Here is a 144179-nt window from a genome sequence, read left to right on the forward strand (position 1 = left end):
CATTAGTGTGCTGAGAGACTGGGCGAGAGAGAGAGAGAGAGGGTGAGGGAGGGAGTGAGGGAGGGACAGGGATGCACACATAGAGAGGAAAGAGAGGGAGCTTTTAAGGGATTTGCCAGTGATTTGTAGAATCTCACTGCTGTAATGTTGTGCTTTTTTCTGCACTTTGCTCTGATTCTGCCATGACACCATACCCTGCAGCAGCTTTAAAAGTCACTGGTACCATTTAGTCCAGGATGCCAAACTAAACTGTTTTCAGCTTTCCTTCCCAATATTGTGCATGTTGAAGCGATCTTTTTCCCTCTCTGATTTGGGAGAGTGCATGCAGCATGATGCCAAATCTGAAATGGTCGAGGATTTACTATTGGTGAGAAGAGGACAACCGTGAGAGACTTTACATATATATATATTCCATGTTTTTTGGACCATGGATGAAGAAATATTTGGAAGATTTCATGTGAAGGACAAGACAAGCAGTCGATGAATGATGGGCAGGTAAGAAGAATAATTTTCTATCATTTCTATTCAATGTTTAAATGTGTATTGTGGAGGATTAGCATATTTCCAGACTATCCATAAAAATGCATTTGTTTTCAATCAGTGTTTTAAAGTTCCTCAAAGCAAACGGTAATGTCCAAATAATGTATAAGCGTATTGCATTCACTGAAGAAAGAATTGTTCTGTTTTTCTGAGTTGATGAGATAAAAATAAGTCAATAAAAAAGTGGCCCAGTTTTTCTGTTTTTATGGAAAATATTTTTCATTTTTTTCTGAGTTGATGAAATAAAAAATAAGTAAATAAAACAAATTTGGCCTGTTTTTCTGTTTTTATAGGAAATATTTTTCTGTTTTTCTGAGTTAATGAGATAAGGAAATTCAGAAAAACCAAAAAATATACCCAGAAAAACTGAAAAATAGGGCAATTTTTTAATTTACTTATTTTTATCTCATCAACTCAGAAAAACCCAAACTTTTCTTTTTACTTCAATACGCTTCTGTACAAATATGTTAATTGTTAATATTAAATTGTGGAGGAAAAGCAGCTCATCTGATGATGGTAGACTTTTCTCCCAGGGTTGGGGTCAGTTATAATTGTATTTGCATAAATGATCATTAATTACACTTATGACGTAGTTATATTTGTAATTCTAATTGGGGGAAATCTGTTGCTGTTGTAATCCTAATTGAATTGTATTCTATTTAATGAAACCATGTGAAACCATGTTACACTTCTATGGTTTACACATACTTAGCTAATATTTATTAAAGTATGTTTCTGATCAACTTTTCCCACTAACTGTCACTTCTCTTGAGAATAATTTTACCATTAAATTAAAAAAAGTATTAATACAATATGTTCAATGATTAGGAAGCCTAATAAGGAAACCAAGAGATGAGAAACAAATAGATAGATAATAGATAATATATTTTTTGTGTATTTTACATCTGATTTAAGACATGGGTCAAAACTGACCAATTATCATAAGAGATGCTAAAATATTTATTCATTAAAGGTTCAGTAATTGTGATTAATTGTAAGTGAACTTTAGTAAATGAGAAGGTAATTGTAACTAACTTTTAGGGAAAAAATTATAATTGTAATTTTATTTTTAATGAGAAAAAATGCCGGTCACCTTTATCATAATTGAGTTGTAATTGAACATGGATCATTGCAGACGTAATTGTAAATGACGGCCAGCCTGTTTTCTCCTCCTCGTGCACAGATAAAATTAACCTGCTCCAGCATTTGGAGCATGGCCTGATGTGAAGGTTTAGTTGATGTTTTCTGTTTTGCAAAATTTATAGTGTTTTCCATCATGGGCTCTCAGCCCTTCAGGGTAAAAGCTTCCAGTGCTCACTCAGTGTCACCCTGTGTGCTGTCTGAACATACCCTCCTCCTCCTCTTCCTCTTCCTCTTCCTCCTCCTCTCCTCCTCCTCTCCTCTTCCTCTTCCTCCTCCTCCTCCTCCTCCTCCTCCTCCTCCTCCTCCTCCTCCTCCTCCTCTTCCTCTTCCTCTTCCTCTTCCTCCTCCTCCTCCTCCTCCTCCTCCTCCTCCTCCTCCTCCTCCTCCTCTTCCTCTTCCTCCTCCTCCTCCTCTTCCTCCTCCTCCTCCTCCTCCTCTTCCTCCTCCTCCTCCTCCTCCTCCTCCTCTTCCTCCTCCTCTTCCTCTTCCTCTTCCTCTTCCTCTTCCTCCTCCACCTCCTCCTCCTCCTGCTGCAGCTTCTCCTCTCAAAGTCAGTCAGATGATGTTTTATTTATCGCTAACAGATGTTGAACTACCCTCAGCATTTACAGCCTCTTACCTGGCAGCAAAAAGTCTTTTAAGAATGGATTTTAGTAACTTATTGTATTGGCAGCTCTGATAATCAGGGTTGTGGTCAATTACATTTTTCAATTACAAGTATGTCTTCAATTATCCATGTTCAATTTTCCAATTTCAATTAAAATTACAACTTTTATTTTCCCCATAACAGTCATTTACAGTTACTTTCTCAATTACTAAAGTTCAATTACAACCTCTTGTGTTAGCTTTCTGTTAGCATCTCTTATGATAACGGGTAAGTTTTAAATCAGCTGTAAAATACACAAAAAAATATGATCTTTCATCATATGTGTTTCTCATCTCTTGGTTACCTTGTTAGGCTTCCTAATCAATGGAAATATTGGTATTAATATTTTTGGTGTAGGCGTCTGAGACTTTTATTTATGTCAGTATTGCCCTAGATTCATTTATTCATTTTTAAAAATGGAACAGACATTTAGTAGAAAAACTTGATATTTTAATATTTAACTACATTTGTGTAGGCCATAAAACTATAACATGGTTCCCCAGTATTGTGTTTAAATAAATTGTAATTGACTGTTTTTTTTTTATTGCAGCTGAGGATAAAATCCTTAACTAAAAAAGTAGAAAAAGACTTTCAGTTTGAGGAAAAACTTTTCCAACACAAATCATTCCAAATCAGAGGTGTCAAACTAATTTTAGTTCATGGGCCAAATACAGAGAAGTTTGATCTCAAGTGGGCCACAGATTTTATGTGGGAAAATCAGTAATTTCAACATTTCTGGGCTATAGTTTGCACTTCTACGCATACATAAAATATTAAATATGTAAGAAACTGACAATATCCAAGCAATAAGTGAGATATCAGTCCCAACAGGATCTTCACTTTACTTTCCCTAGAATTTATATTTAATTAGGCTAAATAAGTCATAATTTGAGGAAAATTGGAAGATTTAAAAAGAATTTTGAGTTTTTTCGTCAGTTTAACATTAAAAATGAGCACAGAGAAAACTATGAGCCCCTTCAAATATAGTTGAGTTTCATTTACACAATGATTCATGTTTTCTCTGTCATTTTTACTTTCTCCTGTGGGCCAAATTGGATGCTCCAAAAGGCTGGATTTGGCCCCCGGGCCATGAGTTTGACACGTGTTCTAGGTCTTTTATTCCTGAGAACTAAATGTAAAGTTGATTGACGTCTGTGGTCGTCTGTAATGTTGGATGATGATCGGATGTTGGTTGTGTGTTTGTAGCAGCTCCAGGTGTCAAAGGTAGAGGCCGTGGCCCCTCTGCTGCTCATCATCATGGTATCAGAGGTCCACACCTCCTGGTACCATACATGGCTGCAGCTTCTCTGGCTCCTGGTGGCTGGCCTCACCCCAGCGTCCAGGGCCCAGCAGGGCACCCAGCCCCAGTCCATCAAAATCGAGGGTGACATCACTCTGGGGGGGCTCTTCCCCGTGCACTCTAGGGGACCCGCGGGGGTGCCCTGCGGCGATGTGAAGAGGGAAAAGGGGATCCATCGGTTGGAGGCCATGCTGTACGCTTTGGACCAGATCAACAGTGACCCGGACCTCCTGCCCAACATTACCCTGGGGGCCCGCATCCTGGACACCTGCTCCAGGGACACCTACGCCCTGGAGCAGTCCCTCACCTTTGTCCAGGCGCTCATCCAGAAGGATAACTCAGATGTGCGCTGCTCCAATGGGGAACCTCCCATTATTCCCAAACCAGAGAGGGTGGTGGGGGTCATCGGGGCCTCAGGCAGCTCTGTGTCCATCATGGTGGCCAACGTTCTCAGACTGTTTGCGGTAAGATATCAAAGAACTTCACTTGTTTTATTAATAACTGGCTGTAACATACAGCACTATATGACTTTATCATCAGGGGGTGGGATATGAGGGGCTTGTGTGTTTTTGTTGCAACAGTTATGAGCAACTAGAGGTCCTCAGTCTAGGTTTGTGTGGCCCCCAAAAGGACCCAATAAACCCCCATAAACACCCATAATTACAGAAAAATATGCAAAAAAGTAACATCAAAAATACACCAAAAACACAAATAACAGAAAAACAACAATACAAACACCAAAAAATTACACACCATACACAATGACAACAAAAACACAAAAAAATGCTTTCTTGTTTCCTGTATGATTTAGTTATTATTCTAAATGCTGATGCAAATTTGAAATTGTTGCTTTGTTTTAATTTCAGATCTTATTGATATAGGGAAAGTATCTCACATTGCATTGTGGGATGTGGAGTCCTGTAGATGGATGCTAAGAAGTGTTTTTACTTCGTTCTTACTGTGATTTCTTGGGTTTGCCCCCAAAAAACTCTGCCAAAGTGACTTCCCAACACATTTCTGGTGTTTTCACTAAAAGTTGTGGCAAGGCAAGGCAAATTTATTTGTATAGCGCATTTCATACACAAGGCAACTCAATATGCTTTACATGATAAAACATTAAATTGTTCAAAATCAATAAGAACATTTAAAATCGTCAGTAAAATCATCAACAAACATTACATCAACAACATGACCAACAATCTCTCTCTCAATCATATGCAGTAGAGAAAAAAAGTGCCTTTAACTTTGATTTAAAAATGTTCACATTTGTTCCACTTCTTTGCAGCATAACAACTAAAAGCAGCATCACCATGTTTACTGTGAGCTCTGGGCTCCACTATCTGACCTGTGTCCATAGATCTGAGAGACCTGCTGGGTTCATACCTGACTAACATGTCACTGATGTATTCTGGACCAAACCCATTCACAGATTTATAACCAGCAGCAGAATTTTATAGTCTATTCTGAGGCTGACTGGGAGCTAGTGTAAAGACTTTAAAACTGGACTAATGTGTTCTGACCTCTTTGTTCTGGTTCAGACCTGAGCTGCAGCGTTCTGAATCAGCTGTAGATGTTTGATGCTCTTTTGGGGGATTCCTGTCAGAAGACCATTACAATAGTCCAATCTGCTGGAGATAAAAGCATGGACCAGTTTCTCCTGATCTTTCTGAGCCATTAAACCTTTCACTCTTGAGATGTTCTTTAGGTGGTAGAAGATGTTTTTGTGATAGATTTGATCTGATGCTGAATGTAAGATCTGAGTCAATCAGAACACCAAGGTTTTTGACTTGGTTTTTAGCTTTTAAAGATTGAGACTCAAGATAATTGCTGACAGCAGTCCTCTTTTCCTTATTACCAAAGACAATCACATCCATCTTGTCATGGTTTAGTTGAAGGAAGTTTTCACTGATCCAGCAGTTTACTTTTTCTAAGCAGTCACACAACACCTCAATGGGACCATAGTCATCTGGGTTCAGTGATAGATATAGTTGTGTGTCATCTGCGTAGCTCTGATAATCAACCTTACAGTTCTGTAAAATTTGTCCTAATGGAAGCATATATAGGCTAAACAGAAGAGGTCCAAGAACAGAGCCCCAAGGAACCCCACAGGACATTGGTAATCTGTCAGATTCAAAGTTTCTAATGCTCACAAATAACTTTGATCCTCCAAGTATGACTTAAACCATTGCATTACTTTAACATTTAGTCCAACCCATGTTTGCAATCTGTGCAACAAAATTGTATGATCTACAGTGTCAAATGCAGCACTTAGATCCAACAGAATGAGAACAGATACTTTTCCTGAATCAGTGTTCAACCTTATGTCATTGATCACTTTGATCAGAGCAGTTTCAGTGCTGTGATGAGAATGAAAACCTGACTGAAATTTATCAAATATTTTGTTGAATGTTAAGAATTGACTCAGTTGGTTGAAGACCACCTTCTCAATGATCTTGGCCATGAATGGAAGGTTGCTGATTGGTCTATAGTTAGCTAGTATAGAGGCATCCAGTGTTCTCTTTTTTAACAGAGGTTTCACAGCAGCTACTTTCAGGGATTTTGGTACGGTGCCTGATTGGAATGAGCAGTTAATTATCTGACACAAATCAGTGACAATTGACTTTACATAAGTGTTAAACAAGTTTGAGGGTATTGTGTCAAGGCAACACCTTGATGGATTCAGCTGCTGAACAGTTTCCTCTATTGTTTTTGGGTTCACTGTAATAAACTCTAACATTGTAGTTGACTCATCCCTCAGTGGTTGAAGCTGTTCAAGCTTTTTGTTATTTTGCTGGTTTGTTCTAATGTTTGATCTTATTGATTGTATTTTTCATTGAAATATACAGCAAATTCATTGAATTTTCCAGTTGACAGTAATTCAGGGGCTATCTGATCTGGGGGGGTTGTGAGCTTTTCAATTACAGAAAACAATGTGCGAGAGTTGTTGACATTTTTAGCAATAATTTCAGAAAAGTATTGCTGCCTCGCTTTGAACAAGCCATCATTGAATTTTTGCAGACTTATTTTGTATAGTTCTAGACGAATTTTGTTGATCTCCATTTACACTCAGCTCTTTTACAATCAGATTTCAAATTTTGCATTATCTCAGTCCTCTTCAAAGCTGTTTTTTGTGTGTTTGGTTTTCTCTTAGTTTTGATTGGAGCCACCACATCTGTGACATTACAGATTTTTGTATTAAACTCATCCAAAAGATTATCAACTCTCCCTGTACTCAAGGTTGGTGTCATTGCTATCGCTTCCATAAACTGTGTTGTCATTTATGTACAACATATGTGCACAATGGAAAAACACTTCCATGCATTATCTACGGGATTCCACAACCCACAATGCAATGCACAAAATTCTTCCTACAAGGTCAATAACAGTGTTTACAGTAGAAATAAAAACAAACTTTATTTATTTTATTTATTGGTTTATTTAACAGGGACAGTGTACATTAATATCAATACTGAAAATGTACCAGATTTAGCCAAATGGCTATTTTTTATCTGCAGTCCCTGGACAGAATATTTTCTGAGCAAATGATCTTTATTTATTGATCTATGAGGCCTACACTATGGATTTATCCGATGAAAATGTATCGTCTCCAGCAGCTTCAGGCAAAGTAATGTAATACTCCTTCATGTCGGTAGGTGGCAGTAGAAAGCACAGCAATGTGACGCAAATAGTTTAACGGTGCACAAAGAGTCTCTTTCCTTTGAATTCTTGAAGTCCTTTATGTCAAAGTTGAACATGTCAATTTCACACCTAATCCAGGAGAAACGTTTTTAACGTGGAGCTCTTTCCACCTTTTAACCCACGACTCAACCAAAAGTTCAAACATAGGTCTAGTTCAGTTCAGTGGTCATCAATACATTCTCCAATTGGTGAATGTATGGATTGAAGTGAATCAGACAGAACTTTAATAGGGATTTAATCCATTGTCTTTGTCACTAATCCATGTGTGCGGTGACGTGTGTGTTTTGTTAACAGTCGATTGACCCTTGACGATTGATAACGCTGATTACTAGTTGTTTATAACTGTAATGGGACACTGAGCTGGTTGTTAATCTCACTGTGTGATTGATGTCTGTCACTAATGTAAAAATAGCTTCACGCAGTCGGACAAAGTGCTGGTGCTTTTAAAGAGGCTACTTGTTGCGACTCCCTCTACCCTGATGAAGAGGAGAAGGAGGAAGATGATGTTGAACTGAGGAGCAAAGAAAGGCCAGCCCAGCTTGCATCCAGGGCAGATGTTAACTACAGAATTATAGATCCCAACCTCTGCTAAGCCCCTCTCAGCAGCTCAGGAGCCACGGCTGAAAATAGAGCATCGAGATGACATTGGTTCTGGGATAACGGCGACTTGTGACCAGTGTGGAGTAGATTTATCTAAATGGTGTGTTTCCTCCCATCATCAGCGTGATCCGGTCCGGACTGTGGATGCTCTCCTCTCGTCAGCATTAAACATCTGCTGAGAGATGTCAGAGTATCAATGCTACTGCTCCAAATGCAAATGCTAAGTCTAGTTACACTTATAAATTATGTAAATATCAATTGTCATTTTTCTGTAAATATTCCATTAGAAATGACTCAGACATGAAAAGCAAAATTATGATTTTTTATATTTAACTTTAAACTTGTTTCAGGCAGAAATCTTGCGTCTTAATGGCTGGAAATTTTTAAATGTGTTGTATTCAGTTGTATTGAAAGTAACAAGACTTTGAACATTTGACAGATTTCCTTTAAAGGTGATTTTCGGGCCGTGACCTCATAATTTTATCACAAATTTCTGGCGACCACAGAGACATCTATTCTCTAAAATTAGAATTAGAACTGCATTTTATTTGAACTATAATTATATTTAACAAAATGAAAGTATAGAATACGTTAGTTTGAGATTGTGTGTGGTAAATATTATTAATTCAATAATAATAATTCAAAATATTAAAAAAAAATCTAAATATCTAATTTTAATCAGTATATTTTTATTAATTACTAGACATCTCAGGTGACACCTTTTTAATTCCAGGACACACCACATTGGGTCACGAGCCCAAGGCTGAAAAACAGTAAGCTATATGAAAGACACTTCTACAGAGTAATAATGAGTGTTGTCCAGTGGGTAGGCTGGGCGTTCCAAGTCGAGACCACCAATATCGACACCAATGACAATTCCAGATATTTCTGCTGGCAAGTGCTAATCTAACAAAATCAACATCATATACACCATTAAAGAAACATAAACAATTATTTAATATAGCCTCCATACTCTCCCAACAAGATATATCTCATGACACGACAGCGCATCCGTTGTTTGTGTTGGAAACACTGAGAAAAAGACAACAACTACAACTCAGAACAGCCTCAGTGAGGCTCATCCACAAAGCCAATCCTACCATTCACTGTAGAAAATATGAACAATTTTCTGACCTTATCTTTGCTAAAGGTCTGGTAACTCAGGTGTTGATCTTTTAAAAGCTGTCGTTTTTCCTCAAAAAAAAAGTTTCTTTATTGTCTCTAGCGCTGTCATCCTGACTGTAGTGTTATCCCGCCCACTAGCTAGAGAACGTACGTAAATGGTTTTCATCTTGGGGAACTGACTGCGCATGTGCAAACACATAAAAACACGTTATGGGAACAGTGGCAGAGCAGCAATGTGCCTTTGGGAGAGGGTGTGGCCTCTTCCTGGCTCCTCCTCTTGCCTTACAGCGGAGTCAGACTTGTGCAGCGTCTCTGCCGTACCAGGAAATAGTGCTGTTTAGTCATTTGGGCTATGAAACGCACAAAATGCTGACACCTTCAAACTTATAAGTACTGTAGGCTATCAGAAATTGAAAAAGAAATTATAATTATGTTATAAATAAAGCAAATAATAAAAATATAAATTTACCCTTGGGTAGTCACTGCCTACCTTGCCTACCTTGACTGTATGTCACTGGTGTTGTCAGTGTTTGCAATGCATAGGTTAGCTTATAAAAAAACAATTATGCTAAGATTAAACATTGTTTTCCTAAATATTTAAAACACGTGTCCAATTCTCCTGAATACAGAAATACCAGAAATATATCTATATACTTTCTGTGTATTTAAAAGTAATTTTTTAACAATATTTTGGCTTCTTTTTTATTCCTCATGTATGCAATTTACAACCTGCATGATTAAAGAAATTTTACTAATGTGCATAGACGGTGGGTCACAGATATGTAGGAGATTTAAAACAAAACACAAATAATAATTTTATGACAAAAAATGTTTTGGACATTACCTTTGAAATTGAATGAACAATCTCAGCACAGCGGAAGTAGCAAAAATTAATTTTCCGGTAGTGCGCATATACAATCTCAGTACAATGCAATCCCAGTATGTGACACCGGTCCCAGGACCTTTTTACATTCCGCTCGCAATACATCATGGGACGGTTGAGTATGACTAGTGTGCCCACCCATATAGTATACTTCTGGGTTTTTCTCACATACTCCATCTTTTTAAACTATCTCATGTGAACGCACTACATAGCACATTCTCCTCATCAATCATCATTGTTGGTTGTAGGAAAGTGGCGCCACCGACTGTACAAGAATGAACCGACTTTTTTTGTTTTTTGATTTAGAAATTTAGGAATTTAGGATGTGGTGTGAAATCAACCAATTTTTCTGTGACTCTCACTGCAAATGCATGAGAGTTGGAAGCTCTGCATAAAAAGGATAAATTCAATCATCCTCTGATAGAGTTTTGTGCCACAGTTATAATTAAATAATCTCGATCCTAAAGCTCTAAACCCAATGTTTTACACAGTTTGGTCCACCTCCAAACCTCTGATGGTATTTATCTAATTGGTAATACTCCTAAGAGGATTCTGGTGCCACTGATAGGGCTCATTGATTTTAACAAGTGAACGGGTGCAGATGCTTTGGTGTGGTTAATCTGACGGGGATTATACGGGTTGTCGCGCTTATCACAAAAATGTGTACACAAACATGAGAGTTACATCGATATAACTGACACTGGGTCCTACAGACGCTGGAATCTACTTCCTGTCTGGGAGCAAAAAGACCATTCACTTCTCTGCTTGCCCAGGACATGGATATCGTCGTTATGTTATCATCAGACCAGTGAGTTAGAGTTAGACGCGGTTTTGCCAGAGCTGCAAATTTAAGCTGCACGTGGCCATGAAAATTAAATATATTGTATGGCTTACAGCTGAGAAATACTAACGTTTTCCCCGTCTCTTGATCTCTCCCTCTCCCTCTGTGCTTAACGTAATTTGACTAAAACCACTATAATCTCCTCAGATAATCTGTGAAATGGTTCTCTCGCTGGTCTCTCCTTCTCCCGTTCCAGCCCTTGTGTCTACCTTTCTCTCTTCATCAAACATCCAGCTAGCGACCAGCATTAGCAGGTTCAGGGTCGAGGCTGGCCACATCAACTGTGTCATTAAAGAAGTAGTACACCAGTAAATTAATCTTCTCAATCATTTTTTTTTCTCACTACTAAACAAATGCTTTCACAGATGTGGCTCCAACATCTGTATTTCACTGTGATGTTGGTCCTACTCTCAGTTCTGTGCAGATCGTGATAGAAAGTCACTTTTCTCAGAATAACACGCTGTTGGAAAGATGAATGTGCTCAGTTTAGGGATTCAAACAATTGACCATTTTCACACATTTTTTACTCTCAGTTTTGGTTTACTAGTAGGGTTGGCCAATATCGAGATTCAAGATATATTGAGTTTGATATTTTGGCAATATAGAAAATTACAATATCGCCTATATACAGTATATATATATATATATAGCTCAATTTGTATTAGAATACTCGTAGGTTTTGCTACTACTCAGAACAAGCACAGTTATTGATTGTGTCTTTTTGCATCAGAAAACTTAACCCAGAATAGTTTTTTTAGTCTTTATTTATATCACATATTGCCATTTTGAGAAAGAATATCAAGATATGGGTTTTGGTCCATACTACTCGTGTAGTGAAATGTGTCACTAGTCAACTTTAAATACTAATCAGGGGGCGGGGAAATGCAATTCCGGACTGGTCATTGACTTTCAAAAATATTCCAACCAATCAGGGAGCTGGATTTGTATTTGATCCCTCCTACTTAGGGACTAACTCTACAACTCTCCCGAATTGTTCACATTTTTTAACTTCAATTCCTACTTTCGATACTCAGCCCAGAAGAAGAAGCCGCCGAACACCAACGAAGAAGAATCCACCCGAAATGTTTGCGTTACCATGCAACCAATTGCCTCTTAAAAGAATCAAAATTGAAGTAAGGAATCAGAATCAGAAAATTGTTAAAATTCAAACAATGCCCAACCCTACTCCTACTTTAATTGTATTAGGTCTACTTGTGGTATTTGTGAATCTTTTGGCTTTACAAGTACTACTAGTAGACTAAAACAGTCTACAAGTACTACTAGTGATCTATTTTGATTGTACTAGTAGTAGTATTAGTAAACAAACATTTAGTTTTAAAAGTAAAAGTTATTGAGGAACTAGTACACCCTACTATTCTGACAAAATTTTGTAGTTGGCAATTTTATGTTATTAGTAGTATCAGTAAAGCTTTGAGTTTTTACAAGAAACATATTTAAGTCTACTTATATCCACCAATGAGGTAGATTTTTTCACTTTTGTTTTTTTGTTTGTTTTTATGTTGACAGGATTACGTCAGAAGTACTTACAGTAACTGATTTTGACAACATTCTAACCAAAGATAGACCTTACGTCATGAAAGATTTGATTAAATTTCGGTGGAGATCCGGATCAATATACTGATTCTGGATCAGTTTGAAAAATAAAAATCCCTCCCTCTCATCATTAGAAAATTGAAAAAAAATAAATAAAACTGTATATAGTATATCTCGGTTTGTAATTGACTGATCTTTATGATGTCGAGTTGGTTCCTCAGTTACTCTACTGAGTTTCATCTGAATCGGTTCCAGATTGTGCATTTCATTGTCATTTTTCAAACAAAAAATGGGGGTGTCCATACATTTGGACCTACTGTATTGTTATTAATGGACATATAAAGTTACTCTCAGGCTTTAAAGAGCAATGATCCAGATAACTGACAATATCTGACAAAGAGGAGATTTGGAGCTTGGCAAAGGTTGACTCGAGTGTTCTTGTTACTTTTTTAAAGTTGCTTCACTATGTGTACTCGTCTATGAGTAAACTAAAATTGAGTACATGTTCTCTAAATAGAGCTTAACTATGGTTCTTTCCATTTGTAAGAGTTTGTGTGTGAGTCAGCTGTACTTCTGGATCACTGCCTCCTCCAGTCATTCCTTTTATACCTTCATGTATTCACGTATTATTCTAATTATAAGCATTGCTCATTTTTTCCACTCGACCTGAGTTTTTCGTCACCACTGACCCTGTGTCTATGTCTCAGATCCCGCAGATCAGTTACGCATCCACTGCCCCAGAGCTGAGCGACAACAGCCGCTACGAGTTCTTCTCCCGTGTGGTTCCTCCAGACTCGTACCAGGCCCAGGCCATGGTGGACATCGTCAAGGCCATGGGCTGGAACTACGTCTCCACTCTGGCCTCTGAGGGCAACTACGGAGAGAGCGGAGTCGACGCCTTCCTTCAAATATCAAGAGAAGCAGGTTGGAGGGTTAATCATTGATCAGGTCCTGTTTTCTTCTTCACTGATAAAGGACAAAGTGATCGGTTAACGCACAAGGACCAACATCACGTGCGTTTAAAAGCACGAATCAAGCTGTAAACATTTGGGATCCTTATTGACAGAAATTGTACAAACACATTAAGTGCTGTTTTATGACATTAAATTGCCATTGGTGTTGCTGTTTTAAGAAACGATTAGTCAATAATTCTGTCGTGTTCCTGACTCATCGTAAACCTAGTGACACTGTGAAGGTTACAGACACATTTCAACCCAAACTAGAGGAAAAAATAAATAAAAAACAACATTGTTTCACTGGCATAAATATTATTTAAGGACTCTCTTTTTAGCAGTCTTCAGGGTTGGGGTCAATAATACTTTTAGCATACAATTACTATTATTATTTCCCCCCGAAAGTAAATTACATTTCAGTTCTCAATTACTAAAGTTCAATTACAATGAATCAAAATTGCAGAGCCTTTAATAAATAACCCCATAGAATTAAACCTTCCTCTTGTGTTAGCTTTCTGTTAGCATCTCTTATGATAATGGGTCAGTTTTGACTCATGTCCTCAGTCACTATTCTCTCACTATACCCTCGATTTGAAATTCTTTTAAAATAGTAAAATGACCGTCAAGAGAACTGACAGGTAAACTTGATATGAAACATATTTTAATAGTTGTACGTAAGTGTAAGACATAGAACTGTAACATGGTTCCCCAGTTTTGCATTTAATTACATTGTAAAATGACGTTTTTTTAGAATCTCAAACACAAAGTCAATTATCTGGCAGTCATTAATCAGCTGACTTTCTTGCACATTAATTTTGGCTTCTTTTTTGAATAATATGTTATGGTTTTATTTATTCAGACAATTTTTTTTTTTTCCAGGAAATGTACTTTTAAATTTACCCTGATCTCCAGACATTTTTCGACTGCCAACTGTCTTTTAAGAACTCATCAAAGTGATCAGCTTTATTATTTTTTATTTTTCTAAAGCACTTTTTTATAAACCTTTATCAATTTGCAGAATTAATTTTATGCTGTTTTTTTTTTTTTTAATTTAAAAAGAAGTACTATGTCCCCATTTGGTGTATCGTGCCAATCGCCCTGAATACAGCATCAAACCTTATTTATCAATGTTAATGATACAAATGTGGTTGATTAAATCCAAGTAAAAATAGATTTAAAATATATATATAATGAATTCATATAAAACAAAATAATTAATGTTGGATTTAAGGAGTAATTAAATACTGAGGGTTTGGCTGGAAATTCAAAAAAATGTCTTCATTATGGGCGGGGCTCCTGGAATAGTTAAGACACGCCCAGTTTATGCTATCAATTCTATGCTAACTAGCTAATCATTAATCATTACTCACTATAGCTATCTATTCACAATTATCTCAGTCCAACCTACTCACCACAGATTGTAAAGCCCACAAGTGATGGTTCAGTGCCCAATACTTTCACAGGCCTGAACGTTTCGGACGCATGTGCGTCGACTCCGTCACTTCCTTCACTCGCAATCTTTACGACAGAGCTGCTGGGACGTGATATTTTGAATGTAAACTAATCATACTACATTAGTTAAATACTTATAATGTAAATATGTGACTGCTTTGTAGTGTTTTTAATTGTTAATTAGAAAAAAAAAAAAAAAAAAAAAAACTAACAAAAAGGAAAAACCACCGCAAGACAAAAACGGATCAAAACACAACATTGACAATCAAAACCAAACAGAAAACAAAATAAAAACCAAAAAAATTAGTTCACTTAAAACATACATTTCTAATTATTATTATTATTATTATTATTATTATTATTATTATTATTATTATTATTATTATTATTATTATTATTATTATTTTAAATAATACACAAACTGCTGTAAAATAGGCTGATGGATGTGTTGAAAGGATCCAAAGGGATCAGGCCCGTGAACGAATTGGGCACTGACAATGGTTTTTATAGAAGGGGCGGAGCCAACAATGCTAGTTCTTCAACCAATAGCAAAATGAAATTGTAATAGCCAAGTTTTAACCCATAGAGGGCAGTCGCTCTTACATTTTTATAACAAAATTCTTCAAATTAAATTGACTAAAATGTCAAGAGTTGGACAAGAATCAGTCAGCAGCACGACTTCATTCCAAATACATTTGTTTTCAGCAGAAGAAAAGTGGTTTTAGGGTTTAGTTATTCTTTAAAACAATGGTTACAAGTGTTAGCTGCCAACGCCAGCTACTAAACCATAGCCATTCTTCTTCTGTGTTACTGAAAGTTCACAGAGATGTTTAATAATGACAGTTAACTTTGTCAAATGTATAGAAATCAATTATTTGCGTTGTCTCTGATACAGGTGGACTGTGTATCGCACAATCTATAAGGATTCCCAGAGAGCCCAGACCAGGAGAGTTTGAAAAGATCATCAAGAGATTAATGGAGACGTCCAACGCTCGAGGGGTCATCATCTTCGCCAATGAGGATGACATCAAGTGAGTAGAGCTCAGTAACTCTCACTCTGTTTTATATTAATACCAGTTCATTAGAGCAGGTGTTCTCAACCTTTTCAGCCATGCGGTGACCCCCCAAAAAAAGGTTCCAGAGAGCAGGACCCCCACTGTAGCTGAAGGTGGTTAAACACAGACATAAACATTGAAGAACAGTCATGTGGAGACAGGACCATCTATAAGGGGGAATAAAGGGGAGAGATTTTTGGGGTCCATCCATAAAGTCAGCAAAATGATGGTCTATTGTTCTATGAATCTGTGATAACCACATTTATTTATTCATCTGAATAATATCCACTGTTATCCAGGAACGTTTATTATTATTATTATTATTATAGTCATCTTAAAGATGGAAATCCTTGTTTTATTCAGAAATAAAATGGGTTAAAAGTGACCAAAAATGGTGGAAAAAGTGGTAAAATGGGATTTTAAAAACCACAGAAATTGGATAAAAGTTGCAAATTACAGTTATAAAAAAAGGTTCAAAGTGTCAATATTGCAAAAATAAGTTTAAACTGGCAAATAATGGACTTGACAAAATGTGTATGTGTTAAATAGGCAAAAATAAGCATGAAATGTGGTGAAAAAAGGTTAAAAGTGACAATAATGTCTCAACATATGTGACATTAAGTGGAAAAGTTTATAAGTTCATGCTGAAAATGACTTGAAAGTGGAAAAAATGTGCAGAAAAGGCATTGAAATTGAATGGAGACGTGTCAGAAATGGGAGTAATGTAGCAATAATGTATAAAAAGGAGCAAAAATCTGGCAAGAAAATGTGATGAATATAGGTTACAATATGTCAAGTTTGGTGTAGTTGCAGAAAAAGGGTAAAAATAACCAAAAATGGGCATCTGGCGACCCCCTCCCAGTGTCTCGCCACCCCAAGGTTGAGAACCCCTGCCTTAGAGAGCAGACACATGAATGCCCAGTAACACAGGCTAATTTCCTTTTTTATTTTTCAGGCGGGTGTTACAGGCAGCAAAGACGGCCAACCTCACAGGTCACTTCTTATTTGTTGGATCTGACAGCTGGGGGGCCAAAAACTCCCCAATTCAAGACCAGGAGGAGGTGGCCGAGGGCGCCGTCACAATCCTGCCAAAACGAGCTTCAATTGATGGTAGGCCGACTTATTAAATCAGATAGTACGTAAAAAAACACTGTGTACAACAGTGTCACCTGTGACAGATGAGTCTCATAACAGTGGGAGAATTCAAGGAAATGAATGATGCGTCGGATATTTGTACCCGTCAAAATATCACTTACTCATTTTACGTCATGGTTTTGTTTTTTTATTTTTTTAACCGAAGCATTTTTTTTTCATGAATTCTGCAGGATTTGATCAATACTTCACGACACGTTCGCTGGAGAACAACAGAAGAAACATCTGGTTCGCTGAATTCTGGGAGGATGATTTTAAATGCAAACTAACTCGACCTGGTATCAAATACGAGCCTGACAGGAGAAAATGTACAGGTGAGCACATGAGGATTAACAAATATAGTTTAAAAAAGGAGGAAAATATCCAAATATTACCACCGCCATGCAGGGATGTTATATTTCACTGTCGTTTTTTTATTTATTTGTTAGTTTATTTATTTGTTAGCAGGATTACCTCAAAAGTATTGAACAGATTTTGACAAAGTTTTAACAAAAGATAGACCTTAAACCAGGGGTCACCAAACATGGCGATATTTCACCATGCGATTATCGTATTGATCCAAGAAATGATCCAAATTGATTTCTTGTTTTAACGGAAAAACCATTTGGTATGCTAACATATGCAGGGTCACTGAAGCCCTACTTGCACAAGATTAGTTTTACCTAGGGATCACATGCAAATTGTAATAATTGCAGAAAATGTCTGTGATGTTAATCTCGTGCGAATCAGCCATGTCAATAATTTGTAAAGTAAAAATTCCCTCGCAAATTACGTACTATATTTTGCTGAACACCGAGGACCTGTGATAATACTAAACCAATGCCAATAGGCCTCTCTGTGATTTGGACAGAAATGGGCGAGATCTGATGCATGATACGCGTTGTTTTGTTTCCGAGACGCATGTTCATTTACTTCTGGTGAAGAATGAAGGCTGCATTGGAGTGTTTAGAAAACCTTTTGGGTCCCTGAATTCTTAGCGCACGCCATGTTGAAAACAATGTGAGCAAATGTTACGCAATACACAGCGCGTTGACATCATATCTAGGATATGTCCGTAAATTTCGTTATCCCGTGTAAATGCGCCACATAAAAGCAGATGTTGGGGGGGCAATTATTTATTCCATTGGGTCCCCAGATAATACTTATGCCCTGCGAATAGGGCTTACGTGTCAGACCTTGTTAAACTACCGCACTCCTCAATGCATTTTAGCTGGAAGTTGATTTTTAAGAATTTAAGAACTTAACAGAATAAGAATCTGTTGTAGAATCAAAAGTGAAACTTTAAAAAAAAAAAAAAAAAAAAAGTAATTTGACAATTTGATAAACATACCACTTGTTTTTGATGTTGGTACTTGAATTACAGGTGGTTACCATTTACTTGTTCTCGCAAGTTAAAAAAAAAAAAAAAATGAAATGAATTGTATTTCATACCATTTTGTATGTATTGTTTGATATTGGAATAATTTGTACCCATGACTTCGTGAATCCTATCGTCAGGTTCAGGGCAATGCACACCCCTACTTGCCAGGCTTCAAACTCAGGAAGACAAATACAGATAATAAATGTATTCAAGGCAAATGTATTTGTATAGTGCATTTCATACACAAGGCAACAGACAACATTAAACATCTTAAAAATCAATCAATCAACATTAAAATCAGCAGTAAAAACATTTAAAATCATCAGTAAAAACATTTAAAATCATCAAAAAAAAAACAAATTACATCAACAACATGACCAAAAATCTCCCTCTCAGTCATACGCAGTAGAGAAAAAGTGCCTTTAACTTTGATTTAAAAATGTTCACATTGGATGCTGACTTCAGCTTAGTCAGAGCATTAGTAGAGTTACATACTGCTGCTCTTGATCTGTTTTTGTATTAAATTAACCACCTTTAAATGTGTATGTTTTTACTGAAACACTGGGACACATTTTAAGTGTTGCAGATTGTGATAGGATGTGTTTTTTAGTTTTTGTTAAGCAAAATGGATTTTTGCAAAATATTGAAAAACTCTGAAATTGTATAAAAGTTAAATGTTATAGAGAAAAATGTTGTTAGTGGCTTGTAAAATAGGAACAATGATTTCCTATGAGATGTAATAAAAATGAAACAATTGCATGAATTAAGAAGAAACAAAGTCACTGCTATAGTTTTCTTTATTATCTTGCCCTTTAATTAAAGTGAAACCGTGAAAATATAGTGTTTATCTAATGGGATTATTCAAAACCTTTAAAGTAGCTCAGTTTCAGAAAGGTTGTAGACCCCTGCCTTAGACCATTGAACATTCTATTAAATATTGGAGGAGATACAGATCAATTTACTGATTGCGGATCAGTTTCAAATAAAAAGATTCATCAGCCTCATCATTTGGTACATTTCAAAAATTCATATCTTGGTTCCTAATTAAGCAATTTCTTTGGTTGGTCTTTCAATGACCATAAAGAGTTTTATCCAGATTGTGCGTTTCATCACGTTTTTATGGATGTAAATGGGAATATAAGCTTCTTCCAAGCCTTTAATGTGTGAATGATGATGGGACCATGACCAAGTTCAATGATCCAGATAACTGTCAACATATGACAAAGTATAGATTTGGAGCTTGGTGGACGTTTGCGCTCTCTGACGACTCTTCTTTCTTTATTTTGCTTTTTTCTTTTTTCCCAGGTGAGGAAAGAATTAGTCAACATTCTCAGTACGAACAGGAGGGGAAGGTTCAGTTTGTGATCGACGCTGTGTACGCCATGGCCCACGCCCTGCACAGCATGCACATCGACCTTTGTCCTGGATCCATGGGGGTCTGTGAGAGGATGGACCCTGTGGAGGGAAGGATGCTCCTGCAGTACATTCGCTCTGTCAATTTCAACGGTAAAAAAAAGCATTATTTGGCCCTCATTTATCAACCTTGGGTGAAAACGGGTGCAAATTTGATTTCACATTGTGTCGTACGACAGGAACAACAACGTGTGATTCATAAAATATTTGTATCTGACCAATGTTGATAAATGCGGCGGCTGAATTACATCGTCATTTACTTGTTGCGTCCTCCTGTTTCGGAGGCCCCGCCCACTGAGGTCAAACAGGAAAAGAAGCTTTTCCAAGATGAAAATCTGCATCTTCACACCTGAGGTGGAGCAAAACAAAGAAGTGAAAACTGGAATTTAAGAAGCGCATTTAAATGCTATGTGAAGGATCAGCTAGTGAGCAGGTGACGTCTGCCCCCCTGTGTGCACTGAACACAACTTCACAGCAGAGATCCTTGAGACACACGGAAATATGACGTTTATCAACCACAGTCCGCACGCTTTCGGCAATAAATATCACATGAAAAGAAATTAACAATTGAAACTGTTTAAAAAAAAGCCTTAAAAATGACTAAATGTTGTCCCGTCTGTGTTGATTCAGCCTTTTATCTATAATTCATTACATTACCGATTAAATACTGCAGCGCATTTGTAAGAGTTTAAGGAACTATTTACATTTAAAAGCATGATTGAGGTCCTATTTCCTCCGTACAGCCCCTAGTGATGTGTTGTACGGAGGAAATATGACCTATTTCTCAAAGACAGAACATAACAGTGCTGCATCCCACGTGTGTGTGTGTTGGGTGAACCTATGTAGCAGAGTTTATTTGCGGGGTTATTTGGAATTCCGTGAATGGAAAACCAAAAAAGTGGTATCTGTAATAATGTGGGCTTTTTGGAAATACAATTTATTTAGTTTCATTTGTTTTAATGATCTGTTTTGATCTGTTCTGAATGTGTAAGATCTGATTGTAGCGCACACTCACGTCAGAATTGATAAATAACAGTTGATAAATGCGTAGGGGTTTTAAAAACTGATAATATTAAATATTATTAATATTTTGTTTGTGTTCATGCCAGGGTGCCATCTAGAAATTGGTGTTAAAGTGTTCTAGATCATTTTTATGGGTTATTAATCACTTCCTTTCCCTTTCTGGTGGGTTCTTGGCACTAATTAGAGGCCTAATAAAAATGATAATATTAAAAAAAATAATCTGTGCATTTATTATACAGGTAAATATTAATTACATGCATGCATGATGACAATAACAGAATATTTCACAATTATTCAAAGGTTATTTTTGACTAACTGATAAAACATTAGTAGATGTAAGAGGAAGTGGGGAAAAACACAAGTAAAGTAATAATAATAATAATAAATATTATTAGTGTAACTAAATGAAAATATAACATTAGGTTGATTATGAATTTAGGGAATTTAACAGAGTTTAGTTTGGTTTTAACACCACCTTTTACCAGATGCTGTGAGCGCATTTATCCTCCTTCACATCAAGCTTTTGTCTACAACGGCTCTATATCACATAGGCGGAGCAATTCTTTCTGTCCGAATGGCTCAACTCGTCAAAAATGATAAACACCTGAGTTTGCATGAATTTGGTTGAATGCACGTTGTACGCTCAGATCTGAACGATAAATAAGAACAATCTGTTTTCTCTCAGAGGGAAACGCAGTGAGCGGAGGTGGACTGTGTTTGTCAGTCTTTGATTTGCTTCCTGCTAAGGTTTTAAAAGCAGCACGTTTAGGGAGGAAAATGAGAAGCAGGAAGGTCAGCGTGTAGATGGAAGCTTTGAGATGTTTCTGCTAATGTACGTTCCTCTCCATTCCTTCAAAGCCCGCTCCCTCCCCAGGGCAGCATCCCCTGCTCCTTCCTACACATACTTTCTCTACCTTTTCATCCTCGCCTTTTATACACAAACTCAGTTTGAAAATGGGAGGAAAAAGTGGAGTGTTCTATGAAAGCATCCTATTTACTGCCCCCTCCTACTGGATGACCTTGGCTTCTATGGAAGCTTTTCTGATTGAGCGCCTGCAGGGACCTGGGAGGGAGCAACATTCATAACGTTAGGACAGCAGAGCAGAGTGCATTGAAAAAGTGTGTATATAAGCTACACACTAAAGAGCATCTGCACTCAGTTTTCACATGGTTGCACAACACTGAACTGGAGGAGTGTGTGGAGAAAGTCTCCTGATATGAAACCATCTTAAAACAACTTTTCTCTCCCACCAACAGGCAGCGCAGGAACTGGAGTGATGTTCAACGAGAACGGAGACGCTCCAGGTCGCTACGACATCTTTCAGTACCAGATGTCCAACGTCAGCAACCCGGGATACAAGAACATAGGACAGTGGACCAACCACCTGCGACTCAATGTAAATATTAACTATTGATTAAATATTAAAGTGTAAGTACAGGTAAACCCCCAGGTTTCTGATGACCTGCCATTTGGAGGAAATTTAAAAATACCTTGATTATAGGGGTTGCTCTAGGGCAGGGGTCACCAACCTTTCTGAAAGTGTGAGCTACTTCATAGGCACTGTATAGTCTGAAGGGCTACCTGTTAGAAAAGCACGTCCTAAATACTATATTTTTATGGTTTCACTTTAATTAGAGGGATAATAAAGGCTAGCAGTAACTTTAAAAAACTCGGAAATGTTGAGGTTTCAACATGAAATACTTTATTCATTTTCATTAAATTTCATAGAAAATCTACCAAGCAATTTTAAAAATACATCATATATATATATATATATTGCCCTTAGGCAAGACCCTTCACGCTACTGCCTACCTCATACAATGTTGAGAGACAATGAAATGAATGACATGCCGGCTCAGACGTCGCCCGGCCAAACAAGGTCTGCGTCAGGTGCTGGGGAACCAGAGCACCTCAATGTAAAATGGGCTACTGGAACAAGGAGGAAACGGGCGAGATGTGAGAACAGGGCTCTGATGGAATGCTACTACTCCAGTAACCCTAGTCAGAGGGGCTACATGCAGAGGATGTGGGAGAAATGGTTACTTAGAAACCCACAGTCCAAACTCACGGCAAAACAACTAGTAGCTCAGTGTTCCAACATCCACAAACGCAACTGCTATCACAACTTGAGATTGATGAGGTACAACACCAATGCTCCGGCAACGGGGAGCCAGGACACCATGTCAGAGGGGAGTTAACACCAGCCCCCCCAATGGAGATTGGATACGAAGCCCCAATAAGTGCAATCACGCTGAACAAGGCAGCGACTGACCTGAAAAATAAGATCATGTCAAAAATGTCCAGCAGGCAACCCCGAAGCCAATTACAGAGGCTAAGAGAAGTACTGTCAGAAAGTCTCCTGGAAGATGTGAATGCAGCTCTGAGAGCAATTCCTACATCAACCATCACTGAAACCAATGAGCTGACATACTCCACAGCTGATATACTCCACAGCTGATATACTCCACAGCTGATATACTCCACAGTGATACTCCGCAGTGATCCTAGAGACGCTTGGCTATCGTAAGAGCAATCATGAGATGAAATACCCACCATGGAAAAGAAGGCTGGAGGCTAACATCAAGGCAGCACGGAGAGAAGTGAGTCAATTGACAGAGGCCTTGAAAGGTGCAATGAAAAAGCAAGTACCCAAAAGGTACAGCCAGATGCCCATACCTGAAGCATTGGAAACTGCCAAACAAAGGCTCCAAGCCTTGGCTAGCTGCCTAAAGAGATACACGAGAGACAACGAAGCCAGGCGAGTAAATCGTCTGTTCGCAACTCAACCAGCGAAAGTGTACGCTCAGTGGCAGGGTAACAATAATAGAGCAGACCCACCAAGGCTGGAAACTGAACAGTACTGGAAAGGCATATGGGAGAAGGAGGCAGCACACAACAGTGATGCACAGTGGCTGGTGGCTCTGAGAGAGGACCACAGCAACCTCCCTGAACAGAATCCAGTTACCATCACAGTGGCAGACGTCCAAGAAAGAGCCTCAGGTATGAAAAACTGGACAGCACCAGGCCCTGACATGAGCCATCGACTCACTGATCCATACCACCCGGATATACAGTGCAGACAGTGGGATGTCATTCGGACTAGAGAAATGTGGTCGGATGGTGACTAAGAGAGGGAAGGTAGTCCACACAGAAGGGGTCTCACTCCCAGAAGGAACAATAGCAGACATTGAGGACAGTTACAAGTACCTCGGAATCCCACAAGCAAATGGCAACCTCGAAGAGGTGACAAGGAAAGCGGCTACGGCCAAATACCTCCAACGAGTACGGCAGGTCCTAAGAAGCCAGCACAATGGCAAGAACAAGTCCCGGGCAATAAACAGCTACGCCCTGCCAGTAATCAGATACCCTGCAGGAATAATAAGCTGGCCAAAGGATGAGATACAGACCACAGATGTTAAGACGCGAAAGCTCCTAACCATGCACGGAGGGTTCCACCCAAATCCAGCACTCTGAGACTGTACGCTAGCCGGAAGGAAGGAGGCCGAGGACTAGTGAGTGTGAGAGCCACTATCCAGGATGAAACATCCAAGATCCATAAGTACATCAAGGACAAGGCTCCAACAGATGACGTGCTCAGTGAATGTCTCAGACAATGGGGAACAGAAGATGAGGTGCTGGAGGTTCCGTCATGGGAAGACAAGCCCCTACACGGGATGTACCAAAGAAACATAACTGAATTGGCGGATATCAAGAAATTCTACCAATGGCTAGATAGTGCCGGACTAAAGGACAGCACAGAGGCACTCATCATGGCTGCACAGGAGCAGGCCTTGAGCACCAGAGCAATAGAGGCCCAGATCTACCACACCAGACAAGACCCCAGATGTAGACTATGCAAAGAGGCCAATGAGACAATCCAGCACATAACTGCAGGGTGTAAGATGCTGGCAGGGAAAGCTTACATGGAGCTCCATAACCAATTGACTGGTATAGTGTACAGGAACATCTGTGCAGAGTATGGGCTGGAAACCCCAAGGTCAAAGTGGGAAACACCTCCAAAGGTGGTAGAGAATGACCGAGCCAAGATCCTGTGGGACTTCCAGATACAGACGGACAGAATGGTAATGGCAAACCAACCAGACATTGTGGTGGTGGACAAAGAGCAGAGGAAAGCCTTTGTGGTCGGCAATACCAAGCGACTTCAACATCAGGAAAAAGGAACACGAGAAACTAGAGAAATACCAGGGGCTCAGAGAAGAGTTGGAGAAAACCTGGAGGGTGAAGGCATCAGTGGTGCCCGTGGTCATTGGGGCACTCGGGGCAGTGACCCCCAAACTGGAGGAGTGGCTCATCCCAGGAAATACATCAGACATCTCGGTCCAGAAAAGTGCAGTTCTAGGAACAGCAAATATACTACGCAGAACCCTCAAGCTCCCAGGCCTCTGGTAGAGAACCCGAGCTTGGAGGAAAAATATATATCTTTATATATATATAAAATGGGAGACCACTTAGTGTTCATGTCAAATGGAAACTTTTGGAATTCCTTTTTTCCTGAGATAAGGAACACTTTTTCAATGCCTACATTTTCCCCTTAGTTTAGGTGTGTTTAACATTTTTGCATTGTCTTATCTAAAAAAAAAAAAAAAAATCTAAAATGTTTCCATTATTATGCCTTTCTATAGCCTTCCCTCAGATATAGGGTGTTTTCCCATATTTCATAATTTTTCAATGCCTTAATACATTTTCACCCGAGTTTAATATAGTGTGTTTTCCTGCCTTATCGCATTTTAACCACAGTTTAAGTGTGTTCATCAATTTTGAAGTAGTTGTTAGGGTATTATGACAACCTTATCTTAAAAAAAAAAAAAAAAAAAAAAAATCTATGCCTTACTATAATTTTTCATGCCTTAATACATGTTCACCTTAGTTTAAGTGTGTTCCTCATATTTGCATTAGTTTATAGGGTCTTAACAAAGTCTTATCTGATAAAAAAAAAAAAAAAAAAACTCTAAAATGTTTCCAGTTTTATGCCTTACTATAGCCTTATAGTAAGGCATAAAACGGTGTTTTTCAAATTTTCATAATTTTTCATGCCTTAATACATTTTCACCTTAGTTTAAGTGCGTTTAACATATTTGCATTAGTTTTTAGGGTCTTGACATAGTCTTTTTTTTAAAAAAAATTTTTAAAATTTAAATCTAAATTTTTTCCTTCATTATGCCTTTTTTAATTTCATTTTTATGCCTTACTGCATTTTAACCCCAGTTTAAGTGTGTTCATCTGCAGTAGTTTTTAGTGTTGTGTGATTGCCTTATTTCAGAATAAAAGGAATTCCAAATGTTTGTATTTGCACCATGAACTCTCAGTGGTCTCCCATCCTAGTTCTAACCAGAACCATTCCTGCTTTGTTTCTGAGATCTGACAATATCAGCCAATCACAGGCAGGATGGACACATGTAGATTAAGCCTGAAATGTGGCTGTTTTTTTAAAAATACATTTTTCCATTTTTTATGCCTTACGATAGCCCTAATTTCAATTTTGAGTGTTTTTAAATTTTTTCTCATTTTCCTGCTTTATTGAATTTTAACCACAGTTTAAGTGTGTTCATCATATTTGAACTAGTTTTTATAGTCTTATGTCAGCCTTTTCTAAAAAAAAAAATAAATCTAAAATATTTCCATTTTTATGCCTTACTATAGCCTTACCTCAGATTTTGGGTGTTTTCCCAATTTTCATTATTTTTCAACGCCTTAATAGATTTTCATCAGGGTCTCATGTCAACCTAATCTAAAAATAAATAAATAAAAGAAAAAAAAATTCCATTATTATGCCTTACTTTAGCCTTACGGCCGATTATGGGTGTTTTTCAAATTTTCATCATTTTTCATGCCTAATATATTTTCACCCTAGTTTAAGTATGTTTAACATATTTGAACTAGTTTTTAGGGTCTTATGATAGCCTTATCTGATTAAAAAAATAAATAAAAAATCTAAAATGTTTCCAATTAAATGCCCTACTATAGCCTTACCTCTGATTTTAGGTGTTTTTTTTTTTTTTTTTCTAATTTTGATGCTTTACCGCATTTTAAACCCCGTTGAAGTGTGTTCATCATATTGAAACTAGTTTTTATGGACTTATACCAGGTTTCTCTAAATAAGAAATAAATGTATCCATTATTATGCCTTACCTCCAATTTTGGGTGTTTTCCAAATTGTAATAATTTTTTCACCCTAGTTTAAGTGTGTTTATCATATTTGCATTAGATTTTAGGGTCTTGACATAGTCTCAATAAAAAAAAAATAAAAATCTTTATTGTTTCCATTTTTATGCCTTACTATAGCCTTACCTCTGATTCAGTGTTTTTCAAATTTTCATCATTTTTCATGCCTTAATACATTTTCACCTTAGCTTAAGTGTGTTTATCATATTGGCATTAGTTTTTAGGGTCTCTACATAGTCTTATCTGATTAAAAAATAAAATAAAAAATAAAAAATCTAAAATTTTTCCATTTTTATGCCTTACTATAGCCTTACCGCTGATTTTGGGTGTTTTCCCAATTTTCATTATTTTTTCACCCGAGTTTAAGTGTGTTTAAGGAAGGCATCAAAAATAGAATTTTTTTTTTAAAAAAACACCCAAAACAAAACAAAAAAAAAGTCACATTTCGGAGGTATGTTTGCATGTGTTCATACCTGCCTGTGATTGGCTGCTCTCATCAGATCCCAGAAGCTAAGCAAGAATGGTACTGGTTAGACCTAAAATGGGAGACCACTTAGTGTTCATGGAATTCCTCTTTTTCCTGAGATAAGAAACACTTTTTCAATGCCGAATACATTTTCCCCTTAGTTTAGGTGTGTTTAACATATTTGCATTGGTTTTTAGGGTCTTGACATAGTCTTATATGGTCTTATGGTCTTATGTCAGCCTTTTCTAAAAAAAAATTAAAAAAATTCTAAAATATTTCCATTTTTATGCCTTACTATAGCCTTACCTCTGATTTAGGGTGTTTTTCAAATTTTCATAATTTTTGATGCCTTCATACATTTTCACCTTAGTTTAAGTGTGTTCCTCATATTTGCATTAGTTTTTAGGGTCTTAACATAGTCTTGTCTGATAAAAAAAACAAACTCTAAATTGTTTCCATTTTAATGCTTTACTATAGCCTTTCCTCAGATTTAGGGTGTTTTTCATTTTTTTGTAATTTTCTTGCTTTGCCGCATTTTAAAACCCGTTTAAGTGTGTTCATCATATTTGAACTAGTTTTTAGGGTCTTATGATAGCCTTATCTTAAAAAAAATAAATAAATAAATGAAATGTTTCCATTTTTTTGCCTTACTATAGTCTTATCTCTGATTTGGGGTGTTTTTTCAAATGTTCATGGCTTACTGCATTTTAACACCAGTTTAAGTGTGTTCATCATATTTGCAGTAGTTTTTAGTGTTGTGTGATTGCCTTATTTCAGAATAAAAGGAATTCCAAATGTTTGTATTTGCACCATCAACTCTCAGTGGTCTCCCATCCTAGTTCTAACCAGAACCATTCCTGCTTTGCTTCTGAGATCTGAGAATATCAGCCAATCACAGACAGGATGGACACATGTAGATTAAGCCTGAAATGTGGCTGTTTTTTTAAAAATACATTTTTCCATTTTTTATGCCTTAATTTCAATTTTGAGTGTTTTTAATTTTTTTCTAATTTTCCTGCCTTATTGCATTTTAACCACAGTTTAAGTCTGTTCATCATATTTGAACTAGTTTTTATGGTCTTATGTCAGCCTTTTCTAAAAAAAAAAAAAAAAAATCCTAAAATGTTTCCATTATTATGCCTTACTATAGCCTTACCTCAGATTTAGGGTGTTTTAAAAAAAATTCTCAATTTTATGCTTTACTGCATTTTAACCATAGTTTAAGTGTGTTCATCATATTTGAAGTAGTTTTTAGGGTCTTATGATAGCCTTATCTTAAAAAAAAAAAAAAAAAAAAAAATAGCCTTACCTCTGATTTAGGGTGTTTTTCAAAATTTCATAATTTTTCATGCCTTAATACATTTTCACCTTAGTTTAAGTGTGTTCCTCATATTTGCATGAGTTTTTATGGTCTTATACCAGCCTTTAAAAAAATAAATAAATAAATAAAAAAAAATATTCCAATATTATGCCTTACTATAGCCTTACCTTCAATTTTGGGTGTTTTCTAAATTGTCATAATTTTTTCACCCTAGTTTAAGTGTGTTTATCTTATTTGCATTAGTTTTTAGGGTCTTGACATAGTCTCATTAAAAAAAAAAAACCTTAATTGTTTCCATTATTATGCCTTACTATAGCGTTACCTCCGATATAGGATGTTTTTCAAATTTTCATCATTTTTCATGCCTAATACATTTTCCCCTTAGTTTAGGTGTGTTTCACATATTTGCATTGGTTTTTAGGGTCTTGACATAGTCCTATCCAAAAAAAAAAAAAACAAAAATCTAAAATGTTTCCAATATTATGCCTTACTATAGCCTTACCTCAGATTTAGGGTGTTTTAAAAAAAATTCTCAATTTCATGCTTTACTGCATTTTAACCATAGTTTAAGTGTGTTCCTCATATTTGCATTAGTTTTTATGGTCTTATACCAGCCTTTAAAAAAAAATATATATATATATATATATATATTCCACTATTATGCCTTACTATAGCCTTTCCTCCAATTTTGGGTGTTTTCTAAATTGTCATAATTTTTTCACCCTAGTTTAAGTGTGTTTATCATATTTGCATTAGTTTTTAGGGTCTTGACATAGTCTCATTAAAAAAAAAAAAAAATCTTTATTGTTTCCATTTTTATGCCTTACTATAGCCTTACCTCTGATTCACGGTGTTTTTCAAATTTTCATCATTTTTCATGCCTTAATACATTTTCACCTTAGTTTAGGTGTGTTTATCATATTGGCATTCATTTTTTAGGGTCTCTACATAGTCTTATCTGATTAAAAAATAAAATAAAAAATAAAAAATAAAAAATCTAAAATTTTTCCATTTTTATGCCTTACTATAGCCTTACTGCTGATTTTGGGTGTTTTCCCAATTTTCATTATTTTTTCACCCTAGTTTAAGTGTGTTTAAGGAAGGCATCAAAAATAGATTTTTTTTTTTTTTAAAAAACACCCAAAACAAAACAAAAAAACAGCCACATTTCGGAGGTACGTTTGCATGTGTTCATACCTGCCTGTGATTGGCTGCTCTCATCAGATCCCAGAAGCTAAGCAAGAATGGTACTGGTTAGACCTAAAATGGGAGACCACTTAGTCAATTCGAATTCCTCTTTTTCCTGAGATAAGGAACACTTTTTCAATACATTTTCCCCTTAGTTTAGGTGTGTTTAACATATTTGCATTGGTTTTTAGGGTCTTGACATAGTCTTATATGGTCTTATGGTCTTATGTCAGCCTTTTCTAAAAAAAAAAAAAAAAAAATCCTAAAATGTTTCCATTATTATGCCTTACTATAGCCTTACCTCAGATTTAGGGTGTTTTAAAAAAAATTCTCAATTTTATGCTTTACTGCATTTTAACCATAGTTTAAGTGTGTTCATCATATTTGCATTCGTTTTTATGGTCTAAACATAGTCTTATCTGATAAAAATAAAAAAATCTGAAATGTTTCCATTTTTATGCTTTACTATAGCCTTACCTCAGATTTAGGGTGTTTTTCAAATTTTCATAATTTTTCATGCCCAGTTTATTTTCATCCTAGTTTAAGTGTGTTTAACATATTTGCATTAGTTTTTAGGTCTTATGATAGTCATATGTTAAAATGTTTCCAATAAATACCAAACCATAGCCTTACCTCTGATTTTAGGTGTTTTTTTTTTTTTTTTTCTAATTTTGATGCTTTACCGCATTTTAAACCCCGTTGAAGTGTGTTCATCATATTGAAACTAGTTTTTATGGACTTATACCAGGTTTCTCTAAATAAGAAATAAATGTATCCATTATTATGCCTTACCTCCAATTTTGGGTGTTTTCCAAATTGTAATAATTTTTTCACCCTAGTTTAAGTGTGTTTATCATATTTGCATTAGTTTTTAGGGTCTTGACATAGTCTCAATAAAAAAAAAAATAAAAATCTTTATTGTTTCCATTTTTATGCCTTACTATAGCCTTACCTCTGATTCAGTGTTTTTCAAATTTTCATCATTTTTCATGCCTTAATACATTTTCACCTTAGCTTAAGTGTGTTTATCATATTGGCATTAGTTTTTAGGGTCTCTACATAGTCTTATCTGATTAAAAAATAAAATAAAAAATAAAAAATCTAAAATTTTTCCATTTTTATGCCTTACTATAGCCTTACCGCTGATTTTGGGTGTTTTCCCAATTTTCATTATTTTTTCACCCGAGTTTAAGTGTGTTTAAGGAAGGCATCAAAAATAGAATTTTTTTTTTTAAAAAACACCCAAAACAAAACAAAAAAAACAGCCACATTTCGGAGGTATGTTTGCATGTGTTCATACCTGCCTGTGATTGGCTGCTCTCATCAGATCCCAGAAGCTAAGCAAGAATGGTACTGGTTAGACCTAAAATGGGAGACCACTTAGTGTTCATGGAATTCCTCTTTTTCCTGAGATAAGAAACACTTTTTCAATGCCGAATACATTTTCCCCTTAGTTTAGGTGTGTTTAACATATTTGCATTGATTTTTAGGGTCTTGACATAGTCTTATATGGTCTTATGGTCTTATGTCAGCCTTTTCTAAAAAAAAATTAAAAAAATTCTAAAATATTTCCATTTTTATGCCTTACTATAGCCTTACCTCTGATTTAGGGTGTTTTTCAAATTTTCATAATTTTTGATGCCTTCATACATTTTCACCTTAGTTTAAGTGTGTTCCTCATATTTGCATTAGTTTTTAGGGTCTTAACATAGTCTTGTCTGATAAAAAAAACAAACTCTAAATTGTTTCCATTTTAATGCTTTACTATAGCCTTTCCTCAGATTTAGGGTGTTTTTCATTTTTTTGTAATTTTCTTGCTTTGCCGCATTTTAAAACCCGTTTAAGTGTGTTCATCATATTTGAACTAGTTTTTAGGGTCTTATGATAGCCTTATCTTAACAAAATAAATAAATAAATGAAATGTTTCCATTTTTTTGCCTTACTATAGTCTTATCTCTGATTTGGGGTGTTTTTTCAAATTTTTATGGCTTACTGCATTTTAACACCAGTTTAAGTGTGTTCATCATATTTGCAGTAGTTTTTAGTGTTGTGTGATTGCCTTATTTCAGAATAAATGGAATTCCAAATGTTTGTATTTGCACCATGAACTCTCAGTGGTCTCCCATCCTAGTTCTAACCAGAACCATTCCTGCTTTGCTTCTGAGATCTGATAATATCAGCCAATCACAGACAGGATGGACACATGTAGATTAAGCCTGAAATGTGGCTGTTTTTTTAAAAATACATTTTTCCATTTTTTATGCCTTAATTTCAATTTTGAGTGTTTTTAATTTTTTTCTAATTTTCCTGCCTTGTTGCATTTTAACCACAGTTTAAGTCTGTTCATCATATTTGAACTAGTTTTTATGGTCTTATGTCAGCCTTTTCTAAAAAAAAAAAAAAAAAAATCCTAAAATGTTTCCATTATTATGCCTTACTATAGCCTTACCTCAGATTTAGGGTGTTTTAAAAAAAATTCTCAATTTTATGCTTTACTGCATTTTAACCATAGTTTAAGTGTGTTCATCATATTTGAAGTAGTTTTTAGGGTCTTATGATAGCCTTATCTTTAAAAAAAAAAAAAAAAAAAAAATAGCCTTACCTCTGATTTAGGGTGTATTTCAAAATTTCATAATTTTTCATGCCTTAATACATTTTCACCTTAGTTTAAGTGTGTTCCTCATATTTGCATGAGTTTTTATGGTCTTATACCAGCCTTTAAAAAAATAAATACATAAATTAAAAAAAATATTCCAATATTATGCCTTACTATAGCCTTACCTTCAATTTTGGGTGTTTTCTAAATTGTCATAATTTTTTCACCCTAGTTTAAGTGTGTTTATCTTATTTGCATTAGTTTTTAGGGTCTTGACATAGTCTCATTAAAAAAAAAAAACCTTAATTGTTTCCATTATTATGCCTTACTATAGCGTTACCTCCGATATAGGGTGTTTTTCAAATTTTCATCATTTTTCATGCCTAATACATTTTCCCCTTAGTTTAGGTGTGTTTCACATATTTGCATTGGTTTTTAGGGTCTTGACATAGTCCTATCCAAAAAAAAAAAAACAAAAATCTAAAATGTTTCCAATATTATGCCTTACTATAGCCTTACCTCAGATTTAGGGTGTTTTAAAAAAAATTCTCAATTTCATGCTTTACTGCATTTTAACCATAGTTTAAGTGTGTTCCTCATATTTGCATTAGTTTTTATGGTCTTATACCAGCCTTTAAAAAAAAATATATATATATATATATATATATATATATATTCCACTATTATGCCTTACTATAGCCTTTCCTCCAATTTTGGGTGTTTTCTAAATTGTCATAATTTTTTCACCCTAGTTTAAGTGTGTTTATCTTATTTGCATTAGTTTTTAGGGTCTTGACATAGTCTCATTAAAAAAAAAAACCTTAATTGTTTCCATTATTATGCCTTACTATAGCGTTACCTCCGATATAGGATGTTTTTCAAATTTTCATCATTTTTCATGCCTAATACATTTTCCCCTTAGTTTAGGTGTGTTTCACATATTTGCATTGGTTTTTAGGGTCTTGACATAGTCCTATCCAAAAAAAAAAAAAAAAAAAATCTAAAATGTTTCCAATATTATGCCTTACTATAGCCTTACCTCAGATTTAGGGTGTTTTAAAAAAAATTCTCAATTTCATGCTTTACTGCATTTTAACCATAGTTTAAGTGTGTTCCTCATATTTGCATTAGTTTTTATGGTCTTATACCAGCCTTTAAAAAAAAAATATATATATATATATATATTCCACTATTATGCCTTACTATAGCCTTTCCTCCAATTTTGGGTGTTTTCTAAATTGTCATAATTTTTTCACCCTAGTTTAAGTGTGTTTATCATATTTGCATTAGTTTTTAGGGTCTTGACATAGTCTCATTAAAAAAAAAAAAAAAATCTTTATTGTTTCCATTTTTATGCCTTACTATAGCCTTACCTCTGATTCACGGTGTTTTTCAAATTTTCATCATTTTTCATGCCTTAATACATTTTCACCTTAGTTTAGGTGTGTTTATCATATTGGCATTCATTTTTTAGGGTCTCTACATAGTCTTATCTGATTAAAAAATAAAATAAAAAATAAAAAATAAAAAATCTAAAATTTTTCCATTTTTATGCCTTACTATAGCCTTACTGCTGATTTTGGGTGTTTTCCCAATTTTCATTATTTTTTCACCCTAGTTTAAGTGTGTTTAAGGAAGGCATCAAAAATAGATTTTTTTTTTTTTTAAAAACACCCAAAACAAAACAAAAAAACAGCCACATTTCGGAGGTACGTTTGCATGTGTTCATACCTGCCTGTGATTGGCTGATCTCATCAGATCCCAGAAGCTAAGCAAGAATGGTACTGGTTAGAACTAAAATGGGAGACCACTTAGTCAATTCAAATTCCTCTTTTTCCTGAGATAAGGAACACTTTTTCAATACATTTTCCCCTTAGTTTAGGTGTGTTTAACATATTTGCATTGGTTTTTAGGGTCTTGACATAGTCTTATATGGTCCTATGGTCTTATGTCAGCCTTTTCTAAAAAAAAAAAAAAAATCCTAAAATGTTTCCATTTTTATGCTTTACTATAGCCTTACCTCAGATTTAGGGTGTTTTTCAAATTTTCATAATTTTTCATGCCCAGTTTATTTTCATCCTAGTTTAAGTGTGTTTAACATATTTGCATTAGTTTTTAGGTCTTATGATAGTCATATGTTAAAATGTTTCCAATAAATACCAAACCATAGCCTTACCTCTGATTTTAGGTGTTTTTTTTTTTTTTTTTTTCTAATTTTGATGCTTTACCGCATTTTAAACCCCGTTGAAGTGTGTTCATCATATTGAAACTAGTTTTTATGGACTTATACCAGGTTTCTCTAAATAAGAAATAAATGTATCCATTATTATGCCTTACCTCCAATTTTGGGTGTTTTCCAAATTGTAATAATTTTTTCACCCTAGTTTAAGTGTGTTTATCATATTTGCATTAGTTTTTAGGGTCTTGACATAGTCTCAATAAAAAAAAAATAAAAATCTTTATTGTTTCCATTTTTTATGCCTTACTATAGCCTTACCTCTGATTCAGTGTTTTTCAAATTTTCATCATTTTTCATGCCTTAATACATTTTCACCTTAGCTTAAGTGTGTTTATCATATTGGCATTAGTTTTTAGGGTCTCTACATAGTCTTATCTGATTAAAAAATAAAATAAAAAATAAAAAATCTAAAATTTTTCCATTTTTATGCCTTACTATAGCCTTACTGCTGATTTTGGGTGTTTTCCCAATTTTCATTATTTTTTCACCCGAGTTTAAGTGTGTTTAAGGAAGGCATCAAAAATAGAATTTTTTTTTTTAAAAAACACCCAAAACAAAACAAAAAAAACAGCCACATTTCGGAGGTATGTTTGCATGTGTTCATACCTGCCTGTGATTGGCTGCTCTCATCAGATCCCAGAAGCTAAGCAAGAATGGTACTGGTTAGTCCTAAAATGGGAGACCACTTAGTGTTCATGGAATTCCTCTTTTTCCTGAGATAAGAAACACTTTTTCAATGCCGAATACATTTTCCCCTTAGTCTAGGTGTGTTTAACATATTTGCATTGGTTTTTAGGGTCTTGACATAGTCTTATATGGTCTTATGTCAGCCTTTTCTAAAAAAAAAATTAAAAAAATTCTAAAATATTTCCATTTTTATGCCTTACTATAGCCTTACCTCTGATTTAGGGTGTTTTTCAAATTTTCATAATTTTTGATGCCTTCATACATTTTCACCTTAGTTTAAGTGTGTTCCTCATATTTGCATTAGTTTTTAGGGTCTTAACATAGTCTTGTCTGATAAAAAAAACAAACTCTAAATTGTTTCCATTTTAATGCTTTACTATAGCCTTTCCTCAGATTTAGGGTGTTTTTCATTTTTTTGTAATTTTCTTGCTTTGCCGCATTTTAAAACCCGTTTAAGTGTGTTCATCATATTTGAACTAGTTTTTAGGGTCTTATGATAGCCTTATCTTAAAAAAAATAAATAAATAAATGAAATGTTTCCATTTTTTTGCCTTACTATAGTCTTATCTCTGATTTGGGGTGTTTTTTCAAATTTTTATGGCTTACTGCATTTTAACACCAGTTTAAGTGTGTTCATCATATTTGCAGTAGTTTTTAGTGTTGTGTGATTGCCTTATTTCAGAATAAAAGGAATTCCAAATGTTTGTATTTGCACCATCAACTCTCAGTGGTCTCCCATCCTAGTTCTAACCAGAACCATTCCTGCTTTGCTTCTGAGATCTGATAATATCAGCCAATCACAGACAGGATGGACACATGTAGATTAAGCCTGAAATGTGGCTGTTTTTTTAAAAATACATTTTTCCATTTTTTATGCCTTAATTTCAATTTTGAGTGTTTTTAATTTTTTTCTAATTTTCCTGCCTTATTGCATTTTAACCACAGTTTAAGTCTGTTCATCATATTTGAACTAGTTTTTATAGTCTTATGTCAGCCTTTTCTAAAAAAAAAAAAAAAAAATCCTAAAATGTTTCCATTATTATGCCTTACTATAGCCTTACCTCAGATTTAGGGTGTTTTAAAAAAAATTCTCAATTTTATGCTTTACTGCATTTTAACCATAGTTTAAGTGTGTTCATCATATTTGAAGTAGTTTTTAGGGTCTTATCTTAAAAAAAAAAAAAAAAAAAAAAAAAAAAAAATAGCCTTACCTCTGATTTAGGGTGTTTTTCAAAATTTCATAATTTTTCATGCCTTAATACATTTTCACCTTAGTTTAAGTGTGTTCCTCATATTTGCATGAGTTTTTATGGTCTTATACCAGCCTTTAAAAAAAAAAATAAATAAATAAAAAAAAATATTCCAATATTATGCCTTACTATAGCCTTACCTTCAATTTTGGGTGTTTTCTAAATTGTCATAATTTTTTCACCCTAGTTTAAGTGTGTTTATCTTATTTGCATTAGTTTTTAGGGTCTTGACATAGTCTCATTAAAAAAAAAAAAACCTTAATTGTTTCCATTATTATGCCTTACTATAGCGTTACCTCCGATATAGGATGTTTTTCAAATTTTCATCATTTTTCATGCCTAATACATTTTCCCCTTAGTTTAGGTGTGTTTCACATATTTGCATTGGTTTTTAGGGTCTTGACATAGTCCTATCCAAAAAAAAAAACAAAAATCTAAAATGTTTCCAATATTATACCTTACTATAGCCTTACCTCAGATTTAGGGTGTTTTAAAAAAAATTCTCAATTTCATGCTTTACTGCATTTTAACCATAATTTAAGTGTGTTCCTCATATTTGCATTAGTTTTTATGGTCTTATACCAGCCTTTAAAAAAAAAAAATATATATATATATATATTCCACTATTATGCCTTACTATAGCCTTTCCTCCAATTTTGGGTGTTTTCTAAATTGTCATAATTTTTTCACCCTAGTTTAAGTGTGTTTATCATATTTGCATTAGTTTTTAGGGTCTTGACATAGTCTCATTAAAAAAAAAAAAAAATCTTTATTGTTTCTATTTTTATGCCTTACTATAGCCTTACCTCTGATTCACGGTGTTTTTCAAATTTTCATCATTTTTCATGCCTTAATACATTTTCACCTTAGTTTAGGTGTGTTTATCATATTGGCATTCATTTTTTAGGGTCTCTACATAGTCTTATCTGATTAAAAAATAAAATAAAAAATAAAAAATAAAAAATCTAAAATTTTTCCATTTTTATGCCTTACTATAGCCTTACTGCTGATTTTGGGTGTTTTCCCAATTTTCATTATTTTTTCACCCTAGTTTAAGTTTGTTTAAGGAAGGCATCAAAAATAGATTTTTTTTTTTTTAAAAAACACCCAAAACAAAACAAAAAAACAGCCACATTTCGGAGGTACGTTTGCATGTGTTCATACCTGCCTGTGATTGGCTGCTCTCATCAGATCCCAGAAGCTAAGCAAGAATGGTACTGGTTAGACCTAAAATGGGAGACCACTTAGTCAATTCGAATTCCTCTTTTTCCTGAGATAAGGAACACTTTTTCAATACATTTTCCCCTTAGTTTAGGTGTGTTTAACATATTTGCATTGGTTTTTAGGGTCTTGACATAGTCTTATATGGTCTTATGGTCTTATGTCAGCCTTTTCTAAAAAAAAAAAAAAAAAATCCTAAAATGTTTCCATTATTATGCCTTACTATAGCCTTACCTCAGATTTAGGGTGTTTTAAAAAAAATTCTCAATTTTATGCTTTACTGCATTTTAACCATAGTTTAAGTGTGTTCATCATATTTGCATTCGTTTTTATGGTCTAAACATAGTCTTATCTGATAAAAATAAAAAAATCTGAAATGTTTCCATTTTTATGCTTTACTATAGCCTTACCTCAGATTTAGGGTGTTTTTCAAATTTTCATCATTTTTCATGCCTTAATACATTTTCACCTTAGTTTAGGTGTGTTTATCATATTGGCATTCATTTTTTAGGGTCTCTACATAGTCTTATCTGATTAAAAAATAAAATAAAAAATAAAAAATAAAAAATCTAAAATTTTTCCATTTTTATGCCTTACTATAGCCTTACTGCTGATTTTGGGTGTTTTCCCAATTTTCATTATTTTTTCACCCTAGTTTAAGTGTGTTTAAGGAAGGCATCAAAAATAGATTTTTTTTTTTTTAAAAAACACCCAAAACAAAACAAAAAAACAGCCACATTTCGGAGGTACGTTTGCATGTGTTCATACCTGCCTGTGATTGGCTGCTCTCATCAGATCCCAGAAGCTAAGCAAGAATGGTACTGGTTAGACCTAAAATGGGAGACCACTTAGTCAATTCAAATTCCTCTTTTTCCTGAGATAAGGAACACTTTTTCAATACATTTTCCCCTTAGTTTAGGTGTGTTTAACATATTTGCATTGGTTTTTAGGGTCTTGACATAGTCTTATATGGTCTTATGGTCTTATGTCAGCCTTTTCTAAAAAAAAAAAAAAAAATCCTAAAATGTTTCCATTATTATGCCTTACTATAGCCTTACCTCAGATTTAGGGTGTTTTAAAAAAAATTCTCAATTTTATGCTTTACTGCATTTTAACCATAGTTTAAGTGTGTTCATCATATTTGCATTCGTTTTTATGGTCTAAACATAGTCTTATCTGATAAAAATAAAAAAATCTGAAATGTTTCCATTTTTATGCTTTACTATAGCCTTACCTCAGATTTAGGGTGTTTTTCAAATTTTCATCATTTTTCATGCCTAATACATTTTCCCCTTAGTTTAGGTGTGTTTCACATATTTGCATTGGTTTTTAGGGTCTTGACATAGTCCTATCCAAAAAAAAAAAACAAAAATCTAAAATGTTTCCAATATTATGCCTTACTATAGCCTTACCTCAGATTTAGGGTGTTTTAAAAAAAATTCTCAATTTCATGCTTTACTGCATTTTAACCATAGTTTAAGTGTGTTCATCATATTTGAAGTAGTTTTTAGGGTCTTATGATAGCCTTATCTAAAAAAAACAAAAAAAACAAAAATAGCCTTATAGCCTTACCTCTGATTTAGGGTGTATTTCAAAATTTCATAATTTTTCATGCCTTAATACATTTTCACCTTAGTTTAAGTGTGTTCCTCATATTTGCATGAGTTTTTATGGTCTTATACCAGCCTTTAAAAAAATAAATAAATAAATAAAAAAAAATATTCCAATATTATGCCTTACTATAGCCTTACCTTCAATTTTGGGTGTTTTCTAAATTGTCATAATTTTTTCACCCTAGTTTAAGTGTGTTTATCTTATTTGCATTAGTTTTTAGGGTCTTGACATAGTCTCATTAAAAAAAAAAAACCTTAATTGTTTCCATTATTATGCCTTACTATAGCGTTACCTCCGATATAGGATGTTTTTCAAATTTTCATCATTTTTCATGCCTAATACATTTTCACCTTAGTTTAGGTGTGTTTATCATATTGGCATTCATTTTTTAGGGTCTCTACATAGTCTTATCTGATTAAAAAATAAAATAAAAAATAAAAAATAAAAAATCTAATATTTTTCCATTTTTATGCCTTACTATAGCCTTACTGCTGATTTTGGGTGTTTTCCCAATTTTCATTATTTTTTCACCCTAGTTTAAGTGTGTTTAAGGAAGGCATCAAAAATAGATTTTTTTTTTTTAAAAAACACCCAAAACAAAACAAAAAAAACAGCCACATTTCGGAGGTATGTTTGCATGTGTTCATACCTGCCTGTGATTGGCTGCTCTCATCAGATCCCAGAAGCTAAGCAAGAATGGTACTGGTTAGAACTAAAATGGGAGACCACTTAGTGTTCATGGAATTCGAATTCCTCTTTTTCCTGAGATAAGGAACACTTTTTCAATACATTTTTCCCTTAGTTTAGGTGTGTTTAGCATATTTGCATTGGTTTTTAGGGTCTTGACATGGTCTTATGGTCTTATGTCAGCCTTTTCTAAAAAAAAATTAAAAAAATTCTAAAATGTCTCCATTATTATGCCTTACTATAGCCTTACCTCAGATTTAGGGTGTTTTAAAAAAAATTCTCAATTTTATGCTTTACTGCATTTTAACCATAGTTTAAGTGTGTTCATCATATTTGCATTCGTTTTTATGGTCTAAACATAGTCTTATCTGATAAAAATAAAAAAATCTGAAATGTTTCCATTTTTATGCTTTACTATAGCCTTACCTCAGATTTAGGGTGTTTTTCAAATTTTCATAATTTTTCATGCCCAGTTTATTTTCATCCTAGTTTAAGTGTGTTTAACATATTTGCATTAGTTTTTAGGTCTTATGATAGTCATATGTTAAAATGTTTCCAATAAATACCAAACCATAGCCTTACCTCTGATTTTAGATGTTTTTATGTTTTTGTTTTTTTAAAAAAAAAAAATATTTTCATGCTTTACTGCATTTTAAACTAATTTACAGACCTTGTAGTCACTGTTAACTTACCATTAAATGGGAGGAGATTTGTCACATTTATAATAAGTGCTGACTAGGCCACTGGGAGTGAGGCCCAAGGCCAGGGCAGGCTGACTTGATAATACCGTATCATGTTTTTCTGCAGTCAGTGCCTTCTCTGCGTCCTTCTCTCTCTGCTCTGTTTCAGGTGTTGTGAAGCTGATGATTAACTGTGCTTGTAAAATTTACAAGTTTGTAGGATCTTATGATAGCCTTATCTTAAAAAAGATCCCATTTTTATGCCATCTGACCTAATCTCAGAATTAAAAAAATCCAAAATGTTTCCATTTTTTATTATTTACTTTTGTAGAGTCAGCTCTGCACCATAGGTTAAGAACCCTAACCTAATCCTTCATTACCCTACCCTACCCAACCCCTAATCCTTCATTACCCTACTCTACCCTACCCTACCCCTAACTCTAAGCCTCATTACCCTACCCTACCCAACCCAACCCCTAACCCTTCATTACCTACCCTACCCTACCGTACCTCTCACCCTAACCCTTCATTACCCTACCCTATCCAACCCCTAACCCTTCATTACCCTACCCAACCCACAACCCCTAACCCTTCATTACCCTACCCTACCCAACCCGTAACCCCTAACCCTTCAATACCCTACCCTACCCAACCCAACCCCTAACCCTTCATTACCCTACCCCTAACCCTAAGCCTTCATTACTCTACCCTACCCAACCCGTAACCCTTCATTACCCTACCCCACCAAACCCGAAACCCGTAACCCTTCATTACCCTACCCTACCGTACCTCTTTTTTAAGAACCCCAACCTAACCCTTCATTACCCTACCCTACCCAACCCCTAACCCTAACCCTTTGTTACCATAACCCCTAACCCTACCTAACCCCATTAGATTCCTCGACCTAACCCAAAAAATCATAGCATAGCTCCAAAAGTGTCATAATTTAGCGAAAGGAGTCAAACTTTAGCAAACAACACATATTGACAGCTTTATTGACACATTATTCATGTAGTAATGACAGATAATATCAGCCTTATGAATACAACTTCAAGTACAGTGTTACTGAATCTTTCAAGCATTTTTCATGCTTGTCTTGTAGTTACTTTTTTGCTAACATTAGTAAATGTGGATCTTTCTATGTGTGTCTGCAGTCAGAGGAGATGCAGTGGTCCGGGGGGGACCGGAGGATCCCAGATTCAGTGTGCAGTTTCCCCTGTGAGTCTGGAGAGAGGAAGAAGATGGTGAAGGGGGTTCCATGCTGCTGGCATTGTGAGCTGTGTGATGGTTACCAGTATCTACTGGATGAGTTCAGCTGTGATATGTGTCCCTACAACATGAGACCCCTAAAGAACAGAACGGGGTGTCGGCCCACCCCCATCATTAAACTGGAGTGGAGCTCCCCCTGGGCCATCATCCCAGTCTTCCTGGCCATCCTGGGAATCCTGGCCACCAGCGGAGTCATCGTCACCTTCATCCGCTTCAATGACACCCCCATCGTGAGGGCCTCGGGGAGGGAGCTGAGCTATGTGCTGCTAACTGGCATCTTCCTCATCTACCTCATCACCTTCCTGATGATAGCAGAACCCAGCACGGGGGTGTGTGCCATACGGAGGCTGCTTCTGGGGCTGGGGATGTGCATCAGCTACTCAGCTATGCTCACTAAGACCAACCGCATCTATCGCATCTTTGAACAGGGGAAGAAGTCTGTGACCCCCCCCAAGTTCATCAGCCCCACGTCTCAGCTCATCATCACCTTCATCCTCATCTCAGTGCAGGTCAGAAGAACCTCAGCGAGATTCACGCGTTTATTTTTGTTTTTCTTTCTTTTCCTTGTCGAGTTATTTTTCTTTTTCCTTCATTTTCTTTTTTCTTTATTTTTCTTCTTCTTCTTGGCTAAATCACATCTTCTGTCTGTCTTACACAAACACAGATTGTTGATTGGTCAGACATCTAACATGTGTTGTCCTCACAGGTATTGGGGGTCTTTATCTGGTTTGGGGTGATCCCCCCCCACACCATCATTGACTATGAGGAGCAGAAGCCCCCCAACCCAGAGTTTGCCCGTGGGGTTCTAAAGTGTGACATGTCGGACCTGTCATTGATCTCCTGTCTGAGCTACAGCATCGTGTTGATGATCACGTGCACAGTTTACGCTATAAAGAGTCGAGGAGTCCCAGAGACCTTCAACGAGGCCAAACCCATCGGTTTCACCATGTACACCACCTGTATCATCTGGTTGGCCTTTGTGCCCATTTTCTTTGGAACGGCTCAGTCCACAGAGAAGGTGAGAATTTATTTTTCTTCTTTTTCTTAATTTATCTTTTTTTCTTCTGTTTTTCTTTTTCAAATTTTTTTTCTTCTTCTATAAGAATATTTTTTCTTTTCCTTTTTTCCCTTTTTCTTGTCCTTCTTCTTCTTATTTTAATTCTTTTTAAATTATTTTTATTTTCTTTTTTCCTTTTCCTTTTCTTTTTTGTCTTCTTTATACATATTTCTTTTCCTTCTTTTTCCTTTTTATTCTTCTTGTTTTAATTATTATTTTTTTTGTTTTTTTAAATCACAAAATAATACATTAAGAAAAATTGAGAAATATTACAGTTCAATCAAAGGGTTTACGTCATGAATGATCTTTGAATATCTGAAGGTTGACATTGGCTTTAGTTTGGAAACGTTTTCCTTCAGATTTCTTCTAAATACGTTTCCTTCAGTGGATTTAAAATAGACTTCACAGAGCTACTGTGAGACACTTAGCAAATAAAACCATTTGCATATTTATAGGTCATGAAATTTTTACATAGGAAAGAGTACATGTAGGAATTTTTGAAGGTTACAGGTCACTGTAGTTTTCAGTGGGAACACAGTGTCTGCAAAGCTTTTAACTGTTCTACTCTAATTAAATTAGATATAAAACTCATCTAATGACCACCATGTTGAAATACTCCTGAATTAAAAGTGGGGATTCTGTTTTTTCAAAATCTTTTTATTCAGTTTTTCTAGAAACATACATACATAAGCATTCCGTTCAGCCAAAGTGTTCTCGTAAGAAAGGAATAAAGGACAACAACCAACAACCAGTACATAAACATAAGAGCTTATCCAACAAACAGTTTCTTAACAATCACACATACCTAAACAGGCAGGTAAATATGTGTACAATATAAAACAATTCACACGTCATCAAAGTGGGGATTTTTTTATGATTCCACATAAGTCAAGATACTGATACACAATTTAAACAATCTTCTGGGAATATTTCATTATTAAAAAGCTGCCACTTTCCTCTAAACGTTAAATTGAAAAGATGCTGATCCTTTTAAATGCTTTTGAATTTTCATTTCTATTCCATTCATTCATAAAGAGGCTGTAACCTGATTAGTGATTATTATCTAATAAATTTAATCAAGAGGTCCAAGCACTGGTCATTACTAAAATTTTGTTCTATAAAACAGCCTAAAACATTTGACTTAAGCACAAAAAGACAACAAAAATACACAAAAATACAACAAAAAATACACAAATTAACAGCAGAATACAAAAAAATTACGTAAATATTCAAAGATAACTGAAACATATACAAATCAACAACACTAATATACAAAAATGACTCCAAAACACACATTGATGGAGATACATTTACAAATGGACAACAAATATACAGAAAATAACAGCAGAATACTCAAAAAAAAAAATGAAATATACAAAGAGACAACAAAAATACACAAAATAACATGTAAAAGTTAAATATTTACATTTATCATTTAGATTTATTTTTCATGTGTACACATTTTTAACAATGTTTCAAAGCAAAGGAACATTTGATACCCCATATTTCAGTGCTTTTTTTTTTTTTTTTAATTCCTTTTATCCCTGATTAAACTTAAAATAAGTAAGACTATCTACCAACAGAACAGGAACATTTGAAAGAAAATAAAAGATCTTACTTTTACACAGAATCAATATAAAAATTAAGCATAATCTCATTAAGATTTGACTTTTTGAGGGTTTTTTCGCTCCTGTCATGTTGTGTTTGTGTCTCTGTACTCACACTCCCTCGAGGCTTTTGGGTCGTCACTATACGGCTTTGAAAGAAGGCTATTCAGTGTATAATAATACTGGCAGTCTTTGACTAATACATGGCTGCATTATGACTAAGTCAGGCTGAAAGAATTAAATCCAGAGGTGCTTTTAAAGTCTTTTTACCTCCTCTGAATGGAAATGAAGTGAATTAAGGAAAAAAGAGAGGAAAAAGAGGGCAGCAGAGCCGAATCCATCGTTTAATCAGCCATCACCACTCAGGAATACCAGCTGTAACTTTAGTCTAAAGAGAGAGAGAGAGGGGGGGGGGGGTGCAATCTTCCCATCATGCATTGGTGCAGGGTGAGGTGATCTACCTGTCTAGGCATATGATAGGCCAGTGCTGTTAAAACATTCAAACTCCAATCTACGTACAAAGAACACATCTGTGTTTAAATATAGATTATTTACAAAGTCTAACACCACACACATAGATATATAACTTTTAGAGTTGAATGGACGGCCTGCATTAAACACATTCTACATTATTTTAAATTTAACAAGGGCCCTGGATTTTAAAATACCTGAAAAATATAAAACCGTTATAGTCACTGACAATATTTTAATGTTTTAACATTTTACCTTTAAAAACAAAATCATTGAAGCTCAAATAGTTTCATTTTTAAAAGTTAAATAAATGAATATTAGAATCAGAATCAGAAATACTTTATTAAACCCAGGGGGAAATTATTTTTGTTACAGCACCAGATGTACAAACAACATATATTATACAAGCCACATCTATTAAGAACTATATAAATATAACTATACATATATAAAAGGTCAACTGTACAGTTTAATTATGTGCAGAAAGTGTAAAAAGACTGTCCGTGTTTGAGTCAGGTTACAGAAGGGGGGTGTCTGACTATCTTAGGGAGGAGTTATAGAGTTTAATGACCACAGGCAGGAATGATTTCCTGTGGTGCTCAGTGGTGCATCTGGGTGGGAGGAGTCTCCCGCTGAAAGTGCTCCACTGCTGGGCCAGTGTGTCATATGGTGCATAATAATGTGCTTTGTTAGACTTAGATCTACTAATAAGTACATTTCAAAGGTTTTAGGCCACATTAGTAAAAACAGTGGAGGATCTCTTTCAAATCTGGCCGAATGGTCCCGACAAGACGATAAAACCGGACGTATGGTCTCCCTAATCAAAGCAATTCTTCAATTTTAGCATTTTACGTTTGAACACCAACGTTATCAAGCATTTCCTCATGCTTGGTGTTAATAATAGATTACATAATTATGAACAAGTAAAAAATGACACTCGTGTGCACGTCTGTCATGACACAGTGTTTAAGGTTTTACTCTCAGAGCAATAGGAGGCACTGTGTGTGTTTCCCTGATCAATGATTCATCAGCTGCTACTGTATATACAGTCAGGATAGACTATTTATGGGCTTTGACCACATCTTCTTCTCCTTCTCCTCATCTTATCACAAAATCCAACAGTAATAATGAGATGTGGCTCCTCCTGAGATCTTCCCTCGATAAATTATGAACTCATTATTCCCGTAAAATGTACAGGTCATGAATATGTAAAGGCCCGTGTGCCATAAATAAGATATTTGTGGCATAAATAAGAGATCAATTGTACACTATCCTCAGCAGTAGCTACTGTATATATGGAGCGATTCCTTTAATATGTTTGCCGTGCACTCCCACAGACCTGCTTCTATGTGACCTGTCATTTCTAAAGGAAGCGCTGACCATCAAAAGCTAAAGTGCTTTATATTCATGACTGTGGCTAGCGGCAAAAAGCAAAACCAGCCCTAGATGTATTCTCGTGTTTACAGTCAGACAGACATGGTGGACTGGCAAACAAGAAGCTGTTATTATGCTCAACATGTGGCTCTTTGTCATGATTTTAATTATTATTACTCTAGGAAACCTTTTTTTTTTTTACACATTTTCTTTGGCCATTTTGCAATTTCCTTTGTCCCATTTTTGTCTATTTTTGCAGGGTCTTTTTTTCACTTTTATCTAATTTTTGTCCTCTTTTTAACAGTTTTTTTTTTTGTTTTTATAATCCAAATAAGATAACTTTTGCACAATAAATACCAGTCGTTTTGCCTCTTTTTGTTACACACTTTTGCCCTTTTTCACTATTGTTTGCCACATTTGGTCCATTTAAGCTACATTTTACCATTACATACAGTTCCACCTGTTTCCTCTGTTTCTGCCCATTTTTTGGCAATCTTGATGGCTTTTTGCCCATTTTGGTCAATTGTTTTTCTTGCCAAGTTTTTGCTACTTTTTGACATATGGGCAGAGTTTCTGATTCTTGCCAGAGGCAAAACAAAAAAAAAAAATTATATACATAGACTGTCACGAGATTTGTGCCAACAACAAAGTGTGTAACATATACAATAGTACAGAAATGATTAGTAACATAATTGATAAAGTTGACTACAAAAATGTGCGTCTATGCGTCTTTTTGCTTCATTTTTGCTGCAGTACCGTACATGAACTGCTGGGTGCAGTGTCGCTTCACCATTTACATTTACAGTGTGAAGAAGAATTGCGCAACAGAAGAAGAACCAACATAAAGTCTCAAAAGTTGGTGGTTCAGACATGGGTTGACTGGGAGAAAAATTCTGCCCTGGCCGACACCACTTCAAAGCTGTTCCACATTTTTGCCCTTTTTAACTATTGTTTGCCACATTTTGCCCATTTAAGCTACATTTTGCCATTATATACCACCTGTTTCGTGCCACGTTTATGCCACTTCTGGACCATTTCTTGCCACCTGTTTTGTGACTTTACTTATACCATGTCTGCCTCCACTCGCACGTTAAAAAAACATTGCGAATAAGACCGGCCCACTTTGGGTTGACGACCCACTGGTTACGGGTTTATTGTTATTGAGATATTATGTTGTTCTCATACATCTAGCATCCCGCTAATAAACATATAGGAGTGGCCTAACAACGTTCCTCCCCCATCTCCTCCACAGATGTTCATCCAGACCACCACCCTGACCGTTTCCATGAGCCTGAGCGCCACCGTCTCCCTAGGCATGCTCTACATCCCCAAGGTCTACGTCATCATCTTCCACCCGGAGCAGAACGTCCAGAAGAGGAAACGCAGTTTCAAAGCCGTGGTGCAGGCGGCCACCGTGTCCACGCACCTGTCCCAGAAGTCCAACGACAAACAGAACGGAGAGTCCAGGATTGAGCCGGACCGATCGCAGTGAAATCCACAACAAAAAACTAGCATTCTTACACAGATACTGCAAAGACGTGCAGCCATCTTTGTGCAGACTACATAGAACCTTCACTTGTTCACTAAAAACTAAAGAAGTCACTCCACGGTGACCTTTGACCTGTGGGAGGGCGTGTCCATCCCACTGCACTGCATGGGTTGCGTTTCCTTCTGTACATGATCTTATTCGTAAGGGGTTGTCATGATTGTTTTTTTCATTCCCTGATTACACTGGAAGGAAGTTGCATTAAAAAAGAAAAAGAACAAAAAAAAGAAGAACCACCTTATCCTGTGAACAGCTGAGAGTCCCTGAGGAAGCTGTGATGAAGCAATCAATGCCACTCAAAGGCAACATAACATTTGTGTTATTATTATTAGCACATGCGGTGCAATCAGGATGTTTATCCTCCACCTGGTACTTTTACTTCTCTGCTGTGAGAAAAAAAAACAACACAATGTTTGGCGTTTCCTGATATTGTCGTCGAATCAAGCCTCAGTTTGTCTGGCAGGTTTCCAACATCTCACACAAAATACTGTTTAGTTCGTGCACGAGAATGCTGCAGAAACATTTCACCCTCATAGACATAATCTTAACTTGTTTTATTTAATGAGAACATTTATATCAATGTGACAAAAAGCTGGATTTCATCAGCAAACCTGTGCCGATGTGAAAGTGGAAGATTCTTTGTTTCTCACATCTCATATTTTACCGACATTTCTCTGATGAAATACAATGTCTATACCCCCACTCATTGCATCGATAAAAATCAGCTCATACACAACTGTGATTTCAGTAACATCAACCATAATCTGGCTCTGCGGGCCTGTACTACAAAGCTGGATAAGTATATCCGGGATATCTCTCCGTTAGCTTCACCTAACCAATAATTATCTCTCAGAGAGCCGCTGTACTACGAAGCAGGATATGAATACGTTCATTTAACCCAGGGGATTTCAGCCTGGCTACATGCACACTCTAGTGACATGGGTGGAGATTGCAGTGTCAGACCAATCACAATCACGGACAAACTGTCTAGAGCCTAGGGTCCCAAATTGGGGTACGGGTAAGCAAATTGTCATGGAGGTACATAAATAAAAAACATTTATTTAAAAATATAATATAAATATGTAAAAGAGCAGCAGTCAGGAGCCTGAATGCATTGCCTCAAATTACACATTTTGCGACGTTAGTCCACCCATGGTGACAGAGAAACGATCTCATCAAAAAAGCACAAATATGACGAGAGCTACATTGCTTTAGCGATTTACATTCCTCACAGATTTATCTTTTTTTTAATTTATTATTATACGTTATTCCTCAACAGGATATGTAAAATTCAGAGACACGTTTTACTGTAGAGCTACACTGTATGTGAAATTACATCAGTGGTTTCCAACCTTTTTTTGGGGTCGTGACCCCATTTTAATATCACAAATTTTCGGCGTCAGAGACTTTTTTTCTTTTTCTAGAATACGATTTTGATAATGTTTGTTGTTGCCAGGTTTTGTGCACAAAGTGACAAGATGCATTTTATTTGAACTAGAATTATACTATACGCTGTGGTGTTATAATTTGAAAAAAAAATGAATTTTTAATCAGTTTTTTTTTCATCATAAATTACTAGACATTTCAGAGGACCTCAATGAATTCCAGGCGAAAGGTTGAAAAATGACATTACATTATTATGTTGTATTAAGTTTGCAGGGGTACATGGCTTCAGGTTAAAGGTCTGAAGGGGTACGGGAGTATAAAAAGTTTGAATGATTTAATGAGTTAATCCGTCTGTGCGTATAGGTAAATTTATATCTTTCCTAAAATATGTCATCACTAAATGAAAGGATTCATTTCTCCAATAATAATCTTTCTTTCCTAAACACAGCTGTCAGATCCACACCAACCAGGATCTACTAACAATGAGCAGCTCATTTTACAAGAGAACTGATTGGTCAGGAGGCGGGGCTTTAGTACTCGCTGAGATCTGATCCACTTCATAATGCTGCGTTCACACCGGATGCGTCACGAAATGTCCGTACGTCCAGATTACATACAAAGTCAATGGATAAATGCGTCCCAGATGCAAAATCTTCCCTGTGCGGCGGTGCGGTCCGACCCGCACGTCAAGTACATTGGCCGTGCGAGCGCGCTCCCGATTTTACCCATATCTGCACATTCGCAAGAAATTATTGAACTCCTGCGACTGTTTCACATGTCGAAAGCCAATCAGAGTCTTTGTTGTTGATGATGTCACATCAACACTGACACCGGTCTGTTCACCCATTCAACCATGAAGTAGAAGCTGTGTGTGACCACCTGGAGCTGTATGACACGGCCTTTAGAACCGGGACCGGACGAGGAAGGATTTGGCGCGGAGGAGACTCAGCGAGAAGGTGGTAGTAGCAGGTAAAAGTTCTCTCTGTAGCACTGAGCTAGCATAGCATAAGCCGCTAATCACACTGGTGGTTTATGTTTGTGAGAGGTAAAAAAAGGAGCGCAGCTCCTCACTTCAGCAGGCAGTGAAACTCACCGAGGTAGATGTGTCGCTGGTAGGCGGGGCTTTGCTTCAGACGTGCGTATGAAGCGAATGGGGACATTTTTTGACCCTGCGGTACGTTTCGTGCAGCAGATGCGTCCGGTGCCGCAGAAGATGCATTCGATGTGAACGCAGCATTACCTGGCCCAGACCGGGTTAGGTGTTCAGACTAAGTTACCATGGAAATTGGCGCGATAAGAGGAAATCCAGCTTCGTAGTACAGGCTCTACTAGTATTATGTGGAGTATGGAAAGCTTTTAGCATAAATGAGAGATCAACCATTATTAAGATCTACTAGTGCTTAAATTAGGAGTATATGTACTCAAATAGTGCACAAGTGGACTTTAAATGTGTCACTCAAAAGCATCATATGTTAACAAAGGGGCGGGGAAAGCCAATTGAGGCTTGCCATTGGCTTTGGGAAATATTCCAACCAATCAGGGAGCTGGATTTTGTTATGATCCATTTTATTTCCTTCTACTAGTTCTACTAGTATGGCTGATTTAAAACATGCGTCAAAACCAACCCGTTAGCATAGGAGATGCTAACAGAAAGCTAACACAACAGGAAGGTTGTGTTTTATGGCAGTGGTTCCCAAAACTTTTTTGGGGTCGTGAACCTGTTTTGATTTCACTCATTTCTGGTGACCCCAAAGACGTTTTATTTCTTTTAGATTTACTTATGATTACTGGTACTTTGTTAAATACAGATTAGCCAGGATTAGTGACAAATGTTTAAGATTGTGTTAAGATTTAGTTTTGAAAAAAAATTTAAACTACATATTTTGAATCAGTCATTTAAAAAACATAATTATTATTAGACATTTCAAGTGAGCCTTATTTAAATTCCAGGCAACCTCACACAAAAGAAGTTGAAAAACCCTGTTTTATGTGGGTTTTTATTGAAGGCTCAGTAATTGTAATTAAAAGTAATGGAACTTTAGTAATTGAGAATGTAATTGTCTTTTAGGGGAAAAATAAAACATTTAATTTCAATTGTAATTTGAAAAAATGCCAGTCACCGTATTCAAGTTGTAATTGACCCCAACCCTGCTTACTATAGTAGTACTAATAGTTAAACTATGGTCAATATGGCTCATGTCAGTGCTGTGCTGCCCCCTGTAGGACACTTTAAAACTACACACAATCCACTTCAAAACAGACACATGCAGTTTATTGTTCATCTTGTCAGGAAAAATAAAATAATTTAAAAAGACACTATCCCACATGTGTATGAACACTAGAGTGAGTAGGGGGAGAATTGGGTTTTTTAATTGTTTGACAAAAAAGAAAATATAATAAAAGTGATTCTACAATGTTGATGTTGTTGACAAACATAATTACAGCAGAGCAGCTTACGTCAGAATAAAAACGAGATGTCCCATCATGCACTTCTTCTTAAAGGCCAAACAGGCAAAGGCACCGACACGTGAGTGAGTGACTTTGTTTGCATGAATGTTCCCGTCGTTATTCTAGGAAGGAGTCCAGAGTCAGAGCTGTGGCGACCTTGGGGGGCGGGGGCCTGACCACCTTTTTCCTTTTACCTCTGATGAGCGGACGAATCTCTGCTAACGGAGACTGGAGGGGGAGGGGCTTAGTTAAGGAATGACTCATGGTTTGTGTTTGAAAGATGTTTTTGTGTTTGTTGGAATCAGTTAAAGATGAAGTACGGACACAGAAATAAAACATAATAATAATAATAATAATATAACATAAGCCAATGAAAGGTTTGACCTTTAATAAAACACTCACTGTGACTCACTCCTTAAAGCTGGGGGTGGGGCTAAAGTCAATAATAAAGTACTTTCTAAAAATGACATGTGCACGTTATTAATGTATGTTATGTTTGATATTTTGTAGTATTTCTATCAATACTTGTTTCATTATTACCTTTAAGATAACATCAAATAAATGCACATAATGTAAATTGATGAAATCACAAAATGTTTAAAGCCTGCAGATCGAAAACAGCAACAGGAAGTTATTGTTCTGAAGGCCAAATTTATTTGCTGGCAGACAATTTAAGGGCTGTATGCTTTGAATATATATATATATATATATATATATATATATATATATATACACAATTTAAGGGCTGTATGCTTTGAATATATATATATATATTAATATATATATATATATAGATGTAATTTAAAAAGTAAAAACAGTTTAAACTGACGTGAATGCGGTTAAATTGGCAAAAAACAAGCATGAAATATGGTGAAAAGAGGTTAAAAGTGACAATAATGGGTCAACATATATGACATTAGGTGGAAAAAGCTTTTAAATGCTGAAAATGTCTGGAAAGTGAAAATAATGTGCAGAAAAGACTTTTGAAATTTGATAAAGAAATGGCAAAATGGGAATAATGTAGCAAAAATACATTAAAAGGAGCAAAAATATGGCAAGAAAAGGTGATAAAAATAGGTTAAAATATGTCAAGTTTGGTGTAGTTGTAAATAAAATGGTAAAAATAAGCAAAAATGAGTTTGAATTGTTCAAAAAATAGTTTCTTAAAGGCATCTGGAGAAGTACGTGAGACATACAGTACAGTATACTATATGAGGACATTTTATAAGTATGCACGATGGGCACACTAGTCATACTCAACCGTCCCATGATGCATTGCAAATGGAATGTAAAATGGTCCTGGGACCAGCTTCAAGCTAAAAAGCAAGCATCCCCTTTTCAAAATAAAAGCATCACTTCTTGTCTTCCATTAGTTTTTTTTTTCAACTCTTTTGTAAATAGGGCTCTTGTTTTGAAGTTAACCAACATCGTGTATCCCTACTATCAATATCCTATGACTTGATGTGGTATGGATTTCATATTGCTCATCATAAATAAAAAGATACAGGCTGGAAGAATTTAGTTCGTCCTCCTAATCCATCGTAACCACTTTGGACCTGTGGGGAGGAAAACCGTTGTTTTATTCAAACCACTAAAGGATGAGTCAGCACAAACTATGGAGTACATTTTAGGACATCCTCAGGACTCAGAGTGAGGTATCACTAAAATCTCTGTCATTTATCAGTCCAAACGGCCTCAGGCTTCAAAATAAAAGTCATCAGACTAAACGGCCTCAAATAAAACTACCTCAGGTCGTAAAACACGACATGATATTTGGAATAAACCGGAAATAAACATGACGTCATCAATATGTGCTGCTTCTGATACGAGAGTGAAGTTGAAAGCAGTTATTTTATTTTATTTTTTTCAAAGGTTATAAGATACATCAACATTTCATTTAAATATGTATTTATTAATCAAACAATACATTCATATATATTTAAACTATTAAGAAAAAAGGAAAGAAGAGCTTTTCAACTTAATTTGTCATGTGTACTTCCAGTTCCTTCAAAATAAAATGGCATGTTGTGTTTGAGTCTGATGACTATTATTTTGAAGCCTGAGGACATTCCATTTGACGACATTTGGTTTGACAAGTGATGCTGTATCGTCTGACAGAGGTTTGGTCTGTTCTGAAATGTACACCATACCAGATAGAGCTGGGCGATGTGGACCAAAACGCATATCTCAATATCTTTTATCAAAATGACGATATACGATATAAATCTCCATAACTTTACTTCAAATAAGGTCTGACCAGAAAGACAATTCTAGGTTAAATTTGCTTTTTTAACAAACTGCTGCACAATATTTGCCACTTTAGTTTTTTTTTCTGCTCTAAGGGACAGCACGTGTGAGTGAGTTCTGTAGTGTGGCTTGTTTCTATAACAAAATAAGGTGTAAAATGATATATATCGATATTGTAATTTTCTATATCACCAAAATAGAAAACTCAATATATCTTGAATCTCGATATATCGCCCAGCCCTAGTACCAGAGATATTAAACATATCATCACACTTACAGTCGTTCCTGCTTTCCTCTGAGGGTCCAACATTCCACCAAAAGTCTTCTTTCTGAACAGGAGTGAGTTCCTCACGAAAGGATCCAGAGTCGCTTCTTCATCTCGAGCCTAAAAACAATCAATCAATCAATCAATCACAACTTGGATTATTTTAATTCTGCTGACTCAGACTTTAAAATAAACCTGACTTTTGACGATTCCATACGTACGGAAAAGGATTAGGGTCAATTTTGATGGAGAAAATTATTTTAGGCAAATCAAATATTAAATTGAAATATATACTTGAGATTAGAATTTGTAATTGACGATAATCTAGTTTTTTCAACTTTAATCTCGACTTTTCAACTTTATTCTCGTTTTTTCGACTTTAATCTTAATATTATATTTCAACTTTACTCTCGACATTTAAACTATATTCTCAGTTACTTCATTTCGATTTTAATCTCGTTTCAACTTTAATCTCAACATAATATTTCAACTTTATTCTCAAAATTTCAACTTAAATTTAATTTCTACTTTATTCTTGATTTATCGACTTTAATCTTGTCTTTTCGACTTTAATTTTGACATTATATTCCAACTTTATTCTTGACATTTTGACTTCATTCTTGATTTGTTCAAGATTATTTTCTCTATGAAAATTGGCCCTAATCCTCTTCCATAGATTTCACTTTCATAGCAAACTTTCAACTTTTACTACAATATTGTATTTTGAGTTTTATTTCAAAATTTCGACTTTAATCCCGACTTTATATTTCAACTTTAATCTCGTCATTTTGATTTTATTCTCAAAATTTCAACTTTAATCTCGACATTTTGACTTAATTCTTGATTTGCCCAAAATTCTTTTCTCTATGAAAACTGGCTCTAATCCGGTTCTGTCCAAACGTACCTTTTTGAAAGTTGAGGATTTCTCTCCCAGTTTAGACGCAGACGTCCTGAAAAATAAACGATAAGTTTATTCAGTCGACAGATGAAATAAATAATCTGCAGAAAAACCTACTCGGTCGTATCCAGACGCATCTTCTTCCACAGCGTCTGTGACGGCCTCTTGGAAACGTCGTCTGGAGTCGTGACGTCAAAGGTGACGTTGAGGTCGATGTCGTCGCTGTCTTTGGGTCGGTGCAGGTGAGGCTGCTTCAGCTCCACGGGGGCGGGGCTAACAGGTGATCAGAGGCGTTGGTGAGTCAAAGGCCTTGGTGTTAAAGTGTGAGGAGATGTTTGATGGTCGCACCTTTCAAAGACCAGACGGTTCAGGACCTCGTTGGTCCGTGTCGGAGTGCTCAGAGTCTTCTGGAGGAACTCCACCTTCTTCTTTAGACTCTGTGGAGGAATCACATGCAGTCATTACAAAGAAAACACGTCTGTACCCCCAAACACCCCAACCCCACGCTTAGCAGACGTACAGAGATTTCATGGTCAGCGCTGGTCAGATCCTTCTGCAGGGATTGCATGTTCTCCTTGGTCTGTTTCACCTCCAGAGTTGCTTTCTGCATCTGAAGTGACAGAAAAAAATAAAGTGATAGAGTGATAGAGTGATAGAGTGATAGAGTGAGAGAGTGATAGAGTGAGTGATAGAGTGATAGAGTGATAGAGTGATAGAGTGAGTGATAGAGTGATAGAGTGATAGAGTGATAGAGTGATAGAGTGAGTGAGTGAGTGAGTGAGTGAGTGAGTGATGCGAGTGCGTGCGTGCTGAGTGCGAGAGTGCGAGCGTGCGTGAGTGATGGAGTGAGTGCGTGCTGAGTGAGTGCGTGCGTGATGCGTGACGTGAGTGAGTGCAGTGCGTGCGCGCGTGCGTGCGTGCTCGCGTGCGTGCGTGCGCGCGTGCGTGCGCGATGGCGTGCGTGCTGGCGTGCGTGCTCGTGCGTGCTCGCGCTGGCGTGCGTGCTGCGTGCGTGCGCGCGTGCGTGCTGCGTGCTGGCGTGCGTGCTGGCGTGCTGCGTGCGCGTGCGTGCGCGCGTGCTGGCGTGCGTGCTGGCGTGCGTGTGCGTGCGTGCGTGCTCGCGTGCGTGCGCGCGTGCTGGCGTGCGTGCTGCTGCGTGCTGCGTGCGTGCTGGCTGCGTGCTCGCGTGCTGCGTGCTGGCGTGCGTGCGTGCTGGAGTGAGTGAGTGATGGAGTGAGTGAGTGATAGAGTGAGTGAGAGAGTGAGCGCTTACCTTGTTATTTGTCGACAGAACTTCTCTCTTCAGCTTCTCACACATGTCGTTTGAAGACCTCAGGCTTCCTTTCAGACTGTCGTACTCTCTGAGAAAAACAAAAGAAGAAGAACAAAGGTTTGATCTCACCTGTAGGAGGCAGGGTTTCCTCAGTTTAACGTGCAGGGAGCTGCTGAGGAGTTGGATTTAAATCTGGCGTTTTGGCTAAATCTGGTATATTTACAACTTCAGTTGTACATTAATACACACTGTCTCACTCAAATAAAAATAAATAAATACATAAAGCTAAGGGTGTCTCGATCTAATATTGATATTGGATACAGTGAAATACCTGCAAAAATAAATAAATAATAAAATAAAAATTATAATGAAAATACATTTAAAAAAATACAATTAATAATAATAAAATAAATGACAATAAATAATTAATACTAATGTATGAATTAGAATTGTCATTAATAATAATAATGAAATAAATAATATACATAAAATTATAATAATTAAATAAGAAATTATAATAATTATTATGCCTATAATTAACTATGCCTTTTCACCATAATTACAAACCACATGTATGTATGTTTGTATTTGCATGTGTATGAATATATGTATGTATATACAGGTAAAGCCAGTGAATTAGAATATTAGAAAAACTTGATTTATTTCAGTAATTGCATTCAAAAGGTGTAACTTGTACATTATATTTATTCATTGCACACAGACTGATGCATTCAAATGTTTATTTCATTTAATTTTGATGATTTGAAGTGGCAACAAATGAAAATCCAAAATTCCGTGTGTCACAAAATTAGAATATTACTTAAGGCTGATACAAAAAAGGGATTTTTAGAAATGTTGGCCAACTGAAAAGTATGAAAATGAAAAATATGAGCATGTACAATACTCAGCTGTCCAAAAGGCGACCATCGACACATTGCACAAGGAGGGAAAGACACAAAAAGTTATTGCTGAAGAGGCTGGCTGTTCTCAGAGCTCTGTGTCCAAACACATTAATGGAGAGGCAAAGGGAAGGAACAACTGTGGTCAGAAAAAGTGTACAAGCAATAGGGATCACCGCGCCCTGGTCAGGATTGTGAAAAAAAACCCATTCAAGAATGTGGGGGAGATTCACAAGGAGTGGACAGCTGCTGGAGTCAGTGCTTCAAGATCCACCACCAAGAGACGCTTGAAAGACATGGGTTTCAACTGCCGCATACCTCGTGTCAAGCCACTGTTGACCAAGAAACAGCGCGAAAAGCGTCTCACCTGGGCTAAGGAAAAAAAGAGCTGGACTGCTGCTGAGTGGTCCAAAGTCATGTTTTCTGACGAAAGCAAATTTTGCATTTCCTTTGGAAATCGAGGTCCCAGAGTCTGGAGGAGGACAGGAGAGGCACAGGATCCACGTTGCCTGAAGTCTAGTGTAAAGTTTCCACCATCAGTGATGGTTTGGGGTGCCATGTCATCTGCTGGTGTCGGCCCACTCTGTTTCCTGAGATCCAGGGTCAACGCAGCCGTATACCAGCAAGTTTTAGAGCACTTCATGCTTCCTGCTGCTGACCTGCTCTATGGAGATGGAGATTTCAAGTTCCAACAGGACTTGGCGCCTGCACACAGCGCAAAATCTACCCGTGCCTGGTTTACGGACCATGGTATTTCTGTTCTAAATTGGCCAGCCAACTCCCCTGACCTTAGCCCCATAGAAAATCTGTGGGGTATTGTGAAAAGGAAGATGCAGAATGCCAGACCCAAAAACGCAGAGGAGTTGAAGGCCACTATCAGGGCAACCTGGGCTCTCATAACACCCGAACAGTGCCAGAAACTCATGGACTCCATGCCACGCCGCATTAACGCAGTAATTGAGGCAAAAGGAGCTCCAACCAAGTATTGAGTATTGTACATGCTCATATTTTTCATTTTCATACTTTTCAGTTGGCCAACATTTCTAAAAATCCCTTTTTTGTATCAGCCTTAAGTAATATTCTAATTTTGTGACACACGGAATTTTGGATTTTCATTTGTTGCCACTTCAAATCATCAAAATTAAATGAAATAAACATTTGAATGCATCAGTCTGTGTGCAATGAATAAATATAATGTACAAGTTACACCTTTTGAATGCAATTACTGAAATAAATCAAGTTTTTCTAAATATTCTAATTCACTGGCTTTTACCTGTATATATATATATTAGGGCTGATCGATAATAGAAAAATGTATAATCATGATTATTTTAGCCATAATTGAAATCATGATTATTTGTCAACCAAAAGTGATTTATTTTTGTACAAAACAATGTAAAAAATATTCTTTAAATATGAATACAATTTTCCAAACCCTAAAATCAAGAATGTTCACTTTTACACAAACAAATCAGTTCTTGCATGTGATGCGTCTCTTGGCTCTAGGTCTTCATCATCAAACCCAAAGCGTTCCCATACAACAGAATTTCACTTGCCTTGCTTGTTTATAAAGCGTTTACATATGTTTTTATGTTATACAGCAAATAAATCAGTATATGTGTTTTAATTTTGTATTTTTTTTTGATTTTTAATTCATATTTATTGAAAGGGGTGGTCCTTTTATACAAGCCTTTTGGGCTTCAAAAGTAAAGTAGTGCACATCCTTTAAAGCTGCAGTGAGACTTACTTTTTGAGTGAGATGCAGTAGATGGAGAGCTGCTCCACCGCTGCCTGACTGACGCCCATGTCAGCGATCATTGACTCCACCTCTGATCTCTGGCCCTGTAGCACCACGTCCAAGCTGCACACAAACATCACACACGTACAGTATGAGAGAACACAGACGGCAGAGAGTGAGGTTTGTTTCTCCTACATCCAGCATTGACCTACGATTGTGTTTCCCAATCTTTTTGTCCTGTGTATGTACCCACTTCACATTTTTACCATTTACATCTTCACATCATTACAATCCTCTCCATAATTTCATATGCGTTTTCAGTGTGGAACAGTGGGCTCTCCTAAAAATATATATATCAATGCAACTTTTATAAAACTACTTCAATAGTAAGTAAATACGGTTTTCTTTTTAAAATGTAGCTAGTTATTGTCTCCTGTCAGGATTATTTCATGATGTAAAGGCCATTTTATCATACTTCTGTTTCAATAAATTACTAGAAAATATAATATTTTATTGAGCAATATTACTGTCAGTTTGTTGTAAATTTGTCCAAAAATTGCCTAAAAGGAACTAGAAACATTTCCAGGTGATTTTTAAATGAAATGTTAAATCTTTCTGAGTAACCCCTGCAATGTGCTCCTGTACCTCTGTTTGAGAACCATTGACCTATGATTTTACAGTACCTTTCATAGGTTTTCATTTTGGTCCTGAGTCTCCGAACCTCGTCCATGGCAGCCTGAACCTCGCTGTTTTTGGTCTCCAGATATTTCATCTGTTTCTGTGTGAGAACGACACACGTTAGCAGCGTCGCCAACACATCGCGCAGCATGTGTTGGTGTATAAAAAGTGTGTGAAGGTCTCACTTTGAGCGTAGAACACAACATGTCCTTTTCCATCACCTCCTTCCGCATGCTGTCCAGGTCTTTTTTCTGCTTTGCTACCATTTCCTTTAGGCTGTCCACCATCTTCTGCCTGTCCCGCCACTCTCTGTCTATGGTAGAAACAAGAGAAATCATTCACAATGTTTATAATTCCTCATTGAATGAAGAATGTGTGGCATCGACTGTCGTTACCTCCTTTACTTAAAACGACCTTTATCCGATCGAGTTCATTCTGAAACAAAACAAACACAGTGAGAACCAAAGAGAGGAACAACCTTTAGCTTCTATATTAGCATGTCTATGTTCCTCCTGTGGCATTAGCAAGCTACCTGCAGACTATCGGGGTCCGCTGTCGACTCCGCCTCCGTACCAACGTCAAAGAACAGTTTGTTGATGATGTGCCTGGTGCTGACCTGCACACAACAACAACCTTGTGTCACAAACAACAGAAACTGGCAGCGGCCCTCGGCCTAACTTTGTGTGGCCCTTAAAAAATTAACAAAATGACTCCAAATACACACAAAGTGACAGGAAAATACAAAAAGGGACAAAAAAATACATAAAATTATTCCAAAAACACATCTACCCTGTAAATTTCACAGCCCTCAACATAGTAATTCAGCTGAAATAAATGTTATATTTATACTTTAAGTTGGAATAAGCCACGCCCACTTTGACCAATCGCAATTAACTCCGAGATATGGCCTCAGGAGCAACCCAAGGTCATACCTACCAAATTTGGTAAAAATCAGTCTTGCAAATTAAGAGCTATAAATATCCCATATTTGCAGCACCCCCTAGTGGCCTAAATTATTCAAATGTGGCTCATACCCTCAGTCACATGACAACCATGGATCTCAGATTTGGTGCTGATAGCAATTATTTTGACCGAGATATGCAACAGTTCTTGTTTTTAAAGCTAGTATAAAAATTTTATTCATTAATAATTTGCGCATATTTTGACCGAACAAAATTATTTCCTCAACTTTAGATCAGGTCCAACTGAAGACTCTACGTGCCACGTTTCACGCTGATTGGACAAAACCCCAAGGTGGAGTTAGAAAAAGTAGGTTTTGCAGTATTTGCAATTTTGCAACACAAAACTTTAAGCGGAAATGGGTGTGGCCTAGCTTAGCTGATTCAGTGCTATTCAAGGAATCTATGGATAAGAGGTTTTAGAATGTGCGACATAGGGTGTGGGAGTTAAAGACCAAATCGCGTTGACCTTGGTTATAGTGACACCTGCTGGCGGACATCTGAGTTTCAAACTCCATCGAGGTATTGATGCCCTGAAGCCACAAACCAAATTTGGTTATCGTATCTTAAACAGTTTCTGAGAAAAGCACTTAACCTCAGACGCACGGACGGCGCTCAAACCTACTTCGTGGCAGGGATAAAAAGACAGAATGGAAACAAAAAAACAAACAGAAAAATATATAGAAAAACATTAAAAACATACAAAACGAACAAGCAACTATACAAAATGACAACAAAAAATACACACAAAACAAGCAAATACACCCAAAAATAGAAGCTACGACAAAACAACACAAAAATAGAAAAGACAACAAAAAATAACGACTGTACAGAATGACAAAAAATATTTTTTTAAAAAAATGAAAAATATAAAGCATGACAACACAAATACACAAAAATAAACACAAAAAGAAAAAAACATCAATACAGAATGACAACAAAATTACTTCAAAAAGAGACAAAAATCTGAAAAATACACAAAACTATTCCAAAAGCACACAATATGACTACAAATAAACAACTGAAAAATACACACAAAACCCTCAGAAAAATACAAATCACGACAACAGAATAACACAAAAATATACAAGATGGCAAAAATACACAAAAAAATAAATACAAACACTATACAGAACGACAACAAAAATGTTTTTTTTTTCTCCAAAACTGAAAAATATAAAGTATGATAACACAAATACACAAAATTAACAGGACAACAATAATACAGAACGATAACAAAATACATCTAAAAAACCTGAAAAACTATAAACAACAACAAAAATACACAAAAACAAAAAATAATACAGAATGTTAACAAAGCACATAGAAACAATAGAAAAACACCCAGTAAGACTACAAATAAATGACTGAAAAATATACAAAACGATGATAAAAACACACAAAATGACAACATAAATGTACAAACATGACAGAAAACCCACAGAACAACAACAAACACCATCTTGTGCTACGCTGATGATGGCCATGATTCTGAATGCTGACATAAATGTTCTCTACCTGTTTCCTGCACTGTGGACATGTTTTTGTTGGAGCTGTCTGAAACCACTGAAGAAGACTGAGGGTAGAAAACAGAGAAGAAGAGTCAGAGCACACACGTTAAACCAGCGTTTAGCTAAACTACTAACTAACCATTCATAATGGAAAGTGTGTCCACAGTGGATAGCAGCCACATCTCTGGAGTGATCGAAGTAGTCTGAGCAGATAGTGCAGTTGGCTCGGATCGGCATGGTGGTACTGGTACCGACTCACTGGTAACACTGGTCCACCTGCTGACGTCAAACCAAGAAGCAAAGTTACTACACATTTTGTAGTTCCATTCGTTAGCAATGTTATAGGCTGTTTAGCTGTGATCGCGTTGTTACATTATGTTAAAAAAGGCATCATTTTCCCCTCCACTCTAAATTCTTGGTCGCTTTGGACAAAAACATCTGCCAAATTAAATTGCAAATTTCCCGCCAGTCGCCATACTTACGGAACTATGATGTTATGTGACTGCAGAGCTCTCTGTTATATAATTAATCATCCCCAGTGTTATGGAAAACACACGTTTTGAAGCCACAACCAAGTGAAAACTACCAAATAAGTGCAGTTTATCAAAACTCAGCTTCCATCTGTAACCATAAATATCAACAGACGCTTCTTCTTCTTCTTCGTGTTTTATGGTAGTTCGCATTCAGCCTAATGACGCATTACCGCCCCCTTCTGCTCCGAGTTTACCTCCGTACTGAGATTATAATCATAACCATAACCCTAACATAATCCAAAAAACAAGTAAAATATGCGTCCGTTCACTTTGAGAACAAAAATAAACAAAAATTTATTATTTTTATTTTTTTGCAAAAATTCATTTTTCTGTAGCGCGCATGTGCATACACAATCTCAGTACGATGTGAACTCAGACCCTGACATTTATTTATTTTCTATTTTATTTTCTAAATGTATTGATTCCTTTTTCTAGGTATGTAAATGTGAATAAATGCAAATAATGTAATTGTAAATAAAGTGTGTTTGTAAAAATCAAAATAATTCTTCTTCTTCTTCGCTTTTATTAAACGCCACCCACGGGTTTTGCGCAGAGCCTTATTACATTTTTTTTTTTTCTTTAAATCTAAATCTAAAGGTTAAATCTAAAGGCTAAATAGTAAATCAAAATCTAAATGTTAAATATTAGATCTAAATATCAAATGTTAAATCTAAATGTGAAATAAATTAACACTGACATTCTATTTTTACAAGAAAAGTAAATACCACAAATTTCACAAATATTGCTGTAAATCTGGTCAAAAGTAACATGATTAAATTCACACATGTTTTTTTTTAAATGTGGTTTGTTGCTAAATGTTGCAGAAGTTGCTGATTATTTTAGCATGCCTAACTTTACAATCGGCGCTCCGTAAACTTCATTTTTTTCATTTTTTTTTATTGAAAACTTTGTGTTTATAACTTGTTTTGTGATATTCACTTTATTTTACATGTATTGATTTTGTTTTTTCATGTTCAAAAACTAATCAAATCAAAAGGAAAACTGAATCTGTTAGTGTGAGGTATTTCGTGTCTGGACTTGTAACCATAACAGGGTCAATGCTGAAATTTGGAAGCACATCAATCAGCCATAGAGGGTAAACATTAGTAACTTTTATCCTAACAAAAATACTACTCTTGTGTTCTGGCTTTTATATTTGACTTGGTTAAATATTATTATCAAATGTGGTTTCTTGTGTTATTTATTTAACTTTTCAAAATACAAATATACAAAACAACAAATGACTCGAAAAACATACAATTTTAGAGAAAAACACACATTATGACTTTAAAAATATACAAAATTACATAAAAATACACAAACTGCCTCCAAAAACACAAAATAATAGACTAATATACAAAATGTTAACACACAAGATTTTGGAAAAACACACAAAAGGATTACAAAAATACACAAGATTACAAATATAACAGAATAATATACAAAACAACAAAATACACAAATGACTAAAAAAACATAGAAATTTAGAGAAAAGCACACACGACTATAAACATATACAAAATAACATGACAAATACAAAATGACTCCAACAAACGTACAAGATTAAAGAGAAATTGACAAAAAAAACACAAAATATACAAAATACACAAACTGCCTCCAAAAACACAAAAACAACAGACCAATATACAAAATGTAAATCTTATTTACAAAAAACACACACGATTATGGAAAAACACAAAAGGATTACAAAAATACACAAGATTACAAATATAACAGAACAATAAACAAAAACAAAAATACACAAATGACTCAGAAACATACAGAATTACACAAAAAATACGTACGACTACAAAAACATACAAAATGATATAAATCCACAAAATTACTCCAAAATAAAAACAAGATTTCAGAAAAATATACAAAACATACACAATAACTTCAAAAACACAAAAACAATAGACCAATATACACAAATGACTGAAAAAAAACTACAGAAAAACATAGCAAAAGACAACAAAAATAACAGATGTATAAATGACTCAGAAACATACAGAATTACACAAAAAATACGTACGACTACAATAACATACAAAATGATATAAATCCACAAAATTACTCCAAAAAACATACAAGATTTCAGAAAAATATCCAAAGCATACAAAATAACTACAAAAACAATAGACTAATATACACAAATGACTAAAAAAAACAACAGAAAAACGTACCAAAAGACTAGAAAAATAACAGATGTAAAAACTGGCAACAAAAACGCACAAAACTAGAGAAAAGTGTACAGAATTACTCCAAAAACATCAGAAATACAGGGGAAAAAACCATTGTCTTCTAAAAGTCCCTTTCGTTAGCCAGGAATCTTTGTGGCATTCATTTCCCAGAATCCTCACTTCCGTATTTTTGCACTCACGTCACACAAACTTGAAGCTCCGCCCAATCTCTCAGCCTGCGGTCATGTATGTCCTCAGCGGCTTCTGTTCGGACTGGGTTCGGCTCCAGGTTCGGCTCTAGGTTCGGCTCTGACCCGCTCACAGCAGCGGGAATGCACGGCTCGCTTTAGGGGGAGACTTTACTGACTGACAGCGTCTGTGGGCGTCCACTAGTGAGTGAAACACAGACACACTGTTCTTAAGTTAGCCAAGTTTGAACTTTTCTATCAGCAAAACAAATGTGAGTCTAATGTGTAATTGTAAACTGACAGAGAATGGAGCCGAATAAAGAAGTTTAAACATATTATTCTGCTTTCTTTTGGTTTAATTTCAAGGTTAAACCTAAGAGTGAAACTTCAGGATTTAGCTTCAAAGTTTCAATCAGGTCATGCTAGGTGTGAGCATTATGTGTCTAATGAATCAGATTGTGATTTCCGTCCTCGGGTAGTTGACCTTTGACCCCCACGTGTGTGTTTCTCCTACTGTGAACGGTAGCAGTGATGGACGGAGGAGCCCACACCCATAGGGCCACTGCTGCGTGGGACAGCAGCTCTTTACCGGTTCCTGTGGATCATCTGCGATCAATGAGAGCAGAGAGTCCCACACCAGGACTGGTGGAGGGAACAGAACCAGGTCAGTAAACACGACTTGTTTTTACGTCACTTTTTATTGAAATTCCTATAATCAAAGTCCATTTCTGCCACAAAAAACAACAGCAAAAAAAAAAATCACCCACGGCAGGTCATCTGACACTTTATTACACTGTGAATAATAATTGATTCAAAACGCATATTTTGGCTGTTTATTCAGTTTTTAGATTTCAACACATGGTACATAGTGTATAAAATAGTAAAAGCACATAAAAACGTCTCATTTGCAAAATGATTCCATCATATTTTTGTATGTTTCTTTGCACATTTACATGGAAAATGTTCTCTTTCTAGTCCATGGATATGATTTTAATTTGGGGCAGGACACCTCACAGCAGTTATCACAGTATCCATGAAATATCCAGCGATAATCTTTGGATCATTGTTTGTTTTGTAAGCTTCAAGCCAGAGCACTTTTCTGGAAAATCCATCAATGCATCTATTGATGCAATTTCACATGGCTGAAGTTGGTCATAGCCATCGATATGGAAACATAATTTGGACCACGGCTGTCAAACACGCTTTCACAGCCTGACCCTTGAACACAGGTCTCCACCTTCACCTTTATCTCATATTTATGACTTTTTTCTCATAATTATGACTTTAATCTCATAATCATGACTTTCCTTCTCATAATTTTCACTTTCTTTCTCATAATTATGATTTTCCTTTTCATAATTCTGAGTTTTCTTCTCATAATTTTCACTTTTGTTCTCATAATTATGACTTTCCGTCTCAAAGGCTTTCACTTTCTCATAATTATGACTTTGTGTCTCATAATTTTTTCCTTTTTTTCTCATAAGTATGACTTTCCATCTCATAATTATGACGTTCCGTCTCATATTTTTCACTTTCTTTCTTACAGTTATGACTTGCTGTAGTGATTTAACTGGCGGGAATGGGCTTCCATGAAATTCAGTAACAAACGAATAAAAACATTTTACAAAAAAACGATGATATGAATAAAGAAAGAAGATAATGAGGTTTAATGAAGGCTGAATGGATCCTGTGTATTATTGTAGCTCTAATAGAAATAGTTTAAATGCTGTATTTATTTTTTAAAGTACATTTACATTTATGGATAATATAATTTTGCTATGATGATCAACAAATTAATTATGTAATATTTTTTTCTTTTGAGAATTGCAAACATTGTAGAATCCCAACAATACTTTCATATATACAAGAACAAACAATCTATTCATTCAGGATTTTTTTCTCCAAAAAGTCACTGTTTAGGGGCTTTTTCCAAAATAAGTGAATAACAGTTTGACTGCAGCTGTTCTTTTTATAACCAGGACAATTAATGTGTGTGGATGAGGCCTGGGATACTACAGTGTGTCTGTGCCATGTGACTGTGTTGTCCAATACTGACCCCCACTGGATCTTATATGAAAACCCATTAAGTTTTCATACCAGTGATCAACCATAGTTTTAGCTCTACTAGGGGAACAGTTCCTGTTGTCACAGCCATAAAAACGGCTACAAATGGGGCTCGGAAGTTTGTGGGGGGCAGTTCTATCATTTCTAGCTCTAAACTTGACCATTTCATACTGTAGCTGTAGCATAATATTAAAGGTCACATGACACATCTTTGCACATTCTTTTTAACCTTCTGAGGACTGCGAGAGTAAGGGTTTGCCAAAACCTAAATTAGTATTTTTGCTCATTCTGATGCCCTTTATTGCAGTATTGGAGAGACTTTATACCCCTAGAATTATAAATAAACCACAAACAGTAGTTAAAGGTGTTAAAATTGTGTCAATAATAGAAAAATACAAGAATCGGAAATGTGTTTTTTTAATTAAATTAAGTAAATGAACACAAAACACATTGATCCCATGACTTTTGGTGTTGTCATTTAATAACATAGTACTAAAGAATTATTCTCTCCCTAAAACGACATAAATACAATAAGACTGTTTATTTAATTATATGAAGCCTTTCTATGTATATATTGTTTAAATTTGTTGGCTTAATTTTAGTGGCTGTGATGAAAGGAACTCGCATGTGTCATCACTAGTAATCCTTATATGCTAATAAAGGGGGCGGGGGAAGCAAATTCACGTTTGCCATTGGCGTTTGAAAATATTCCAACCAATTAAGTAGCTGGATTTGGTTCTAATCCCTCCTACTTAATTTGCATTGATCTTCTACGAGTAAAAGTTTATTTTACACAAGTGCTCGACTAGATACTAGTGAAGCAATTCTGATACTAGAAGTTTTAATGGAATTAAAATGTTAAGTCAAGGGGTGAGGGTTTTTTCGTCCAATGAAAAGCCTGCATTTCCCTCTGTGATTGGCTGATGACACATCAAAGGAGCCAGCAGCCATTCCTGTTCCAGTAACCAGATTTGGGTTGCCAGATTTGAAATCACTTATTCCAATTAATCAATAGGCATTAAACTTCTAAAAACTCTAGAATTCAGCAGAGATGTGCTGAGTGTTCTGAACCTCTTCCTCTGTAGGAGCTGGTCAGAGAAGCACCATGTTCATCCACGCTCAGTCCTTTGAGGATCTGACGGCTGAGGCTGAGGAGGAAGCCCTGAGAGCAGCAGACACAGCGGGGGAGGAGTGTGCAGCAGAGGAGCTGAAGGCACTGATCGAGGAGAAGAACATCCAGGAGCAACACAAGAACCATCTGTCCACTGAAGCCAGGACCAGGGAGGAGGACGTGTCCAGCGACGCCTGGAGGAGCCACAAAAAGCACGTGTTCGTTCTGAGCGAGGCGGGAAAACCAATCTACACCCGCTACGGCACCGAGGAGGCTCTGTCCAGCACCATGGGGGTGATGATGGCGCTCGTGTCCTTCGTTGAGGCCGAAAAGAACATCATCCGTTCTATTCACACAGGTCAGAATATATTTTCATTATTGATGGGCAACAACAACCTTCTTTGATTACAGGTTTTCTGTCAATAACTCAGAATTAATTTCCTTTTTAGGTATCGTCAACTTTTATTTAAAATGTACTATATGGGATTTAAATGTAATAATTTTAATTAAATGTAAGAAAAGTGTAAGAACTATTGTTACCAAAAAACCCTAACAACTAATCCTGCTAGATGTGCCAATGATAATGCAGGGTTTGGACATTAAAGCGGAAGTAGAAAAAAAAAAAACACTTTCTTTCTTTGCGGCCCAGATTTTGGAGACTTGTGCTTAGTACTTAACTTGTGTAATAAAAAAATAAATTGATGTTCGGCGCCAGTGTATCGATAACGCATCGCAAGACGAAATATCGCGATCTATCTTTGTATTAAAAAGAACAAACGGACGGAGTGATGTATCAGTCTGGTTCCAGTAAAAAGTGACCATAAACAGCTGCAAATGGACTGATATGCAGACGTGGAGCAGTGAGGAGGAGACTTTTCATGTGGGCTGGAGAAGTAAACTCATCAAAATATTAAATCTCCGTTAAAGTGAACAGGAGTATAATAGCCCGCCTACCTTCCCGTTCTGATTGGCTGAGTCGTCTGAAGGGTACCCTCATCAGCCAGTAGGGTGTGGCCTATGTGACGCTTCAGCCTTTACGTGGATTTTTCTTGAAAAATTGCCAAATTATTGGAATGCGGCCAATACAGCGGTGTGTTCAATAGCCCGGAAAAATACGGTAATTGCTAAACGGACGCGATTTTCATTTATTTGCATGGGCAGAAGTGACTGTGCAGTTTTAATATATAAAAATATCTTTACTCTAACTACATTTTTTTTCCATGGCCCCCAATCAGCCCCCATAATATTTTCTTAACTTCCTACCCTGGTTCTGGGAACGTGGACCATTTCATACCCTCATTTAGGACAATCATTTTTAAAACTTTTTTCTTTCTATGTGGCCCATATGTGTGGGATGAACACTTGACAATATGAAATGTTTGAAGACGTTAATGAAATGATTAATCGAGTTAAAATCGCATTGTTGTGCATCGATATTACTCCCCAAAGTGATGAGTTGTGTGTGTGTGTGTCAGATGGCTGTAAGGTGGTCTTCCTCACTAGGAGTCCTCTGGTGCTGGTGGGCATGTCCCAGTGCTGTCGTTCAGACAAAGAGCTTCTGAGGGAGCTGAACTACATCTACTACCAGATCGTCAGCCTGCTCACGCTCACCCAGCTCAACCACATCTTCCAGCACAAGCAGAACTACGACCTGCGCCGCCTGCTGGCCGGCTCCGAGTACCTCACCGACAGTCTGCTGCAGCGCTTGGACCGGGACCCGGGTCTGCTGCTGAGCGCCGTCACTTGCCTGCCTCTGTCCAGCAACGCCAGGGACGTGGTCTCCTCCAGCCTGCAGGCAGCCAAGTCCAAGAGCCTGGTGTTCTCCATCCTGCTGGCTGGAAACCAACTGGTCGCCCTGGTTAGGAAGAAGGACCAGTTCCTGCACCACATAGACCTACACCTGGTTTTCAACCTGGTCTGCTCCTCCTCGTCGTTCCGTGAGGGCGAGGGCTGGACGCCCATCTGTCTGCCAAAGTTCAACACTGCAGGGTTCTTCCACGCTCACATCTCCTACCTGGAGCCTGCCTCGGAGCTCTGCCTCATCCTGGTCTCGACGGACCGGGAGGACTTCTTTAACATGTCTGACTGCAAACGACGGTTCCTAGAGAGGCTGAGTGTGCGTAGTGCCTACCAAGCTCTAAAGGAGGCTCTGAAGTGTCCCAGCTACTCTGTAGACCAGGTCGGCATCCCAGAGCTACGACATTTCCTCTACAAATCAAAGAGTTCACGTCTGTACACCAGGTAACTGCACCTGTCTGCATGGTTAGGGTCAATTGTAATGAATAATTAATTACAATTTGCTTGCTTAGTGAGGATGGAGGAGGCATCATTCAGAGTTTGACCAATTTTGACCATTAAGATCTCAAAATGTTTTTATTAAAAAACGTTCTATTACAATAACAACTTTGAACTTCAGCTGATCGGTTGTTCTTCAGCCAATTTCAACCATTCAACTTAAATAAAATATTCAGCTGTTGTCTTTCAACTGTTATATTCAACCTTTCTCTCTCTCCAACTATTATTAATGTAAAGCTCTTCAACTGCAGTTACTTTTCCCATTTTTACAGTGGAATAGACGGATGGATCTTCTGAATTCCCTCATGCAGCGTACTGCGACGAGGGGCAACAGCTGCATCCATACTAGCATTTTCTTCAGGAAATGCAAATATTCTAGTTGTAATTGAGTTCAAATAATTGACTGTTTTTATATAATTTCTATGCCAATTACAATTACAATCATTTACAGTTCTGTCTTAAACATATGTAGTTAACAATTATTAAAATATGGTTCATGTCACGAGTTTAGCTGTCAGTTCTCTTCAGGGTCTTTTTACCATTTAAAAAGATATAAATCTAGGTGTGTACGGACAGAAAAAACACCCACACCAAAAATATTAATACCAATATTTTCATTTATTAGGAAGCCTAACGAAATAACCAACATATGAAAAACAAATTAGATGATAAATCATATTTTTAGTGTATTTTACAGCTGATTTAAGACATGGGTAATCTGACCCGTTATCATAAGAGATGCTAACAGAAAGATAACACAAGTTAAGTTTTATGGGCTTATTTATTAAAGGCTCAGTAATTAATAGTAATTGAGAACATAATTGTAATTGATTCTCAGGGGAAAATGGTGGTCACTTTAATCGTATTTAAGTTATAATTGGTCATGGATATTTGAAGATGTAATTGTAATTGAAAAATGTAATTGAACACAACCCTGTCTTTGTGTGTCTGTTTGTTTCAAAGTGTCATTAAATTCAAACCACCTCCTTGTTTCTTCAGCCCAGAGTTTCCTGAAGTGTACCAGTCCTACGAGGAGCAGGAAAGGTTGATGGTTTTGTACCAGGATCTTCACAGCTGTGTGACTCATCCAACCAGACCGCTGCACTCCTTCTACCGCTGTGGGGAAACCGAAAACCTGCTGGCACGGGTAAGTCCAGCCAATAAAACCAATAAAGAATAGACAGGCAATGTAGTACATGTCACACTACAAACTCAATGAGTACATACTGTCTACTATATACTGTAAGTGTGTTTAAGATGATGAGCGTTCCCACTGAAGTATACGTTTAAGTTTCCCAACTTTCATTTGGAACCTACAAGGACAAAAACCTGAGACACACTGAGACTAAATATCTGTTGATTCTCCACCTTTACTTTGAAAGTTATGAAAACATTTTAAGTGAGGAAGTGACCAAGAAGAATATCAACATGTGCTCATTTGATCCATAAAACTCACGGAAACACATTTTATTCAGAATTAAACTTAAATCTGAATTTGGTGGCTGGTTTATTCCGATTTTAATTCTGAATTAGATAATTAATCTTTCTTGTAAACACTTAAGTTGCTTAATTCTGCTTTAAGTTAATTCGAGTCGTTTTGCACATGCACGATTTACCGCGATGATGACATAATCCAAGATGGCCGTCCGGACGAGAGCGAGAGTATTTTCACACGTTCACACATGGATTTATTAAACACACACAGACCATCAAAGTCACACTGTAGAGGGCGACATCACACCGTAGGGCAAGGGTCCCCAATCCTGGTCCTCAAGGGCCACTATCCAGCATGTTTTAGATGTTTCCCTCCTCCAACACACCTGATTGAAATGACCAGGATCGTTGTCAGGCTTCTGCAGAGCTTGATGATGAGTTGATCATTTGAATCAGGTGTGTTGGAAGAGAGAAACATCTAAAACATGCTGGATAGTGGCCCTTGAGGACCAGGATTGGGGACCCCTGCCATAGGGGGCCCCTGCGCTCAACAGCGCTGGCGAGATCCCTGACCCGTGAAGTGTGCACAACGATGAAGTGTGCACGTGTGAGGAGCTAGTAGTGCATGGTCACCTTGTTCATTCCTAATCCTTGACTCAGATTACAGCAGGTTGTACAACATGTGTCCCACAGTGAAAAAGCTGCACGCTCAGTTTTTGGTGGAGTTCGAACTCGGGTGACCTGTGCCGTCCACACATGGAGGGTCTCAGTGGGACGTCAGTGAACACTAGCTTTACATCATGAAGTCGCTGCTTACAAATGTGCAGCAGGTCCAAGGCGTTACTATGGATCAAATCTCACAGGAATGTTTCCAGTGCCGTGTTGGATCAGAGCCACAAAGATTTAAGACACCACTGAGCACTAAAGCCTCTTAATCAGAGGGTGGATCTAATAAAGTGTGTTGCTGCACAATAATAGTTGTTACGCTTTGATACTGATCAAAAAATGAACCGCAACAGCATGTTTGATAGTTGCTCTAGGTTTTATAACGCACACAAACCGATCAGCAGTAACACAATGTTAAAGCTGCTGCAGACGATCATTTTTTATCAGAGAAAGACGTCGGCCTTCATTTATCAACTGTTCGTACGTTCAGATCTGAGCGTACGACGTACGTTTGACGAAATTCACGCAAGCTAAAACAGTAAAGTTGCCTTCAAGAAACTAAGAATTTTTTTTTTTAACTATTTGAGCCCAATTTTGCTTATTTTTACTTTTTTTCTGCAACTACACCAAAGTTACCATATTTTAACCTATTTTCATCACTTTTACTTGCCATATTTTTGCTACATTACTCCCATTTCTGACATTTTTCCATCACATTTTAATGCCTTTTCAGCACTTATAAACCCTTTCCACCACTTTTACCACCTAATGTCACATATGTTGACCCATAATCATCATTTTTAACCTCTTTTCACCATATTTTTGTGATTATTTTTGCCAATTTAACCACATTCACGATTTGTCATGCCCATTATTTGCCAGTTTTAACTAATTGATTCCACTTTTAAGCCACTATTGACACTTTGAACACTTTTTACCATTTTTTGTCCACTCTAATTTTCAACTTTGAATCAATTTTACCACCCTTTTTATTTCTGAGTAAAACAATGATTTTCATCTTTAAGATGACTATATACAATAGCACAAATAATAGTGGATATTATTCAGATGAATAAATAAATGTGGTTATCACAGATTCATAGAACAATAGACCATCATTTTACTGACTTTATGGATGGACCCCAAAAATCTCTCCCCTTTATTCCCCCTTATAGATGGTCCTGTCTCCACATGACTGTTCTTCAATGTTCATGTCTGTGTTCAACCATTTTTAGCTACAGTGGGGCTCCCGCTCTCTGGAACCTTTATTTTGGGGGTCAGGGGCTGAAAAGGTTGAGAACCACTGATGTACTTTCGATGGAACTAATCCTTATCATTTATTGATGGTTTTATTATCAGAATGTGCACAGCTTTTGTTGCTCTCTTGCTACTGAGCTCCTAATGTTACACATGTACTGGTGTCACGTTTCCTCCCCCCTACAGGTAACCAGTGGCTTTGAGCTCTACTTGTGCTTCACGCCCCTTTCAACCAAAGCCATGGCGGTATCTGCCGTCACTAAACTACTGAAGTGGATCAGGAAGGAGGAAGATCGCCTCTTCATCCTCAGTCCTCTGACTTACTGAGCCAAACCAACCGTTGCGTCAGATTAAAACGTTTGTAGCTAGATTTTATTAATATGTTGGGCGTAGTAAAGCTGTGCTAATAAAAGCAACGCTTGCTACTGTTTTATAACTTTTAATTTGAATGCTAACACCAGCATTAAAAAGGCTTTTTTTTATTGCACTACACAATGACTTTTAAAAAAAAAAAGTTAACTTCTATTAAAGAGTAAAGTACCCGTACATTTCCCATGATCTACATTCCTCCTGCATTTCTCTTTGACGTTTATTTTACCTCAGTGCACTTCATTGATGCTACAGATTATTCCACGTTGTGTTTACTACTGTCACTGGTTCATCCCAACATATGCAGTATTATTATTAATGTCATTATTAGAACTCAGAATTAAAGCCATTTAGTCTTTAAATATTCACATATTTTTACATTCACACTCATTATGATGATATTTCCTATTTCATTGTGTAAGAACTGTCTGTTGCTACATCTGCCTTTGCTAATTATGCCTTAACTAATGATGATGACGATGATGGCAGCTGCATTGTTGCACAATAATGTGTGAATGAATTAAAAGACTTGCTCACATGTCTGGCTCATCCTTGGTCTGAGGTTAACTGGGATTTCAGGAGCGTTTTGTTGTTTCAGGGAAAACCAGTAACTCACTGGTCTGTTGACTAAACATTGGATAAGTCTACCATGCTGTGTGGAGCGTTACCCAATCAGGGCCCGTGGCCTCTTCTTCTTCTGCTTACTGTACAAACAGGTTACATATAAAAAGGCTGTTAAAATAAAAAAAAAGACTTTTCTCCCAAAAAGGAAAATAATGACTACTAAAATAAAAGTAATAATACTAAAATTACAAGTAAAAAAAAAAAAAGAAGACACTGTTTACATGTATGTGCTTATGTGAATACTGTATGTTTTTCTGAAATAAACTCCTGAGTCTGAAATACATGATGACGGTCAACACCAATGAAAACACACACAATGACAAAAGAAATACACAAAAAGACAGAAAAAAAATAAAATATTCCATAAACAACAAAAAAACAGAACTTTAAACCACAACAACCACAAAACAAGAAAGTAAACACAAAATTACACATTTCACGATCAATACCGACCAAAATACACACACTGATAAAATATACAAAATGAAATGACAAAAAGAATATGCAAAATAGCAGGAAAAAAACAGAAAATTACTCCAAAAACACGAGATGACAAAAAACAATTTATACCAAAACACCCCCAAAAAATTATACAAAAACTAAAATATACATTTCAGAAATAGACAAAAGGACAGAACAACACACAAAACTAAAGAAAATAGACAAAATGACAGCAAAATAGAAAATTATGACAAAACAACCACAAATCAACTAAATTACAAAATAACTAATGTTCACAGAAATGATCAATAACACACTCGCAGAAAATTATGTATGACAAAAAACACAGTAAATGTCAACCAAAATACAAAGAATGACAGAAAATTAAATAAAACAAAAACACATGAACCAAGGAAAGTGGTCAACCAGCAGGAGGCTATGTTGGGCTCAATAGACAAGCTGTGGGGGGGCATTTAGGATGGACAGAGATGTGCATCTTTCATGATTGTGACTTTTTTGTGTTTTATGAGTTATTGGATGAATTCTTGTATATTTTTGTTGTCGCTTTGTGCATTTTTCTTGTTATTTTTTGGGTTTTTCGAGTCATGTTGCATATTCTTGTTTTCATTCTGTACTTTTTTCTGTCATTTTGTATATATGTGTGCTATTTTTGGGATATTTTCCAGTTATTTATTTGTGGTCATCTTGCATGTTTTTGAAATTTTGCGAATTTTGTCGTCTTTTTGTGTATTTTTGCTTTTTTTTTTTTGCACATTTTTTGTGTAGTTTTTAGTCATTTCTCATCATCCCTCGACAGTTTCGGCTTGCACCAATTATCAGATTTCCTCCACACACACACACACACACACACACATATCCTGCATTTAATCTGCTGCTCTAGAGTCACCCACACCAACTGCACATTATGGACCATTTCCTTCTCTCATTCAATATCACCCTCCACCACTCCATCACCACACTACCTCTCGTCATCTCCTTTCGCAAAAAGATGTTTCACTTCTGGAAGAAAGCATGAAAATGTGTACATGGGGGTTTTTCATTATGCTGCATCCATTTTTAATGGGATCCACGGTGGCAAACCAACGATTCTCTCTATGACGACTGTCAAGCTTTTATCACTACAATTAGCCTTCTTGGATGTACTAGGCTAGTCTAAGGTTAATTAGTCATGCTCTTTGATATATAGTTTATGGAACCGTCAGCATGTATCTTCCTGAAAAGAATTGAAACATTTGTATACGTTCATTTAAATATTAATCAGATCTACATCAGAAGTTTGAGTTTAATCATTGTACATGTTGGCAAGTGCTGCAAAATGAACACATCATCAGATTAATACTTATGCATGCACCAGCATCACAATGGATATAATCTTCCAGAGAATTAAATGAAAATAGATATATTAAGTCATGTTTTGATGGGGATTTGAATCAAACCGTTCATCCTTTAAAAGGCATCTCTGTCATACACAGAAAACGCAATTTCAACTTTTCCATGAGTAAAACATTGCAGTGGCCATCTTATATCTTGCTGTGGATGTATTTTACGGTATTTTAAGCTGTTTCATGACAATCCTTGTCCCCAAAAACCGACATTTTGCCACAAAGATTATGTTTCTACGTCTAACAGAACCAAAGTTATGGTAAGATTGAAATTTGCAGTAAGGATGGCGGCCATCTTGGATCTTGCACTGAGGACAATTTATGGTATTTTAAGATATATTACTGAATTCCTAGACCCTAAAAACCCATAGCTCGCCACTGAGATCATGCTTATATGTCAAATAGAACCAAAGTTATGACAAAATATCCAAATTGGCAATATTGATGACAGCCATCTTGGATTTCTTGATTTTGAGAGGGAACCATTGGTTTGCCTGCTGTTTTTTAGATGTGGTTTTATGTACTGTTGCAGTTTTTTGTGTCTTTCTGAAATTGTGAGTCATTTTGTGCAATTACTTTAATTGGCCCATAAAATTCACCTGAGGACCGCATGTGGACCCTGGACCACCAGTTGCCCGTGTCTGATTTAGCATTTGGAAATAGTTATTATTGTGATTTATAATTGTAGTTTCAGTAAATTCTCGTCAAGTAACTACCTAACACTGACTCAGTCATTAGTGGAATACTCGCACGTCCTGCCCAGACAAAGATTCCCTGTTGAAACAGACGTTGGTCCATGAACGCAACACACAGGTGGGCTCCAGCAGCAGCGGTCCCTGAACGCAACACACAGGCGGGCTCCAGCAGCAGTGGTGTCCGTCAGAAAGGAGCTCAGCGCGGGGAGGGGCGAGCAGCAGCCCCGCTACGGTCCTCCTCACTCCGGGAGCAACACTGCTCCAGTCAGGTCCAACTCCACCGACTTCATACCGACATTTACTTTACTTTGACAGACAGAAATCACGGTAATTAACACGTTAATGGTTCTAATCTGAATTAATTTACACCTGGAGGAAGAGAAAGAAGAACCACCGACCTGTACAGGTGAGCTTTACCCAGCAACCGACATTTATTTAATACTAACTATAAGATATATTTCATTACTACTACTTATACTAGTGGCTTTCAACCATGTGGTCAGGACCCCATTTCGGGTCGTGAGACACTGGGAGGGGGCCGAGAATAAATGATGATAAAAAAATATATATATATATATATATATATATATATATATATATATATAATTTTACAATTTGAGCCAGTTTTTGCATATTTTCACCCTTTTTCTGCAACTGCACCATACTTGCCATATTTTTGCTAATTTTCATGCATTTTTGCTACAATAATTTGACCATTTCTCCATCACATTTCAATACCTTTTCTGCACTATTTCCACTTTCAAGACATTTTCAGCACTTATAAACCCTTTCCACCACATGTCACCCATTGTTGTCACTTGAAACCTCTTAACCATATTTCATGCTTTTTTCTTTTTTTTTTGCCAGTTTAACCATGTTCATATTTATCATGCCCGTTATTTGCCAGTTTAAACTATTTGTTCCAATATTGACCCTTTGAACCCTTTTTACCACTGTTTCTCTTCGTTTTTATCCACTCTAATTTGCAACTTTTAACCAATTTCTGTGGTTTTTAAAATCCCATTTCACCATCTTTTCCACAATTTTTGGTCACTTTTAACCCATTGTTTGTCTGATTAAAACAAGGATTTTCATCTTTAAGATGACTATATACTATGGCTCAAATAATGATGAATGTTGCTGGATAACAGTGGATATTATTCAGATAAATAAATAAATGTGGTTATCACAGATTCATAGAACAATGGACCATCATTTTACTGACTTTATGGATGGATCCCAAAAATCTCTCCCCTTTATTCCCCCTTATAGATGGTCCTGTCTCCACATGTCTGTTCTTCAATGTTCAGCCACCTTCAGCTACAGTGGGGGTCCCCGCTCTCTGGAACCTTTATTTTGGGGGTCGCGTCCTGTAAAGGTTGAGAACCACTGATCTAACGCCTCTGATGTGGACTTAAGGAGAAATTAAAACTGACATAGAAAATATTACTCGTTTAAATGACCAAATCATTCATTTGTAGATATGTCCTCCAGTCTCTACAAATTATTACAAGACTGCAGTCTTTTTTTTTTTAATCAGAAATTGTGGAATGAACTCTATTAAAAAAAATAAAAAAATCCTATAAATTCTTACAAATAATACCACAAAATTCCTTAGAATTACACAATAACAAAATCAAGGAATTTAAAAAGTTAGTATCCTGATATCGTCTGTGCCTTATTTATTGCATAGATCTGTATAAATCATATAAACGTAGAAGTTCAAACCACATATACATATATATATAATTATTATGTTATTATTTTATAAATTATACCGTGTTATGTATTTAGACCAATGGCTTACAATTAAAAGTCATCCTGCTGGCTCATGAATGTAGTTTTAAGAATTTATTATTCTGACATTTCTTTTTATTGTAGTGTTTTATTTTATGACATCTTGTGAAATAAGCAACAGTTTTTTTTTCTTTAAATAATGGATATAAGACAAACGAAGGAAGGAGAATAAGTACACAATTAACCTCCAACCTTCATCGTTCCATTAGTACATGTCTTTATTGAAATATATTCTAAAATTCTGGTTATTATAATCCCACAGCATACTGTAAATGAAAAGTTATTGTAACGCATTTTTTAATACCGTTCAAGGAAGTATTTAAATTTGTTATGTAATATTGACAGATTGTCATAACTTTACCACGTTAAGATTACGTTTTAGACTCTGTTAAGAAATCTGTTTGTGCTCATTTTGTCATTTAAGTATAATTTTCTGTCACTATATATATTTTTGTTGATTTGTGTTATTTTAGGGGTAATTTTCCTCTATTTTGTTGAAGTTTATATTTTCCAGTTATTTATTTTTAGTCATCTTTCTGAGATTTCACAATTTTGTTGTTGTCCTTTGTGTATTTTGTCTTTATTTTCTTGCATATTGTTGGATATTTTCCAGTTATTCATCTTGCATTTTTTTGAAATTTTGCTAATTTTATTCTCCTTTGTGTGTTTTTGCTTATTTCTTGTTTTTTGTGTACTTTTCTGTCATTTTGTATATTTGTGTTGTTTTTTGTGTTATGAGATCATCTTGTTTGTATTCTTTTGTAATTTTGTATGTTTTTAGTAGTCTTTTTGTGTATTTTTTTTTCAACATTTTCTAAAAAATGTGGCCCTCAGAATGAATTTGGAATTTGGAGAATGAATGAAAGCAGGCATTTTGCATAAAGTCATTTTTCCTCAATGGATTTACTATAAATCCAACTTTTACTACTTCATACTTGTATTTTGAACATGTGACTTCATTCATTTGCTTTATTGACCATGAATGTAAAAAACAATCAGAGCCGTTTCTTTCTGTAAACTCATGTTCTTGAAACTTAACCTTAACTCATGTTAACATGTAACACATCTATGAATTATTGATGCAAAAGCTTCAGTTTAACTCCAAATACGGCTTAATAATAATGACATATTCTCTTTACACTCCTTTTGTTTCAGGTTTGTCGTTGCACGTTGAAATATAAATGTTATTTTCTGACTGTGAATGTTTCTTTTTTCTCCCATAAGGAGTTTGAAAGGTACACCGTGTCTTATGACCATCACTCCGCTCACATCTTTCCGCCCTGAAAGGCACGTAGCGGCTGTGACAGGAATGTAAAGTAGAGTGAACAGGCATCTTAAACACAGCATAGTTAATCATCCACCTAAAAACAAAAAAAGATGAAGACGAGGCTCTGGGTTTAAAACATGATCCAGTTTGTGTTGGTGGTTGATCATGATGAGTCATGGAAAAATTGGTATTTGTTAAATTTAGGTTGTGCAAAGTCTACATTAACCAGGGTCGTTACGTTACTACCGGTTTGGCTCAAATAAACTCTGCATGAGTCACTGGGGAAATGAGATTTTGAATTAACTTGAATAAACATGCACAGACAGAATGAAATGGCCCTCGATGAGGAAACTTTTATCCTAATGGCTGAACTCGATTTAGCAATAAGATGCTAATCAAATCAGATACAATGACAGAATATGCAAAATGTCAAAAGAAATGCACAAAATGGCTGAAAAAATTATAGATGGACAAAATACACAAAATTATTCTTAAAACACATAAAATGACTCCATAAAGACAAAATGGCAGAAAAAAAAACACAAAAAAAAAATACTCCAAAAACACAAGATGACAAGAAAATCAATATCAAAAATATACAAAACAACCAAAATATTAAAAAGTAACAATAAAAACACACAAAATGGCTGCAAAATTACACAAAACGCCAATAAAACCACATAAAATGACTCCATAAACACACAAAATGATTCTTAAAACACACAAATTAGCTCAAGAATCACAAAAAACACACATAAGCACAAAATGATTCCGAAAGCACAAAAACACCACAAGATTACATATAGGACTCCAACACGCACAAAATGACAGAAAAATACAAATCCTCATGGCTTGGCTTCGCAAACAAAGATTTATGAAGTGGGGCTGGCCACGTCGGGTGCACGCTCGCTGGTGGCTGACGAGGCCGATTCTTGAAAGGCCTCAATATTTTTATTGATTGGGGAGCCTAACAAGGTAAAAAATATATAAGAAACAACTTAGATGATAGATAATGTTTTAGTGTATTTTACAGCTGATTTAAGACATGGGTAAAAACTGACCGGTTAGCATTTTAGATGCTAACAGAAAGCTAACACAAGAGGACATATGGGCTTATTTATTGAAGGCTCAGTTATTGTAATTGAACTTTATTAGTTAAGGAATGTAATTGTAATTGACTTTCAGGGGGAAAATAATCATTGTATTTGGAAAAAATGGTAGTTACTTTAATAAGAGTTGTAATTAAATATTAATAATGAAAGACGTAATTGTAATTGATAAATGTACAGTAATTGACCTCGACCCTGGCACCAACCTGGGGGACCGAGCCTTTGCTGCCGCCGCCCCCGCCCTCTGGAAGTAACTCCCACAACTCATCAAAAATGCACTCATTACAGAACTTTGAATCACTTCAAACTTGCTTTTCCTGAACCTCTCTTTTACTTTTGATATTTCTTTATTTTTCTTTATTCTGTAAAGTGGCTTTGCGTCCCAAAAAATATAAAATTGATGCATTATTATTAATCATCTGGCCCAGGACCAAGGCAGGTACCTGGCCCAAAAAAAGCTTTTTGGTTTGATCGCTAAGTTTGAACAATGTGTAATTGTTGGGTAAACAAAAGTACCAGATCCTGATTGATTCAGTAGCTAACTGTGCTCTTTCCTTTTCTCCAGGTTTCAGAAGTGGGAATTAAGAATGACTTTTCCAAAACAGCATCCACCCTGGAGGTGATCTCTCTGTCCCTTTGCCTCTCCTGCGACTCGGAGTGGAGATGCTCCTTTGGACCACACAGTGGGGGACATGCATGTGGCTCCAGACTCTTCTGGCACTCTCCCAAGCCAACTGTCCCTCTGTGGCCCCCAGCGCTGTCAACTTCTCCGCAGTTTACACCATGCCTGTCTTCCAGGCTCGGGGCCCTATTCAAAACATTGTGAATAACTCATTCTACCAGGAGGTTTATGTAGCGTCCAAGAATGTGATTGAAGCTGTCAACAGGAGCTTAGAGAAAGCGTGGGAGCTGCGCACAGGCCCCGTGGGAAGCCCCGAGTGCCACATATGTGACCTGTGCGACATCGACAAAGACCGAGACTTTCTGGAGGACACGCACAACCAAGTGTTGCTGTTGGATACTCTCTTCATGTATTTGTACTCATGTGGAAGTTCCCAGTACGGCGTGTGTCATTTCCACCAGTTGAACTCCGACGGAGAGCCACCGTCTCATTCCAAGTGTTTGTTCAGGAAGGGTTCCAACTCTGCGGCGTACTGTCCCGACTGCGTGGCCAGTTCTCTGGGAACCAAAGTCACCATGGTGGAGGAGGGTCAGACCGTCTACTTCTTTGTCGCGACCAGTGTCAACGACAGCGTGACTCAGCGGTACGGGAGGAAGTCCATATCAGTCCGTCGGCCTCTAGCCACTGAAGATGGTTTTTACAATGACGTGCGTGGCCTGACCGTCCTCCCCAGCCTGAGGAGAACATACCATATAGAGTATGTCTACAGCTTTTTCACTCAGGAATTTGTCTACTTCCTCTCGGTCCAAAGGGAGAGCCCGGACCAGGACTCCTCTCCGTTTCAGACCCGTCTGGGCCGTCTCCCTCGTTCCGAATGGGAGATGAAGAGGTATCGTGAAATAATCCTGGAATGTCGCTTTGAACCCAAACGGAGGCGGAGGAACGTAGCCAGTGAGCCGTACAAGGACATCGTTTACAATGTGGTCCAAGCAGCTCATTTTGGTAAGGCCGGGAAGGAGCTGGCAGAGGAGCTGGGGGCCGAGGAGGAGGACGACATCCTTTACGGGGTGTTCGCTGTTACCGATGACAATGGGGTGACTGAACACGACTCCGCCCTGTGCGCGTTCCCCATGGACATCGTAAACAAAGAAATAGTGGAAGGAGTGGATGATTGTTGTAAGGCCGGACCAGAGCAGCTCTCCAGAGGCCTTTGTCATTTCCAGCCGTGTGAAAGCTGTCCACACGAGGTAAACTCATCACTGACATATTTTAAAGTCATGTTTTCAGGGCAGCAGTTTCTCCGTATAGCCCAGAGGAGCAACCTTTATCACATAGAGGGCCACAAAAAAGGGTGTTCCCCCCCCACCCCCCTCATTGTTGTTTCCTGTATTATTGTTCGGATTGGTCATTATTCTAAACCAAACGTGTAAAACTTATTTTAGTTCATGGGCCAAATACAGAGCACTTTATTTTCAAATGGGTCACAGATTTTTTGTGGGGAAAAAACAAGTAATTTCAACAATATTGTGCCTGAGTTTGCACTTCCAGATTCAGATTCATTAGACTTTATTGATCCCTGGAGGGCAATTCAGTTTACAGTCACATCCTGCCTTTTCCACTAAAATGACAAGACAAATGCAACATTCATGGCAGCACATAGATAGACAATTATAGCCACCTGTCAGTATCACAAATCAGCAGATCAAACACAATGGACACATGTGGAAGATACTTTAAAAGCAAAGTAATAAAACACCCTAAGACTCCAATTTAGCCAAAACCAGGAAGTTCCAGCTGCTTCTTCATTATTTAGCAGCGTGATAGCTGAGGGGATCAAAGTGTTTGAGAATTTGCTGGTTTTCCTTGGGGGTGCATAATAGCGCCGCCTAGAGGCCATCAGACTAAAATCAGAGGAAAGAATGTGGTCAGGCTGATTGATAACCATCTGGCTTTCTGGACAACCCTTTTCTTCCAAAGAGAACTCAGGTCCATCAGCTGTACTCCAATAATATTGGAGCATACTCTAACATTCTGGTTCAAATTGTTTCTGTCCTTCACTCACAATCCATTAAACCAGCAGATAAAGGAAAATGTTAAAAGCCTTTCAATAAAGGGATGGTAAAAACAAGAGAAGATGCCCTTAGAAACACTAAAAGAGTTCAACTTTTGCAACAAGTGAATCCTTTGTTGACCATGTTTAACTATTGACTCTGTGTTCTGGACAAACTTTAGGTCACAGTTAAACAGTTCCCAGATACCAGTGGGAGTCAACAATTTGTACATCTTCACTATGGATAATGTTGGCTACAGGTGAAGACCTCTGGCCAGACCGTCTGTTGTCAATTATAGGTTCAGTCAGGATCACTTTAGTCATATAGCTTTATTTAGCATGCATTTTAAATTTGGTGGTAAGGGAGCTCCCATTCATTTTTCCATGAGCTACATGGAGAGGCATAAGCAGAGAAAGCGGTCAGCATGACCCCCTGGAACAGAAGCACAGATGCTTAGATGACAACAAAAGAAAGTGTTTAAATAAACAGAAGAGGATTAGGAGCTGGGGTGGGGGTGGTTGCAAGGCATTTTCAGATAAAGCGTGCGGAAGTAGGCATGTTGCCGTGGTTAAAATGCAGCGCTGAGACCAACTCTAACCAATGAGAAGCATAGAACATGATCAGCTGGATGATTAACTGATTAGGAGATGGATGCTGTCAGTTGTTAACAGCTACTGACAGATGAAGAGGCTGGGCTAGCTTGACTTCCGTGCCTGCCTGAACAAACACAATGCTCAATTTATTTCATTTTGTGTACGTCATTGTCAAGGAAGCTGTCATCGCATTATTTGACAAACATTGATAAACTCTTCTAATGGCCTGATTCAGAACCCTGAAGAAGAGACAGAAGAGCTGTAATCTCCGAGAACTTCACCAGAAAGCTGCTCTCTGTGCTAGCCCTACAGCTGTCTATGAACAGAATAAAAAGCAAGGATGAAAGGACAGCCCTCAGGAGAACCAGTGTTGGACATTACAATTTGACATGTGACCATTCACTAAAACCGTCTGGAAATTTAAAAACAGCAATAAAATATGACCAGGCAGTTTAAAGTAAGAGGAGAGTCTCTGAATTAAAATATGAGTCTGCATTTTGTTGAAAGCTGATGGAAAGTCAGCATAATGCATGGGATCCTGACCTTGGCCAGTTTGCCTTTCAATTATTTCATAACAATACAGAAAATAGCTCAGATTCACAATAATTTAACAAGATATGGATTATTTCCATCACATTTTAAAGGTTTTCAGTGCAGAGAATCAGTTTGTTTAAGTTTTTGAAACAAAAAAATCCTAAAATAAATAAATGGTTCTTTTTCTGTGAGAATCTCATCAATGCACTCATGCCTTTTGCTACAAACATTTTTGCTGCAGAAGAGTCTCATGTGTTCAGCAATTTGTACATTTGTGCGTGGAGATACCACCAGGGGGCGCAAGCACCAATGATATTGGCCACTGCTACCATTTTAGACGGTACCTGTAATAAAACTCATGAGGTTAATTTCTTTAAAAGTCCTTCTAGAACGACTGGCCACATGTTCTGCTGTACGCTTTCCACTGTTGTTGCTCATTTTCCCAACGCTTTTCCGGGTCCTTCAGGACGAACACCGGCTCCTCCTGATGGCTCCATTCTGGCCGAGGAGGACTTGGTTTCCGCTGCTGCACAGGCTCTGTTGCAGCTCGCCAATGCATCTCCTTTGCAGGGCAGACCTGTTGTCCCAAATAAGGGGCGGGCCGGGTGTTACACCCCTATCCCACTCACCTCCAGCTCTGGGTCTGGCCGCTGCAAGACCCGGCGTAGACTTTTCTAGTTTTGACAATGGTGTCGGCCACACTAATTGCAATGCACGGGTTCTGTCGACATACAGGTTTTACGCTAATAGGTGGAAACTGTTTGACAAGTGGTGTTGTGATAGTAGGCTGGACCCCGGATGCTGTCCATCCTCCTAGTCCTGCAAGACCTGTTCGACAAGGGGCGGTCTCCTTCTACACACATATGTGGCGGCTATTTCATGTTGGCACATTGGAGTGGATGGTGCTACTGTCAGCAGCAATAAAAGGGTCTCCTTGTTTCTGAAGGGTGCCCGGAGACTGCATCTCTCCAGACACCACGCAGTGCCTTTGTGGGACTTGGCTGTGGTGCTCTTGGTCTTACGGTCTTTGCCTTTTGAGCCATTGGCAAAGGTGAGCTTAAGTGGTTGTCCATGAAGACTCCATTCCTCTTGGCGATGGTCTCGGGCAAGCGCGAGGAGGAGTTGCAGGTTCTCTTTGTCAACGAATGGTTCGAGGGTTACTCTCTGGCCTAATCCATCTTTTGTCCCCAAGGTGCCTGTCGGGCCCTTACAACTCGCTTGTTTTGATTCTGACTGACTCAGAGCATCTTTGCCCCATCCACTCTCTCGCTGCTTACCTGCAAGCAACCGCAGCAGTACGTAAGTCTGATCAACTGTTTGTGTGCTTTGCGGGACCCCGTGTGGGCCGTCCACTGTCTAAGCAGCGTCTGTCACACTGGGTTGTCAATGTTATCACTAAGGCTTACGCCAGGTGTGGTCAGCGACTGCCTACAGGTGTGAGGTGCCATTCCACCAGGAGCGTCTCCACTTCCTGGGCTGCAAAGGCTGGCGTTCCGCCGGAGACCATTTGTGCACTGGCTTCATGGATGTCTTCGAGCACCTTTGCCAGGTTCTACAAGGTGAACGTGGCCACTCCACACTGTTGGAGGGCGTCCTCACTCAAGAACGTCAACACCGCTCTTGAGTGAGGTGAGTGTCTTTGGGTCCATGGGGTCCTTGTGACCTTGTTGATATTAGTCATTCAGTGCTTGAAGCACCGCCTCTGGCGGTCAGAAGGGATGAAATAGAACGTAAGTTACTGTATGCATTTAGCTATGGTTCTATGAATCCTTTCTTGTTACGTGAGAAGATTGGTGGACTGTGACTTTATAGACTCACGTTGGTCACCGGAGGTCACGGGTGATTTAGTTATTCATTTCTCAAGAAAGAGATCATTCAGTGCTTGAGGCACCACATCTGGCGGTCATTCTGGATTCATAGAACCATAGTTACATACGTAACTTACGATCTAACTGCAGCCGCCGGTACAGTACAGCAATGCCTCCTACAAACCACGCCCACGCAATCCATTTTTCAGTGCGCTGAGCAGGTAAACAAATGCCCACATGTGCTACGCAAGACATTTTTCAATGCGCTGAGCGGTTAAAAAATGCCAATGTAACCTTGAATTTAGCTATAAGTAGAGGCAGTAGCGGTTAGGGTTAAGGTTAGTGAAAAAGATAGATACAGTAAATATTGCAAAGTCCCTAATTTGCCAGAACAGTGGAGGCGGTAGCAGTTGTTAGTGGAAAGGTTCATGTCCATTTATTGGCTCAGTGTGATGAATAAGGCGTAGTTTGTATGGGAGGATGGTTAGTACAGAGCGTGGTTTGTAGCGGCTGCGGCTATAGCTAGACCTTTCTCGCCAAATCGATGGAATCTTTAGTCAGATGGGGTAAAATTGCAGAAATTTGCAGTGAGTGGACAGAATTGCAGAGCCGCGCAGAATTCGCGGGGATTGGCTGAATTTGCATTAATAGTTGCGATCGCAACATCTCAAATTCCTGCAGCGTCTGGTTATTGAGATTTCTTCCACTGGTCTAAAATCAAGTCAAAAATTTAAATCCCTTGCTTTATTTGACTTTGAATAGAATAGAATCAACTTTATTGGCCAAGTTATGTAAGTTTGGCATAGGAATTGTTTTGATGGAAACTCACCCGTTATCACACTTCACGTATAAATTCTATCTAAAGTTTGTAACGCACCAACAATATCCAAACAAAAGTGACAGATAACGTTCCCTGAAGGGTCTTTACTTAAAAATTCCCTCATTTTGTGACCAATTTTTATTTGATTTGGGGAAATTTAGTGGAATAATTCAAGGAAATTTGTTCGAATTTTGGAAAAATTCAGAGTTCTTTCAACAATTTTAGATTAAAAAGGACTGCCATCATGTAACATACAAAGGAAAACTGTAAGCCCTTGGAGTTTTATTGACTATTTGGAGAGGCTGGGATGTCTACAGCTAAATTAGTTAATAATTTACAAAATGATTAATGATGTCTGTGTTTCCCTTTATTACTTTCTCCTGCGAGCCACATTGAAGGTTCTAAAGGGCCAGGTTTGGCCCCCGGGCCTTGAGTTTGACATGTCTTCTAAACGCTGAAATTTCAGATGATTTCAGCTTCATTTCAGACCAATTCAGTCCACATAAAAGGTACAAACAACAATAAATACTATATATTCACATAGCGCATATAGTTAACGCATACACACATTCCCTTCAATGCTTCCAATGACAGGAGGAATATCTTGCATCACTTAATGTAGGCTCAACCAAGACCCGCGTCAACTCATTTTTTGAATTAGATGTGGTTTTGTGCATTTTTGTTAATGTGAGTGTTTGAAATCACTGTTATTTTTCTGTTTTTATTGTTTGTGTACATTACACCTCAGTTCAAAAAACCCCCAGTGTATCAGAGGAAGTACTAGATACAACTTTTTGTTTTCAATTTACAGTCTATTCTATCAAAACAACCCATTTTTTAAAGCTAAAAGACATGTATTTTCTTTTTCCTTGAGCTCCGCTCCTCTCCTCTCCGCTCAGACTCATCACTGGTTCTGAGTGACCAGCAGCTGCTTTATAACGTTCTGCTGGTTAATCACAGCAACTGGTCTCAGGTGGAGCCTCACCTGCAACTCAGAACTCAATCAGCATCAAAACTAATAAAATACACATAGAACTTAATAATCACTGTTATTGAGAAGAATGTGCACCCAACTCAAAACAAACAAGAAAATAAATAAAAAGAGAACATTACCTAATGACAGTGTATTTTTGTGTATTTTTCTGTCATTTAATTTTTGTGTACTTTTGAAGTGTCAAGATTTTAGTTTGTTGTTGTAATTTTACATTGTGTGTCATGATTGTGTGTTATTCAGTTTTCATGTGTGCCTTTGTGGTTCTTATTTTTCTGTAATTTTGTATTGTTTTTTTGGCTCTGTGTTTTTTTTTTTTTTTGGTTAATTTTGTTTACTTTTGTGGTCATTTTTACATATTTTTTTTATTTTTATTTCAGTGTATTTTTGCTGTCCTTGTAATTTTTATATTTTTGTTGAGTCATTTTGTGTTTTTTTGTAGATGTGTTTAAAATGTCTGTTATTTGTGTGTATATCTGCTGTCCTTGCGTATTTATGTATTTATTTGTATTTTTTTAATATTTTTGGTGAGTGTTTTTTTTTTTTTTTGTTGTTGATGTGTTTTAAATTTCTCTACTGTTTTGGTTATTCTGTTTCATCTATATTTGTTGTCATTTTACATATTTTTCCATTATTTGTGTGTATTTTTGTTGTCATTTAAAAAAAAAAATCCATTATTTGTGTGTAATTTTGCTGTACTTGCACATTTATTTGTAATTAATTTATATGTTTTGCATATGTATTTGATGTATTTTAAATTTCTCTGTTTTGTGTATTTTTATTGTTTACTGTATTTTTTTGTCCTTTTATGTATATTTATGTATATTTCAGTTGTTTGTATCAATATAGTTTGTATTTATATATTAGTTAATAGAGTTTGTATTTGTTTATTAGTTAATATAGTTTGTATTTATATAGTTTGTATGTATATATTAGGTAAGTGTATTTATATATTAGGTAATATAGTTTGTATTTGTTTATTTGTTAATATAGTTTGTCTTTCTCTCTTAGTTCCTGTTTTGTCTTTGTTTCTTCGTTCTCGCGCTTTCTCTTTTCGTTATTCTCGTTTGTCTTTATCTCCTTTTCCCCTCGTTTGTCTTTTCTTCGTTCCTCTCGTTTGTCCTTTCTCTCTTCGTTCCCCTCGTTTGTCTTATCTTAGTTAATATCGTTTGTCTTTCTTCTCGTTTCTCTAGTTTGTCTTTCTCTCCTCGTTCCTCTCGTTGTGTCTTTCTCTCTTCGTTCCTCCTCAGTTTGTCTTTGTTTCTTCGTTCCCTTCGTTTGTCTTTGTTTCTTCGGTTCTCGTTTGTCTTTCTCTCTTCGGTCCTCGCGTTTGTCTTTCTCTCGTTCACTCAGCGTTTGTCTTTCTCTCTTGTTCCTCGCGTTTGTCTTTGTTTCTTTGTTCCTCGCGTTTGTCTTTCTCTCTTCGTTCCTCGCGTTTTTCTTTCTCTCTTCGTTCCTCGCGTTTGTCTTTGTTTCTTTGTTCCTCTCGTTTGTCTTTCTCTCTTCGTTCCATCTCTTTTTGTCTTTCTCTCTTCGGTCCTCGCGTTTGTCTTTCTCTCTTCGTTCCTCGCGTTTGTCTTTCTCTCTTCGTTCCTCGCGTTTCGTCTTCTCTCTCTTCGTTCCTCGCGTTTTGTCTTTCTCTCTATCGTTCCTCGCGTTTGTCTTTCTCTCTTCGTTTCCTCTCGTTTGTCTTTGTTTCTTCGTTCCTCTCGTTTGTCTTTCTCTCTTCGTTCCTCTCGTTTTGTCTTTCTCTCCTCGTTCCTCTCGTTTGTCTTTCTCTCTTCGTTCCTCGCGTTTGTCTTTCTCTCTTCGTTCCTCGCGTTTGTCTTTCTCTCTTCGTTCCTCGCGTGTTGTCTTTCTCTCTTCGTTCCTTTCGTTTGTCTTGTTTCTTCGTTCCTCTCGTTTGTCTTCTCTCTTCGTTCCTCTCGTTTGTCTTTCTCTCTTCGTTCCTCTCGTTTGTCTTTCTCTCTTCGTTCCTCGCGTTTGTCTTTCTCTTTTCGTTCCTCGCGTTTGTCTTCTCTCTTCGTTCCTCGCGTTTTGTCTTTCTCTCTTCGTTCCTCGCGTTTGTCTTTCTCTCTTCGTTCCTCGCGTTTGTCTTTCTCTCTTCGTTCCTCGCGTTTGTCTTTCTCTCTTCGTTCCTCTCGTTTGTCTTTGTCTGGCAGCCCTTGGCGCCACGTGGTGACTGTGAGGTTGCCAACCAGCAGTCAGGATGGATTTAAAAACATGTTTATGTAACGTGTTAATAATTGAGCTTTAGAGGCGCTGGCGGGAGGCGTCCTTCCTTTTTTTTTTTTTTTTTTTTTAGTTTTTTACCTTTGGTCTGAGCCACTGAGCCTTAACTCAGGTTTACAGAATGATGGCGGTTGGTCAGTGGTAGATAACGTTGTTTACATTTCAGTCATCAAGTCAAAACCCAGTCTCTATTATTGATCATTTAATCACAAAAAAACGATTTTTATCCTTATGATTATATGATTAGTGTTATTGTTGGGTTTTGATGTTGTTTTTATCTGAGCATTTACACGGGAGAAAATGAATGGTTTGTGTGGTCATTCTAGATATTTTTTCTTTTTTGTATATGTTTGTTGTTTTTTGTGTGTTTTTGGTGTTGTTTTGTATATTTTCCTGTCTTTTTTGTTTTTTGTGTCAATTTGTTCATTTTTCTCCAATTTTGTGTTTTTGTTGTCATTTTGCATATTTTTCTGTCTTTTTTGTATGTTTTTGTTGTTGTTTTGTGAGTTTTTGGTGTCATTTTGAATATTTTTCTGTCTTTCTGTATATTTTTGTGGTTTTTTGTATTTTTTTGTTGTTTTTTTAGTGTATTTTTGGTGTCGTTTTCTTAATTGTTCTCCAATTTTGTGTTTTTGATGTCTTTTTTGTTGCTGTTTTGTGAGAATTTGGTGTCGTTTTGAATATTTTTCTGTCTTTCAGTATGTTCTTGTGGTTTTTTGCATTTTTTTGTTGTTTTTTAGTGTATTTTTGTTGTTTTTTGTGTGTTTTTGGTGTCGTTTTGTTTATTTTTCTCCAATTTTTGTGTGTTTTCTTTGTGATTTTGCATATGGATCTGTCTTTTTTGTATATATTTGATGTTGTTTTGTGGGCTTAGGGATCGACTGATATGGGTTTTTTAGGGCCGATGGTGATACCAATTTTTTTCCATCAACCTAAGCCAATAACCGATATAGACTGCTGATTTTCTTAAGCCAATATTTGGAGCCGATACTACTTTTGCTCCCTCAATTTACATCATAAAAATTACACAAGTCTCAATTAAAAAAAAAGGAACATTTATTGAAATTAACAAAGGTGAGGTAGAACGACACCAGGTAAAATGTATTTAACAAATAATAAAAACAGGGGATGTAGAAGAAGAACAAGTAAAAAATAGAGCGAGAAAATCTCATGAAATATTATGAAAGAGAATTGTTCGTCCTTGTCCTGAAAATAGCTTTGACAAATAAGTTGGCCTGACTGAAGATATATTTTATAAACAGGATTATTGAGTATAAAGATATATAATTATAGTAATAAACACAAAAAGAAACCATGAATAATAGTCCATTCCAACACAACCCCAGAACATAAATTAACAGAGGAAAATAACGTGTTGTCGGATGCGCATTAAGCAACTGCTTAATGCGCATCCGACATCACGTTAATAAACTGATCAAGTTTCTGTTCTATGTTGCATCAACATTAACAGGAATAAATATTGGGATTGAAGAGCTTGCTTCACGCTCTGCTAGTGGGGGGAGGGGCTCTGCACTCTGTCTGTAGCAACATTGAGCCCTGTAGCAGCCGCTCTGTTTATAAAGTGGATCGGCGAACGCAGCAGCGCGCATCGGCCGATGTCGATACACGTAAAACACGCAAAATGCGGCCGATCAAATCAGCCGTCCGATGAATCGGTCGATCACTATGTGGGCTATTTATTTTTGCCCTTAGCATTTTGAGATTCATGAATGTAAAGTGCAAAATTATTATTATTATCATTAACAATATATATTATTATAATGAATTCCATTATATCTAATATATATACTTTCACTTATCCTTATTGGTTAGCGTCACTGCCTCTCAGGGCAGAGATCGTGATGTCAAAGATTTTACTTTTATACTCACACAAAAACATTTTATCATGTGTTTATTAACATAGGGTTTTGTAAGAAGTCTTTCTGTAAGTGTGTGTTCTGTTATTGAGCTACTGTGTCAACAATAATGATTGTTGCAATTTAATCCCACTTCACAAGCCCTCCACTATTAGAAAACAACGTCAATAATTTTACCCTTTTTTGTTGATTGGTCCAGCATTTATACGTGTTTAAAATGAGAAAGTACAGTAGTATTCTCCTGTGTGTGGCTGTATGTAATATGCTATAGAGCTACACTCGATCGTTGTGTTTGTGACTCAGTGAATAATCATCAATCATTTCCACTGACATGATGAAATAAAAATATTATTTCAGCGCCATCCATTTGTGCGTCTGCTGAAACACGGTTATTGTTTCTCCTGGTTACCATGGCAACTAGTGTATCACAGCCATCATCCTCAGATTTCAGCAGCTGTGGCTTTTTTTTATTACAGTAAACATTGATTTAAGATGAAAGCAGTCAAAGACAAATGTTGGAAATCACTACGAGGCTTGTGACGCAAATGGAAAATTATTTAGGAAAATCAATAAAGATTTAAAGAACAGGGGGGTGACACAGGTGGGACGTTGGCAACTGGCGGCCCGGGGGCCACATGGGGCCATCGGTCTTTACCAAAGTAAGCGCACAAAATTAGGCTTCTCCAAAGACCCACAAGACGAATACAAAAATAGAGAAAAACTAACAAAACACATTTAAAAAAATTACACCAAAAACACAAAATGACAAAAACACAAACAAATAGAAGAAACAACAAAGGGCAACAACATGAGTCAAAAATACACAAAATGAGAAAAAAAATTACACATGCTGACAGAGAAATACACAAAAGGACCACACAAACAAAGCAACATAACTAAAAAAAAAACCAAACTGCAACAAAATACAAAAAATGACCAAAAATATCCCCAAAAACAAATATAATGATAGGAAAATACATAAATACATCCTAAAACTGCTACAAAACACACAAAAAGGACTCCAATAGTACACAAAATGAGAAAAAAATACACAAAAGCACCACAAAACATAATTACAAAAACCCAAAACTGCAACAAAAATACACCATTTAACTCAAAAACACACAACAGGAAACACAATAAACAAACATAACAGAAAAACACACAAAATGAGAGAAAAATAGACAAAACTGCAACAAAAATACACAAAAGGACTCCTCAAACGTAAAGCCACAAAAAACAACCCAAATTGACTCCAAAAACACACAATATAAGAGAAAAATATATTAAAAAGAAATACAAAAGAAATTCACAGAAAAATGTACAAAATTACATAAAAATGACTCCAAACACACACAATATGACAAAAATAAACAAAAACCCATCAAACCTTTTGTTCCTTCCTGTGTTAATGCTCCGATTGGTCATTATTCTAAATATCTGACCCTCGCATCAGATATAATGACATTTTATGGCCTCGCTGTGATCATTGTTGTCCGTCCCAGGTGTAACGTTCGGCAGCAGATGGAGTTTGTTTACTCAGATGTTCAAAAGATGCTCAATGCTCCACAACCCTGGAAACGGTCATTTGATGAAAAAATGTGACCTAAGCTGACAAAGCATTTTTTTTTCTTCCAATAAAATGAATAAAAAAAATAAATACAAATTTAAAAAACACCACTTTTAAGGTATAGAAAAAGGCTTTACATATTTTTTTAACAAATGTTTTTACATGATTTCTATTTATTAGCATTTGTAGCATGTGTAATTTTCAGTGTTTCTAAATGATCAGCTATAGTGCATCACCCTGTGCCCCCCCCCCACTCTTTCTGCCTGTTGCTGTGGCCTGTTGCTTTAACACTAGAGCATGGAGAACAACGCTACGTGCAGAGACCATCCAACCATGGTGTCTAAGCCCTACTACAGAGTGGACCTGTTCAACAGGCAGATGACCAACGTGCTGCTCACGTCCCTCCTGGTTACCACCATAGAGAACAAAACCGTGGCCCACATCGGCACCTCCACCGGACGACTTCTTCAGGTGCTCCTCATCATCGTATCAAAGCTACTCTTCTTCTTCTTCTTCTTCTTCTTCTTCTTCTTCTTCTGTTTATCTTTACTTTCCTCAAAATCCACTGATGACACAGCTTTGTTTGTGTTTTTAGCTGGTTTTGACCAGATCCAGTCCTGTCATGTTTGCCAACTACTCAATAGTGGAGAACCAGAGGGTTTCCTCTATTGCTGCTGTTTACTCCTCAGAGTATCTTCTCTTTGTGGTTGGAGACAAGGTACGGTCTTTATATTCCTCAAAAAAGACAAAAATGTGTTTAAATTGGCTGTTTACAGACATTAGATCACATTTGGTGACATGGGACACGTTTGTGATGCTCTGCTGGTCTGATGAAAAAAGGTTTGACCTTTGGTTATTACGTTTTAAAACCTAATAAAAATAACAAATAAGCAGTGTGGTTATTTTGTTTTACCGACTTAAAACCAAAACAGAAATATAGAAAAATCAAAAACCAGATAAGCAGCGTTTTTCTGTTTTAAAATGAAAACTTGTTCTGTTTGTGTGATATTTAGATATTTACGGGAAAACTATGGACGAGAGTTTCATGTTTTAATCTCACCACACAGAGGGGACCCACAGACGGGGGCAAACTTTTACTCTCTGACAAAAAAGGAGCAGCGCATGGGTCACATTACTGATAAACTGGTGAATAAAAACGTTATTAATACATAAATAATAAAGAAAAAGTATGTTACGAAAAGCACACACACAATATGTCATTAAAGGAACCAGAGGTGGTGTAATGAGTCTACTGGTGCTCCTCATTTCTTGTGTTGACGGCTGCCGTTATCGGTTTTTATAACGAGCAAAATAAATATTTTTACTGCTCTCAAAAAAGCTGTAATTGTTTTTGCAAAAGTTTAAACCTGGTTAGTTCAGCTACAATAAGCATGTTTCTCTTCAAATGTAAGATATGAAATGTATTTGGTATTTGAACTTCTTGCATTTAGAAAAGATTTATTAAAAACAACAACAAAAATAATCTGGTTTTCATTCATCTTTAGTATCTGATTTCTGGTGTTTTTTTCACCAGATAAAGAGAACAGTGATTAGCTTGACTCCAATTTTGTTCTAGTTTGTTCCCAGTATTCCCCGCGATATCCTCTCACTCTGTGAGAACGTCAATATCAGCCAAATTTGGATCTTTGCGTTTAAGCCCAGAATAAACATCTGCCGTTGTTTTGCCGCAATTTCCAGTCTGTGAAAACACCAGAAATCCTGAGTTTTTGGGTTAAAACACAAGAAATCACATTAAGAATGAAGTAAAAACACTGGATCTGTCTAAGAAACTCCACATCCCACAATGCAATGCACCAAACTTTTACTGACCTTTTTTTTTTTTACAGATGCTCCAGAATATTTTGAATGTAAAGAAGAAATACTAAAACATAGGAAAGAAAGAACAGAAAAGAAAATGTGCATAATTAAATAGGGATTAGATACAGGTGCACACTTCCAGGAAAATATAATACAAATGTACAAATATACAGATATAATACAGAGAAATACAAGTATAGTATAGTATAGTATAGTATAGTATAGTATAGTATAGTATAGTATAGTATAGTATAGTATAGTACTTTAAACACATATTGTAGTCTTAGGTTGTTCAATTTAAGTATTAAATATTCAATAGATTTAAGTAAAACCAAATAGAAAATAAAATACATAAAAATGAATTTTCAAACACTGGTATTTTTGGAAAAATTGACTTTTTGGTTAAATTCCAGTAAAACCAATGCAGAAATGTGCCTGTTTTAGATGATCCAGGTACCACAGAGGGGTCCTGGCTGTCAGCACTTCATGACGTGCGCCGTGTGCCTCACGGCCCCAAAGTTCATGGGCTGTGGCTGGTGCTCTGGGGTGTGTCTGTGGGAGAGCGAGTGCCACAACCGCTGGAGGAACGAGTCGTGTCCTCCTGGTATCTCTGGGGTGAGCTTTGCTCTGGGATCCATCGTAAAAACACAACCCTACACGCCTAATAATAAAGTTAATTTTCAAGATTGGACCGTGTGTGCTTTGGTTGTACGATGCAGTTCTTTCCACGGACCGCTCCTCCCGAGGGTCAGACGGAGCTGACTCTGTGTGGGTGGGAGTTCCAGTCTCCTTTAAGGCCCGCCATTACCTCCAGGACACACCAGGTCCGTCTGGGACAGACAGCCTGCACCGTGCTGTCAGCTAAAAGCAACAACACACAGTGAGTGGAAGCCTGCTCAGATACTTCTCTCATCATATCACTTATTGTCATTAGTGATGCACCGGAAATTTGGCCTCCGTAAATGACCCAATAATGCATTTTTGGGTGTTGGCCGAAACACTTTTCTCACCGCAACAACCTGACCGAAACAGGAAGTTGTGAGCAAACACTGTGTTCAGCTAGTGCTTGTCTGGATACAGGCCAACGTGTCTGTGCTGTGCACGTATTGTAATATATGAGTATTAAAGCCTCTTCTAAGCAGAGGTTGAGACAGAGCATGGAGTGAAAACAGTTTTTATTTTTCTGTTATCGAAACTACGCATCAGAAGCATGAATTAGGCTTTAGCATTTGTCAGCGCACATTTCACAGAGATCCTCGGTACATCATCGCGACTGTACTCGAGAAACTGATTCAGGAACTGATTTCACTGTGATGAAGCAGAGAAGCTGCTCTTCATCAACAACTTCAGTGCACATTGTGTTTTGATTAGAGTCAGTGGGGGACTGGGGCTGTGTTCATGAGGCTGGTGGCAGAGGGAAAGAAGCTGTGTCTGATGAACCCAAACCTCCTTCCAGAGGGGAGAGATTGGAACAGTTTATGTTCATCTGCCACAGTCTTTCCTGCACGTTTCAGAGCTTTAATTTTAGTGAGGTTAGTACACACAGCCGTTAATGCAATGTTCTAATAATTAGCATAATCATTTCATTTATTTCGGTTAGCTGATTGCTAACAGCCTGTGATTTGTAGTACAGGGACTCTGTGACAGAGAATGTTTGGTCAGGATCAGGCGTCTGAAAGGAACCATTTAACCTCATCTCACCTGGATTAAAGTCCTCCTGGAGCCAAAAACATACCTTCTCAATGAAGACAATACAGTGTATTAAATTATATACAGTTAAAATTATATAGAATAATGTTTGATTTAATTTTTGATTTATATTGATCATGTAAATGGCAACTTAAAAACAGTTTAAAATAAACTGACATTAAGAAATAAAACAGTATCTTGCATCTTCAAATTCTGACACATCTCAGTTTACATAAACACAATCTTATATAAAGAAGATTTTATTTAGTTAATGTATTTGAAAGGCTACAAAAAGTAACTTGAATATGATAACACATGATCATGTGATCAACGCATGCTAATTACTCATTTCTTGCCACACATAAAACATACATATTTAACCTGTACATTGGTGGTTAAATAAATCTGTTCCCACACAGTTAAAATCTGTATTTTCTTCCAGAATAGTGTTTTTGTTGGTTTAGTTTCTTACCAGGGATTTAAAACTTAAGGTTAGTCACAGGTGCAGGAAAGTTGATGGTCTGTAGATGTTGCAGGAAGTGAAGTAGGAATGTGCTGAGTCATTGCACAATGTGATTTATTTTAGGGTTAAATAGTTATATCTTGATTTTATTTGTCATTAATCATTAATAGCCTCTGTAAAAAAAGCTATAGGGAGCCATTGCCTTAGAGTCAAAGAGCCACATTAGGCTCCAGAGCCGCAGGTTGCAGACTCCTGGGTTAGGTGAAGTTAATGGAAAGATATCCCAGATATACTTATTCAGCTTTGTAGTACAGGCTCTTTTCTGTATTTTTGTTCTCATTCTCTTTCACATATCTTAGTTATTTTTGTGTATTTTTTGTTGTCATTTTGTGTGTTTTTAGAATCATTTTGTGAGTTTACTTTTACAAAATTAGACCTAGAGCCTCATGTGGCCCCTGAACCACCTGTTGCCCATGTGATAACTGCAGCATTTGATTCATTTCATATTTTTGAACCAATGTAAGAACTATTACTGCCTCAGATTATTATGAATTTTTCCATTTTGCTTCTCCATATTGTTTGTATTTCATGACGCTTTTCTTGACCCACTCGTTTCCTTCAGCTTAGTGTGTAAGATCCGTTCTGGAGCGTTGGAACTGTCCAAGCACGTCAACATAACCGTTGAGGTTCACGAGGGAAAGGTGGAAGGACGCTACTCGATAGACGGGAAGGCAGAGATGCCAGGATTCTCATTTGTGGTAATCCATCATAATGTTCACTTTTAACTGTTTTAGGCCCCGCCTCTAACTGAATGAGCTCAGTTGACGTTCTTCCATCAGATTCCAAACATCACAGACATCCATCCCAACTACGGGCCTCGGGCCGGGGGTACGCTCATCACCGTGACTGGACCTCACCTGAACGCAGGAACCACCAGGAGAGTCCATCTTAATGGTGTGGAATGTCACATAAAGAGGTCTGAAGACACGCTTTTCATTCCTCTCTATGTGCACTTTTTGTATTTGCCCTACTTTCATTTCTGTGATATTTTTCCAGGTGTAAAATAGATTTTAAATCAGAATAGATGTGTCACCATAACCACCTCAAACCTCTATCACTGCAGAGTCACTAAACCAAAGGACAACATGTCCTCCATCGTGTGTCTGTCCCAGCCCATCTCAGAGGTCAGGGACGTTCCTCTCAGTGTTTTCATCGACAAATCTCCTGTGCTCACTACAAAGGTGTTTTACTACAAAGAGAACCCAAAGATTACAGCCATTAGGCCTGACTGCAGCTTTGACAGGTGAGTTATTATACTCCTGAGGTTCCCAAACACCGATTAGTGTAGTATTAGATTGAAAGTATGACGTAAAAGGATGATTTTACTGTTTAAAAATGCTAAATGTCATCCTGCTTCAAAGGTTTTTCAAGCCTTGTTAAACCTGTTAAAGCTGCGTAACATCATAAATCACATTTTCTTGTCTTGTCCTGCAAAGAAACACACAAAAAAAAATCACGCTCAGAATGAATAAAAACACTTCTTCAGCTTTGGTGCCATCTTTGCTTTCTTCTACAGGACTTTAAATCACAAAATGCAATGTGGGAAACTTTTCTAAAGTTCGGGTCAATAACTACGACGACGTATTAAGGCCACATTAAAATAAAATAAAAAAATCTTGGCACTACGAGATTAAAGTCATAGCATTTCCAGAATAAAGTTGTCATTTTATGAGAATAAAGTCGTTTCTGAAAAAAATCTGAATAATTTGAGATTAAAGTCATAAAATTTCAAAATTAAAGTTGTAATATTTCAAGAATAAAGTCGTAATTTTCTGAAAATGGTGTGTGTGTGTTTTGTGGTCACTTGTGCGTTATGGAGAATGTGGAATATTTAGTGAGATTATATTTCTCTTTAGGTTTCACACATGGTGAAACACTCATCACCACTGTTATCAGTTTAACTACTTAAAAGTCACTTTGCAGACGTTTGCGTTTGTTCTGCTGAAAGACCCAGAATGAATTGGCGCAAATAGACTCTTTTATTGTGGAGGAGGAAGTGGATGAAGTGGTCGACTTCAAGGCTATTGTGGTTAGTTGCGTTCACCTCAACAGGGAAGTATGCACATCATACACAGCATACACTGTGGTTGGAAGTAAATAAATTAAAATAAAAGCATTGTTTTTTTTCTGATTAATAAATAAATAAATCCTCAACAAAGCCTTTTGTAACAAGGCAAGGCTAATGTATTTGTATAGCATTTCATACACAAGGCAATTCAATGTGCTTTACATGATTAAAAAGTGCAACAGAAAACATTAAACAGTTTAAAAATCAATAAGAACATTAAAATCAGCAGTAAACACATGAAATCAACAATGTGTGGTTGACCTCTGCCTTGTTGTTTTTCACTTGTAGGGGTTCAAAGATTGTGATTGAAGGGGAGAACCTGGATTCTGTTTACCGCACCGTCATCCGGTTTAAACCTAATGAAAACCACCTGAAACCTGTGACAAGGGTACACAGTTCATCTTTTCTCTGTGTCTTTTATTGTGAAAGGGATCCTCCACTGTTTTTAAATGTTTGGCCTTAATTCTTTGAAATGTACTCATTAGAAGATTTATGCCTAAGAAAACACATTATTTTGCTCCATATTCATTTCATTGCCTTTTCAAAGTGGGACTACTTTACAGTTTTAGAGTCTGTGTTCCTCCATCTTGAAATCACGTGATTGATGATGTCACACGGCCCCACTGCCTGTAAACATCTCAACATCATGGATTGTTGAAGGACTCCCACCCAAAAGGACTTCTATCCTCAGGGTTTGTCTTCAACAGTCCATGATTTACTCACTAATTTCAGCCACCAGAGCGTGTCAGCACACTGTTTAAGGTGTACGCTCAATACTATACACAACAAACTTCATGAGTATATACTGTCTACTATATAGTATGATTAGGATGATCAGCGTTCCCACTGAAGGATACTTCCAAGTTTCCCAAGATGCATTTGGAAGTACACCGAGGCTAAATTGTGTTGAGTTTTTATTCCTAATTGCACACTGTGCCCCTCAGTAATGGGGCTTAGTTGGGGACCTGCCTTTTTTCTCTCTTCTTACCTCCTGTTCTCCACTTCTCATCTAAGAAATATGGGGCGCTGCCCTTGTGGCGACCCACAGTTCTCCCGCCCCTGTCGTCCCATGTTATGTGTATGTGATTGTCTTTTTATGTTTCTTGGACGGGATGAAACTGAAACGTAATTTTGTTGCTCTGTTACATGTGCAATGAGAAATAAAGATTTATTGATGGATTGATTGATTAATTTATCTTCTTTCGATAAACAAAAGAGGTTTATATTGACACCTTTAACGAAGCAGCACAAGTTGTTATTTTGATCTAAAAAGCTGCTAAATGATGTAAAAATCAGGCTGAATGTTTCACTCCAATAGAAAACAATGGGATGTTTAGAGGCAGTGGAGCCGAGTGACATCATCAATCACATGATTTCAAGATGGAGAAACACAGGATCTAAAACTGTAAAATAGTTACATTTTTAAAAGTGAATGAATGATTATGGTGCAAAATAATGTGTTTTGTTATGCAAAGACCTACTTATAAGCAGATTTTAAAGATTTTCGGCCACATTTGTAAAAACAGTAGAGGATCCCTTTTAATATGGTTGGTTATTAGATTTTTCTTCTTCTTCTGTTGCAGGAATGCATCAGCAAGTCTTCCTCAGTGCGGATGGAATGCATCACTCCTACGTTTCCCCGGGACGAGACGGAGGAAGGCGAGCTGTCCTTCGACATGGACGGAGCGACAGGCCTGTGGAACAAAGAGTTCTCCTACCACCCGTATGGAAAGCCCATCCCGTTTGAAACCGAGGGTCACGTGCTGAATCTGTACCCAGGCTTTGATGAAGTCTCACTACACGTGGGTCAAGATTTCTATTCAAACTAAAACGCAGAGTTCCCGTTTCAACGCAGGGCTTTAAAGGTCTTTCCTTTGATGTTTGTAGCATCAGAAGCTGAACCTGGTGAGCTCGTGTATGACCATTATTATGACGGTGGCAGGCGTCGATTGTGATGCTAAAGTTCTCGACAACGAGATAACCTGCAGGATCCCCAAAAACATGACTATCCCCAGCGAGGGATTGCCAGTAAAGGTATGTTCACGTCCCATCTTACACACATCCTGAAGCATCCAAATGCTAACAATGGAAACTACACAGAAATATGTATATTTTCTTACATTTGCAGATAAATTACTATTTCTTTAAAGCTCATATGGAAAAATACATTGTGGTGCCTTCTAAATAGGTTGGGCTAGCAAGACAAGAATGAGGTCATGAAAACTTCTTATTGTATTTCAGCCGTGGGCAACAAAACACACAAATCAGTAAAAAAATGCACAAACTGAGATAAAAAAAATACACAAAATGACTCCAAAAAACATACAAAATGACTCCAAAAAACATACAAAACAACAACAAAAATAAAATAAATTATTCAAAAAACATGAAATGCAACATTATCACACAACATGTAAGAAAAATATACAAATTACAACAAGAATACACACAAAATAGTAGAAAAATGCACAAAATGACAGAAAAAATACACAAATTGTCTCCAAAAAACATCCAAAATTAAGGAAAAATGTAGAAAATGACATAAAAATAAAAAACATACAAAATATACAAATGAAAATAACAATACACACAAAATACTAGAAAAAATGCATAAGAAGACAGCAAAGATACAAAAAAGAGTAAAAAAAAATGACAGAAACATTTACAAAATGACTCATGACACACAAAATGACTCAAAAAACAACAAAAACACAGAAAACAACCACAAAAATGTACAAAATTGCAGGAAAATATACAAACAGCAATGATAAGCGATAAGAGGAAATCCAGCTTTTTAGTACATGTGTTAAAAATCAACAGAAAGCATTTGTTGTTTCCTGTGTTAAGACTAAAAATACAAATTGACAATAAAAATACAAAAAATTAACCACTAATAGCACAAGCTAACTGAAAAAACATTAAAAAAAAATAACATAAATATTTACAAAATGACGACGATGCTCAGATTGGTCTTTATTCTAAATGCTGACATGAATATACAGATAAAATCACCCTGATAGAATTTTCCCATCCCTGCTTCACATTGTTTAAATGATAAAAATAGATTTAAAAGATTCATGTTGGATGTAAAACTTTTTCTAAGTCATTAAAAATAAACCTCCAATGATGGATCAATGTGTGACTGACTATCACTGTCATGGCGTCCCAGATCTCCATCAACGGGCAGGTTCACAACGTTGGTACGGTGATGAGAGTCAGTAACCATTACATGGTGGGAATTGTCCTGGGAATACTCGCCGCGCTCATCGCTGGAGCCGTCCTGGCCTTTGTCGTCATGAAGCATTTACGGAAGAAGAAGAAAGGTGAGCATGTGCGATTGTACGTTGTGTGAACTCAGAAAGAATGACCATATTTTCCAGCATATAGGACGCTATTTTTTCATTTAATGTTGAAGGTGTGGTCAATGCGGCGGAGCGCTCTATGTGTGGATATTTCAGTCAGTCACACACACATGTCCAGTGTGTGCGTCTGTAGGAGGCAGAATGTTACTGACAGTCACTCCTACAGCAGAACCACTGAACTGTAACAGCCACTGAACATCACGGCGAACTGAACGTCCAAAAACCAGCATCAGATGATGTAGGAAAAGGTCAAATTCTCACAGCTTTAAGGACGAATGAGATGTGCTACGTATGCAGGACGCTGTCTGAGTGGACAGTGACAGCAGAAGTCATACATCTGTTTAATATTTGTTTTTATTTTCTGTGCCTAAAATAAGGTGTTTGAATAAATAAAAATCAAATACCGTTAATGGATGGAAGTTTGTGAAGCAGGGAGTGGTGCTGGTTCATATGCATTTATGGTGAGAAGAGCATAAAAAAATTACAATAAGCTTTAAAACGTATGTTTTTAATAGTAGATTCTGACTCAGAGTCTGGACTCTACGTTATCGCTTTGTGGTAGTTCGCAGTAAGAATAACGGACAGAGGCAGCGTTATATCAGTCTGGATCCAGTAAAAAGTGACCATAAATAGCTGTAAATGGACTGATATGTAGACATGGAGCAGTGAGGAGGAGACTTCATGTGGAGAAGAAAACTCATCAGTTGAAACTCATCAAAAAACACAGAAATACACAGAAATCTTTGTTAAACCAAACGGGAGTATAGCAGCCCGCCTACCTGCCCGTTTTGATTGGCCGAGTTGTTTTAAGGACACCCTCATCAGCCAATAGAGTGCAGCTTATATGACGATGCGGCCTTTACGTGGATTTTTCCAAAAGCGGTGCGTTGAATAGCCCGGAAAATACGGTACACATGTTTGCTAACTACAGCGTAGCATGTTGTGTGTTTAGCATTAAACAAGTGATGAACTGTTTCTTAGCCTCAATGGTGGAGCTGCGTTTAGCTCACAATGCTAACCGCTCTGCTACGAATGCTGTGGAGATGCCGCCTGCAGGAGACTACAGACGAGGTGATTTTTTAACTCCAGCCCTTCTTCTTTACTTTTTTTTGGCTCCTGGCTGCTCATTATGATAACTCTGTGTCAATGGGTGTTAGCAGTAGTCCCCCTCAGTCCTCCGACCCCCTTGGTGGCACCGGTGGGGTTTCCCAGCCTGGCCTACGCTGCAGCCAGCATGGACTCCACCCTCACCCCCCTGATGCCTGCAGAGAAGATCTCCATCTCCAGCTTTAGACCTGAGCTGCTGGAGGAAGTCAAGGATGTTCTCATCCCTGCAGAGATGCTGATTGTCCAACACCATCGCATCATCGGCAAAGGTTGGAACTGTTTCAATCCTACAAGAGTTTTATATCACGGTGAAGTTGTTAACGTGTGCTGTTGTTTGACCCACAGGTCATTTTGGGACGGTCTACCATGGTTACTTCACAGACCACAGCTACAGAGAGATTCACTGCGCTGTCAAGTCCTTAAATAGTAAAGAGTCTTTTTGTTTCTCCGCATTCCTCATGTAGAAGTTTTTTTCATCTGCTGCTAGAGAAAAAGAAAGTCATTTCGTGTATTTTTGTAGTTTTTTGGTTTCTTTTCCTGTTGTCTTTTTGTGTGGTTTTGTGAGTTTTAAGTAATTATGTGTGTTTTTCCAAGTTTTGTGTGTTCTTGATGTCATTTTGTGTATTTGTCAGTCATTTTTGGAATTTTTGCATTTTCGAAATCCTTTCCTTTATTTTGTAGGGTTTTTTTTGTCTATTTTTCTTTCATTTTGTGCAATTTGGTTAGCTATGCTACGAAGCTAGATAATCATATCCTGGATTTATCACCGTTAGCGGCCTTCACCTAACCAAACATTGTCCATCAGACAGAAACTGTCCCACGAATCTAGAGTACAACTCGCTAAATTAAGCGTGTTGATTCTAGCCTGGCTACGTGCGCGCTCTAGTACCGGATATTACAGCGTCAGACCAATCACAATCACGGAGAAAGTTTAGCAACTTACGTCACAATTGAGGAATAATTCTTTAAAAATATGAAGAATTAAAATCCATAATTCAGAGCAAAAACAACACTGATGCTGCAGAAAAAGCAGGAAGTAATTAATGCAGGAAATGATTAGTGTTAATGATTAAATTAGTGAGATTATAAACGGAGAATAAACAGACTCTGATCAGTTTCACTTTCTCTTTTAACTTGTCTGTGTCTCTGATGCTGCGTTCATACAGATCAGCCTACATCATAAGGTGGAATATATATACATTTTATATTATCTACAGGACTGAGGCTCTTTGCATTGATGAATTGATTAATCAATGCATCAGTCTGAAAGCACCCGATGCACGCATGCTTTATCAGCTGACTTATTTTACTTTATCAGTTCATCAGATATAAATATATATGTTTCCTATAGGATGTCATTGGGTAAATGAAAGGATCAGCGTCAGATCAGATCCACACAGACGTGTTCACACATCACCTTTTATTGGACAGCTCACTTTCTAAGAGAACCTGGGGTAATGTCATTTAAAAAGTAGGAACAATTAGTTTAAACTGGCAAATAATGGGCATGACAAATTGTCAAAGTGTTTTAACTGGCAAAAAACAAGCATGAAATATGGTGAAAATAGTGATAATAAAGGGTCAACATATGCAACATTAGGTGGAAAAGTGGTGGAAAGGGTTTATAAGTGCTGAAAATGTCTTGAAAGAAGAAAAAAAAAATGTTCAGAAAAGGCAATGAAATATGATGGAGAAGTGTCAGAAATGGGAGGAATGTAGCAAAAATGCATTAAAAGGAGCAAAAATATGGTAAGTTTGGTATAGTTGCAGAAAAATTTAAAAATAATCCAAAATGGGCTCAAATTGTTCAAAATATTCTTAGTTTCTTGAAGGCATCTAGGTGGCGACCCCCTCCCAGTGTCTCTCGACCCGAAGGTTGAGAACCCCTACTCTACAGTATGTGTGTTTACCTGATGGTCAGAGAATGTTCTGTGTGTGCGTGTTATAGGGATAACTGACGTGGACGAGGTGGAGCAGTTTCTAAAGGAAGGCATCATAATGAAGGGCTTCCACCACAGTAACGTCCTCTCTCTGCTGGGCATCCTCCTCCCCCAGGAGGGGCTCCCCCTGGTGGTTCTACCATACATGAAACACGGAGACCTGAGGCACTTCATGCGTTGTGAGAAAAGGGTGCGAAACCAAACCATTGTGTTTTAAAGTTTGTGTTTTTCTTTTTGTTTTTAACCCGTTTGTTTTTCCTAGAACCCGACAGTAAAGGATCTGATTGGATTTGGGCTGCAGGTGACGAAAGGAATGGAGTATTTGGCTCAAAAGAAGTTTGTGCACAGAGATCTCGCTGCACGTAACTGCATGTGCGTCGCAGAGATGAGTCGAGGCCTTTTAGAGTTTAATGAGAGCCGTTGCTGACCTCTGACCTCTACTTCCTGTTTCGCGCTTCCTACTTCCTCAGGCTAGACGAGTCGTACACAGTGAAGGTGGCAGACTTCGGCATGGCCAGAGACGTGTTTGATAAGGAGTACTACAGCGTTCAGGACCACAGGAAGGCCAAGCTGCCCGTCAAATGGATGGCCATCGAGAGCCTGCAGACACAAAAGTTCACCTCAAAGTCTGACGTGGTGCGTTTTTAATCACTTTTAATCACGTCTGGACGTGTTCGTCATGTCTTTCAGGCTTTTTCATGTTAAATGTTTATAAAAAGTCGTTTGAGCCTAAATTTGATATAAAGCATAGTTCAGTTGTACTCATGCTCACATTTAGAGTACATTGTACTCAAACGTTATTAGTGAAGCACAACGTGTCACTAGTACTATTAGTAACCCTTACAGTAAATTATATTAAGGGAGTTGAAGAAGACAAATTCAGGCTTATTATGGGCTTTCAAAAGTATTCTAACCAATCAGGAAACTGGATTTGGTCATAACCCCTCATACTTTATTTGCATTAGGTCTAATAGTGCTACTAGTGAATCTTTAGGCTTTAGTAGTTGTACGAGTAGATTCAAAGCAGTACTAATAGTGGGAATTTGTGAGTGAACTATGGAAAGCCGTTTCAGCATAAATTTGATATCAGTGATATCAACCATTATTATCTCCCGCCATTATTATTACTGTTTTACTGACTGCTCTTTGCACTACTACTGTATATACAGAATTTTTCTTTACTATATAGGAACTCATGCTGCTACTCCCACCTACACACTGTATTTATATATTAGTATTAGTTTTAGTATTTAGTATTTAGTATTTATATATTAGTTTTAGTATTAGTAAATGTTTTATCTGTTGTAAAAATTGTATGTCTACCTTTAGTATAGGAATGTCTTTTCTGTTGTGCCTGAGCACTTTATCTGTTCACCGTGGGAAGTGAGAAACGTCTTCTCGATTCCCTTGTATGTTTGTGCATGCAAAGGAATTGACAATAAAGCTGACTTTAACTTTGACTTTGAAAATGTGGAAGGGTGATTCAGGTTTGAGCTCCGTCTGTCCGTCCATCCGTCCGAGTTAAAGGGGACAGCTTTTCTCAGAAACTGTTTAAAAAAGGATATGTGGTGTGTGGCTTCAGGGTATCAATGCCTTGATGGAGTTCGAAAATGAGAAGCGCGCAAATATTTTTTCCGGAGTTATTGTCCTTGTTCCGTTTTCTCTTAGTCTGTTTGAGGTATCTTCAAAGGGGACAGCTTCTCTTAGAAAACAGCTAAGATACTTAGTAATATTTTCTTATGTTTACATCTAAGTTAGATTTACGACATTTAGGAAAAGGTTGTGTGTTATAATGAGGACCAATCTGGCGCTGGATGTTGATGACTATTTCTTCTTGTTAAACTCTACTAGTGCTCAATTTTGGACTACATGTACTAGTGAGATAAAGGCTGTCAGTAGTTAGCGTCATATGCTAATAAGGGGGTGGGGGAAAGCTAATTCAGGCTTGCCATTGGCTTTTGTAAATATTACAACCAATCAGGAGCTGGATTTGGTTCTAATCCCTCCTACTTCATCTGCATGGGGTCTACTAGTGAATCTTTTGGCTTTACTAGTAGTAGTGCTAGACTAAAACAGTATACTAGTACTAAAAGTGAGAGTTTCAGTGCACTAGTAGTACGAGTAAAGCTTTTTACTACACTTAGTAGACTTAATTGTCTACTAGTAGACAATGATATTAATGATTTGAACTGATCTAAGGTCTTTCCATGAGTTCTAAATGTTCTTGCTGTTCCTGACTCTCCTGTGTGTGTGTGTGTGTGTGTGTGTGTGTGTGTGTGTGTGTGTGTGTGTGTGTGTGTGTGTGTGTGTGTGTGTGTGTGTGTGTGTGCTGATGGTCCAGTGGTCCTTTGGGGTTCTGATGTGGGAGATGTTGACCAGAGGAGCCAGTCCGTACCCTGAGGTGGATCCTTACGATATAACTCGTTATTTACTGAAGGGCAGAAGACTTCCTCAGCCTCAGTTCTGTCCTGACCCTCTGTAAGTAGCCACGCCCTTTTTTCATCTTTATTCTATCCCACAGGAAACTAGTGCTAATGTATGACTACGAAACACAAAGTTCAAAAACAAAATGTTCACATATAGTCACTGAGTGTTGGAGGCTGTAAATCGTCCAACACGGTTAAACGCTACAGTTTCTCAGTGAATGTTTATGGACGACACACACACTGTTACTCTCACTCAGAAACACACACACAATTATAGCCAGGGTTGGGGTCAATCACATTTTAAAATTACAATTACGTCTTCACTTATCCATGTTCAATTACAGCTTAGTTATGACTACGTTGACCGGCATGTTTTCCAATTACAATTGAAATTACAATTATTGTTTCCCCTGCTGAACCTTTAACAAATAAGCTCATAAAACATAACCCACCTCATGTGTTAGCTTTCTGTTAGCATCTCCAATGCTAACTAGTCAGTTTTGACCCATGCCTTCAATCAGCTGTAAAATACACTAACAAATATTATTTATCAAACAATTAGTTTCCTTGTTAGGCTTTCTAATTAATAAAAAAAATATTGTGGGTGTCTGAGCATTTTTTCTGAGTTTACCTCTTAATTGAATTTTTTTTAATATATATAAAATGATCCTCATAGAACTGACGGGTAACCTTGATATGAAACATATTTTATTAACTGTTAACTTTATGTGTGCTTGTGTTTAATTCAATTGTAAAATTGTTTTCGAAAACAATTACAATTACAAAGCCAATTATCCAAACTCAATTACATTTACAATCATAATTGTGTCATAATTGTAATTAATTACCAATTATGCACACGCACACACACACACACACACACACACACACACACACACACACACACACACACACACACACACACACACACACACACACACACACACACACACACACACACACACACACACACACACACACACACACGATAAATAAATCAACTATTTCTAACCCTTGTTCCATGAGTTCTTTGGACACATAATGGAAAACTGTAGGAAATGTAAACCACTGACGTCAGATGTTATGGAAGTAATTACACTACTTACAAAATACGCGTTTCTTAGTTTGTTTCAAGCTTTTTTAACAAGAGTTTCTATTCAACAACTTTGATGTTTCAAGTTAAAGAGAATCTTGTGATGAACTAGTGATAATCTGTGTTGATCTTTAAACGCTCTCACTTTGTTCTTCTTCTTCTTCCTGTTGTGTACACTACTTCAAATTGCTACTAAGACACAATAATGTTGAAATGGCTTTTTTCCACCTAAAATCTGCAGCCCTCATTAAATCAAAGTGCTTCGTATTCGTCCCCTGAGTCAAAATGAGTTTAATATCCCTCATGGTTTTTTCCTTTCCAGGTACAGGATCATGCTCCAGTGCTGGGATCCTGACCCTGAGCTGAGGCCCAGTTTTTCTACGCTAGCGTCGGCCGTGTCCTCCATCCTGTCGGGTCTGGAAGGAGAACACTACATCAGCCTGAACATCACCTACGTCAACCTGGACCAGCCCCAGCCCTACCCGGCCATCACTGAGTCCGAGTACGACTCCACCGATGTTGAAAACTCCGGCTCAGACTCTTCCTGATCCTTTACTTTACGCTGCTCTAAAAGCCCTCAGTGGGATTGTTGACCTCAAAGGCTCTAAAATGAAGATTATGTCTCTTATTTTGAAGCATTAAAGGTAATTGTTGGTGTTTGTTTGAAGATCTGCAGGAAATGTTTATAAAAACCAACTGGACTCTGGTTGTTTTCTCTGTGAAGCACATGGGAAATAAACATAATAAAGGAATAAAGAGATGAAATAATAGATCATTTGGAAACTCACTTCTCTGAATGTTTGAAAGTAAAGTTTTATTCACTGAAACTAAAATGACTGTCATCACTTTAAAAAGGAGCCACAGGAAACAATGACGTGTAAAAGCTTCATTATATTATAGAAATGTGTGGTTATTTAATTTATTTTCTTTAAAAGCTTCAATTTTCAGCTGCCAATGAGTGTTACACTAGTTTGGAAATAATTCAGAGTGCAAATAATGTATGTGAATAGCTTAAAAATGTTAGTTATTTCATTTATTTCTATGTTTTGAGCAAGTACAAGAAAGAAAAACAAAACTCTGGAAACGCCAGCAGAGAAAACAACAGTTCAAAATAATATATACGATCCATGTCCACTTATAATTGCAATATTATGTTCGAAAAGGAGTGGGAAGAAGAAAGACTTAGTTATTCACCTTTTTTTGACTAATATTCTGAAAACAGCTTAAGATATTATATTGTTTTCCCTTTGTGATACAGTATATATTACATTGTTTTGTTTTAGCCTGTTTATGTTAAACTGCACTCCAAGTCTTTATTCATATTTTAGAAATTGGTCAGTTGGTCCTATGATAAACAAGTAAAGGTCTCTGGAAAAGTTGATTGTCAATTTTATTTGATTTTTTTTACCATTCCAACGTGACAAATTTGGATATAATAATAAACTACGGTATTTCTAGTTTGTTCCCGGTATTCCCAGTGATATCACCTCACTTTGCCAGACATTCACCTCAAAATCAATATTTACCATCGTTAAGAATGAAGTAAAAACACTTTTTTGCGTTTTACTCCACTTCCCACAATGCAATTCCCACAACGTTTCCAACATTGTCAATAAACTGAGAAGAAAACAAACTTTTGAGCAGCATTTAATCCTTTTTCCTATTTTTGTACCCAAGCAAACAATGTTTAATTATTAAAGTCTGATAAAATATCACTGTATATTCTAGAACACAAATTTAGAACATCAGAGAAACCATGATTTTTTTTTGTGCAAATTAAATTAAATCAGTTTAAATATCTCAGCTAAAAATAATACACAAATATAATGAAATTCCACAATATTTGCAGGGCTCATATTTTCCCCAATGCTTATATTACGTGATAGAAGTCATCTTTAATCTCATATTTTTCCAAAATCATGCATCTTTTATGAAAATTATTGCGCATTTCCCCAAATTACCTAAAAAATGGCCACAAATTTAAAAATTATAAATTGAAAGTGAATATCTGTCACTTATTTCTTTGATATTATCGTTGCGGTACATATTTTATCATTTATTTATATGTGGAGGTGCAAACTAGAGCACAATAATGATTAAATCACTCATTTTCCCGCCTAAAATCTGCTGCCGTATTTGGCCCCTGAACTAAAATTAGCTTTAAAAGATTTACATTTTTAAAAGACCCTAAATCTCTGTTCAATGACCCTAACCCTATTGATAATAGCTACATTTTTGGTTTTTAAACTAAACATGTTTTTGTTAATTAGTGGTGATATCGGTTATATTTCAGAGATTTAATGTGTTTTTTAAGCCTTTTAGGTTCAAGTTTTGTGTATTTTATTCATTTGTTTGTTCATATGTAAAACAAAAAGGAGGAATATTACATTATGCGGACGTCTTAATATGAGTTTGCTGCTTCTGTCCACTAGAGGTCAGTATTCTGTTAATAACAAACTGTCTAACACAGTTTGATTTAGGAGCTTCAATGTGTGGTGTTTTTTAATTATTTTTCTGTATCATAGCAACACATTCACACAGGCTGAGCCTCTTTATCTTTGATAACAAACCAATGATGCTGTTGGATTAGTCATAGAAAAGAAGAAAGAAGCAACTTCTCCCTGTTCTTCACTTTGTCTGCCTTAAAATGTGTAAAAAATGTCTAAAAACATATTAAAACTACTGCGATATCCGAACTAACATCAAACACAGAAGAAACATCAGGGAATCTCACAACAGAACCAAAACAAATGCTGAGCTAAGCTAGCCTACAGTCGCTAAGCTAGTCTACAGTCGCTAAACCAGTGGTTTAGCCAATGGCAAGCCAGAATTAGCTTTTCCACATTCCTAATTAACATAAATCTCCTAGTAGCACTATTAAGACTTTTTGTATCTCTAGTGAAGTGTACCTGAGTACTAGTAAACGAAAGTTATGTACTTGTACTTAATAATGTGAGTACTAATAGAGTTTAAGCCCCAGCCACTTTTCTCCAAAAATCACATACCCATAACAAATAATTTATCTAAGTTTCTACATGACTAATTTTTTTTGTTTTCTTTAGTGATTACAGTTGATGTGAAATTTAGGAAATATATGATACTGAGTTTGTTTTAAATACAGAAATCTGTAGTCTGCCCAAAAAAACAAAAAAAACCTGAAGATTTACATCAAATATAAAACCAATTCTCAATAAGGAAGGCTATAAAAGCAGAAATAATTGAACTAATGTATGGACATTAGGCCAAATATGTTTCTGTTAAAAACAGTGGAACAAACTGCAGCAGAGCTGAAGTCAGCATCTAATGTGAACATTTTTAAATCAAAGTTAAAGGAACTTTTTTTCTCTACTGCGTATGATTGAGAGAGAGATTTTTGGTCATGTTGTTGATGTAATGTGTTTGTTGATGATTTTAATTGATTTTACTGATGATTTTAATTGATTTTACTGATGAAGCGGATTGAATATAAAATACTGGTTCTAACATTCCGGGCTTTGCATGGCCAGGCTCCTCTATATATTTCAGACATGTTGTGTCCCTACACTTCAGGACGCAGCCTTCGATCCTCAGGTCAGGGTCTACTAAGGTTCCCAAAAACTAAATTTAAAACCAGAGGAGACCTGGCGTTCCAGGCTGCAGCCCCCAGACTCTGGAATGGTCTGCCCCAGTCTCTCCGGGAGATGAACTGCGTGGACACTTTTAAAAAACATTTGAAGACTTCGCTTTTCAAAAAAGCTTTTAGTTAACAAGATTTTATTTTTAATTTTTACTGCCCTTTTATGATGCTACACATGTGATGTAAATGTATGTTTATTGTTTCTGTGTACAGCACTTTGTGATTTTATCTGCGAAAAGCGCTTTATAAATAAATACTTACTTACTTACTTACTTATGATTTTAAATGTTCTTATTGATTTTAAACAATTGAATGTTTTATCATGTAAAGCACATTGAGTTGCCTTGTGTATGAAATGCGCTATACAAATAAATTTGCCTTGCGTTGCCTTAAAATAAAAGTTCGGGTAGAAGCCCACTTTGCCACAACTGTGCTAAAGTTTTCCACAAGTTTGGGAAGAATTGTGTAACTGTCAGTGACGTGCCGTCAGGGTAGGCAAGGTAGGCAGTGCTTACCCAAGGGTGAATTGATATTTAGATGTTTTTGTTTTAATTATAATTATAAATGATTTATTTTTCCATTTCCAATAGCCTACAGTACCTATAAAATACCTATCAAAATATGGAGCAACTTTTCATAAGAAACAACAAAGGTAAGACACCATTTGTCATCATTGCTGACTTTTTCCACTGTGTGTTTTCTGATTTTGTGGCGTTGTTTTGGTACGTAACATACCAGACCCGTATATCAGTGGATTCAGCTCGGGCTGGAGTCTCACGTAGGATCTTGTTATAGAGCTCTGTGTTTATTTTGTGAAGCAAAGAACTGAAAAAGGCTGAGTTTGCAGAGTTGTCGACCTTCCCCTCTCTGAACATAATGGTCCAGTGTGTGAGCTGTGTTCTTCTGTTCTGGCTACAGTTTTAGCTGAGTTATTTAGGATTACAGAGAAGAATAGAATGTTTGATTTCATTTATTCTTTACAACATTTAAACCCGTGAGAGTCACGGAGGTTTGAGCTGCCCCCGCCGACGGGTCCGGTGGGGTTGTAATATTACTGAGGCTATCTATTGGTGTGCAGTGAGGAAGTTCCTCACATTGTGTCCTGTAAACGTGTATAATCAGTGTTGAAAGGATTGTTTCTGTATTTCTTAATGTGTGTCTGGTAGGCCCTGAAACTGTGTTGCTTTGGTTTGAACACACACACGCGACCTGTTTTCATCACCTCAAGGTCAGCAAAGGAGTTGGTCTGCATGTGATATATGCAGTGTTGGGCAAGTTACTTTCAAAATGTAATACATATTAGTAGTTACTGTCATTTAAAAGTCATTAGTTACATTATAATATAATACACTACTTTTAAGTTACTTTCATCAAAATATGACTAGCATTCTAAAATGCTAAAATATAGTTTATTGCAGCTGATTATATTAATATAATATGCAGAGTGAAGGCTCATGGCACAATACAAGTAACAATGACCGTCAGAATCACAAAAACAGACAAAGTTAAAGTCTGGTAAGTTATGATAAAGATATTGTAAATATTTAAAGTCTAGGCCTATTCATCTGAAACACATAGAGCTATAAACAACTAGAATGTATGTCACGGTCCGGTGTGGGTGTGGACCCAAATGCAAGGAGAGACGGAGGCAGGATAGAGGAATAACGTTTGTGGAACCAGTCCATGTTTATTCCTCAAACAAAACAAAACTTAAATCCAAAACAGGAGGGAGCAGGACCAGGGAGCAAGACGAGACACAACTGCACATGAAGAGGGCGACAACGAACCTGACAACATCATAACAAACCAGCAACCACACTGTGACCAAGCACTCAGTTAAATAGTGGAGGAGGCCTGATTGGGAATGGGCCACACCTGGGTGAAAACATGAGGGACCTAATCAATCACCAACCAAGCACACAGACATCACTGGGGGTGGAGCCACAAGCAGGAATCCCTGAAACACAGACAAGAGTTAACACAAGACTAGACTCAAAATAAACAAAGACACAGAATAATTAAACTTAACCAACAGAACATGACAATGTAACCTATAGCCTTATGACTTTTTGTTTCTATTCTTTTATTCTCTTTTTTTTAGTGCACTGTTTTTTACTGCTGCTAACATGGTGACCCTGGTAACACTATTTTCTATGGGCGCTCAATAAAAACCAGTCACGAGATAGCATGACCACCAGTCAAACTGATGATGTTAGCTCTGCTGTTGTTTTTAGCTGCTAGCTAGCTGCATTGCTACTGTGAATGTCTCTACAAAAACCACTTCTAAACCAAAAACTTCTACAGCGCACATTTAAGAGCAGGAATCTGATCTGTACGAGCCATACGACGCGGTGCCACAATACTTTAACCCTACTGGTATCAGCGTTATGTCGCTGTTTGTAATAATCACACGTGATAGCCACATGACCCAGTGACCATAGTGTATGGTATGATACCACTCTCTATGACAGCATTAGCTTACCTTGTCATTGCTGGCGTTGGTGGGATTTTGCCGTCCTCACTTTTCTTGGTTCTGGTAACACGGCAGCCTGAGAGAAACTTCATTTCTGCTGCTTTGTCTGACTCTTTTCTGCACTTTCGTCCTCTGCTCTCTTTCTTTTCGCCGCGCCTGCATCTCTCTCTGTCAACTTGGTGTTAGCGTAGCACCGGTCCAGGTGTTTCTTCAAGTTCCTGGTGCTGTTTTTCACATCTCAGATTAAAATGCGTTGTAACGCGTGTTACTGAGATTTGTAACGGGTTAACATTACTGTGTCAAAGCAAAAAGTAATACATAGTTACTTTTGTAACGCGTTACTCCCAACACTGGATATATGATCATGTTGGATACCGATGAAGATATACAGACCGAGGCAGACATGGACACAGACCTTCCTCTACCACCTGCGTGTGGGCTTAGTCTACTAAACTTTACTTGTAAAAAAAAAAAAAAAATTTACTTGTAAATAAACCATATTAAAATCATCTGTTCTTGGAGCTTTTCAATTAAAAGAATCAGGAAGAAGGTAGCCAGAGCCAATCACTGGAGAGCTGGGACACACACACACGCACACGCGCACACACACGCACGCACGCACGCACACACACACACACACACACACACACACACACACACACACACACACACACACACACACACACACACACACACACACACACACACACACACACACACACACACACACACACACACACACGTCTCCTGAGAGCTGTGGACTGCATCTTTGCTATAAACCATTAATAATTCACCCCAGTGTGAGCCAGTGTGCTGCAGCCCAGAGGAGTCTGGTGGTTCTGGTCCAGTAGCAGAGCGTCAACTATACACTGATGTTAAAACTTATTGATTTTACAACAACATTCAGAGCTATTTCTATCTCTGATGTGTGAAGCCAGGACACACTGAGGCTGCTTTAGCTTTTTGCTCTTATAAAACTATATATAAAACATCTATCTAGAATGTTCTTTTATAGCTTCAGATGTAAGAGTTATCGCTATGTGTCATTTAAGCCAGGGGTTCTCAACCTTGTGGTCAGGACCCCACTGGCAGACGCAAGACACTTCTTTTTTTTTTTAAATTTTTTTAAAACATTTTTCTGCAACTACACCAAACTTGCCATATTGTATCTTGTTGTCATCACTTTTTCTTGCCATATTTTTGCTCCTTTTGATGCATTTTTGACACTTCTCTGTCACATTTCAATGCCTTTTCTGCACATTTTGTCCATTTTCAAGACATTCTTTGCACTTATAAACACTTTTCCAACCTAATGTCACACATGTTGACCAATTATTGTCACTTTTAAACTCTTTTCACCATAATCCATGCCCATTATTTGCCAATTTAAACTAATTTTTCTAATTGTTCCAATTTTGACTATTTGAACCCTTTTTACCCTTTTTCTGCAACTACACCAAACTTACCATATTTTAACCCACTTTCATCACATTTTCTTGCCTTATTTTTGCTCCTTTTAATGCATTTTTGCTACATTACTCCCATTTCTTCCACTTATTCATCACATTTCATGCCTTTTGTAAATATTTTCTCAACTTTCAAGACATTTTCAGCATTTATAAACCCTTTCCACCTAATGTAACATATGTTGCCCATTATTTTCACCATATTTCATGCTTATTTTTGCCAATTTTGATTTTTCATGCCCATTGTTTTTGCCAGTTTAAACTAATTTCTCCCACTTTTAAGCCAATATTGACCCTTTGAACCCTTTTTTACCACTTTTTTTGTCAGTTTTTGTCCACTCTAATGTGAACCAAAACCAAAATCTGTGGTTTTATTTTATTTCTGATTAAAACAAGGATTTACATCTTTACGATGACTATAATAATAATAAACTTCCTGGATAACAGTGGATATTATTCAGATGAATAAATAAATGTATTTATTACAGATTCATAGAACAAGGGACCATCATTTTGCTGACTTTATGGATGGGTCCCAAAAAGCTCTACCCTTTATTCCGCCTTATAGCGAGGGTCCCTGGTCTCTCGGACCTTTATTTTGAAAAGGTCGAGAAGCACTGTTTTAAGCTGTGCTGCCATTCCTACAGTTTCTGCTCCTTTTCTCCTGTTTTTCTAATTTTACAGGACTTTTACACCTAAGCTTTAAACAGGAACATCATCACACCTTCCATCAGTGTTAAACTTAGCACTCAGTCATTAGCCAACTCTTAAAAATGAACCTGTTAAAATATAAAAAAGATGTGATTGAATAGAGCACAGAGCTATTAGCACGATTACACCCTTCAATGGAAAACACACAGACTGGAAATGTTACAGATGTTTTCATCATCTCAACAGAACCTGAAAACGTAGACGAGGAATGAGGAAAACACGCCTTCACGTCCGTTAACACCTCTGTGTTTAGGAAAGGACAACTTTTCACAGCGGCGCCACAAATCTGTGATTATTACATCCGACGCTCACATTATTAACATTAATGACAGAATAATAACCAATCTGAGCACTAACACAGGAAAGAACAAAGATTTTGGGTTTTTTTGTTTCATGTTGTATCATTTTATTGTCATTTTCTGTGTTTTTGCTGTTGTATTCTTTGTCGAGTCATTTTGTGTATTTTATGTACATTAATCTGAGCATTAATACAGTTATGAACAAAGGATTTGTGTGTATTTGTTTTTCGGTGTAGTTTACCATCATTTTGGGGTTTGTATGGTTATACTTTGTGTTTTTCTGTTACTTTAGTCATCCTTTAGTTGTAGTTTGATGTTTTGGGATATTTTCTGTACTTTTTGTGGTTGTGGTTTTGTGTATTTTTCCGTCATTCTATATATTTTTGTCATGTGTTATGAGTCATTTAGTGTGTTTTTGGAGACCTTTTTGTGTATTTGTTGTTGATTTGTATATTTTTTGTTGTTTGTGTAGTTTTGTTGGTTTTTAAAGTCATTTTGTAGATTTTTGTCAATTTTTTGGGTATTTTTCTCTCATTTTGTGGTTTTCAAGTCATTTTGTAGATTTTTGTGCATTTTTCTCTTATTTCAAGTGTTTTTGAAGTGATTTTCTGTATTTTATTCAAGACATTTTGTAGATTTTTGCAATTTTTTGTGTATTTTTCTATCAATTTGTGTGTTTGGAAGTCATTTTGTGCGTTTATGTTTGAAGGCTACACAAACAATAGACTGTGGGCCGGATCGGGCCAAATTCTGTACTGGTATCTGTGCCATTTAATAAATGGTTAACATTTGTAAAGCGTTTTATATTCTGATATCATAGACTTCTAAGCAGCTTTTATCACAAATGTGCCATAAATACAACTTTCCTATATTTTTTAATTTCTGACAAATAAGTTAAAACTGTAACAAATAATGAATCATTAAGAGCTTTAAAAACCTGATCAATAATCACAAGTTCACGAGTAGGATGATGATTAATGATAAAAGCCCGACAATGAATGTTATCACAATTATTTGTGATTATTTTTGGTAAAAACTTTAAACGTTGCACAACACGAGTTTTACATGAACTAAAACTGAAACCTTAGATGTTGTCGTTCTTATGCTGCAGTATTTAATCATAAAACTTTGAGCACATTTGTTCCTCATAATGCATTCTCTACATTTTCCTCACATGTAACAGATTATTTAATGTGTAACCTTCAATACGTTTTCTCCACAGGTTGCTGGAAGATGCTGCAGTGTTGAGCATCAGATCTAAAGTCCTGCTGGTTTCCAGGAGCCTGAGGCGTTTCCTTTGTGTTACAGAGTGACATCCTGTCCCAGGTGGACCAGCCCGACCTCACAACCTGAATCTGCAGGAATCAGCTCCAGCAGAACCTTCACAATAATCAGCTGTTCAAAAAGAGACGGGATGTTTTCCACTGCTTTATCTAGATATTGGCAACCAGTGGCCCGTGGGCCACGTAAAGGCCATCAGTCTAATTATTACGGCCCCAAAGTACAGGTACACAACAAAATGACTCCAAAATTATAGAAAAATACACCGTATACACAAATACACAAAATTACGCAAAGTGACAACAAATAGACGACTACACAAAATGACCCCAGTAACACACAAAATGACAAGAAATAACTGAAAAATATACAAAACATTACCAAACAACAACAAATACTACACACAAAACAACAAATATACACAAATTGACTTCAAAAACACATAAAATGTCTCCAAAAATACATAAAATGAGAAATAAAATGTACAAATTTACACCAAAGGTACACAAAATGAATCCAAAAACAAGCAAAACAGCAACAAAAACACAAAATGACTCCAAAAAAAGACAGACTAATATACAGAATTACATCAAAAACAAACAAAATGATGCAGAAAACACAGAAAAAAGAGAAACATACTGAATTACAACAAAAAACACACAAATTACAACAAAAACACACAAAAAGAGAAAAATACACATAACAACAACAGAAATACACACAAAACAAAAGACTTTATTGCTTTCCTTTATTGATCCAATCGGTTACATTCTCTGCTCATATTAACTATTCCATCTGTCATGGGTTCAGTTTGTTTCCAACTCTATGAGATGAATTAGAAAAGCAATGTGAGCACAGTGTTAAATCCAGTGTTATTCCAACATTGTGCACTGGGACGTGAAAACACAACATAACCATGGAGAGAAAAAACCAAAAATATCCGTCTGATATCCTCCACTCCATGTGTCAGCCAGCACTGCAGCACATTTCCCAATGTTTCCCTCACATCTGATAACTGAGTCTGCTTTGTTCCTCATGCATGGAGAGTAAAGCTGTTCTCACACTCAGAAGTTTCTCCCTGACAAAGTCATTCTCATTGGTGTCGATATGTTCTGTATTTAAATGTAGACGCAGTCAGCATTTTAGTTTTAAGGGATGTGCTGGTTTGTGTTGATCTGCATCTCAAAAACATGTAAAATGTCTCCAATAACACGTAAAATGAGAGAAAAATATTCATAATGATGACAAAAGTACACAAAATGAATCCTAAAACCAGCAAAACAAAAACACACAAAAAGAGGGACAAATTGACAAAAACACACAAAATGACTCCGACATACACAAAAAAAGAGAGAGAAATGAAGAAAATGAGAACAAAAATGAACAAAATGACTCCAAAAAACAGACAAAAAGAGAGACAAATATACAAAATCACAACAAAAAGACAAAACGAGAGAAAAATATACAAAATTATGACAGAAACTGACAAAATGACAACAAAAACACAAAAAAGAGAGAAAAATTTAAGAATTACAACAAAAATACAAAAAATAAAACAAAAAGACAGAAAATGACTCCAAAAACACAAAAAATGACTCCAAAAATGTACAAAAAGAAAGAAAGAAACGCACAAAATTACAAAAAAACACACAAAAAAAGAGAAAAACAGACAAAATGACTTCAAGATCACACCAAAAGAGAGATAAATACACAAAATCACAACAAAAACACACAAAATGACTGAAAACATACAAAATAAGAGGAGAAATGCACAGAATAACAACAAAAACAAACAAATTGACTCCAAGAACACACAAAAAGAGAAGGAAATATACAAAATTACAAAAAAAACACACACACACACAGAATGACTCCACTTCATTGACAATGTCATTGTCATTGATGCCGATATTTAAATGTACACAGTCAGCGTTTTAGTTTTATTATGTGTGCTTCCTCCTCATGTACGTAGAGTATATACAGGATGTGCTGAGCTGCATCTCTCAGAGAGCACATCAGTCATGTACGTATAGAGCAGCCTGTCTGTTTGCTCACCATAATCAATAACCCAGCAGTGAGCAGCAGCCAGGTTTTTAGTGTGAATGTGTTATGGCAGCATCATCCTCACACATCAGCATCCATTTTTAATGCTGCTGCTGCTGCTGCTGCTCATCAAGTGGCTGCTAGCCTCCTGTCACAGTGTGGGTTTGAGAGCTCTCACTGCTGATATGTAGAAATAGATGTGCCACTGCCTACCTCTTCTTCTCTGGACCATCTGTGGAGTGGCAGAGCAGGGGAACCGTTACGTAAAACTGTTCATGACCTTTCTCCACATTTCTCTAACTGTGAGACTTTAATCTGCACTTTTTATCTCTCGTCCACCATAAACTGACACTGGCTCATGTCGTCGTCTGTTATCAGACACGACAACAGACAACGATGGTGCTGAGGAGAAAAATGTGATGTAACCTGGATGCTCATAATGGTTTCCTGCTGGTGGGACAACGAGGACCCACTGGAGATTTCATAATAATATGTCAGACATTTGGCAACTTTGTGTGAGCTCCAAAGTAAACAAACTAAATGACACTAAAAATAAATATGTTGCATTCACTTGGAAAATTAAACAAAAAACTTTTTCTGAATAATTTATTTTTTTGATTTGATTTTTGTGCATTTTTTTCATGTTTTTTAGACATTTTTTTTCTTCTGTTTTTTGGCATTTTTTTAAATTTTTTTTTTCTATTTTTCATATAATTTTGGGGTTTTTTGTTGTTCGGACAATTTTTTTTCCTGTTTTTCGCTTCATTTTTTTTCTTAGCTTAGAGTTCATTTGAAACAACAGATGCATTTATTTATTTATAAACATGTTTAATTTGATAAAAAATACACTTTAAATTTTGGTTTAAGACACTGGGAAATAGTTCTATCATTAAGCCATAATAATGATGGCATTACAATTAGTCTATCGACTATTACTCCAAAAAACAGGAAAACTGAAAAAAATGTGTCTTAAAAACAGAAAAAAAATATTTCTTCCAAAACTGGAAAAAAATTGCCCCCCAAAAAATGATATAGAAAAAACTGATTTGTTTTTCAAGTGAATGTGATATGCTTCAGTAAAAAACATATAAAACTGTGAAAATAAACACAATTAAACAAAAATTGCCAAAAAACTGCACAAATAGATACAAATTTACTCCAAAAACGCAAGAGACGACAACAGATATACCCAAAAATAAATTAAACGAGAACAAAAGTTACTCTAAAAGACAAAATGACAACAAAAATGCACAAATTGACTCATAACCAACTAAAATACACAGAATGATGAAAAAATGACACAAAGTGGTGACAATAAAACACAAAATGACTCCACAAATGCACATGATGAATCCAATAGGACACAAAAACAAAGAAAAATATACCAAATCACATCAAAAACACACAAAACGATAGAAAAATATACAGAAGTACATCAAAAACACACAAAATGACTCAGAAAACATACAAAATAGAAAAATATGCAGAATTACAACAAAAACACACAAAATGACCAAGAAAATGCAAATGTATAAAATTATTTTTTATACTATTATTATTATTATTATTATTATTATTATTATTATTATTATTATTATTATTATTATTATTATTATTATTATTATTATTATTATCATCTTGTTATTTGCACATTCTAGTCTAACTACTGTTTATATTTATACTTATGTTTATACTTATTATCATCTTTTCTAGCTGATTGTTATTGTTGAAAAATTTTTGTTTTCACTATTGGAGAGAGCACAGTTGACCGAGTTAAATTCCTCGTGTGTACAACATACACTTGGCGAATAAAGATGATTCTGATTCTGATTCTGATTCTGATTCTGATTCTGATGATGAATCCAATAAGACACAAAAACAGAGAAATATATACAAAATCACAACAAGAACACACAAAAAGAAAAATATACAGAATTACACACAAAAAAAACAAAAAATAACTCCAAAAACACACTAAAAGAGAGAAAAAATATGCAAAATTACAACAAAAACACAAAAAATGACCAAGATAATGCACATAATGAGTCAAATAGGACACACCACAAACACAAAAACACAAAACAAAAGTTATTTAAAATAAAAAAACATGAACAACCTCAGACATAACCCCTTATTGTTCCCCGTGTTAATGCCAAGGCTGCACTCTTCTTAATGATATGAACTATGAGGTTTTGTGTCCCTCTTTATGTGTGTTTTGTTGCTAAATACACACTATGATGTGATAATGAGTTACAGTTAAACTGACACATCTGTCTGCATCTGGTGGCTGTGATGTTCTGTAGTTAGAACATTAGGTTTAACAAAGCTGAACAATTGATGGTTCTCCTCTGCAGAGCCAGCGCTACATCCAAGCACTCATGTTTTTCTTTGTTCCTATTGATCAATCCACTCATAAAGTATTTTGCTGAGGAGGAGGTTTCCTTTTTCTGCTGAGTCAGGCTGATCCACACGCATGAAGCTCAAAAAGATGATGTTTGAACTTTATTTTGTCGAGATCACAAGAAAGAAAGAAAGAAAGAAAGAAAGAAAGAAAGAAAGAAAGAAAGAACGAAAGAAAGAACGAAGGTCTGGTATTTGCAATAATACAGAGCAGGAATTATTAACATGTTAAACAATCAAATGTATAATTTACATCAAACACCAAATATTAATCCTGCCTGTACATCTCATCACTTTAACTTGACAGCTTTTAATTCTTGTATATATCTGTAATATATTTGTATGTTTGTATTATTTTTATTTTATCTTATTTTATTTTTTACTGTAATCTTTACTGTAATGTGTGCATTTGTATTTAATTCTTATTAAATTAACATTTATGTGAACCTTTTTAAAATACATTAAAAGGACTTTTTTGGACAATTTTATACCTTCGGGCAGTGTTTCTCAAATGGAGGTACGTATACCCCTAGGGGTACGAGATGGCACTACAGGGGGTACTTGAGAGAGTCATTCTTGGTCCCACCCCGAGTGTGAAATGACCAGAAATGATACAGACTACAGAAATAAATCTATTCAGGAGACACTAAATCAGTGTTTTTCAACCTTGGGGTCGGGACCCCATGTTGGGGTCGCCTGAAATTGATTTTTTTAATTTGTTTTAAATATTATTTTTTTCGTTTTAAATAAAACAACACACAATCTTTGGGGTCGCCATAAATGCTTGATATCAAAATGGGGTCACGATCCAAAAAAAAGGTTATGAACCACTGCATTAAATACTGTTTATTTCCACTTATTTACAAAATGAGGTTCTTTAAAATGTGTGTCACTCATTCATTCCATCATTATGATCTATAATTGATTTAAAATAGTTTAATAAGCAAAACGTAGTAGTTGGACAAGGGGGGACTTGGATTCAGAAATAAGAGAAAGGGGGTACGTGACCCAAAAAAGTATGAGAATCATACCTGTCAAGTTTTGGATTTGAAAATAAGGGAAATTTTCTGGCGTCCACTACGAGCCGTCCCACCCGCCCAACCAAGCTCCAGTATCCCTTATATTTTAAGATAGGTGTACATGAAATGTAAAATAGCTGATCAATGTGTGTTACTTTTGGCTTTTTCACCTGTAAGGGACAGCACGTGTGAGTGAGTTCTGTAGTGTAACTTGATATGGGGAAGGTCTGTGTTAGGACGCACTCATTAATCATCTAACTGAGCTTTACATGATGTTCTGAGAAGTAAAAGCAGCAACTCCTAAAACTAGTAATTTGATACAAATAAGCTATAACACACACACACACACACACACACACACACACACACACACAAATTATAAAACAGCCTAAATAAAAACATAAATGTGTATATGAAGCACATGTGTTTATTTAATATACTTACAGTTTATATACAAGTCAACACGTTGCATATTTACTGTTAATTTCACGCTGCTTGTCTTTAAGTTAAACATTAACATTTCATTATATATTTTCTTCTCACTCATGTGGTTCTCTGGTATTCACTAATGACGTATTTGACACTTTATGAAGATATGAACGTATTTACACCAGTTCTTTGTTTCTTTCACCAGAACACCTTCATTCATTCATCATTTCTGTTCTGAGTTGTTTCCTGGTTTGTTGCCGCTGTCAGCACTAATCTCATCATAATTGCCACCCAGTCCATTTCAGGTGACAGTTCTCGGCGTTCAGTTTAGTAAGGCATCTTTTAATTATTACTACATTAAAATACGGGATATTTACGGGAAAAAAAATAATACGGGAAGATGGCGGGAAAGAGGGGTAAAATACGGGAGTTTCCCAGCTAAAACGGGATGATGAGAACCACTGCCTTAGGGCATAAACTATGGACAGGATTTGATGAACGTTCATTGATCGGCATGGCCTGTCGCTTTAAATAAATGGTGCATTGTGGGAGGTAGAGGTGTAACAGGTCTGTTTACAATGCCACTCACTTTTTTCTTCTTCTTCTTTTTGTGAACACTAGTTAAAATCACTACTCTGTTATTGGTGAACAGATCAGGCTGAAATTTGGTAGATATAATCTATGGATGTGTACACATTGACGATTTCGGCCCCAAAAGAAGAAAAAAAATGAAAGTTGATTTCTCATTTATTTGCGAGTCAAATATTACGACGGTTGGTTGCACCGAATCATTGGCACATCCCAATATATACAGGTGCTGATCATATAACTATAATATCATGAAGAAGTTGATTCATTTCAGTAATTCCATTCAAAAAGTGAAATTTGTATACTGTAATGTATACATTCATTTCACACAGACTGATATATTTTAATTATTTATTTATTTTAATGTTAATGATTATAACTGACAACTAATGAAAATCCCAAATTGAGTATCTAAAAAAATTAGAATATTATGGAGAGGTTTAATATTAAAGACACCTGGTTCACCTGTAAATACCTTTAAATGGTCTCCAGACTAGTTCTGTAGGTCTACACAATCATGGAGAAAACTGCTGACCTGACAGTTTTCCAAAAGACGACCATTGACACCTTGAACAAGGAGGACCAGACACAAAGGTCATGGCTAAAGAGTCTGACTGTTCACAGAGCTCTGTGTCCAGACACATTAATAGAGAGGTGAAGGGAAGGAAAAGATGTGGTAGAAAATAGTGTACAAGCACTAGGGATAGCCACGCCCCCTGGAGAGGATTGTGAAACTAAACCCATTCAAAATGTGGAGGAGATTCACAAAGAGTGACTGTAGCTGGAGTCAGAGCTTCAAGAACCACCACGTACAGACGTATGTAAGACATGGTTTCAGCTGTAGCATTCCTGGTGTCAAGACACTCATGAACCAGAGACAGCGTCAGAAGCGTCTCATCTGGGCTAAAGACAAAAAGGACTGGACTGCTGCTGAGTGGTCCAAAGTGATGTTCTCTGATCAAAGTACATTTAGCATGTTCTTTGGAGATCAAGCTCCCAGAGTCTGGAGGAAGAGAGGAGAGGAACAGAATCCACGACGCTTGAGGTGGAGTGTAAAGTTTCCACAGTCAGTGATGGTTTGTGGTGTCATGTCATGTGCTGGTGTTGGTCCACTGTGTTTCCTTAGGTCCAAGGTCAACGTAGCCGTCTACCAGGAAGTTTTAGATAAATGCTTCCTGCTGCTGACCAACTTTATGGAGATGCACATTTCATTTTCCAACAGGACCTAACACCTGCACACAGTGCTAATGCTATCAGTACCTGGTTTAAGGACCATGGTATCCCTGTTCTTGATTGGTCAGTAAACTCACCTGACCTTAACCACATAGAACATCTATGAGATATTGTGAAGAGGAAGATGTGAGACACCAGACCCAACAATGCAGAAGAGCTGAAGGTCACTATCAGAACAACCTGGGCTCTCATAACACCTGAGCAGTACCACAGACTGATCCACTCCATGCCACGCCCATTGCTGCAGTAATTCAGGCAAAATGAACTTCAACTAAGTATTGAATGATGTACATGATCATACTTTTCATCTTCATACTTTTCAGTTGGCCAACATTTCTAGAAATCTTTATTTTTGTATCAATCTTAAGTAATATTTTGATTTTCTGAGATACTGAATTCGGGATTTTCATTAGTTGTCAGTTCTAATCATCAAAATTAAAACAATAAATAATTGAAATATGTCAGTCTGTGTGTAATGGATTATTATAATATACAAGTTTTACTTTTTGAATGGATTTACTGAAATAAATCAACTTTTTGGTGATATTTTAATTATATGACCAGCACTTGTAGATGGGGCCCATTACCCCATACGTGTCACGAGGGCACCAGGGAGCCCCATTTTTCAAATGACTACTCTTCCTTTAGTTCTCGTTAGATCTGAATGCAGTTTGGTATGAATACTCTATGATTAAATATGATAAGACGCTCTGAGCCCTTTTTTTTTAAAAAAAATGGGGTCCTGGGGCCCACCCTCCATTTCTGGTAATTTCCAAATTTATGGGAACATAGTCATCGTTTCAAAGGTAATTCAACGTAGACTACGATTATGCCTCGCACAAGTTAATGAGGGACCCACCAGCTTTTTTTGGCAATTTTCATGAAAGTTGTTTTCTCATTTATTTGTAAGTCAAATATTGAGATAGTTGGTGGTACCGAATCATTTACACATACCAGTATATGAATGGGGCCCATTACGACGTATGTGCCACGGGGGTGCCCCCGTGGCACATACGTTGTAATGGTTCAGCCCCTCGGCTTGGTTCGTACTTGGTTCAGTCCGTCGGCTGAACCAAGTCATTTAACTGAATTCTCGGAAACGTGGTACGTTCTATTTATGAGACGTTGCGCGGGCCGTAGTTCATCCAAACTTGTTCTGTAGCCATTCCCTCAGTGATAAAGTGCAGCATCCAGGTTGTATGTTAGGAATGGATTAAATATCACCTTTCTCACCAACTTCCTGCTTTTGTGAGCCTCCCTGCACCCACTCAGCATCAGAATTAGCCTAACAGACACAGCTGTTGTTACCAGTAGAAACGAGCCAAGGCTAGTAGTAGTTACAGTAGGTGTTGGAAGTGCACAAATATGGTTAGAATCTGTGATGAAAGCTGCGTGAAAAGATATCTGTTCATTGACGGGATGATAGGTCGAGGTAACAAATGATGATGTCATCATCGGCATGTGCCGCAGAGACGCTGCTACAACAATAACATGGCTCCGCCGGTGAGAACTTTCTTTTGGGATAGTAATGCTGCGGTCATTATGCCGTTCAGTGACTTTTGTCGTTTTTGCAACACGAGTATGCGACTGAAGGGCACGTTAACCATCCTCCTGCGTCAACATCTTTCTATTTTGATTCGGAGCTATGCTAATGGCGGTAGCCCAGCTTGTTCCTCTCCCCGCAAATGCGCATGCGCCAGTTTGGCGTCGCCGTTTCTGCGTTCGTCACACCCTGATATCCCGCCCTGAACCACAACACTGCCTCATGATTGATTCGAACCGGTTCAGTTTGGATTTAAAAGGCAAAGGCGAAAACAGTACAAGATGGATTCTGGTGTTTGTGAACACCAGGAGAAGTTATATTCCTGGAGGACTGAGAGCAAATGAAAAAGTTCTTCTTTCAGGAAGAAGTGGCAGCAAACATTGTGTCAGAAATGATAAAAACTGATGGAGGAGGATAGACAGCATGGTGAATGTGTTTAATGACTGAGTTTGCACCAACTGACAAGTTGATGCAGTGCAAGAAAAAACGTTCTCAACATTGATGTATATGTGTTGCTAGCCACATAGCCTTTAAACTAGACCAGGGTCTTTGATGTGATTCATTATTTACAGGAAAATTACTCACTGAAAAAAACCAAAACACAGTTAATTGTTTTGCTCCAAATAGCGCTAACAAGGCTTTCCCCCCTGTTGGACACCCATTGAACATTGAGACTGAACCTTTAAAATAATCAGTCAGTGATGATTGTCTGCAGTTGTGAAGACAATAACGGTTATAGTTGAAGCAGAGAATGATGCTCATCACCTATTTAACTGCACAGCAGGATGATTAAACACTCCAGATGCATTTGTGTCAGGGTGTCGCTGCGTTTTGTTTCACACCATCACTCCTCACATCTCCCACTGAAACACCGCCTGTCGATCATTGGAGCGGACGGATGGATGGACACTTGGCTCAGCATCCTACGCCCTCCAACAGTGTGTGTTTCATCCTTTTCTTCTGTTGTCTGCACCTCTGTACGTGTGTGTATGTTGGGTAAACCAGAGACAGGCAACTTTTATCACAGCGAGGCCACAAAGATGTGATTATTAACTTTAATTCAGAATAATCACCAATATGAGCATTAATACAGGAGTTTATGTCTTTTTGTTGACCTTTTTACACATTTTTCTCTCATTTTGAGCATGTTGGTTGTTGTTTTGCATTTTCTTTGTCATTGTGTATTTTTCTGTCATTATGTGTTTTTTTTTGTCGTTTTGTCTTTTTGCATTCATTTTGTAATTTCTTTCTTGCCAGTTTGTCATTTTTATCTTGTCATTTTGTGTTTTTTGGAGTCATTTTGCATGTTTTTATTGCCATTTTGTGATTTTTTTATTGCCATTTCGTGTATTGTTGTTTTTTTTATTTATTTGGTTTATTCCTTAATTCTGTGTATTTGTAGTTTTTGAAATCATTTCATGTATTTTTGTACTATTTTTATGTAACTTTGCTGTTTTGTGTATTTCTCTTACATTATGTGTATTTTTGTAGTCTTTTTAAGTACAGTCGTGTTGTTTTGTGACTTTTTTGAGGCATTTAGTGTATTTTCTTTGTCTTTTTGAGTATTTTTTCTGTCAATATGTTTGTTGTCATTTTGCCTATTGCATTAATTTTGTCATTTTTTTTCATGTCATTTTGTGTTTGTTTTTTTTGAATCATTTTGTGCGTTGACTCAGATTTAAACTGAGGGCCACATGTGGCCCCCAGGCTGCGAGTCGCCCATGTCTGGTGTGTCCTACTTTTGCCTGGATTTAATACATAATTTTGGGATATAGACTTAAACCTCAACAAAAATGAAATATATAATACATCTTTATTTTAATGGAAAATATTTTAAAGTACCACAAATCTTGAAATCTACCATAAAGACATTAATAATGGTTTGGAGCTGCGTTAAACTGTAATTATGTGATAAAACATCAACAGCACAGAAAAAAGCACAACAGACAAACTGAAATTTGTGATATGAAAAGAAAAACTGAGTTTTTTTTCTACTTCCTGTTTTCCTTGTTCACCCAATCCTTAAATATTTTGGTCTCATTGTGTTGCGTCAAGTGTAGCATGTTTAACCAAAGTGTGACTCGTGTTTTTTACCAGTGTTTGTCTGTGTTTTTGTTATTCATAAGTTGGACTTATTACGATGTTTGCCAATCCTCAACTCTAACCTGTAACATTAGAGTTGAACAAAGACAATAAAACTAGCTTTATCTGTCCAGTGTTGGCTAAAACCCAAAACTGGGACAGTAATTTAACCAAAGAAGATGAAACTATTTGCATAAAGGTCACTTATACTAGATTTTATATGTTTTTCTTTTGGATGAAATAGATTATTGCAATGGTTGAACCAAATTTAAAATGGTCATCAGTCAAAAAACATTTTAAGTTAACATAAAATTGTTTTGAATAATAATAATAATAAAAAATCTTTTTTACATGTTTAAAAAAGCAGGAGACGAAGCGAACGAGGAATGTTGTCATTGCCATCGACCAATCAGCATCAAGTTGCAAATGCGTGGAAGACTTTTGAGCTTTTTAATTTGTTTATATTGCAAATCTTACAATGGCAGTTATAAAGGAATACAATGTTGAAACATTCCTTTTACTGCACAATAACATGGATTATCCTTATCTTTGATACATGGATTATGTAAATAGATCTGATGGGTCTCTTGCGTGCACTGTACCCCTGTTTGTGCTTCACTTTCTCTCGTTACCCGTGCGCTGATCTGATGTTGACATTAACAGTTTGTTAATAAACTCGGTCCTAACAACTAAAACAAACATACATATGTCATTTCTTTCAGATAAAAAATGAGTTTTTCACTGTTGGCTCGGACTCGGACGAGAAAATGAGGCCTGATCTGCACTGTAACTATGACACAGTTATTTATTTACTCTCTGTTCATGTGACTGTTTGTTTATTGCACATGCCTCTGCGTACATCTGTGGAACCAAACAGTAGTTTAGTCCACTGTGCTTGTCTTCTTTGAGTCTCCAAGCCGTCTTCATCTCATTCTTCTTTATTGCCAGGGTATTGGGACGCCTCTCAAAGCCATCTAGAAAGCCCACCATCAGCGTCACTTGACTTCACGTCTGCAGAACTGCACGGGGAAATCGGACCCGGAACATCAGTACAAAATGTATGACACAATCTTTTCAAGGCAATAAGTAGAAATGTGTGTGGGCTCATTCTCTTTGGTCTAGAGCGCTTCATCACCCATTAGCATTAAAAAAAAAAAAAAAAAAAAAAAAAAAACTTAAAATGAATGTACATTTTTTCTCAAATCAATCAAGTGCCAGAAATGATTTATGATCATATATTTTCCTTTTTTTCAATTGATGAATAGTTATTTCCTTACCTGGACTGCTTCAGTCGGACCAAATGAAACCAAGAGAGAATCAACCAATAATCCAATGGCTGCTTCCATCGTTTGGCCTGAAGTACAGTATATAAGACCTGATGATTTCAACACTAACCTCTTAGAATGGCTACAGGTTCCCATTGGGAGAGAGAATCATGCAATAGTTACACAGAATCTGATTGGCTTTAGGCTCCAGCAGCAGGAGTGTGGGAACGTTCAGCTCTACCATCAACCTATAGCTACACCATGATGCAATGGTTTCACACAAGGAGAAAAAAAGTGAACAATTTCTAAATTGTTCCATCAGATGATGAGCTGTGACGGACACGCAGCCGTGATTTTAAAAACATACACGTTATTGATCTGCAGTTGATTTTCTGGAGAATGGGGGCCGTATGCTTCCAGCAAAACATGCATTTTTCAGCAGGAAAAGAAGAGTTCCCCTCAGTAGTGATTATCATAATATGTAGAAATGCACACATTGTTCTCCAGATGTGGTCTGTGCATCGTTTCTACTGTGGAAATTCACGGTCAGTGCAGAGGAATAATTGGTAGTTTTTAACCTCCTGTAATTGATTATTCATTTATAATCATATTAACTTCCTTCTACTAAATCATCATATGCATTTCCAATTACAAATGATACATTGTATAAAATAATGCTTGGATAATATTCACCCATTTTAAAGTGGTTGACCCAATTTACCAAAGGTTTGTCCATGAAGTTAGTGATTATGGTTTCTGGTGAAATGTGGATTAATTCAAAGAAAAGCTTGTCAACATGTACAGCTCATAAAAATTCTCTATCATTAGGAACAAAGGGAATATTGAACCAACCAATAAACAGCAGGCTTAAGAGACTTTGTGATAGTTTCAGCAGAGAAACCGTACTGTTGTCAGCGTTCTGAAAGAAAGAAAGCTGAATTAAAAAGTAAAGTTAGGTTATTAAGCTCATGTGAATAAGATCTGCACAGCAGTAGCAAAACAAGTAAGACATGCCAATGATTGGTTTAGAATTCATACATATTCGATCTAATAATTCTTTTAAAATGTACAATTATTCTAAAGGTAATGTATGTTGGAGGTATAGGTTTTAAAATTTCATGGAGTACTTTTATAGATTTTAAACAGCAGATTGTATAAATTCGTTCTTTTACCCTTCCATTTCCCCTCCCCCATCCAAACCTACAGTATAACAGAATAACTCAAGAATTACTGTTCACAAGATACACACAGCAAAAAAACAAAACAACCCCCCCAAAACCTAATGATAATCAATACAATACAGTAGAGTTCTACAGTAGAGTAACAAATATCAACTGCGTTCACGTTTTCCAAATAAGTCAAAAAAGGAGATACTGGTCAACTTTGGACACATCCAAAACATGTGTATTAAAGTGGCATCGGCCCATCTACACTTTTATAGATTTGATTAAGCAAACAACCATTATACCAATGTCTCTTTGACCCCCGGGAGTCCCTGGACCTCTGCTTGAAAGCTTCAGTCGTACAGAGTTGCAGGATATTCTACTTTTACCGACAGCTTATTGGCTTTTGGCCAGCACCAGAAAAAAAAATGGATACCCCTCTCCACGGTAGAATAAAACACAACTGTATTTTAATATAAGTATGATATATAAGAAGAGAGACAATGGTTCTTGTGGTCTCTGAAATTGGTGGTAGGAATGTTTTTGAGCGTAGTTTAGCAATATACCCTGGTGACAATTTTTGTGATTTATCAAAAAACACGTAATAATCTAAAAAAAATATTTTAAAAAAATATTTTTTATGTTTTCAACTTCAACATCTTCAACAAAACAATTTGAGTCGCTACAAAATTCATTTTGGCCGTCAGATGACAAAAAGTGACAAATTAACAGTAAAAAACATTTTGACTTCGCAAACAAAGTTGTGCAAGATTGTCCATAACATCGTCAATATACACGGCAGAATAAGGTCTTAAAATCATTCCTGTCTGGGGGTGGACTGACCATCTGGCAAATCGAGCATCATCACAGTGGGCCGGTCCGGTCTGCTACGTTGTTTTTTTTTTTTGACGAGCGAGTGGAGACAGACATGGAAACAGGAGGCCAAAAATGTGTCAAGAAAAGAGCAAAAAGTGACTAAAATGGGCCAAAAGCAGTCAAGAGTGGCCAGAAAATAGGCAAATAAAGAGGAGCCAGGTGCAATGTAATGGCCAAGAGTAACTTAAATGAGCAAAATGTGGCAAATAATAGTGAAAAATGGCAAAAATGGAACAAAAAGAAGCAAAAGGTAGGGGAAAAGGGAAACAAATGGTAATTATTGGACAAAAATTAGCCGATTTGGATGAAAAGTGGCCCAAAATTAAACAAAAATAGACAAAAATTTGATACATGTCAAGAAGGACTTGCAACAATTGACAACAAATTGGAAAAATGTATATTTATTGGCAAAAGGTAGCTATAGTCTGAAAAAAAAGGGCAGAACTTTTTGAAAAGGGGAACATTTTGGTAAGAAAAACCAATTAATGTGTGGATATAGTCCACAAACTAACATTAAAGATAGAGAATGATCCTTAACTATTCACCTTTGATATGGTTTTTAAAATGAATAGGGATGTAACGATTCACTCAACTCCCGATACGATTCGATTCATGATACTGGGTTCACGATATGATTCTCTCACGATTTATTTTACAAAATAAGACTGTAGACAAATGATGACTGAAAAATGTTCCTTTATTTTTTTCGGGAAAAAAACTAGAAAATACTATACTATTTTCCTTTTATTTTTCATTGTCAAAAGAATCCCTTGATAAACTATTCAAAACAATGCAATTTAACTAAAAATAAATCTTGATTGAAATAAATAAAGGACTAATACAAATGAAGAAGAAGCCTATTAATTTAAATTCTGGTTCTATAGTAAACAATGCAAAACTGCACAATAGTTATTTTTCTTTTTAAAAGCGCAACTGTGCCTTAACAATTGGACTTTAAAAAAAAACAGTCATTGTACTATATTTACATCAGATATTTGTTTGGACCAGCAGAGGGCACTGGTAACCCAGAGGTCGGTTGGCATGCAGATATTCTAGCAGTGAAGAAGAAATGCTATGCTAACAGACAGAGCTAATAGAAAAAGTGACTTTTACAGAAATTCCTGTAATATTACCGATATTATTTCGGTACTAAAGGGGAAAGGAATCATTTATAAACATGTTTAAGAGTAGTAGGCAATTCCGCCCACCGCCTACGCTTCTGGAGAAGAGAAAGATAAATAGATAGCTCCCTCTGCTGTTCAAAAAAAGTACTGTGATTCAATTTTCAGAGCATCGATTTGAACCGAGATACCTATAAATCGATTTTTAACTTCCTTACGATTAATCGTTACATCCCTAAAAAAAAATTTTTCCGATCTGGGTCTTGACTCGTCTCGGTCTTAGTCTGGTCTTCTCTTGGTCTCAAAATGTGTGAGTAAATCACTAGTAATGTCACCGTAACATGACATTTCTATATAATTGTGATGAAGTCACAGGTGGTCAGAGACGTAGAGGACGAGTAGATTTATTCATCTCCTGTGGAACCATGAGATAGATCTAAAATAAGCTCCTCCTCCTCCTCTGAATGACTTTGGACTTTAAGGCATTTCCAAACCCTGAGGGATTTATTGAGCTCTCCTGCTATTGTTAAATGTCATTCCTTTGCTCTTCTTCTTGATTAGTTTCTGCCGTCTCTTCTGACCTAAAACCACTTCATCACTAATTAAAATAATGAGAAACATTTGAGCATCTACAATGTTTGTTCCATCTCAGAGCTGTAATAAAAATTTACTTTACTTTAGATACAACAGGATCAGCTATAAACAGTCACGTTTTAGGATCTCACTTGGACGCTACACTGTAATAAACTTCTTTTTTTTTAACAAATGGTCTATTTTATACAACCTGCTTATACGACTCCCTGTGGAGCTGAGTGATAAATGTAATCTATCAATCATTTATCTGGACCTTCATTAACTTGAGAAATGGCCCAACTTCATCAATAAAAGGTATTTTACCAAAAAACACCTCCATTTATAAGTTCATAAATCAGATGAGATTAAGTAAAAACAGAGCACTTTCCTGTAAAGGGATCTTGGTAGCATTGTAGTCAGTATTGACTCGGTCTCGACTCCCAAAAGTCTTGGTCTTATCTTGGTCTTGATCTTGACTGGGTCTTGACCCCCAAAAGACTTAGTCATGCACTTGGTCTTGTTTTCTGTCTCGGCTCGTCTTGGTCTTGGTATTGACTCGGTCTCGACTCCCAAAAGTCTTGGTCTTGGTCTTGGTTTTGGTCTCGGCGTGTCTTGGTTGTTGTCTTGACTCTGTCTCGTCTTCGTCTTGGTGCATTTTGGTCTCATTAGAGTCTTGGTCTTAGATACTGTGGTCTTGAGTAAAACACTAGATCTTGAGCCAATCTTTAAAAAAATAGATGTTTGTCCTAATGCTCTCGCTTTGACCATTACGTTTTATGATGGTGGTTACCTTTGAGAAGGCGTGTGAAACTCATTTTAGTTCAGGGGCCAAATATGGAGCAGTTTAATCTCAAGTGGGCCACAGATATTATGCCAGAAAACAAGTAATTTAAACATTATTGTGCCCTAGTTTGCATTTCTATGTATACAACAAATACAAAGTATGTAAGAAATTGATAATATCCAAGCAATAAATGACAGATATCAGTCCCAACAGGGTCTTCCCTTTAAATGTCCTAGAAGTACAAACATTATTGCAATTACAACGTATAGCTGTAAATGCACCATGCTAAATGCATACCGCTATACCATGAACACATTACTGTGCAATGTCAGGCTTTTATGTCTCTGTCCTATTTCTATCATATCAACAGAAAAGTTTCCTGCTTGCGGCAGGACTTTATGATTGGCTAGCGATGAACCTTTAAAGTGATTTAGTGCTCATGAAACAAATTGTGTTTGCAGCACAAAAGAACAAGTGTGAGGGGAAATGAGATTTTATACACAATAAAGGTTGTCAACATTTATCTGAGGCTATTTCTGTAGTCAGAGGCCACTGCTTCCTTGTAACTGGGACAAACATCCACTTCCAGTCATAAAGCCTGCACTATATGATGGTTCTGTAATAATGATTCAGGTCTGCAGCACATGTCCCAGTGGCCCTGGAGCTGCACTCTGTGTCCTTCTACAATGGATATATAAGTCTAAAAATAGGACCCTCACCTGCAACAGGGTTGGGGTCAATTACATTTTACATTTACAATTACATCTGCAATTATCTGTGTTCTATAACAACTCAATTAGGATTACAATGACTGGCATTTTTTCCAATAACAATTACAGATTATAATTACAATTATAATTTTTCCTCTGAAAGTCAATTACAATTGCGATCTCAATTAATGAAGATGCAATTAATCACAATTACTGAGCCTATAATAACCCCATGAAATGTAACCTTCCTCTTGTGTTAGCTTTCTGTTAGCATTTCTTATGATAACGGCTCAGCTTTAACCCATGACTTAAATCAGCTGTAAAATACACTAAAAACAAATATCTATCATTTAATTTGTTTCTCATCTCTTGGTTACCTTGTTAGGATTCCTAATCCATGAAAATATTGGAATTAATATTTTTTGTGTGGGCGTCTGAGCTTTTTTTCTGTCACAGCCCTAGATTACAATTTTTTTTAGAAAAATGATTCTGAAGAGAACTGACAGGTAGTGGGAAAGGTTGATATGAAACACATTTTATTAATTAGTATGTGTAAGATACAGAACTGTAACATGGTTCCACAGTCTTGCCTTTAATTAAATTGTAATTGACAGCTTTCCATCCCAATTACAATGTCAGTTTTCTGAAGTTACAATTCAATTATGATTTCATCAATTACAATTACAATTATAATTGCATCATAATTGTAATTAATCATCAATTACGCGATTAGAATTCTAATTGACCCCAACCCTGGCCTACAACAACAACAACAATAAAACACTAGTGATTTATTCCATATGCAGTTTGAGGGGGAATTAAACCATTTTCTGTGCAAAATCTCCTCACATCTTGCTAACAAACCTTTTCCACTCCCACTTTGGAGCGATAAATTTGTAGCGATTTCTGCAGATGACAAGCCTTGTTTTGACATTTCAAAAATGATTTCGGAGTACGGTTTTAAACAGCGGGGAAAAGAGGGATATCGTCATTTATTTTGGTGCCAGAAAAACAGCCTGTCCTCATATGTGCTCTTATTTTGAAAAGAACAACTTCTGGTCTCACCACAATGAGAAACGGGCATTTTTTTGTTGGCAGTGGCTATTTGTACGGTAGACGTATCAATATACCAACAATCTATCAGTACGCAGCACCCCCCATTGGCCAGTTTAGGTCACGTGACTAAAACTATACCTAACCTTAAACCTAACCCTAAAAATTGTTGCAATATAGGGTAATGCCCTAACCCTAAGATGCTACGTACGTGTACTTCGGTAAACGTACCAATAGCACCGGGGGTTGTCCATACGGTTATCATACAAATAGACACTTTCTTTTTTGTTTCTGTCCTCTTATATTCCTGTTTTTTTGTTTTGTTTTAGAAACAAAAATTGAAAATCAACAGATTTTTAAAAGTTTGTTTATACCTTCTTGACCCTGTTAAAGAAATATGCTTGAATTTCAATTTTAGTTTTTCAATTTTAAAACGAAAATCAAATAACCAATCGTTTTTTGTTTTTCAATTCCCTTTTCTGAACGAAAAATTCAATGACCAAAACACTGACCAACCGTCTATATACAGTATCTCATTCTATTTTTTTTGTTGGCCCCCCAGGCAACAATCTCAAACTCCGCCTATGTTTGTTGTTCCTAGTCCACAACAACAAAGGCAAACATGACAGTTAGCATCACGGTACTTTCCTCTCAGCATCTGAGCATGGAGATCATGCTGTTAGCAGTGAAAGCTAACAGCTAGCAATGCTGAGAAACATCTGTCAGCTTAAGTGAAGCGACTAATCCAATTAAACTGAGCGTGGATCCAGGATGCAGAAAACACAACACAGATGTGAACATGTGCAGCTCTGTGGAGGAAACTTTGCCTCTAAGTTTGGTAAATCTGTGGCTTTGAAAGCGTTTCCTTCACATGATTAACTCTGGAGAGTCTTCAGGGACTCACAGTAGTGGCGCTTGTGTCTTTTTGCCTGGTGATAACAAAAGGCAGCGATGCTTTGATAACCTGTGTGAACGTTGCTATGGAAACGCTGTACAGTACATGTTTGGTGATTACATAAAAACTATCACACACACTGTGTCCCAGCATCCACAGCAGCGCTCGTCTCCTAAGATGCCCTTATTGTGTGCTCCTGTTACCATGGTAACAGCGTTTTTTCACTATGAGCATGTGTAGGATGCCAGAGATGGGTTCCATAGAGTAGATCACCTTGGTTTCATTGTAACAGATTTTAAAAAAAATTGTGTGTGTTTTGGACAATTTTAAGGAAATGAACAAGTATTAGAAATATGAACTGATCTGAGCATTAATGGGATTTATTTTTGTTTTATGTGTTTTTGTGGTCATTTTGTGTATTTTGTTGTCATATGTACTGTATGTCTCTCTCTTATTTATGATTTTTTTTAAAAGTTGTTTCTGCATTTTTGTTGTCTTTGTGCATATTTTCTCTCATTTTATGTACTTTTTTGTTGCTGTCATAATTTTGTTTAATTTCCTTTCATGTAATGTGTTTTTGTTCTAATTTTTGTTGTCCATTGTACTGTATACATTTTTGCATTTTTGTTGTCATATATTTGACTGTTTATTTCATTTTGTTGTGAATTTGTAATTCTCTCTCATTTCATGTATTTTTGTCATTTCCTCTCATTTAATGTGTGTTTTGAGTCATTTTGTTCTTTTTAGTTGACATTATCTGTATCTTCCTCCCAATGAATGTGTTTTTGGAGGCATTTTGTGCGTTTACTATATTAGACCAGGGCCAACGAGCTGCTCTTTTTGTGACCTCTCAGGTTGACATGATATTTAAACTAACTGAAGCAAACAGAAAAGATGATTTAAAGCTGATATTCGAAGTTTCTGAGAAACGTCTCGATGTCCCGCCCTCAACAGCCTCATTTCCTCCCCCTGCCTCTGCCAATCTACCAGAAGCCACGCCTTTACTTTTCTGCATGCGCATCACGGAACATAACAAGGATGCATTGGGTTGCATTGATATATGTCTATGGGTCAGGTAAGAGCCAAAATCATATTTACCTGTTTGCTGTTGTGACGTGTGGCCTTGTTTCTGTTCACAGTTCCACATTCACTTTGATTGACAGTCTCAAAAACAGGAAGTCGAAGCCTATTGGCTGGGGGCACTCAGCGATCATTTCCATTTGTATAGGAGTCTATAGGACGAAGGAGGGACTTATATACATTAATGTACATGAATGACCACAGGCAGTAGACCATAGTAAAAGACTAGTTAGGTTTTTTTTTTTTCACATTTCAAAAGAATCATAGATTTCTAAGAAACTCCTGATATCAGCTTTAAAGTTAGAACAACTCTCCTTTCTCACACAGAATTACACCTGTAGCAACACTTGTTTGTTCAACTTTACAATGCATGTAAATTATTTAAGCATAAATTTGTTGTTTTGGAAATGCTAACCACTGGGATACTTGCATCATTCCAAACATGCTGAAAAGAATAAAGCCATAAATCCAGCCTCAGGTCATTACAGATAGCTGCATGTATCAATAAGAACTAAACCAGTGAGCAGTTGGGTTTGGAAACTTCTCACAAATAATTATTGTGACTCAATTATTACTTTTCCAGTTCATTGTGAAAAACATGAAGTCCAGACGTAATCAAAGCCAGTTTAGAATAGATCCTGTCAGGCCTGTGGACCAAACCAACAAGGACGTAGTCATCCCCAGGGCCAGGGATTCTCTGAATAATTCAGCTTAAATCAGGCAGGTTCAAACATTCATGTGTGAGTGGGAGTTCCTGGAACCTCCCTGAGGACATACAGTAGTTACAGAGACATTCTAATTGCTAACTCTTGTCCAGTCGTAGTCTTTAATTTAAGCAAGGCGAGCGCTTCCTTCAGGCTCCGCTCCTCGACCTTTTGGAGGATGGCAGAAGGTGACGAGCAAAGTGGTCCCTTATTGCTGCTCTCTCAGAGCTCGAGCTTGCTTTAAATTACATGGGATGCCATCCTTGACTGCATATGGTCGTATTAAAGGAGCCAATCCATGTGTTTGAATTCTCATATCATTATATGCTGTTTTACTGCTGATGAAATGTCTCATATTCTGATAAAAGTCTGGCCATGATGCAAAGGTTTGGAGAATTAGTTTCCCATGAACATATTGATGACTAAATAAGGTTAAAGGAGCATAGGGCAGGATGTAGAAATCAGACTCCTTAGTGACACCACGGTGGTTAGTGCAACTGCAGTGTTACGCTCAGCCTAGGAGCCACTGAACGGCACATGAACACGTCATCCTTTACCAGCCTCAAGCAGCACGCCAACACATCTTTTCCAAACTGGGCTATTTATTTGAGCCACATAAGAAAAATAATAAGTACCAAACTGGGTTACGCAGAACCCACAAATAAAAGAACATAAGTTTCCAAGCCAACTGGGCCAAACTGAAGAAAACGTATCACCGTTTCGGTCTCGCTGTGAAGCTGTCAAACGGTCAGCTGTCAAAGGGCATAAGGAGGTGCTGCGTGCAGGTTGGAGCGTGGGTATAGGATGACCCGCCATCTGAACCACCTCTGGGGCACCATACGTCATCTGGGTCTTTTTGTAGCCGCCTTCCACCGAAGCTCAGCCAATCCAAAGTGGACCCGTTATTCACAGACCACGTAGGTTGGGCTGTTGATAGAGAGACACACCCCCCCAGCGCACAACACAGAAACACAAGTAGCACACAAACAAAACTGACATACGACAACAGTCGTAACTGCAGTCATCAGCCAAACCACTGTGGGAAAGCGCATCAAATGTTTGTTTATCACCGGAGCTGATACTGTGGATAGAAGAGGGATACTCGACCGAACCCTGAAGGGACCCGATCTATCTATCTATCTATCTATCTATCTATCTATCTATCTGTGTGTGTGTGTGTGTGTGTGTCTCAAATATCTCTGTGGATCAGGCTCAGATTGACCTGAGACTTTCAACATGGCTGCTGCTTGGTTCAAAGATGTGCATCATCAGATTTGTTTGGACTGCAATGATACCGAACATAAAATATTTCATAAAATTGCCCACCTGGAATGGAGCCAGCAGAGCCAGAGCCAATCACTGGAGAGCTGGGACACACGCACGCACGCACACACACGCACACACACACACATGCACGAGCGCGCACGCACGCACACACACACACACACACACACGCACGCACGCACACACACGGTGGCTTTACCTTCTGTTCGTTTTGGGTGAACCGTGTGTGTGTGTGTGTGTGTGTGTGTGTTTACTTCAGAATTAAATTTGCATTAAGAATTACAGTCAGTGTTTACAAGGTCAGTTTAAAGAGGATTTAACTTTTATTCTGCATTAAAGAGGAATTACAGCTCCCACATGAGTGTCTCAAAGTGTTTCTCCAGTCATAACTTCATGCTGGTGCGTTGCTTTTTCCCCAATTTATTCATTT

At 36.8% G+C, this 144179-nt stretch overlaps 4 protein-coding genes across 10 annotated transcripts; 3 read left to right on the forward strand and 1 right to left on the reverse strand.

Moving 5' to 3' along the window:
- The first annotated feature begins 369 nt into the window (after nt 1–369).
- On the forward strand, nt 370–48204 carry grm6b (glutamate receptor, metabotropic 6b). The gene is made up of 11 exons (XM_028447511.1): nt 370–495; nt 3536–4093; nt 13039–13255; nt 15632–15767; nt 16747–16901; nt 17117–17257; nt 19609–19809; nt 21997–22136; nt 42027–42650; nt 42848–43159; nt 47903–48204. Exons 1-11 carry the CDS (start codon nt 481–483, stop codon nt 48140–48142), a joined length of 2739 nt encoding a protein of 912 aa, XP_028303312.1. The 5' UTR covers nt 370–480; the 3' UTR covers nt 48143–48204.
- A 3495-nt stretch (nt 48205–51699) lies between these two features.
- Nucleotides 51700–63160, reverse strand: traip (TRAF-interacting protein). 3 transcript variants are annotated; one of them, XM_028447517.1, is made up of 16 exons: nt 62981–63160; nt 62638–62774; nt 62506–62563; nt 60561–60644; nt 60424–60463; nt 60214–60341; nt 60034–60128; nt 59360–59473; nt 56714–56801; nt 55961–56050; nt 55789–55877; nt 55558–55713; nt 55447–55492; nt 54555–54662; nt 53536–53586; nt 51700–52258 (listed from the first exon to the last, which is right to left on the reverse strand). In XM_028447517.1, the coding sequence occupies exons 2-16, from the start codon at nt 62733–62735 to the stop codon at nt 52148–52150; spliced, it is 1356 nt and encodes a 451-aa protein (XP_028303318.1). In that variant the 5' UTR covers nt 62736–62774; nt 62981–63160; the 3' UTR covers nt 51700–52147. The 3 variants fall into 3 exon arrangements, with proteins under 3 accessions (XP_028303318.1, XP_028303319.1, XP_028303317.1); XM_028447518.1 differs by having other exon boundaries at nt 60034–60122; nt 62638–62777; XM_028447516.1 differs by having other exon boundaries at nt 62638–62777.
- Nucleotides 63161–65441: 2281 nt separating this feature from the next.
- mon1a (MON1 secretory trafficking family member A) lies at nt 65442–75049 on the forward strand. 2 transcript variants are annotated; one of them, XM_028446911.1, is made up of 6 exons: nt 65442–65606; nt 65929–66066; nt 68552–68935; nt 70053–70818; nt 71872–72019; nt 74416–75049. In XM_028446911.1, the coding sequence occupies exons 2-6, from the start codon at nt 65934–65936 to the stop codon at nt 74554–74556; spliced, it is 1572 nt and encodes a 523-aa protein (XP_028302712.1). In that variant the 5' UTR covers nt 65442–65606; nt 65929–65933; the 3' UTR covers nt 74557–75049. The 2 variants fall into 2 exon arrangements, with proteins under 2 accessions (XP_028302712.1, XP_028302711.1); XM_028446910.1 differs by having other exon boundaries at nt 65932–66066; nt 74416–75046.
- A 2864-nt stretch (nt 75050–77913) lies between these two features.
- On the forward strand, nt 77914–111830 carry mst1rb (macrophage stimulating 1 receptor b). 4 transcript variants are annotated; one of them, XM_028447704.1, is made up of 21 exons: nt 77914–78167; nt 82500–83803; nt 95327–95503; nt 95628–95750; nt 97295–97465; nt 97570–97730; nt 99625–99760; nt 99842–99978; nt 100126–100305; nt 101419–101518; nt 102714–102932; nt 103018–103164; nt 104300–104453; nt 105474–105563; nt 105650–105868; nt 105945–106025; nt 107548–107729; nt 107802–107911; nt 108010–108175; nt 109881–110017; nt 111381–111830. In XM_028447704.1, exons 2-21 carry the CDS (start codon nt 82598–82600, stop codon nt 111604–111606), a joined length of 4122 nt encoding a protein of 1373 aa, XP_028303505.1. In that variant the 5' UTR covers nt 77914–78167; nt 82500–82597; the 3' UTR covers nt 111607–111830. The 4 variants fall into 4 exon arrangements, with proteins under 4 accessions (XP_028303505.1, XP_028303506.1, XP_028303507.1 ...); XM_028447705.1 differs by having other exon boundaries at nt 77914–78088; XM_028447706.1 differs by having other exon boundaries at nt 77914–78088; nt 82507–83803.
- Nucleotides 111831–144179: the final 32349 nt, after the last annotated feature.

The sequence above is a fragment of the Gouania willdenowi genome, chromosome 5 (assembly GCF_900634775.1).
Source record: "Gouania willdenowi chromosome 5, fGouWil2.1, whole genome shotgun sequence".
In the NCBI taxonomy this organism is placed as follows: domain Eukaryota; kingdom Metazoa; phylum Chordata; class Actinopteri; order Blenniiformes; family Gobiesocidae; genus Gouania; species Gouania willdenowi.

Excerpts from the sequence above, each read along its gene's own strand:
- grm6b (XM_028447511.1), top strand. Across the intron at positions 13,256-15,631 it reads TCAAATATCAAGAGAAGCAG|GTGGACTGTGTATCGCACAA; the intron begins GTTGGAGGGTTA and ends TCTCTGATACAG. Across the intron at positions 16,902-17,116 it reads AAAACGAGCTTCAATTGATG|GATTTGATCAATACTTCACG; the intron begins GTAGGCCGACTT and ends TGAATTCTGCAG.
- traip (XM_028447517.1), bottom strand. The coding sequence starts at position 62,735 with ATGCCGATCCGAGCCAACTGCACTATCTGCTCAGACTACTTCGATCAC. Across the intron at positions 60,464-60,560 it reads CGGACCCCGATAGTCTGCAG|AATGAACTCGATCGGATAAA; the intron begins GTAGCTTGCTAA and ends GTTTTGTTTCAG. Across the intron at positions 53,587-54,554 it reads AGAGGAAAGCAGGAACGACT|GTCCAAAGTGGTTACGATGG; the intron begins GTAAGTGTGATG and ends TCCTCCCCACAG.
- mon1a (XM_028446910.1), top strand. Across the intron at positions 66,067-68,551 it reads GGTGGAGGGAACAGAACCAG|GAGCTGGTCAGAGAAGCACC; the intron begins GTCAGTAAACAC and ends CTTCCTCTGTAG. Across the intron at positions 68,936-70,052 it reads CATCCGTTCTATTCACACAG|ATGGCTGTAAGGTGGTCTTC; the intron begins GTCAGAATATAT and ends TGTGTGTGTCAG.
- mst1rb (XM_028447704.1), top strand. The coding sequence starts at position 82,598 with ATGCTCCTTTGGACCACACAGTGGGGGACATGCATGTGGCTCCAGACT. Across the intron at positions 101,519-102,713 it reads ACCTGAAACCTGTGACAAGG|GAATGCATCAGCAAGTCTTC; the intron begins GTACACAGTTCA and ends CTTCTGTTGCAG. Across the intron at positions 106,026-107,547 it reads CGCTGTCAAGTCCTTAAATA|GGATAACTGACGTGGACGAG; the intron begins GTAAAGAGTCTT and ends TGCGTGTTATAG.